The sequence below is a fragment of the Emydura macquarii genome, unplaced genomic scaffold (genome assembly GCF_026122565.2).
Source record: "Emydura macquarii macquarii isolate MOO-44397 ecotype Brisbane River unplaced genomic scaffold, CSIRO-AGI_Emac_v2 contig_820, whole genome shotgun sequence".
Lineage (NCBI taxonomy): Eukaryota > Metazoa > Chordata > Testudines > Chelidae > Emydura > Emydura macquarii.
The window spans coordinates 1,222,071-1,355,012 of record NW_027130957.1 but is presented as its reverse complement, the minus strand read 5'-3'; the positions used below and the strand labels follow the sequence as shown (position 1 = coordinate 1,355,012).

Genomic DNA, 132,942 nt, shown 5'->3' with positions numbered 1-132,942 from the left:
TCCAGAATAAGTACTCTGCTTCCAATTCACAAAGCATGGGGCTGTTTTACAATGGCATGACTACAGTGAAATACTTACACTGTTGTCACTGTGCCGGTCAATTTCCCTGTGTAAGCAGAACCGACTTTTCTCATGGACATCAGATGACTTCAGCGCTAAAGTCAATGGAGTTGTGCCCACTTAGAGGTCTGACTTTGGCCTTGATCCATCGTTCAGTGGAGGGTGGCTTTGGAGTCCATTGTGTGTAACGGCTTCTTTAAAAATGCTTTTCTCTTCTGGATTGTCTCAAGCTGGTGTGGTGTCTCTTGAACCCATGCCAACAAGGCTGCCCTGTGTTACTAGTGCTGCTCCTCTGTGCAACAGCTTCTGTGTCAGTACAGATGTGTTCAGATTTAGGAATTGTGTAAACTGTTTGCTGGCACATGGGGCCACTCACCGGGAGCTTTTGGTTTGTTGCCCAACTTGTTAGCTGTAGACAGGACCTACCTATTTATTGACAACAAGAGATTGAAATACAAATGCTTCTGGAACGTAGAAGATACTTCCCAGCAGACTTTGGGATTGAAACTTTAAATTCTAACCAGCTTGTTCACCACTCGCTGTGATTCTCAGAGCAACCTAGAGGGCCCAGCGCAGGTCTAGAAACCAATATTTGTTCTTCTTCCAGTGCTTGCTCATGTTCATTCCACTATAGATGTGTGCACGCCTCCGTGCATGGGGCTACCGGAACTTTTTTCCCCTTAGCGGATCCCGTAGAGCTGGCTCCAGTGCCTCCTGGAGTCCCGTGCACATGCCGCAGTATATGAGGCGCTGCCGGCCCTACACCCCCTCAATCCCTTCTTTCCACCCGTGACCATTACTGGAACTGCCTGTGCTTGCATAGCAAGCGCTTAATTCCCCGTGTTTTAAACTTTAAACTAGGATTTTTTGCGTTAACTAGTTAGTTAGATTAATAACTGTTATAGTGGTAGTTAGAGACTGAGAGAGTCTAGCTGACGCTTTACAAGGAGCAGGTATGCTCTGGTGTCATGGCTTCAAGCCGTGCGCTTCCGGCAGGAAAGCTTTCCCGCTAAGTGACCCCCCGCTGCCTGGACCGTGGGGGGGGAGCCCTTCTTGAGAAGAGAACGGATCGATAAGGCTTTCCAGAAAATCCATCTGAAAGCCTGGCTCATGGAGCCCCCGAGCCGGCTCTGAGACAACCCGCTCTGCTGTGGAACCCAGCGTGCCGTCGTCGGCACACACCCGACTCAACACCGTGAGGACAGAATCAGCACTCGGAGCGTGGAGATTCCCCCGCACCATCGAGGCGGGGTGGAGCACCGATCCACACTGAGGTCGGATCACGGAGACCTGGTTCCTGAGCCAGCGTCTCCAGCCAGGGATCCTCCCTTGACGCAGAGGAGTGGGGGAGTCCCTCGGCACCTACCGGCACCGTCGTCTTCGGTGGCCGAAGGGCAGCAAGAGTCTTGTTGGCCTTGCAGATGCCACTACCACCCATACCTCCACGAGAGAGAAGGGGCTGGTGTTACGGGGAAGCCCACGTTGGGACCCCCTGAATGGCTCAGGAGATCCCTGGTATGGGGAGGAAGATCAACAGCATTCAACGGGGTGTGAAGCCAAATTACATTGTTTGTTTGGATGCTGAAAGAGTGTTAACATTCTGTTTAGACAGAACTAAGGATGTGAGATTATCACACAGATTGTTTATCGTGTATGCGGGTAACAGTAAAGGGAATCCCATGGTGCAAACATTACATAGATGAATCAAACTATGTATAAGAGAAGCTTATAAAAATGCCTCACAATCGCCCCCTGCTATGTTGAAAGCACACTCTATAGCGTGTCTAAAACAGGTCCCATTGAGATCTGTAGTGTCCATGTGCCAGTCAGGTCCTACTTTTACTGAACATTGTGTTTAGATATGACAGCTAAGTCGGCTGTTAGGTTCAACAGTCTTAGTTCAGTTAGGACTCTTTACCTGCCCTCCAACCTGCCAACCCTGTCTCCTTACGTACCACTGACTCACCTATCCCAAGACTGGAAATATGGAGAGGACGCTTGAAATGAACATTACCTACTTATAACCGAGGTTCTTCGAGACAGCTCATTCCCTGAGATTTTGGAATTGCTGGAGGCAGCATTCAAAAGTTAACACATTACAGGCAAACACATGCCGTCACGTGTAAGCCCTCCTTTTGCTCTGGCAGCAAAAGCCAGGATAAGATCTTGAAAAGAGATATAAACCCTCCTATTTCAAGGCATACATCAATCACTAACTGTCTGTGATTGGGAAGAAACTTGCCCAGTGGGTAATTATTTCATAACCGTCCTATATAGGGTTTCTTATGCCTTCCTATTAAGGATATGGTATTGGCGCTTGTCAAACAGGAAACCAGACTAGAAATATATTTAATTATCTATGCCTGCAAAGGTTAATGTTCATAATTATCCAGCCTTAGTTTTAAAAAGTCATTTTCTCAGCATTCTCCTGAGTTCAGTGAATTTCAAAGGCTAACTACACTTTTCCATTTTTTTGTTCTAAATGTACTGCAATTTGATTTACCCAAGTATCCCCTCCAAATCCCACTTGCAGAGTGTGAATTGCACAAACCATCCTCACCGATTTTACATTTATCGCCAACATTCTAGTTTGCTCACCAAGAACTTGTATTTCAAACCAAACCAAACCAAAAACAAATCAGAAGAATAAGTCACTGTCTGACTTGTGTGTGCCAGCACCCTCTAGTGGCCAAAATATCCTATATGTTACTCTCTTTTCCAGGGAAAAGAGCTGCTCTTAGTTCAGAGACATGTTTGATTTTGTGTGTGTGTATGTTATTGCATTACTTACAGGTAACATTCAACAAATTGAGTCTTGCCTTTTAAAACAAATGTCTTAATAGAATTTGAGCAGATTTCCTCGTTGGGGGGGATGAACTAGATGACCCCTATATTTTTATGGGTCTGATTTCTAGCTTCAGTGAACGCTGAATAAAACCTTCCTTTGCCCTTCTAAAGCTGGCAAGCCATTGTCAACGCCATTTCTTGCCTCTGGTTATTAAAATACCAAGATGTCTTGATTCTTGTCCTTCGCTAACTTGTTGCCTTCCTCTTCCTTTTGTGTTCCAATGGAACAGCAGCTATTAATGCTAACTCCATTCTGGGAAGAGATTCCCTCTGATTAACACAATGGTTCTCAAGCAGGGGTATGAGTACCCCCGGGGATATGCAGAAGTCTCCCAGAGGATACAGCAACTCGTCTAGATATTTGCCTAGTTCAGTGTTTCTCAACCTGGGGGTCGTGGGATGGGTACAGGAGGCATCGCAAGTGCAGGACTGGCATTAGGGGATGGCAAAGCAGGGCAATTGCCTAGAGCCCCATGCCACAGGTGGCCCCATCCCACAAAGCTGTTGCATGCTACAGCCCCTTGCGATGGGGTTGGGCTTCGGGTACACTGAAATGTAAGTACGATATGTACATTCCAATCTACTTATTTTATAATGATATGGTAAAAGTGAGAAAATAAGCAATTTTTCAGTATTAGTGTGCTGTGACACATTTGTATTTGAATGTCTGATTTTTTGTAAGCAAGTGGTTTTTAAGTGCGGTGAAACTTGGGGTACACAAGACAAATCCGACTGCTGAAAGGGGAACAGTCGTCTGGAAAGGTTGAGAGCCACCGGACTAAGAGTGGTCTAAAAATGTTGAGAAAATAAATGGTCATGTAAAAGGTCAGACCCATAGAGCAAGTGCAGTACCGGTGCTGCTGTAGGAACTCAACCAGTTACAAAAGGACAGCCACCGACTTTTGCAATGAGATATTTCTGCAATGTTGAGGAGAGTGGATGAGGTCAGGTGGGTGTGAGTGAGGCAGGATTTTATGGCCAGGACCAGCTAGCTGCTTCCCTTAACTATTCATTGGCAGACTCTCTAAGATTTTGGAGTTTTACAACGTAGAACTTTGGTAGAGCAAGTTTCTGGTGTGCAGCTGGACTCTGAAACCCATTTTCAATTTAAACAACTCTTTTTTTTTAAAAAAAAAGGATGATCTTGTTTTCTTTAAGGTGGGCAAAAGATTTAAGATGGGGTTAGCATATAAGGTCTGTACAAGGGAAGCCCTGTTCCAAACATCTACTGAGTGCTACCAAAGCACGGCTTCTCCTCAGCTTCAAGAAGCAATGCAGGTGTGTCTTGTGGGGGGAGGTGATGGGAGATGGGAGTTCATACTTGTGGGGGATGTTTAGATGGTGGAAGGGAATGGAGCAAGAAGGCTTTTCTCCATGTGGAAAATGTAAGTGCTCCACCTTTTTGTGTTGCCCCAGGCCTCCTGTACACATCCCCTTTGTGTCTCCCGTGATTTCCTGCACTATCTCTCCTGCCCTTGCTATGCTCCTGGGATGGTCCTGTGCCCCTAGCCCTCTGGTAAGACCAGGAAACATAGTTCCCTGCATATACTACTCCGTGCCCCACTCTCCATGCCTTCTTCCAGTTCAGCCTAGTAGCTGAAGTTAGCACAGTGGTTTGGTTATGATATATAAAAACTTTTACTTTATTGTATATAAGAAGCAACGCTTGCTTTTCTGCTACTGGGGTAGGAACTCTGTCTTTTTAACCAGCCCCACATATCCTCCCCCACCATTGTACCTGGAAGGCACTTCTCTTTAGCAAAACAAAACAAGAGGGGAGTTTTGAGCTCAAGCCAATTCAGAGATATGAGGAGCCAAAACAGCCATAGAATAACGTCTAAAACAAGCCACAGCTGAATTTCAAAACAGCAACTTTGAAACTGTTTTTGACCATTTCATCTTTCTTGTGGGGGGCATGGAACAGGGGAGGGGAGTAGTGCGGGTGGAGGGGCTGCATGCAAAACTTCAAGCAGACTGGGGGGAGGAGGACAGTGGTGTTGGAACAGTTTTTATAGTGGGGTTTCTGAAAGCCATTAAATAAAACTGTAAACCCTCTATATGATGGAAACCACTTCAAGTCACCATCTCTAGGGCCAGCAACCCTGGGAAGGAAGTTGTGGGGGCAGGATGTTTGAAAATCAGATTTATAAACTAGCTCCAACTATTACATACATTTTATGGGGGCAGAATGAAGAAAGTAGATGACTATAACACAGAGAGAGCTGCCTATGCAACCCACAATGGTAAACAGGTTGAGCACCACTGCTCTGTTCCCTCCCACCCCAACTCTCTTTCACCTTCACCTTCAAATGTTGTCTTACACGTGAGAAGGAAAACTTTCCGAGAAGGAAAATGCAATGGTCCAGTCCTGCTGCAGTTTGCATATGGAATCTGTATCCTCTGCCCATTATAGAAAAAATACGCTCTTTCAAACCTTTAACAAATGGGTATATTTGCAACAAAAATGATGAGGCTATCGCTCTGCTGGCATGAGATTGATTCAGGCCACTTAGCCATCAGTGTAGCTCTCATTTAAAAGCCTAAGGAGCTTAAAGTTTGGAGGAAGTCACTCGCATCAGCTGTCGACGATAGTTTACATAGCTCTCCACCAGGTGCCATGGTACTTAGAGATTTTGCTGTCAGACCAACCTGGCAGCCAAATTTTGCCATGTGGCAGTAACCTGGTAATTGTGATCATCCCACTTCTAACCAAATATTTTAACAGCCCAGGACTAGCTTCTCCAAGAAGTAAAGAGATGGATAGATGTACCAAAGAAGAAATCCCTTCAGCTCAAGTCTGAGACACCAATCAAAGGAAGGTGTTCAACTCCCTGGCACTGCCTCCTCTCACAGGCCGCCTGGCTTTTTCAGCCTCTTTCCTCCATCAAAAGGTCCTTCACAAACTGAGCGAGCCTGGGATGATCCTGCAAAAATAAAACTTTTTATCTGACTAACTTCTAGTGGGGGGAAAGTCAGGGAGAGACTCGTGGTTGAAGATTCAAAGACTCTCAATAGAGGCTAGGAAGGCTTTTAAGCTTAGACCCGCATAAGCTAAAGAAAATCTGTTTATAACTAGCACTTATCCCAAACACTTTCACTACTGTCTTCTACTCATAATAAAAAAAAGTTAACTAGAGCAAATGTGGCTTGGCTTCCAAGGTGAAGCGCCCTTATAATCCAGTATGAAGAACACACTCCTCTACTTGGTTCCTCCCTGGGACTGCCATGCAAGCTGTACTGACAGAAATTCTAGGACTTTGAGTACTGCACCTACATAGACTTGGAAACCAGGAGATAGGACAAGACTGTCTACTCTTCAGGGCAGATACCATGTGTCTGTCTCTCTCTCTCATAAACACACCCCTTTTTTGTTTTCTTTTTTTTTTTTTGGTACAGGGGTTTGCATAATAGTCACCTAGTCTTGATTGAGGCCTTTGGTTTATACTACAACTGCAAAAATCAAACCTTCACATCAGGGGGCCTGGTTAGTGTATTCATTCTGCATCATCCAGGCAGTGTCAAAAGTCAAGGAAACAGCTTGATTTAAAAGCAAAAGGTTTCATTTATGAATCAATCATTCTCCAAGGAGTAGATCATTCTTCTCTAAGAATGAATTCTTAGCAAGGTCCTTTTGGGCCAAGATTGTTTGGGAATGGAATGGCTCTACTTAGAAATCTGCTGTGCTGGTGAGGTGGGGCAGAGAGGGCTGCAAAAGAAAAGTCAAACCAACCACAGACTCTCACAGCAGCCAAAGATTATCCCAGAATACAAACCAAAACCTTGGATCTGAGCATCTTTTGGGATGGTTTGGATCTGGATTAAGATCCCTGTTTTGCCGTCTGTGGCCGTCTATCTGGATTTTATTAGCAATTTCCAGTTGGCCATCATGGTTTCCCAGTGGAGAAAGTACAACACTCCTCTCTGTAAACAAGCCCAAGATGAACTATATTCAAGAGCTTGAAAGAGTAGAAGTGACGGAGAGTGCTAATTACACAAAGCTCTGCCACATTTATATCTTATGAAACAAACCCAAATGTTTGTGTGGTGTGTAGCTCAAATGCTGGCTTACTTTTAAATGGCAGATGGTGTTGCAAACCTACAACAGGTGGAAATTCTTCAGCTTAATGTAAGAGATCAGAAGTAACAGAAATTTCTCTTTTCCCTTGGGGTGATTCTTTCATTAGGCAAACAGCAGGCTGGTCATCTCCTTGGATATTTACTACAGTAGAAAAGAGGCAGAAAACAGCTTTTGAGCCCCACACATTAGGATGAATGAAAGCAATTTTGACTTGAATCATTCTGATTATAACTGAAAGAAAACTGCTAAGGTAATTCTCTGTTAGCAGTCCTGGAAGAGAGATGAAATGGGTGAAACAGATTTAGGTGTTTGCTACCATAATATAAATATGTATTAATAGTGCAGGACTGCGTATACTTTTCTAATATTAAATTAAGTTGTCAGTATGTCTGTTTTTGGGGTTATTTGTTTATTTATTTTGCACCAATAAAACAGAAAAATTGACTAGTTTTAGACTCTAAAATGTCTATATTCTTCTTGCTGTGCTTGGATGGATGCAAATAATTCCTCCTGCATCCAAGTAAGACTTTCACATCAGAGGCAGTTTTCCTATAAGAGAGTTACATGACCATCTAGCCTGAATCTGACCTCACAGTGGTTTTACACCAATGCAATTCTGTTGGTGTTAGTACAGCTAGTCCAGATTTGCCCGGGTGCAAATGAGAGCAGAATTGGAGCTTGTTTCTTATAGTCATCTTTTGCTTAGATATTCCTAGCCTTTACTGCAACTTTGAAGAAATACGTTGAATGCTACTTTGTTTAAACAGTAGTAGATGTCACTGTTGGATATTTGATATTCTGAACTGGATTTATTACTGATTTCAAGGTCCAAACTTCTACTCTATTTGTCCAATGAAAGTTTTAGGTAGATAAAAAACATCTATTCATGAAATAAAATTAAATTGTCCCTTTTTTTGTGTCTTCCCTCCTCTCCCAAATGCTATTTAAAAGAGCAGAAGGGATTTTTTCTGATGTTTAAACAAAACTGGTTTCTCTCCTTGTGGTACTGTAGATTTAATCAGACCTGCCTCCAAGTTCCAGCTGCCAGGTTTGAATGCTCTGGGATCTGCTGAGTGCACTTCTAATTACAGACACAATTCTCATCTATACCATGAAGAATTGTCTGTATAAGGGGAGATGATCCTAGCAGGGAAAATGCTGAAGGAAAATTGTTCAAAACATTCTGAAAGAGATTCCAAAAATTATGGAGGGTGTAAGACAAAAATATTCTTGGTGTAACTGCACCTGCTGTTGTTTTCAAATGAAGATACACATTGTGCTTCAGGTTCTCATCCCAGCTGCAACAGTGTAAATCAGAGTAACTATTGACTTTACAGCTGCTACTTCAAAATTTACACCAGTGTACCAAAGTGGAATCTAGCTGGCTCACTATCTGTGCCCAAAGGGAACTGTTACCTTAAGAACATTCTTTGCTTTTTCCAGTCTCTTTTAGAAGCTCCCTCAGCAAAGAAACACAAGAAAAGTGTTTTACTTTTCAAGAACACTAGGGATAGGATTTATTTCCTTAAAGCAACATTAGGAATGAGGCAGCAATCTCTACACTCGATGAGGCACCAACTGGGATTCTAGCAAGCTGGGTTCTATTACTGGCTCTCTTGCTGACTTCCTCTGTAACCTTTGGCAAGTCATTTCCTCTCTGAAGTGCTTTGAGATCTATGAATAGAAAGAGCTATTACATTTGATATATAAATTAAAATTTAAAAGGCATTTAAGCTAAAAATATCCACTGCTAAAAGAGAAGGGGAGAAAAAAATAATTTCTAAATCAACTACTGTTAAATGCAGAAAAAGAAACAAAGATATTCATATCTAAAATCTTTTCTCAGCTGTAACTGTTCAACAGCAATTCTCTGACTTCAAAATCCAAAGGGGAAGGACATTTCAATGTTATTTTTATTTACATGGATGTATAAAAATAAGACTGGAAGCTAAGAAAATGCTGGGGTGGAAGATATTTTTTAAAAATGTTCTACTCAGCCATAGAACACTCATAAATATATTAGCTTCACTGATTACTTTTATATCCAGTTGAAGCTCTTGACACTTAAATATATTTTAATGTTTCTAACTAACATATATCTATAGTATAAAGAGACTGAAGCACTATGTGAGTGGATTTCCATCTTGCTCTCAGCTAGAACACCTGCTCCCTTTCCCTCCCCCATCCTTCCAGCTGTCTGTCTGTCTCATTTGTGTCAATTAGAGATTCAATGCTGCCTGATTTAATTGACCTGACTTTCCCCTCAGATAGAATCCTAACAGAGACAGTACAGTAGGCAGCTTTCTGCAGGCTGGCTGACCAGGTAAAGAGTCCCCAAACAGCTGACGATGATGATGATGGTTAAGTGAATGACAGTTTAGATGGCTCTGCTGATGGGATGGCTGGAACATCATGTAGAGCAGGACACAATAACCTGTTAGTTACCATCCTCTATGAATCAGAATGGAAAGGTCAGTGGCTCTCTGATAGTGACCACAAACTCTTGGTAATGTCACTGAAAGCTTGGGGGTGGGTGGATGTGAATGATTAAAAGATTTATGGAACTGTACACCCACCTTGGACTGTCTCTGTGATCTTTAAATGAGGTATAATCCTCCACTGCTCTGTAACTGGCTGTACATTATCAAAGCTATTGTTTTAGCCTAACAGGAAGCCTAATCCGGTGTCCGTTGAAGTCAGTAGCAAAGCTTCCATTGACATCAGGGATACAGGATGAGGCACGTATTGTTGAAATGCAGTTGCCACCAGCCCAGGCTCATTGTAAGCACGAAGGCTATGTCTTCACTGGCGGCGGCAAATTCGCTGCCGTCAGATCGACTTCTCTGGATCGACTGAGCGGTCAGTGAAGACCCGCTCAGTCGATCCAGAAATCGACGTATTAAGACCACCTTTTCAAGTGGCACAGTGCAGTGAGGATGGCGCACAGAACAGAAGCAGAGAAGTCGCCGGGAGTTACGCAAGTTTTTTGCGTAGCTTGCATAACTCCGCTCGACTGCCGCCGAATCTCGGAGGTAAGTGAAGACAAGCCCGAAGTAAATGGTAACTGGAGACATGAGTGCCATACAAGCCTGCAATTCCTGCACTGACCCTGTCTCCCTCTTGGGCAGCAGGCCTGGAAGGCAAGAGAGCTTCCCACTTCTCTCTCTCTCTCTCTCTCTCTCTGACAAAAGGACCATGGGAGGCAAATCCATCCTAGTTCTCCCTCCACCCCTTTTTGACGGTTTTGGGCTGCTTGCTTGCATGTACCTGACAAATTGTAAGGCTGATCCAAGCCATCTCTCAGCATATTTGAACACAAATGGTGGGATAAACACACCCAACACCTGAGTGCAGCTAGTCCTAGGTACACGAGCACTAATATTAAGAATGGCACTGCTAGACGGTAAGATTGGCCTTATGATTTATGGAGGACCTAAGCAGTAACTGGACAGTCAGGTGTTGCCAGATGCAAAGACTGGATAATTCCACGAGTTGCTGAGTCCAAGGGGGATCCCCAGGCAGTCACCTGCAAATCTATCCATCTGTCTGTTTACTGCAATATGAGATGTTGGCATGGATACCATTTCTTAGCTGCAACCGTCCATTGCTTTTAGTGTGTGATGAGGTGAATTACTATGGGAAGGTGCTCCCAGTGTCTGTCTACCAACTCAAGACAAAGCCCAAAACCTGATCCTGGCTTCCCCTTGTGGCAAAGAACCTATTTGTTAAATGTGTGTTTACAACTTTTCTTTTTTCCTAAGCAAAATCAGATCCTTATAAGTGCACTCCACAACTGCTACAGTCTGAGATTACATTAATTTATAGTAGGGCTGAGATAACTTCTCAGTTTGAATACAAATGGCACTTCCTTTCCGTAAGCAGGTGCACTCAGACAAAGCATAAATAACAGATTAACAAATAAAAATATTGTTACAATTCAGTTTATTACCTCAAAAGTATGTACAGAATTTATCATAGAACATTTATAAATTCAAGAAGCTCTCTCCTAAATAGATTCAAAATTACACACTCCCCCATTCATAGCTGAATAGAGGAAAATTGAATTTCCTCTTCCATCAAAGGATATTAGCCCTGACATGCCACAAGACTCCTAGGACCATTATGCTTCACAAACCTTCTACCTAGTGTGTACAAGTTAGCCTTATAAAAATTCTGCTTGCCCACAGCAAATTATTTATAAATAAATAAATAAAACTTTGTTTTTATTATCATGCTAATGATGGACTAGTATATTTTGAGCCTAGGTTGGTAAGTGTCCATGACAATTTTATAGGACTGGTATACATGTGTGTATATTACATATTTCCCAGAGGGTTGCCACCTTTCTAATTGCTGGTAACTGGATCTCAGAGGCCCTGCCCTGGCACTGTCTCTTCTCCTGAGGCCCCACTTCCTTCCTCACCTCATCCCCCAAGACCCCCGCCCCATCACTAGCTCCTCTCCCCATTGGTTGCTAGATCATCTCAAGGATCCAACTAATGATGTTAATGACTCAGCGCCTCCCTCCACCCCATGGTAAGTAGACTTTTGGTTCGGGTGCCATGTAGGGTTGCCAGGTCTTTGAAAACCAGGCACCTGGCAACCCTAAATGGCATCTGGACACAGAAGCCAAAAACTGGACTGTCTGGGTAAAAACCGGAGGGGTGGCAACCCTAATTTCCCATTCTAAATGTGAAAGAGACTGTTACTTTGTGTGTGTGTTTAACACATATGTACGGAACAGATATGACATTAAAACACAGCACTACAGAACTCAAATGCTAAAAACCTCTCCCAGGTCTATTAAATACCATTGGGTATCTACACAGGACAGTTCCCTGTCTAACAAACATGTCCCCTCTTGGCTAGCAAGAGCGGCAGTCACTGCAATGAGAACAGGCAGCTAAGTTTCTAGGATGATGAGTGACTGACAATTTTCTGGTTTCAAATTAAACAGAAAACTAAATTAGCAAATTAATTGTTTGCTATGTTTTTCCTACGACCCTGGTAGCTGCCTCAGACCTGGCAGCCAATCAGAAGCACTCTTTCAGTAGTCCTGAGTAGGAGGCGGAGTTCTGAATTGGGCCATGTTATCTGCCAAGTGTCAATCATGTTAATTTTAAATTACTTTTGTACAGCATGGTGTCAAAACAATTAAAGCATGAAGCGAAAAAGGAAACTAAAAAGAGAGAGAGAGAACGAGAATAATTTACCTTGCATCTACAGCAAGGACAGTTAGGATTCTCTCTAACACCCACACTCTGAGAGCTGTGAAACTCTAAAACTTTTATCTTCTACAATCCAACCTATCTAGTGAGATGTGGTATGGGTAGGTGCTGTGGATCTCACTTCATAGTAAGCAAGTAGACAAAAATTGGTAGCAGCACAAAAGCCATGATGTTTCTCTATCTCTTCCCACATAAGGTTTTGCATTGCGTTCACCATTTGTACCTCTGCAATGCACCCTGCACTGGATTCACCATTTGTACCTCAACAACATCAACAGACAAACCCATCCACCCACACACAGACATTTTCTCCCCTTCTCACTGTCCCACTCATAGTCATGCTTATTCTATAACATGTACATATTGGGCCGGATAATTACATGCTCAGTAAATATATAAATGCGTAACCAACCTTAAATGTGCATGAAAAACTTGAATCCTTTCACATGCTTCCTCTTTCATTTCATACACAGAGTCTTGTGCATGGTTGCACTCTCACATGTATACTGGATCTCACATTAGTACCTCATACCCTCACTTGTTCCCCTTACAAGCCCTTCTATGCACAATCTTGTTTATCTGGTGCACTATGCTTCTCTCTATTGTTCTTTCTATTATTCACTTCTCTCACCTTCTAGTTATTGAATATTCTGATTAACATTCAGCCAAATAATATCCTAAAGCTGCTGCCTCTAAGATGACTTTGAACAAAGCTGTAGAGAGGGCGCCTTGATGTCACCTGAAAAGCTACTACAGGATGTGATTAACTCCTGTCCATATTAATTTTTTTAATCATCTCTATAGGTTATAAGGAGGAGCTTATTTTTCCCCACAAAAGGGTTATAAGTATTTGGAATTTTCTTTATTGGAATTTGCCAGTACCTCCAGCTAATGTGGTTTCTATGAAAATGTAAACCATTACTAGGTACCAGTGATATCTTAAGGCATAAAGGAGAGTAGATACTTAACCATTGTGATTCTTGCTGGACGTATACAAAGTTGAACTAATTGGCCAAATTTGGAGCAAAGAGGGAATTCCACTAATTTAGGTCCAACCATAACTGCCTTGGAGATTGAGGTTCTTTCTTTTTTGCGCCTTCCACAAGGGTACCGACGGCTTTCCCTTATAATTGCAGGGGAAGGACAACAGTCTTTTCCATCTGTATTTTGCGTCTTTGTTAATTAGAGTTTAATATAATACTGATGGATATAAATAAGCCATGCAACTGGATGAAAATTAGTCCTGAAATTTACTCCTTCAAAAGTACTTGCTTATCTTCTCATTTGTCTGTTTTGGCTCAAAGATCTCCATATCTCCTAATCCTCATGGCTGTTGTTTCCATAACCTGCAGCATAGCCTCCAACAAGAAGGCTGATAGAATTGATCAAAGAGATCCTCCACTGTATCTAGCTTGCTGATGTTTTTATGCAAGATGTGAATTCCCTCTGTTGTTCATGTTGCACCTGTTCATGACACATTAATAACTTTAATCTCATCAGTTGTATGTAGCTTGGGAACTGCAGCAGGACAGCTAGAATGTAGTGATGCCTCCAGACCTATCGCTTAGACCATGGATGTGGAAGTGTCCTTTTCATTAATAGTGGGATTGCTTCCCATGATGATTCCCCTTCTGCTGCTAACTCACATGCATGTAACTTCATTGACTTTTTTCCTCTTTGTGGCAGTTCCTCCAAACTTCCCTTCTCCCCTGTCACAAGCTTAGCAGGAGATTTGAAAGATGAACTGGCTTTCTTCCAGCGTGAGATATTGAGTGGATACCTTTACAGAACTACGGTACATGCATATCTTGTGAAGCACTAGATTTCAGGTACTTCAAACTGATGACCACAGTGTTCCTCGTTTCATTTTCTTCCCTTATGTGTGGTAATAGCTAGAACAATAGCTATGTAAAAATAACACCTTACTAACAAATCTGTTTGGATTCAGAATGATCTCTGCTGTGACTAAAAAATTTCAGTTTAGAACAATAAATGTACCCACGTAGGCTCTAAGTACCATGACAATTATTTAAATTTACAAAATCAAACAAATATTTCAATCAGTGCATCTTCTTCACTATGCTAGGCTTTACACACTTTATTCCTGTTAGACACTGCAGAGTTAATGCAACCATGGGAAAGGGAGCTGGATTATATTCTGAGCCACTTATTATCAACAGAATTGTTAATTAAGTTTAATTACAAAATCTTTATTTATTGGTGATGTAATAATGCAAGCCAAAAAGCACTGCAGGCCTGGCAATGAGGAGGGTAGGGAAAGTTGTAAATTGAGAAAGTTTTATCCAGAATAATTGATAACCAATAAGCATGGAACCCCAGAGTGCCATTTTTAATCACTTTTCAGACTACAACTGTACTTTAAATATCCATTGTGAAGAGAATTCCTTTATCAAAATACTTTGAAGTACAGTAGGACCCTGAAATTTATGAAGTTTTCAGTAGGCACCAGAAATATTAATAGAAAGTGGTGATTTGTAAAATCAAGGTGACAAATAATGACATACACTTGCTGCAGATGCAAAAAAGGCATTTAAGATTAAAAGGAGTTATGGAAATTCAGGGTTCATAAATTCAAAGAGCTACTGGTCTTCTCTCTCTTCTCCTACATCTATATATCCAATGTGGTTTTGGATTTTGATGCAGATAATAATGTATAATTATAGTGATGCTTTTGGTCACTCTTTAAGGGTCTTTCAGGATCTGTCAGAAATTCGTAACGTGGCTGTAACAATTACCAATTAACTGAAATGTGGTGGACAATATGAGTCCCACAGTACATTTATTTTGGTGCAAAATGGTGTTATATTTAAAAAGTGACTCACAGACTTTAAGGTCAGAAGGGACCATCATGATCATCTAGTCCAGTGGGTCTCAACCTTTTTGAGTGAAAGCCCCACTAGTTAACACTAGGTAAATCACACGCTCCCACCCGAACCCTCACCAGCCATAAACACACATAACCCCTATAAACATTTATAATGATAATAATAATAACACTAAATTACATAAATAATAAGAAAACATACTCTTATCTGTTCTATGCACACTGCAGCTTCCATACAGCTGGGAAGAGGGGAGCTGCTCCTCCTGTCCGGCCAGCTCAGGGCTGCTGCTCCCTTGGGGGTACTGCTTCTCAGCTCTGGCCAAGCACCTGGCTGGCACGGAGCTGGGGGGGACAGAGCAGAGCTTGGGGCTGTGGCTTCCTCGGGGGGCCATGTGCCTGGCCAGCATAGGGCTCAGGAGGCTAAATTACCGCAATATTACTGAAGCCCCATGTAACCCCAGTAATCTTTGGTGCCTCTCCCCCCAAGGGGGGTCGCATACCCCAGGTTGGGAATTGTTGATCTAGTCTGACCTCCTGCACATTGCAGGCCACAGAACCGCACCCATCCACTCCTGTAATAGACCCCTAACCTCTGGCTGTGTTACTGAAGTCCTCAAACAATGATTTAAAGACTTCAAGTTACAGAGAATCAACCATTTACATTAGTTTAAACCTGCAAGTGACCTGTGCTCCAATTGTTACAGCCAGCTGGTGCATAAAACCATATATATTATAGAATTATTCATTTTCCCCTGGGTGCTGTTTAATATAAATAATAATATTATTGTTTTAAAGAGACATGATACTTTGTTTCTAGGAAAACAGGTACTGGGAATGTACACGAAACTTTTCTCATGACAAAGTTCACAAGGCCTTTTAAACTTGTGGATTTGGGAGTGTGGTTGAAATGATGGAGCCATTGGTCTAATAAATCATTGTGTTTTACTCAGTTTATGTGCATTTATTGAAATTATTTGATGCCACTGCTGCCTGTCATGCTAATTGGCAGTGGTCTCTAAGTCAACCGTTCAAGCATCTGCACTTTAAATACTTCCTACAATGGTACACATTACTGCCTCATCCTGTACTGACTATGTATTGCATGTTGGGGTGAGATATTCCTCCTACACTTATTAAAAGAAGTTGTCCATTTATGGTTTATTTTTTAATTTTTTGCTAAGTTGCCTTTCAACATATATTGCTGCTAAGGAGTAACCTGTTTCGGAGAAACAAGGTGGATGAGATAATAGCTTTTATTAGTCCAATTTCTGATCTTGTCCCCTGGTACTCATGCTGTTTTATTATTATTTAACATTTGTATATAGTGTGTTAATGTCTTCAAGGATTGAGTGTAGTTATTTGAGTTTGGGAGATTCTGCTGTACAACTCTAGTCTGGGGCCAGAATTCTATTTCTAACTGTGACTAGGTTACCCCCTCTTCCTCTGGCTTTTGGTGCAGTGACTAAAAAAGAAATCCTTTGGGCATTTTTTTAACAAATGCCTGTCACCCTGCAGACCCTGGAGCTCTCTCAATTTGCAGGAACCCCTCAGTAGACTCTGGTCTTAGCACCTCAAGGAGAGTGTTACTGTTTGGGGTTGGAGGAAAAGGGCGCAAGTCATCTGAATGGAAGAGGGGAACCCATTACATGGTGATGGATGGCACTGTCTGACATTCACTGTGGAAGACATATGGGTTTGAGGGGTTTCTAGTTTTGACACCTGCAGTGGGGAAATCCATGAGTGCAAGTAGGATGCTTGAGGTTCAAGTGAAAAAGGGGCACATGTAGATACAATGGGTCTAGTATCAACATTCATATGATCGTGGGCCAATCCTGACTTCTACTCTAAGAATGTGTCCATGGTTTCTTTTACACCCAATTGCAAACAGGCAAAAAAGTTAGTTTGTTGGGAGATGTGTGTGTGTATAGATTCTTTCTTTTTGCTGGGAGAAGTGGCGAGTGCTGACTGCCAGGGGGCAGCAAAGGGAGATTTTTTGTTTTCAGTCCTTTGCAGTTGGAGCTTTTCAGCTCGATTGTGCTAAATGCTTATATGCCAGTGTTTCCATTTACAAACTCTGCCTCCCCTCCCCCCGTTCTCAGTTTCTCTCCCATTAACTCTGTGCTGCTGCAGCCTGTTCCACCACCTCCCATACAGCACGATGGGGGTGGAGAGGCACTGAGGGGCTCTGCCAGGAGGCTGGCTGGGGGTCCCTGGGTATACTGGAAATGAGGGGCAGGGTAGAGAGGTTCAGGGGGACCCCCCTGGACCCCCAGCTGGGCTGGGTTTCTCTCATCCCCTGCTTTCCTCGCTTAGGGTGGGACTGAAGGACTCTACGTCCCATTGGCCCCCCAGCTTGGCTGAGGCTTTCTCTCCCTGCCCCCCAGGCCTGGGGGGGGGGGGAGAGTAGAGCTGCTCTGTTCCCATCCTGGTTGGCTTCCCCCCTGGTGATGAGCACGGGGGGGGGCTGTCTCTGTCCCCCCCAAACCGGTTTTACCCTCCCCAGATACTACATGGGGGCGGCGGTACTAAATGCCCCCCCTTTGCCCTAACCTGGCCGGGGCTCGCCTTTCGCCCCCCATAGACCCTAAGGAAGGGGGGCTGTGCCCCTGTTGCTTGGGGGGGGCTGCCCAGTGCCCTCCCTTGGGCTAGGCTGTGTATGCCCCACTGCCACATGGCCTGGGGGCTGCCCTGGCTGCGTGCGGCCCTCCGCCCCCCCGGCTGGGGTGGGGGCTCGCCAGCAACCCGATCGGCCCCTCGCTCGTCTCTCGCCCCCGCCCCCCCAAATCGGGAGTTTCCAGGAAGCAGCGCTGAGAGGAGCCGCTTCACCGCGCAGACTCAACTCCCCCTCCCCTCCGCCGAGGCAGCAACGTCAAATAGTCCCCCCCGTCCTGACCCAAACCAGACCTTCCCCCAGCTTGGGCCGAGAGTGGGACTCAGCCAGCCCGGCTTGGGGGTGGGAGGGAGGAGAACCAAGTTAGGGAAAAAAAAGAAATGGCCCAGCCCGGCGCTAAAGTGAGAGGGGTTGGGTTTTTTTGGAGGGCGGGGGGGAGGGAAGATAGTGAGGTGAGAGAAGGAGTCCCGGCCGCGGCGCAGGGATCCGGAGGCGAAGAGGGTGAAAGGCACCCGGGTGCTTGCTCTGCGCTCTCCCAGCTAGGGAGCGGAGCGAGTGAGCGGGAAAACGCGGCGCGGACGTAGCCGGGAACAGCCGCCTCCCCCCCCCCAGTCAGGGGGCCGCTGCCCCCCATGTTTCCCTAGGCGGGGGCTGCCTACACCTCCCCCCGGAATGAGGGGCCCTGCCCGCACAGAGTGAAGCTTCACCCCGCCCCTCAGGCTCCGGGGGTCCCGGCCCCAGCAGCCCGGCCCCTCACTTCGGCCGGGGTCTCTGGATCCCACCCCGGCCCCAGGGAGGAAGCTTCTTCCCCGCTGCAGCGAGCGCCCCACTCTGCGTCGGGGCGGGGAGAAGGCAAAGGGGGGCAGGCTGGAAACAAGACGGGGCGGGGGGGTCGGAGCAGGATCCGTAGGGCTGGAGCTGTGAGGAAATGTGGGGCAGCTGCTGGGCTCAGGGAGCCGGAGGGGCTGTGTAGGGTCAGAAAGAGGGTGTGGGGCAGACACCCGTGGGTAGAGGGGGTAGACAAAGCCGGGCATAGGCAGGATTTATTTGCGTGCTGCCTGTCCATGCTGCTGTGTGAAGCCCCACTGGGGATGAGATTTTGTGCAACAGAGTAAGGTGGCTAAAAGTGGGGCTGCTTTTTATTGATCAGCTGCGTGACCATCGCCTGAATGGCATTTCCTTTCTCCCCCCCCCCCTCCCCCGTTAATCCTGGGGGTGAGAAGAAAGGGCAGTTCTTTCATGCCTTCGCTGCCCGCACCCATTCTAGCCACACAGTCAAGGGTGGCACTGGCCTTTGACATGGCCCAAGGGTGCAGCCACACAGGGCTGGTGGGTTTTGGTTGTGTGTGGGCCCACTTTCTGTTGGAGCGGCCTTCAAAAATTAACTTGGGAACCCAAGTCTCCTGTCTTCCAGAGATAAGGACCCCAATTCACCACTACTCCACCCGGTTGACTGGTTACTCCCCAACACTGAGTAACTTATTGGTTTGGCTTCCTTTTCCAGATAAGCAAAGCTTCAACAGACACAAATGTTCTATGATGTTTGTGGAAGTTTGCCTGAGACCCCTGTGTATTTTACTCCACAGAGGACCCCACAAATCCTAGAACTGCCCATATACAGTGGCTTCACATCCTTCCATTTACCTTGCAGGGAGAGAAGGGAAAGAAATGGTGATCATTCTAAGGTCTTGCTTTCCACTAACACCCTCCCCCCATCCCAGTTACACAGACTTCATGTCCTCCCATTAACCCTGAAGAGAGAGGACAAAAGCTAAACTATGCTCTTGCCCTGCTTCCCTCATCCTGTTCCCAGCTACGCAGGCTTCACATCCTCCTGTTAATACTGAAAGGAGAGGAGGACAAGAGCTGCTGGTGATTCTCAGGCCTTGCTCTGCTTCTCCCCACCCCCTCCATCATCCCCATCCCCCACCGCAGCTCCCATAGACTTGCATTTCTTCCATTAACACTGAAAGGGGAGGACAGGAGCTCTGATGGGTTTTTCTCAGGCTTACTCTGTTCTCTCCCTTCTACCAACCAGTACCCAGCTCTACAGCCATTCTTAAGAGAAAACCCTGCAGCCAGCTCTGCTTTCATATACACCAACCCAACTGCCCTCCCCCCAACTCCATCTAAGCTCCACAGCCCTGCAGGAAAAACTGGTGATTCCCCACATTTTGCTTATTCGCAAAAGGGTGGTAGTTTTTTAAATTGTTTGATCTGTTCTCTTTCGAAGGCTGCAGCATGCTTTCTGAACAACATTTTGTCATATAATCTTGTATATAGTCCTTCATAATAACCCCTTGAAATGCTCTATTTTGGTCTTTTAAAAAGTTGTACCTCATCATCTCTTCTGGGATCAGTGAAGGTCAGTTAACCCCTTCCATTTTAAAATCAGGAATTGGCTCAGAAGGTGGATGATTTTTCAATTATGGTTGATATCTCATTTTAGTGAATTAATTTTTTTCAGATCAGTCATGAAGCACACTGAGAGTACTTCAGCACTGATGAAAGTCATGTATGAGTTAATGAGAGGTTTGCAGGGTATGTGAAGCAAGAGAGAATCTTTAACCAGCTCTGCTGTTCCCTCTACATACCACAAACTTGTAAGCTGAAACCACACGGTGAACTGGATGTGTGTGTGGAATTCTGCAGCAGGAGACTCATGTAATTGCATCACAGGTGGATGCTCACTCATTTCACATGTTATCATTTTTGGAGTACCTTTAAGTTTATATACAGTTTTTTTCTGGAGGCATTGTTTGAGCCTTAATTAATAATTGTGAAGCACTTTGAGAACCTTAGAGGAAAGGTGTTAAAACTACAAAGTATTATTTACTGAATCAGGCTTCATCTTAAAATACCTTGATTTTTTTCTATACTAATAGTTTTCCAGATTTATATTAATAGATCAATTATACTTAGCAGATTCTCTTGCTGCTGGGGGCAGTGTTCTTGGTGGCAACATCCTAGCTATGGAACTTTTTACATAAGGAACTCCTTGCTAGAAGAGATCAAATCAAGTCCAAGCCTGGCTGTATTTAGGTCCAAATGTAAGATGTCCCTTTCTAATTGTTCACACATATAGTGCTGCAGCACGTCTGGTGAAGACGCTGTCTATGCCTACAGGAGAGAGCTCTCCCTTCAGCATAAGAAAACCACCTCTGCGAGCACTGGCAGTTATGTCAATGGGAGATGATCTTCCACTGACATAGCACTGTCCATACCTGTGCATATGTTGGTGTAACTTATGTTGCTCGTGAGAGTATTTTATTCACACCCCTGAACAACATACGTTATACCAAAATAAACTAGTGTAGACACAGCCTAAGAAAGGCTCTGGAACAGTGCTAGTAAACAAAACAAAAACAAACCAATTCATACAGCCCACTTCACCAGGGAACAAAGAAGTAACATCACTTTTGTTATGTACTCTGATACTACTTAAGTTTATACAATGCTTGGATACCAAACAATCAGTGACTTAAAATACCTATAATAGTAGAAATTACTTTTTAAAATAAACTAAGTCAATGTAGTCCTCAACAGGAAATATCGTAATGGAAAATCTAAACAAGAGGACCAAACGTTTTATTTTCCTCTGCCTTTTTCTAACATCTTTTTCTGTAAGTTTCATATTAAAATGTTAAAGTCCTCTTTCAATACCATGGGAGAATGTTTATTGTATCAATGGTGTTTTGTAATCTTTATAAAACTGATAGAGAAATGGAGCTTTGTAACCAAAATAATTACTTTATATTGGGGAAATCTTTATATAACAGAAGGAGCTACTTGTATTTTGGAGTGGGGGGAAATCTAACATTAAGAACGTGGATGGTATATATTGTTGGAAAGCTATAAGATAGGCATGGAAGTCAGAAACAAGTTTTATGTTGGAGAAAGCTTTGTAATGAGAAAGCATGTGTTGAAGTAAGAGAGAATTTAATTTTTTTTTTTTTTTAATTTAAGCAATAAACTAGGAACTTTTCAACCATGAGAAAAAAGTATTTGGCTGAAATGTCCATGCTGGAAACAGAAATTTGGCTCAAGTAGTCTGTTTATGAATATCTGCTGAGTGGAATAATAATACAATTTAATAAAAAATTAATCTTATTTAATTTCAATTCAAGTCATAGCAAAGAGGTGAAGGGAATGTTTTAAGTAACTATTTAATTTTTTTAATTCTGAACTGAATATATGTTCAGTAGGCCATACAACTGGATTACCTGCTTCTGAGTTGGTGTCCCCTAGATTTTGCTCATGACAGAACATGGTCCTCCACCCTTCTGAGTCTCTCTGTTACTCTGATCAAGTATTTTCCTTGTAAACGTTCGTTCTATAGTAGGAAAGATTGGGATGTTGCTTTGCAGGCTTGTCTCTCTCTTCCCAACTTATTTTTGTACAAATAATGAATGCAGTGATAGATCTGGAGGGCAGAATTGAGGTGCTTGGTGTATCTCAACACTGTTGGCCACTAGTTTGCTTTTAAATCTCAATCACCTGCCTTCAGCTATCTATCTGCAAATGCAATCACTTTAATTGTTGCTGGGAAGGGCTTTAGTGTCCTCTTTCTGCAACGTTTGTGGCTGCCTGGTCCAAGGAGCCCTTCATATTAATGTTTCCCTTCTTTTAGCTTGCCTTTTTTGCATCTTAGCATTCTTTTTCCAAGCAAGGAGTTTGCCAGATACTGCAGCTAGAAATTTAGGTCATCCATGATGGAGGAGGGAAAGAGAGAGCTAAAAGTAAAAATAAATTTTTTAGTGGGTTGGTGGGTTTTCATGTTCTTCAAGAGATTTCGTTTTGTTTTGTTTTTCTCTGTGTTTGTGTAAACTAAGGTTATATGTGTTGAAAGTTGATTAGGGTAGATCATTTTGTGATTTCAGAATCAAAGTTGAGTATTTTCTAGTGTTTGTGGTTTCTTTCCCATCTGCCTTACTAGTTTTACTCACTTTCACACCTGCTTTGAGCTTTCATCACTCAAATTATTCATAGACTTGCCCTGGAAAAAGAAGAGAAAGACCTCTTCTCATCTGGACTAGATGGATTTACATCAGTAATTGTCAATGGGCTTGGATGATTTAAGATTTTTTAAAGCATAAGAATAATTAAATCTGTGATTTAAATCTCCCAATTTGTAAATCTCTCTAGTGGAACTTATTAGAGTTATTTCTTGCAAATTAACTGAAAGCCTAGGACCCAGACCTACAAGGTACTGAATGTAGCCTTTGACGTGCTGAGAGATATTGGTACTCCCTTTTTGGAAAATTGTGTCTTATTGTTTTATTAACTTACATGGGTTATTGGGCTGTTTGCAAAACTTTTTGTCCTATAATCCCTAATAACCCTTACCCAGTTCTGTATATTTGTGATAGAAGATCAGCTTGGTCTGACCTGTTGTATCAAAATACCATAGCAAATTTGGCTGTCAAGTCCAAAGCCCTTTTCCTTTGTTCAGGTAGGAGATTGTGTCTTATCTGAACTGTCCCTTCCTTTAAGACAGTGTTTCTTAACCTGGGGGTTTAGAGGGGTCGCAAGTGCAGATCTGGTATTGGGGGTGGCAAGAAAGGCAATTGCCTGGAGCCACAGGGGTGCCATGAAACTAAGTTACATGCCTCAGCCCCGTGGGGGTGGGACTCAGGCTTCAGGGGTACAGTAGTTTGGAAAGGTTAAGAACCACTGCTTTAAGAGGAGAGAGAGAAAGCTTGTATTGAAGACTCTTCTCTCTAGTACCGCCAGAGTTAGTGCTTTATGAAGCACTTAGGATGCCCATCACCTAGACAAATGCAACTGGAGGCAGGCAGAGGATCAAAGTTAAAATAATTTGTTTAGATTCACATGATCTGATGGACTCATCTAATGCCAAATACATCTCCATAATGGAGGAACACCAAGACAGTAACTCCAAAGGGGTTCACAGACTTCTAGCTTATTGGACAATTGTCCCTTTAATTTTTTTTAATGTTTTTTTTTCTATGCACAATACAGTATACCTTTTTCTTTCCTTTGCAACCTGACTGCTCAGAAGAGAAGGAATCTACTTCTCTGTCCTATGCTAGGCACAGACAGGGCCACTAGACAACTGGGCACTTTCCCAGTGTGATGGTCTCTTTCTTGGCCCACAGGATAGGGCTGCTTCTTCAAGTTCCTCTGTGCTACTGAATGAAATGGTGCTGCTCTTCTGAGCAGTTAAGTGGCAGGGAGCCAGCAGCTCCTGTTAGTTGTACCAGCTCCTCAACAAGTAGCTAGCAGCACAATGTATGTACAGGCAGCCTACAGCACATCAGTTCATTTTTGGGCTTCCTGGGAGTTATCAACCTTAGGCCAGCAGTTCCACCTGCCTCCATAACATCCCAACACCTCCTCCATTCATCACAACCGTTGGCTACTCCTCCTGCTTGCTTCCACCAGTGCCTTGCTTCCTTCCCAATTCTTTCATTTTCCTGTCTATCAAGCTATACAGGATGGAAGGCTGTCCACAAAGGGGTATCTGTAGAGTGGCAGGTCAGATGGCTATGTGTTTCTGTAGAGTGAGTGGATGGTGAGTGTCAGGGATTGAATTGATCCAGTTCACTGCAGTTTGGCAAACCAATACTTTTTTTTCCAGAGGGCTATCATCTTGTGCTGCAGAGTATAAGCTTATAACACTTATGATTGCACCAATAAACTTAAAAACATGGCCTGAAATGGATGCAGTGATGTTTGCCTGAGTCTGCATGCAGCCTGAAACAATGGCTCTGAGAGAGGTAAGAACTATTTCTATTAATTTAGTGGTTATTATCTGTGAAGTACAAAGACAAATTAAATGTCAGCATTGTTAAATATTTCACTGCTGATCGAGGCTTGCTAGAAAGAAGAGGGACAGTCATACTCTGAAGGTCTACCATAACTGAAGTCTCATTTGAATAAATCTCAGTTTGTGAGGGAACTTTGGAGAATATAATTACATTTGTTTCCAGTTTGACCTTTGGTTGGGGTTGTACAAAGAAGAAATAGGGAGGTTGGAACAAAAGATTGAGGATGAGGAAATAGAGTGAGACTTTTATGAGATCATGTGGAAAAGAAAGGAAAGGAGGAAGAGGGGAGTGTGAAAGGGGGGAACAAAGAGAAGGAGGGAGTGTACAAACTGGTTGGAGAGGGAATTTAAGGGGTGAGGGAACCATTAAACTGGCCTTTAGGAAGTTTAGATTTGAAATTAGATGAAGGTTTCTAACCATCGGAGGAGTGAAGTTCTGGAACAGCCTTCCAAGGGGAGCAGTGAGGGCAAAACACCTAGCTGGCTTCAAGACTAAGCGTGATAAATGTATGGAGGGGATGGTATGATGGGACAGACTAATTTGGCAATTAACTGATCTTTGACTTCTAGTGGTAAATATGCTCAAAGGCTTGTGATGGGATATTAGATGGGGTGGGCTCTGAGTTACTAAAGAGCATTCTTTCCAGCGTGTCTGGCTGGTGAGTCTTGTCCACTTGCTCAGGGTTTAGCTGATCGCTATATTTGGGGTCAGAAAGGAATTTTCTTCCAGGGCAGATTGGCAGAAGCCCTGGGGTTTTTCGCCTTCCTCTGTAGCATGGGGTTATCATAATGGTTCCTTCTGACCTTAAAGTCTATGCGTCTATTGTTAAATAGTGCAGAAAATTTAAACAGAACAAATGCAGACATTGGAAGAGAGAAAGGAAGACGACACCAAGGTACAAAGTGGAGTGAAAGTTAAAAATGGAGTGAAGGGAGTAAACTGAGAAGAGAGAAAAAAAAGCAAGAAAAATGTAAGTTATTTTTATAAAATGTTACCAAAAAAAGCATATATTTTAAAATAAGATGTTACAAAACATTATAAAATAAAATATAATCACTAATAAAAACATATATAAGCGTGTGAGTGACCCCACTGGAATGGTTTTGCAGAAGGGCCCAATTTTACAACACAAAAGTCTAGGCCGCTCATGCTGCTTGTGGCCCACCATTCCAGCTCTGTCCTTCACCATCACCACCACCAGTACCCTGACTGCTGAAACAAAATGAAAAAGAGGAATGTCCCTGGTAGTTCCTTCCCTTCCTCCCTTCTTCTCCCTTTCCCTTTTATTTAGGGTATTGGCTTTTACTGATTCTAGAGGTTGGAAGATATGGAACAAGGATTTTTAGTACGGTACAGGGCATAGATAACTAACATGTCTCACAGCAAAAATTGTTTGTGATGACCAAGGAAACTTGTTCATGTTTTAAAATTCTCATTGCTAGCACAATTCAGCCATAATGTAAAATGAAATCTTAGAGTAAGAGAATCTTGCAAATTTGTCAGTTTTCCTACTTACAACCAGGACAGATGAACAAATCAAGATACTTCAAGGCAGAAAGTTTTTAGGACATACTTGATAGATCCCCTTCATTGAAGATTAGTCTTTTTTGTTTGATTTTAAACTGTTTGCCATTGTGTTATGGCTCCAGTGCTTCAGCCAATCAAGACGAAATACACTCTGCATTTTCCCACAACTCCATAGTATGTATTTGCCTTATTCAGTTGTAAAACTTACTTTATTTTAATTTTCCAACTTTGAGAGCACAGAGTTTCATTGGGTTTTTGCATTTATTTTGTGCAATCATTGCTTATCACTTCAAATTATATATACATTTTCCTACTTGGGAGGGGTATTCTCTTTCCATAATATTTTTAACCATGTCACCACCAACCAAGGTTAATTTTCTCTTTGAGCTGTTCCATAAAAGGCAGGAGGTAGAGGAACTGGTGTTTTCAGATAATAGTATTGTTGGTGCAAATAAGCAAAGGGAAGACTGTCCAGCTGCTGGTGCATTGATCTGAGTTGTTTCCTCCTTAACACAGGGTCACTTCTTCTCTTTCCTCCCACCTCCCTAGACTCTCTGGTAGAGTAATAATTGGGATAAATTCTAGCTATTTTATAGGGTAGCAGACTTATTTCATAGACGTCCATTGATCAGAGCTACATTTGCAGGAAGAAAAAAGGGAAACCTGCTGATTTTTATTTTGTTTAATTTCTCAAACCTACATGAAATGTGAATTTTTAGAAATGTGAAAGTGAGCTGCTATTCTGCCATTCAAACTGCAGTTCTAAACGAAGCCAACCCCTCAAGCCAACCTTCTCCACTAACATAATGCTCTGTGTCTTCCATTTAATATTGTTATCCTGTTATTGATGACCCTCTTTGCTCTCCACTCAGTGTCGTCATATGAGTAGAAATGAAGGGACTATATCTGCACTAAGTAAACCTTTAGCATGCATGCACCAGCCTTCTATAACCCTATAGAGCAGTGACTCTCAACCTTTCCAGACTACTGTACCCCTTTCAGGAGTCTGATTTGTCATGAGTACCACCAAGTTTCACCTCACTTAAAAACTACTTGATTACAAAATTAGACATAAAAATACATGTGTCACAGCACACTATTACTGAAAAACGTTTACTTTCTCATTTTTACCATATCATCATTATAAAATACATCAATTGGAATATTGTATTTACATTTCAGTGTATAGTATAAAGAGCAGTATAAACAAGTCATTGACTGTATGAAATTTTAGTTTGTACTGACTTCACTAGAGCTTTTTAGGTAACCTGTTGTAAAACTAGGCAAATATCTGATGAGCTGATATACCCCCTGAAAGACCTCTGTGTATCCCTGGTCGAGAACCATAGAGAGATCACAAGAAGATTTAAAATTTTTTTAAAGAATACATATTTATAATTTTAGCGCATATGTAACATTTTATCTATTTACATTTCTTTACAGACATTCAATTAACCGTCAACATAAGGATAAGTATAATTGTTCCTATTTTACAGATGATGAAACTGAAGTAGAGAAGTTAAGTAACTTTTCCACAACCACAGAGAACATCTGTAAAATTCACATTAGAAATCAGGGATCCCTGGCTACTAGACCTCAGATGAGACCATGTGACTAAACCATTCCTTTTTTTGAGTGTTTTAAACTAAGACTAGGGCAGATAAAGTTTTGGGGACAGTACCAACTGGCCATGGAAATTTATATACAAAGCAAGTTAACTTGGAGTTCTGGTGAACCTCTCAGCTCCCCATAGTTCAATGACTGCAGTGAGCTCTTTCAACTTCCCTTCCCTAACATTATGGGCATCTTTTGATTGTTTCTCCATCTTCTCGTTTCCTCCACTAATTCAGTGTCCACATTATGTTGCTCTCTCTCCATTTTCAGACCTTCCAAGATTAACTTGACTCTCCAAGACACCCCAAGTCTCTCTTTCTGCTAACCTAGACCCTCCCATCCACTCTCATTTCTCCATGAGAAAGTGTGATTTCTTTCAGCTCAGTTGCTGCTGTATTCCACAGTGTTCTCCCAGTTTTGCAAACTCTTTTTACTCTGCCTTGCTGTCTTGATCACGTTTGCTTCCCGAGTATTTACGTCTTCATTTACTCTCCTCAGACGTCTGCTATCTTCTGCTTTGCTCATATTTGAAATGTAGCAACAATACTCCAAGTGACATAAGACTTTTCCCTGCAATATTTTCTTTAATTTTAATGTTTTTTTCTGTAAGAACAAACAGATTAAAATCCTTTTATATATAGAAAAGGGTGGACTCTTAATCATCCAGGGAACAGTTTAATAAAGAGCTTCAAATGGGTTTTTTGTTTGGGGAAAGAAAGCTCATTCCAAGATAAACCAGGGAGGTGTTTATTGTTCTCATTTTACAGATGATGAGACTGAGGTAGATAAGTTAATAACTTTTGCACTGCCACGGAGAGCATCTATACAATTCAGAATATTAGTCTGATGTGCCAGAAGTGTGATACTGAGGCAGATCTCTTGTAGTTCCAGTCTAAGACTGAGTGAACAAGTCTTCAAGAAAGCTGATGAGAATGCAAAAATATTTGAGTAAAAATTGAAACTTCAAATAGAGAATGAAAGGGCCATAAAAGAGGCCCTAAAGAATTGCAAGAAAATTACAGGAAAAGATTTGCAGGTAGTTTGGAAGCAGCTCTGGTAAAGGCTTGTATCTATTTGGTTGCAAATATTGACAAATTTTGCAAAGTACAAAGCTAACAAAGTTAGAATAAGAAAAAGCAGGAGAGAACATGAACTAACTGCAGTAAAGTAGAGCCGCTACCTACGAGCTCTATGGAAGAAAATGTAAGAAAAATTACTTGAGACTACTGAGACCTGGAGTAAATATTAAACAAAAGTGAAAGAGAGACTTAGACACATGATTCTTATTGTCTTGGGGAGTCATACTGTAAGACATTCCATGATGTTCTAAAAGAAACTGAGTAAAGGACTATAGGTTCCAAAAATCATGTAATACTTGAAGTGTGTGTTGCAAAGGAAACATAATTGGAGACGAAAGCCTAGCCTGACTGTATCTTATCCTTAGTATTATGGCGGTAATAAGAAAGCAGGAAAATTGGCAAGTAAATGGAAATCAAAGTTTTATGCAGAGATCAAGCAGCCAATCTCTAAAACATGCATATGTGGTAAGGCCAGGGATAGGCCAGGGTATGGAGTGAATGTTACACAGGAACCTATTCAAAATGGGTTTGACAGAAAACTCAAAGAAACAGCAATACAAAGTTGTTGTCTGGGTTAACTGTAGCAGAAGGCAAATTAAAAGAGGTATTTTGGGCAGAACTGGTGTATGGACTGTTGGCTCCCAGGAACCCTACTGAAAATGTCATAGCTGGAAAAGAGAAGAAAGAGATGGCTCTGAGGAGATCACAACATACTACATTTGGACAACATCCAAATGGGTCTCAGAGCCAAGTCCTTTGAAGGGAATACTAGAGAGAAACTGGCAGCTAATGGTCATTTTGAATAAGGGATGGAAGTTGTGATATACATTGATTTATTTTTGTTTGAAAACATTTTAATTTGGCAAAAATATTAATATAAAATAGGGGTGGAAGTTTTCACCTGAAGCTCTGAGAGACCAGAATTGCAATATAAGAAAGAGTCTTACAGAGTTCAGCAATAGACCAATAATATTTTCTACTCTGCTGCTATTCAAACATTAGCAGAATGATTTTCGTGATGTCCTTTTTAAAAAAAGAGAAAGAACAGAGGTGGCAGTTGGAGTTTGGAAGTGTCAGGTAGGAGGAGGAGGATAAGGAAAGGTCTGAAGACAGTGCAATGACAGCAGCTGGACCACCTTGAATAAGACAGAAGTGAGCAGGCAGAGAGACTGTATAGGTGAGGTGACAGGCACAATGGAGCAGCACTGGCCACATGTGAAGCAACATACTTTACAATCATTGAGGGCTGTTAGCGGGAGTGGAAGTCTATGAGGCGTGCAGCTGCTACCAGCAAAAGACAAATGAGTAATAACGAAACCAGTATGTTGGAGGTTTTTTCAGGGCAGGGATGGTGCCTTTCTATATATTTGTTTAGCAGTTAGCACAATGGGACCCTGATTCTGACTGTGGCTTTGGGGACTTCTGCAATACAAATAATAAAATATTTCTAAAACTGAGAGTTAACTGTGATGTGTAACTTTATGGTGGAAAGCAATTGATGCATATACCCATGGGAAGATCACTCTTCTAGTGAACATTATTTGTGGGGGAAGAGAAGGTGGGGACTATGGGAATTAGTAAAAACTGGCATTCATCCACTTCCAACCTTCCCTAAGCCATTTTGGCATGTCCTCTGAAAATGTGTAAGACCAGAGTAAATATATAAATCCCGTATTTTCTTGTGTTGAGTAAATTCTTGTTTCTCTAAGTCTGCAATTAGTACTATAGGTAATAATGCTTTCCCAAATTAATTTATGCCTCTCCAGAAATTAGATAGTTAAGTAATGTGGTGTGAGGGTTTGAGGTCACAGCTACAATTAGCAGAATAAGGGACAGTGGATTTTCATTCTCTGTTACAAACAATTAAGATGTGACCTCCATGCATGAACACAGACAGTTCACAAGAGATCAAATCCTTTCCCTACAGTTGATAACTGGTGAGCTTGCCAGCTTCTGGATCTTGCTCATAAACTGGTGTATGTCTTTATTTTGATAGTGATCTTTTGCCCTTTTCTCAATCTCATACCTCTACAGAGATCTTATTCCATAGTCTGGATATGCAAGAAAGTCTTCCTCTAAAACTGTGTTTCTCAAACTGGGCAAAGTGGATTTCATAGGATATACTCCTCTCTTTTATGAGTGACACAAGAAAACACAGGAGAGGGAAATGCAACAAAAGTATTCCCCCTCCTTTTCTTGCTGGATTGATTCTGACTTAAGTCTCTAAAATAAAAATAGTATCCTCTGAATATTCAAGAAACAATTCTACTTTTGCTGAACATTAAGTGAAAAAGACCGAGCGAGAGAGTTTTCCTGTTGGAATATTCTTTAAATCTGCACTATCATCTTCTACCACCTCATCCCCCTTTTCCTGCACACCCACCCCAAGAAAATATGATGGTGGGAAACTCCACACACTCCTTTTTTAGGTACATTAGAGAGTACTAATATTTTGTTTGCTATGAGACAGTTTGGAAATTTTTCTTCTAGCAGTTCTGTACAGAAGTGTGGGATTCTTTGTTTCTGTAGTGACATTGCATATGCACAGATTTGACTAGAGCAAGGATCCCTGCTTAGTTCTCCAAGTACAGTCTGACACAGAGAATTTGCTGAGCTTGCTGGTATTCCAGGCCAGGTCAGCTTACATACTACTCACTCTGTGTATTTCATGCTTCTTTACACTTGTGACCTGGATGAATTTTTCAGGGAATGGAGCAGTGCACTGTTTTCTTGTGTGGGGCTCTTTGAGTTTTGGTCATGCAACCTTAATTCAGCCCTTTGTGCATATGCATTATAATATATCACATTGTCACATACTATTTTTTCCATAGGACCTTGCCTCATTCATTGCACCAAATCAGTAGTTATTCAATACTTTATCCTCCTGATTCAATGTGGAGCTCCATACTTTATGTATTGAGCACAATTCAAACCCTGCAGTGAATATAGAATTATGAATTTCCTCATGGACTTTTTCTGGTTCTCAACACTATAGCATATGACTGCTTTACAAATGTTAATTAATTTATCATCACAACAGCCCTGTGAGGTATTATCCTCATTTTAAAGAGGGGAAACCAAGAAAGAGATTAAGGACAAAATTAACAAGTGTCCTGTTTTTTCGCTGGCAAATTTGAGAAACCTAGGGACTCATTCACTCTCCACTTCATTCTCTGTGCACCATCCATCTTGTGCTTTATTTTGCAACCTTAATGTTGTCTTATCACAGTTTTATTATATGTAATTTATATGTTTTTAAAAAGTAAACTGAAAAAACATAAATTTAATCATGTGGAACCAGACTGACCCCCACAAGGGTCATCAGCATGGTTGGAACCTTAAGCTTCACAGCACAGACCTCTACCACTTGAGTTAATGCAGTAACTTACAGGAATATAGGACTGTTATCCTGTATGTGAACCAGCTGCTACAGGGGGATGAGAAACCCACTTTGCCAATGGGTTTCATATATATTTGCTGACTGCGGAGGAACATAGAGATTGAGAAAATTTGAATGCTATTCCAGTTCTGGAGTGGAGAGTACTCTGTTGGTTACTGACCCTTCTGCCCTTTGTCCCTGTCATATTCCTTCTGTTTCCCCTTCTGTTGGTATCTGTCTTGCTTCTATCACCCACAGCTCTATAATTCCCCCAGCCTATTCAATTTCTCTGCTTTTGTGTACCCCATTCTGTCTTTGTTCCCCTCTTCATTTGAGTCAGAGCATTTCTTCCTCCTCTATGCTGTCAGTATGCTAACAGGAGAAGCATTTGGAATACAGGCAAGACAGTCTCCCTGTTCTCAGTTTTGCCACAGTGGCCCTCAGCATCTGGAAGGGACAGCTGCAGGAAAAGCTCAGTATGCTTTTTTGGGGTGGACTATGCACAGTCTGGTTGGCATTGAATTATGAAGGTGGACCATGCTCAGGGCGTACGGAACATTCAGAGAATTTCGCTGCAAGCCTCTAACAAGCCTCTGCTAAGCATGTGCAAATGGCAATTTTCAGAGGCTTTTAATTCAGCCAGATTTGCATGGATTTTCACAAGAACAGCAAAAAGTGCATCTCTGCCCCCAAAGCAACCTTTCTGCTCAAAATGTGGAGGTGCAAATGTGGAGGTGCTAGAATTTTTCAGCAAACAGCTGTAAGAATTTACCATGGGCAAAACTGTATTTTACCTGACCCTCATTCTTGCAAATGGCTGAACCATTTCTATTGAAACTTAAAATAGTAATAATAATTATCAGCCTGAGGCAACCACTTTGCATGGAAAATTTCATCCTCAACAGTTAAAGTTTGGCAAAGTTATTAGCAACTGAAAATAGGGTCTTATAATGGAAATGTTAAATAACCTTAATTATAGGTGTAGCTGCCAGTTTCACCTATAATTACAGTAGCACCTAGAGTGTCTCACCTGAAATTTGGGGCCTCATTGAGATAGACACTGTGACAGTATAAATGCATTGTAAAACATGGAGAGTTTACAATCTAAATAGACAAGACAGAAAAAGATGGGAAAGGAAACAAAAGGCACAAGCTAAGCCTGGACTAGAAATCTTTTATGCCAATCCAGCACTCTGTCCACTAGATCCTGCTGCTTCTCAAGGAAATTATCACAGCAGAGGCTCCATATCTAAAACAATGTGAAAGACAAAGAGGAAGGTTCCACAGTTGCTTTTGGCATCTGCATTGACTATACTTTTAATAGGGAGGGTAGCTCCAGGTTTTATGGTGGAAGGAAATGGCCATGTTATCAGAAGTTAGAGATGGAAAAGACCTATTTAATGTATCCTGACTATCTCCCTGACAATGTAGGAATCTGTTCTCTTCAACAGAATCCGTTATCAAACATAACACAGTGACAGTGATAACAAACGAGTAGCTGAAATCCTGTGCTGTCTGTCGCATGGTGTAATTCGTAAAGTCGTATTACCAAAAAAAATGGTTGAGATCCTTAAAAAATTGGATGGTAAGAGAGTGTGAATCCCAGTTATGATTGAACTTGGTGATATTCTAAACAAAAATCTCTTGTAGCTGTTCCCATTGCTTCACACTGAGTCAGACGTTCTGGGATTCAGAGTGATGCTTAGGATTATTGTGTGTGCTTGTGGCAAATGAGGGGTGAATCCTGGGGTGAGAGGATGTTGTTTTGTGAGATTTGTGTAAGGATCTACAGGACTAGAACCCAGGTCTGTAAAGCCTGGGACAGCTGCCATCTCACAAATCCAATGAGAAGCCATTCAGAACTACCTCCAGGAAGCACTAGGAACCGCAGGAAGTAGTGCCCAAAGGGACCATGGCAACAGCATCTGTGGCCTTCTGATTGGCCCATGCTCACTATTTAACCCTGGCGGGTGGCCCCGGAAGTTGTCTGGGTAACCATGCAAACTTCTGACTTGCTGTGACTGTACCTCTCACCTCACTTTCTGATCTCTTGTCTCTTATCCTAGCCTCACTGTGACCCTGACTCATGCCTGTTGATCCTGGCTTTTGTGATTACTCTGATCCCTGCTTGCTGACTACTGTCTTATAGCTGTCCTTGACTTGTGGATGCAAGCCCAACTGTGACTGCTAAGCTAGATTGCCTACGCCCTGGTCCTTTGTAGTTTGTCTAGACCACTTTTGACCAGCTCTGCAGAAGCTCCTTAGTAGGGATATGGAAGGGGCACGTCTATCATGACCCAATGGGGTACCAGATCTGCAGGAGCTTGTTGTTCAACTCCAAACCGAGGACTATGTGATGTGGTCCCAAGTGGCACGGCTCCTAGCAGAAAATCAGACACTTTGCATACAGCTAGCATGGTACCAGGAAGAGAGGGCCATGCTGCAGACTTATGTTGGGCCACTGCCCTCCAAACAGAGTCCAACAGTACTGCTAACTGATGGGAACCGCCAGTATTTCAGGGGATTCCGGAACCAATGCAGTCTCATTTTCAACAGCAGAGCAGTAATGTATCCCACTGACCAGACAAGGGTGGAAATAGCGATCATTTTGCTAGCTGGAGAAGTGTTGAATTGGGCTTTCCCCCTGCTGGAGCAGGAGAGCCTGATGTTAACTGACTGAAATGCCTTTCTGTGATTGTTTTTCTGCAATTTTTGATGACCCTCATTGTACTGATTCAGTGGAAGCTCCACTATAAAGGCTCCAGCAAGGGAGAGGGCCAGCTACCTCATACCCTGCCCAATTCCAGTGACTTGCAGCCGACAAATGGAATGAGGCAGCCCAACTGCACCAACTTCAGTATGGACTTAATGAGGAGGTAAAGGATGAACTAACCTGTGTTGAGACCCTAACCAGCTTGGATGCTTTTATTGACCTCTCTCTGTATTGACAACTGCTGCATGAGCAAAAGGAGAAGAGAAATAGGCACATGCCACCGCTGCCTTGCCCATACACGATGCTAAAAACCTTAGGACCCAACCATATATTGATGCAGATTAAGCTCGTGCACCAGTGCTTGACCTTAGAAGAGAAGGAACAGTGACAGGCACAATAATTTATGCTTTTATTGCGGAGTGCCAGACATGCCCTCACCTCCTGCCTATCACAGACCTCAACCAACAAGGAAATGTGAAACAAGTGAGCCCAACCTGGACTCCATCAGATCATTATGCTCTGGAATTATCCCCCAGCCCTTGATGAAAACCTGGTCTGGGTCAGGCAGGTCCTCCCCATGCTTCCAAGTACGATACAGTTATGTATTGTGAATGGGGCCAAGCCAATTCCCCCTCAGTGGGCCCTGATTGATTCTAGGGCCACCAATAATTTCATAGATGCTGAAGCTGCTCAAGCCCTACAGATCCCCCTCCATTTAAAGCCTACATCGGTTCTCATAGAGACGACAGATGAGTCACTCCTATCCTTGGGACCAGTAGTGCAGGAAACAGTATCCCTAGAGGCCATTCTCCAGGGGCATCGGCAGGTGCTACAATTCAGCGTAATTCATTTTCGATGCTTCCCCCTTATTCTTGGTGTCACCTGGCGAGAGCAGCACAACCCTTGCATCTCCTGGTGAGAGAAGAGGATTTGAACATTGATGATGAAGGGTATGCATGCTGCTAGCCCCCACCCTCTGTCCCAGGCTCCTTCACCTGATCAGGGGAACCCCACGTGGTGGTGGCTAGCCAAAAGGAACCACTTCCAAGCTTGAGTCCCCATCTCTCTGATAAACATCAGGATTATGCAAACATTTTTTTAAAAGAAAAAAATGGACCCACTACCTCTGCATTGGAACTACAACTGACCTATAGACCTGCAACCTGAAACAAAGGCCCCTTACAGGTGGGTTTGTGTAATGTCCAAGCCAAAACTGGCAGCCCTTTGTGTATACAACCAAGAAAACCTGGCAAAGAGCTTCATCCAATGCTCCACCTCCCCAACAAGGGCTCTGGTCCTTTTTGTTAAGAAAAAGGATGGAATGCTACCCTCTGCATAGCCCATTGTGCCCTAAATCAAGTGAGAGTCCAAAACCAGTGTCCCATGCTGCTAATCTCAGAGTTGCTAGCTCAAGTGTGGTCTGCCAGCATTTTCACCAAAACAGACCGCCATTTTGCCCATCTTAAGACATTCTGCACAGCTTCCTGTTTCTTCTGGAGGCCACGTATGTGAACCGAAGTCCAGCACTATGTTGACACTTATGACCTGTGTGCAGGCACCAGGATGCCCTATGCTAAGCCTCTCAGCGTTCTTGTACTCTTGAAGACCCCACCTAGATCCTGGGCCTCAGTCACCATGGATTTCATAGTGAACTCCCCAACTTTGACAGATACACAGTGGTCTTGACTGTTGCAGACCAACTGACCAAAATATCACACTTCATCCCTGTAACTGCCTGCCTCTGCTGAAACAAAAGCTCATTTCTTGATGGTGCATGTTATCAGTCTCCATTAGCTTCTGGACCATATCCAGAGACCCACAGTTTGTCTTACTTTGGGTATGAAACTTTCTGGTTATTGGATGTTTGTGCTTTTACCTCCTCGCCTACCAACTCCAGACAGATGGGCAGACAGAGAGGGTGAACCAAGTAGAATCATAGAATATTAGGGTTGGAAGGGACCTCAGGCGGTCATCTAGTCCAAAGCAGGACCAACTCCAACTAAATCATCCCAGCCAGTGCTCTGTCAAGCTGGGTCTTAAAGACCTCTAAGGATGAAGATTCCACTACTTCCCTAAGTAACGCATTCCAGTACTTCACCACTGTCCTAGTGAAAAAGTTTTTCCTAATATCCAACCTACATCTCCCCCACTGCAACTTAAGTCCATTGCTCCTTGTTCTGTCATCTCCTACCACTGAGAACAGCCTAGCTCCATCATCCCTGGAACCCCCCTTCAAGTAATTGAAGGCTACTTTCAAACATCCCTCACTCTTCTCTTCTGCAGACTAAACAAGCCTAGTTCCCTCAGCCTGTCCTCATAAGTCATGTGCTTCAGCCTCCTAATAATTTTTGTTGCCCTCCGCTGGACTCTCTCCAATTTGTCCACATCTTTCTTGTAGTGGGGGGCCCAAAACTGGACACAATACTCCAAATGTGGCCTCACCAATGCTAAATAGAGGGGAATAATCACTTCCCTCAATGTACTGGCAATGCTCTTACTAATGCAGTCCAATATGCTGTTAGCCTTCTTGGCAATAAGGGCACATTGTTGACTTATATCCAGCTTCTTGTCCACTGTAACTCCCAGATTCTTTTCTGCAGAACTGCTGCCTAGCCAGTTGGTGCCCAGTCTGTTGCACTGTGTGAGATTTTCATCTTAAGTGCAGGACTCTGCACTTATCCTTGTTGAACCTCATCAGATTTCTTTTGGACCAATTCTCAAATTTGTCTAGGTCACTCTGTATTCTATTCCTAACCTCCAGCATATCTACCATTTCCCCCAACTTAGTGTCATCTGCAAACTTGCTGAGGGTGCAATCCACTCCATCCTTCAGGTCGTTCATGAAGTTGTTGAACAAAACCAGCCCCAGGACTGACTCCTGAAGCATTCTGCTTGTTACCGGCTGCCAACTAGACATTGAGCTGTTGATCACTACCCATTGAGCCCAATGATCTAGCCAGCTTTCTATCCACCTTTAGTCCATTCATTGAACCCATATTTCTTTAACTTGCTGGCAAGAATACTGTGGGAGACCCTATCAAAAGCTTTTCTGAAGTCAAGATATATCACATACACCGCTTTCCCCACATCCCGGTCAGGCATGACTTGCCTTTGGTGAATCCATGCTGACTGTTCCTGATCACCTTCCTCTCTTCTAAGTGTCTCAAAATGGATTCCTTGAGGACCTGCTCCATGATTTTTCCAGGACTGAGGTGAGGCAGACTGGTCTGTAGCGCACCAGATCCTCTTCCTTCCCTTTTTTGAAGATGGGCACTGTATTTGCCTTTTTCAAATTGTCCAAGACTTCCCTCAGTTGCGACATGTTTTCAAAGATAATGGCCAATGGCTCTGTAATCACATCAGCCAACTCCCTCAGCACCCTTGGATGCATTGCATCCGGCCCCATGGATTTGTGCACCACTAAGGGCTGCTTACATCCTCCCCATTCTATGCTGCCCAGTGCAGTAGTCTGGGAGCTGACCTTGTCTCTGAAGACAGAGGCAAAAAAAGTATTGAGTACTTCAGCTTTTTCCATATTATCTGTCACTAGATTGCTCCACTTTCAGTAAGGAGCCCACACTTTCCCTGACCACCTTCTTGTTGCTAACATACCTGTAGAAACCCGTCACGTTACCCTTCACATCCCTTGCTAACTGCAACTCCAGTTGTAATTTGGTCTTCCTGTTTTCACTCCTGCATGCTCAAGCAGTATTTTTATTCTCCTCCCTAGTCATCTGACCAAGCTTCCACTTCTTGTAACTTCCTTTTTGTGTTCACCGAAGCTTTCATTGTTAAGCCAAGCTGGTTGCCTTCCATATTTCCTATTCTTTCTGCACATTGAGATGGTTTGTTCCTCTGCCCTCAATAAGGTTTCTTTAAAATAGAGCCAGCTCTCTTGGACTTCTTTCCCCCTCATATTAGCCTCCCAGGGGATCCTGCCCATCAGCTCCCTTAGGGAGTCAAAGTCTGCTTTTCTGAAGTCCAGGGTCCATATTCTGCTGTTTTCCTTTCTTCCTTTTGTCAGGATCCTGAACTCGACCATCTCATGGTCACTGCTGCCAAGGTTGCCACCCACTTCTACTTCCCTCTAGCACTAGAGCAATACCTAAGATGCTTTGTCAACTATCATCAAGGTAACTGGTTCTCCCTCCTGCCTTATGCTGAGTTCTCATTCAACAGGACCAATCATGCCTCCATGGGACAGAGTCACTTTTTTTTTTTGCATATTACAGGTATCATCCTCGCTTTAGACCTGGCCTTGCTGGCAGCCTCCCCAAACCCAGCAGCCACTGACTGGATCCAATGAATTCATCATATCCATAAGGAACTTAAGGATCACCTTGAAGATATGAAAAAGGATTACAAGCACTACATAGACTGTCAACGCCAGGAAGACTCAGCTCTCTCAGTAGGCCAAAAAATCTGGCTTGCAGCAAAACATCTCTGTATGAAAAGGCCAACCTGCAAGGCTATTTTAGACCACCTGTTCCTCAGACTATTCCAGATTTGTCAGCAAATCAACCCTGTCACCTTCAAATTGTAGCTCCATCGGGTCCTTTAAGATACATCCTGTTTTTCATGGATCCCTCTGAAGCCTTACATGGAAGACTCCTTTCCTGAGTGGTCCCAATAGCTGCCTCTGCTGGTCCAGGTGCAAAGGCATGAAGAATACATAGTCCATGCTATCCTTGACTCTAAACTGTAGAAGGAGAGACTGTCTTACCTCAGAGATTGGGAGGGCTATGGTCCTGAAGAGTGCTCCTGGGAACTTGCTGTTCATGGACCCGATGAACCATAGACCATGCCTCTGACCCGATAAAAAGTTTTCATTAAGACAAACCAGGCCCAGTGCCAACCCAGAGGAGTGAATAATGTAAGAATCCACAGGACTAGAACTCTGGTTCGTGGAGCATGGGGCAGCTGCTGTTCCCATATCACCATGAAAAGGCCATGCAGCACCATATCCAAGGAGCCCTGAGAAGAGTAAGTGCTGCAGGAAGTACCGCTCAAAGGGACCATAGCAACAGCATCTTGTAGCCTCCTGATTGGCTTATGCTCACTATTTAACTCTCGAGGGTGACCCATGAAGTCATCTGGGCAACATGCAGACTTCTGTCTTGTTGCGACTCCAGACCTCACCTTGTTTTCTATACCACCAGACTCTGACCCTGACTCTTGCCTCCTGATTCCAGCCTGGTAACTACCTCTGATCTGTCTCCAACATTAGCCTTGCTGTGACGCTGACTCTTGCCTATCAAGCTTGACTCCAGTGACTTACACTGAACCCTGATCACTGGCTACTGTCTTGTGGCTGTCCTTGACTTGTGGACACCAGCCCAGTGATGACCGCTAGGCTAGATTGCCTATGCCTCAGTTTCTTACAGTTTGTATAGGTGGCAGTTAGGCCACATAATCCACCATCTGTGTACTCTCTTATACAACCAATAAAATTGGTTCCCAAAAATTAACTGTAGAGTTAGAGTGTTGTTTGTTATCTCTGATATCACAATGGTCTAGAACTCTTGTCATGGCATTGATATACATGCCTTGCTATAGGTGTATACCATATGGGTGTAAATTGTAAAGGCAAAATGGTTGAGAACTTAAAAATTGGATGGTAACAAACTGTGAAACTCAGTGATGATTCGTCCTTGTGATATTCTGAACAAAAAGAGCTCTGTCGTGCTTGTAGTTGCTTTCATCGCTACACACTGATTCAACAGACATTTTAGGCTTCAGAGTGACACAAAGAGGCACTTTATTATATAAATACGACTTGTCCCAGAAAACTAATCTTGAAATATCATTGTGATGAATTGTCTGCCATGATTGTGGATGAGTACTGAAGGAGAGCTGATATTAGGTGGTTTTATCCCTTATGGTTGGATTTTTATAGTTAGTGGGGGGAGAGGGAGAGGAAAAGGGAACTTTTGTTTGTCTCAACACAATTCTATCTCGTCACTTTGCATGTTTTACAAACATGTTCTGACCCTATTTGTTAATTATCAAAGCTATTTTTGAAAAATGTTTATACTAAAAGCATACTGTGTCACTGAATTTTGATCCTTCATGAAGCCATCTTTTTAAAGGTTTTATTAAGAAGCTTTTTACCTGCCAATAGCTGAGTTCAGGTTTTGTTTTTCTTCTGTAACTGTTGATAGCTAGCAGTGCATCATTACAACACACTGCAACAGATGATCACTGACCTCTAAGGAGCTTTTATTCCTCATGCTGATTCAGGCATTATTTACTATTATTTGTTTATTATACAGTGTCTAAAGTATGCTAGATTCTTTACAGAATATATAAAAACATGGTCTTTGTCCTGAAGAATTTACAGTCTAAGAACAGACAAAATATAACAAGCAAATAGACAACAGGAGGGTAGGGGAACGGGAGGACCAGATTTACATCAATAAGATTAAGTGGTTATGTCGGTGATATCATTAACTGTACCAGTGGAAACCCAGAACCTTGAACGCTGGTCTCTGTAAGTAAGAAAAAGTGGAAATGATTTTTAAATATCTTAGGATTTTTTTTTAATGTATTTGTAAACTTTGCCTAAATACACAATGAATCATTAAACTGTGTGTATATAGATAGATATCGATATGTATAACATAGCACTGGAGTTTACTTTTAAGTAAATCTACTGACTCATGCTTTCTGAGTTGCTGGTGTTAGAATGGGGTCATGTCAGATCCAGCTGTTGCAAGGCTCCAACAGAAAAGAATGCTTTGTGGTGTCTTTCACCTTGACCCCATATCTAAAAATGGCTTTCAGGCGTTGTAGTGGAAGTAAATTGTCTTTGGGGGAAAAGAAATGTTTTCCATGTTTGAGGAAGGATTCTAACCTGCACATTTCAGGCCCATAATAAACTCATAGAATTAATTATTCACTTTCCACTTCAGAGAGAGAGAGATTTTGTGTAGATGTGACAAGGACAGGGTGGCTGCACACCTGGGAAAGGAAAGGCAAAACAAAGAAAGTATGGCTATGTACCAAGGAAGACCGATATGGTGGCATGCTTATGGAAGAGAAAGCAGTGTGGTGAAATACTATATGTCATTCTGGATCTCACTAGGCCTTTAATTCTGACACCCCCAGAACACTTTGAAAAGGTCAAACCCTTGTTCTTTAACAAAGAAGATAGCCAGAAGAACATACTGTATTTTATATATAATAATCATTCCCATTTGAGGAATTCAATTAAATTAATTTAAATGTGATTTTTTTCAAGTCAGTGGCTGTATTTCCTTTGTCATCTGTCCAGATATTACTGGGTTTAAGGGACTTTGCTACGGACTATACATAGGTAGTTCTGACAACCCTGAATTTGAAGAAGTTCATGTAGAAGCATTCCAGGAGCAGAATCACCAATGGTAGATATACTAATCTAGCAATGCCCAGTCAGACACTTGCAGCAATGAGAGGCTATGGATGGTAGAACCAAATGTTACTATGGATGGTCACACCCTGTCAGTTGCTTTTTCAAAAGACTTCATGGTATTTAGTGACAATGGTTAGGAGGACTACTGTTATCTTTTAACAGCAATGCTTGAAGTGGAGGGGGTGGAGTATAGGTGCTTATGCCTTCCTCCCACTTTTCACTGTTACCATTTGAAAGACTATATGTAGAGAAAGTTGGAATGTAACTATCCCCCGGATTCAAACATTATTTTAAAATAAATTGGTTGAAAAGGGATTAAAGTGCAAACTAGTAAGGGCATTTATATAGACTTCAAATATAAATACATTTAGCTTCAAAGGTTTATTGGGTTTTTTTAAGCAAAATTTGTTGGGTTTTTTTGTTTTTTGTTTTTACTGGACATGTAAAATATTTGAAAATAAATTCTTCTTCCTATTTATTCAGTAAATACTGAGTTCAGGGTTCTGCTTTTCCTGAAAAGTTCATGACATCTCTAACCAGTAGCTTTCTTTGCTGCAGGTGCTTGCAATGTTATCAGTTCCTGCAGAGAAACACTTCTGCCAAAATTGTACAGTGAGACTCCTAACATTCATATTTAGGCAGCTGGATACAAGTGGCTTGGTTTTCAAAAGTGCTGAGTTTGAATAGTTCCAATAATGTCAATGGGAGCTGTGGGTTTTTAGAGCTTTTGAGAATCAAGCAATATTTATGTAAGTTAGGATCTAACTTCAGGCATCACCGTTTAAAAATGTTGTCCTTATGTTTTTAGGGCCCTTATCCTGCAATCAGATCCCTGCAAGCTGACCCCTGTGCAGAGTCCCAGTAACTTTGCTGGGATTCCACATGGGTGTAAAGGTCCTCTAAGGGACCAAGGCATAGGCAGTCTGTCCTAGCAGTCACAACTGGATTGGTATCCAAAATAGTCAGAAGCTGGGACCAGAGTAATCACTAGAGCCGGGATCGATAGGCAAGAGTCAGGGTCAGGCCAGGGTCAAAGACCAGAGGTCAGCGGTAATTACCAGGCTGGAATCAAGAGGCAAGAATCAGGGTAGGGTCAGAGGTTGGAGAGCAGGAGGCAAGGTAAGGCACTGCAGCCAGCCAGAAGTCTGAGTAATTAGCCAAACAACTTCCTGGGGCACTCTCTAGGGTTAAATAGTGAGCCTGTGGGGCAATCAGAAGGCCACAGGGTGCTGTCACTTTGCACCCTTTGGGCAGTACTTCCTGAGGTGCTTAATCTCCACAATGCTCCTTGGAGATGGTTTTGGATGATCTCCTGGTGTCAATGTGGGAACATCAGCTGTCCCAAGCTCTACATACCTTGGTTCTAGTCTCATGGTGCCTTATGGAGCCACCCACAGATTAGATTGTAGGATCAAGATTTTAAAATACTACTTTTAAAAAAAATGTGTAGATGAATCAAGCATCATATTAAATATAATATTTCATTGCAATCATCATTATATTAAAAGGTGAGAAAGTACATATTTGTGCCTGAACTGGTTCCTTTCTATTGAGAATTTTTCAGAGCTGGTCTACACACCTGTTCTTTTACTGATTTGAAATATTTTATATCTCAATTTTTTTATTAATAAATTATGCAACAATCCCTTTTACCTTCCTTTTACTCTTCGAAGCTAAGAAACATTATTTACAACAGCACAACTCGAGTTTTCTGACAGTAGACTAGATATTCAACTATTTTAGTTGGGTGTTCTTCCTATGTTTTAGGAAGCACAGCTGGATTATTATCGTTTTAAAAAAACAAAATAAAAACTTTTATAATCAACCTTTTTATAAAACGTCTTTCATAGCACAAAGACCATGATAAAGTTTGGTGTTACAGTGCATTCTACTATCAATGACCATGGGTATAATGGAATCCTATATAGAATCCTTGCATAAAAGTGTCTAATATATTAGTTTGTTGCAATGTACAAATTGTACCTGAGGATACAGTTAGCTCCATGTAGAATGACTTCATTTTAAAATGGTTCCATTCTACCCATATTGGTGAACTGGATGTTTATTAAAGATAAGGCTTTTCAAAAATCTTCTGTCCCTTTCCCTACACAACGTATTTGATTTTAATTTCTCTCTGTGTGCGTTCCTGAATTCACAGATTTTATTTTCTTCCAGGCTGCAAACTTGTATGCTTTTGTCATGGACTCGATCTTGCAAAGTGCTGAGCAAACTGGCCTCAGTCCAACAAAATGTGTACTTAACATTAAGTATGGATAGTCTTTTAACATCAATGGGACTTTCATGCATAAAATTAAATATGTACTTATGTGCTTTACTGAATTGGGGCCAGTGTGTTCTGTGCCTTGCAGAATTGAGACCTATGAATCCAGAGTGAATTTTTACAGCTGAATGTTATCCCTTTTGAAAAACAGGGTTTAAAACAGAAACTCTGACAGATGTTTAATTAAAATAATTATACTTTAAATTTAGAGAATTTTATATGTAAAGTTGATGTGTCTAGTTTCTTTCTGTCTCTCTTTGAATCCAAGCTCTCACCCCTACAGGGTTAATGCAGGGTGCGCAGTTCTCAATCATGCTCCATTCCTATAAGTTCCTTGTCCATATTTTCTATCTGCTTCATTTTGATTGGAAAATGGCAGTGATACAATGTTTGGTGTAACCTTAATCCTGACCAGCATCTGGGCTCCTTTAAAAAAAGAAATGGGGAGGGGGGAGCCTATACTGCAAGTCAGGGCTTCTGTATATACTTTCATGCTTAAAGCATTAAAGTAAAAAGATAATTTAATCCAACAATTTTAAATAAAATAAGGATTATTTTACTGACATGTTAATGAACCTGTCTAATTTCTAAGAATGTTTTTCCCCTGTTCATGTAAACAAATCATAATTCTTGTCTTTTGACATCACATTTATCCCCATGCTAACACACATGAAGTCAGAGATGACCAGTGTTTTAGAATAGAGGAACTGAATATGAAGAAAAGATTTTATTTGTAATCTTCATGAAGTATCCTCTTAAACTATTAATTACAAGCATGGAAGAAGTAATGCTTATATAAAACTATGACAGAGAATGAAAATTCCTATCTGATGCCTATTTGGCATTTTCCTGTCAAATGTAACAGGCATTTTTAGAGGCCCCCAATGGGAATACAGTTGTATTAAATATCTCAGAAAACAAAGCAGTGAAGATGAAATGGTGGGAACCTAAATGTTGATTGTTGAATGTTCTCAACACAAGTAATTTTATTATTTAATGATTATATATAGTTTATTAAGACAAATCTAAATAGCTGATAAGGATTATAAACTTGTTAGTAGAAGCACCATATGTGCCTCAGGTGTGAAGCATGAGATTGAAAACTAGAGGACAGATTTTCAAAATAACTCAGCTCCCATTTAGACAACAGAAATAAACAGATTTTCAGAAGAATTCAGTATGTTATGCACTGAGGTCTTTTGAAAATCCAGACCTAGATGTCTCCAACACCTGAAAATTGTGCATATTGATACTATAATTTCACATCCTACAGAGTATTTCTTTATCCAAACTTTAAAATAGCTATTTTATAATAAGACTCAAACACTGTGGGTATGACTTCTAACTACACAGCTCAAAATAAATCTAAAATTAGCCATTTCCATTTCCCTGATGCTTTTTCTCCTTCCATTTTGCCTTTTATTTCCCAATCCACAAGCTGTTGTAGGCCAGCAACTGCTTTGTCCCTTGAGCTGGGGACCATTGGACTTCAGTACTGAAACAGCCAGAGAGGTTGCTTTGGAAGTCTGAGCAGTATGAAGCATTCTCTCCCAGCCTTAAGGCTTTTAGTCTCTGATGGCCTGAATGGAAGAGCAAGTTTAAATACTTACCTTGGATGCTGCACATGGTTCTTGTTGAGCTACTATCAGTGCAGCAGTCCAGTCCATTTTATAAATATATATGTAGTATGTTCATTTTGTATAAAATTAATATATTTTTTCCTGTTCTTGTTGAGAGGGTAAAAGATGGATGCCTTATATCCTTTTCGTTTTATTCAAGTAACACACTATTGGTATTTTTAGGGCATGTTATATACTTTGAAACTTGTGCAAGAGACCACCTGGCAACCTTCTGTCTTAAGAGTCTGCCCCAAAGTATCCCATAATAAACTGAGTACAGTTTGGCTCTACCTTTATTAGATCACTTCCCTTGAATGATCAGTTTTTGTCAGTCTTTTAAGGGTTAATTATGGCAAGTTTCACTATAGTGTTGTTTGGCATTCTGAGTGAGTATACATGTAAACAACGCCTGTTGTGTGTGAGAGAAGAATTGGCTATGTATATTGGAATGCAAAGGGTTTGCTTACCTTAGTACAGTATGTGCTGTGGGAATGTGTATAGCATTAAGTGTGTGTGTGATGTTTATTCTCTCATTGTCTACTGATTTTCAACCCATTCAACCTGGGGTCATAGCTATTTAGTACAAGGTGCTTCAACAGTTGTTTGGGGGATGGGAACCAGAGGAACCCAACTCCATACATTTTAATCTGGTCTTCAGTTCATATTACATTTCAGGAGAGAGAGCGGTAATTTGGGGACATGCTATAACTCTTCATGGAAGATTTTCTTGTCATTAGTTTGCTTAGTGGAATGTGACAGATCTTCTATAGCAGCTATTCTTACTTTACTTTTTAGGCCACTTTTCCCAGTGTCTGTAGGAGGCACTCTTTTCTGAGCGAGTGAATACAGTCTTGACAAACAGACCACTAAAGGGCATGAACCCCTCGAAAAATTTCAATTCCTGTGTATACTAATACTTTTCCTTGGGTTTCTCACTAATTCCCATGTAGTGGATTTTGTGCCTCAGGGCAGAGACTTAACTTTTTCTATAAATGCTGTGCTGTGGAATACAGGGGAGTGATCAAACTTGCTAGTTGGTTTGTTTTTTTTAAGTAACCCTGTTTCCACATGATCTGTGTCTTCTATCTACTTGCTTTCCTCCATTTTATTTCTCATCTCTCTCTCTGTTTTTCATCTCATTCCAACTCTCTCTTATACTGAACTTGCGTTTGAACAAAAGACTCCATTCCAGATCCATTCCAGAATTACCGTGAGAAACTTCATAGCAAGCGCTGTCTGTCGCTCTTTCCCTTCCCTCCCTATCTCAATAAAATGGCAGTGCAAGAGCTTTATGAAAGGGTATAAAACCCTCTTTCTGAGTGTCTGGCTTTCTTTCTGCAAAATCCCTTACTGCAGTTGTGACTCCACAACTCAAACTTCCCTCCAAAATATAATTTGCTAGTCAAAAGTGTAAACATATTTATTACACCTCATTGAAAAAGGAGGACATCAGTAAAAGAGTGGAAGAAACACAGATGAACAGACTTGTTCACAACCAGTAGCTTTCGGTATGAGGGCTAACTTCTCGTTTGTGTGTAATATTGACGTTCTGAGGGCTTGAAATCCAATGAAAGCTTTGCTTAAATAGGAAAATACAGGCCCGAAGTTTCTCTCTCTCGGAGTTTTAAAAGGATTTTTAAAACTGTAAGTGGGTTTCTAGTGTAATGTGTTTTTTGCTTCGGTCAACTAGAGTGGGCTCCAAATTTCTTGTGGGGCTCAGCAGAAATGAGACAGTTCTGTTCCTGATCCAGTGCAGTGGTTTTATGAAACTCCAGTCCATGTTTTTATTAATAGCTTTATACTTCCGTCTCTAAAAGAATTCTCAGCACCAGAAACTGGTGCGTGAAGAGGCTGTATGTAGTCTGTGTGTTTGTATGTACATAAGTGTATATAAAATAGATGTATTTGTTCTTTTATTGCACTGAACTATTAGAAGCTGACCAGAATTCTGTCCAGCTTCTGATCATCTACCTATTCTGGTCTGGAATTTCATATTCAGAGTTCCAATTCACTAGTCTTTTTATGTTACTCAGATATTGAATAAGAAGACGGGTGCTCTTCCTACTTTGCACTCATTTAGGTCTAAATAGCTTTCCCTCACACACAAACTCAGTATTATCTTATTACTCTAAAATCACAAATGTGTGAAATAGAGGGCACCGGGCAATGTTGTTTAAACCATGTAGAATTCATTTATGTAGCTTAAACCTCTTATTTTTCTACTCCACTTTGTATTTCCCACCCGTTTTGACCCCAGTAGGTTGAGAGGTTTGCCAGGATCCCTAGGTTCTGATGCAGGATCCATTCCACCTTCCAGTATGAAAATCCATCTCATATTTTACACCTCCTGGCTAGAGCTGGTAAAATAATGGATTTCCTTGACTCAGACTTGAATCCACTTTTCTCTCTTAAAAGGCATCCATCCCAAAGTTTTTTCAGCTCTGTCAAATGTAGTCAAACATTAATGCCAGACTTGAGCAGTGTATAACCTTAACTCACTACTTTTCCCTTTTAGTTTTCTTGCTAACTTTTTAAGAAATAGGAAATCCAATTTTAAAATCCATTCCAGCCTTTGAACTTTGCTGTTGTGTTCAGCAAATTGACAGAGTTACCTGATGCTCAAACTCCACTTCAGTTTTTTCCTGTAGTGATCTCACTGTGTACTTCTTTACCATTGTGACAGTGTTTGAGTGGGAATAATACAATAAATTAATATTAATTTAAAGAATCTAAACTAGGATTGCAAAAGTCTTTGTCTTGTACAGTGCCCAGTAGATTGCCCAAACACAGCAAATACACAGCAATCCATAAATAATATTAATACGTAGCTGCTATGAAGCTGCAATAAGTATGCTGAAGCTAGATATGATAGTATCTAAGATAGTGGAGGGAGACTATATAACATTTTAGTGGAGCTAATAAATGTAAACATGTTTCCTGCTAACTTAACATTTCTTTAGAAAAATTGGTCAGCAACCATATAGGCTCTCTAATATAATGTAGATAACTTTCGCTATTTCCATTCCATGTTTTGTAATGTACTCTATGAATTAGAACAGATTGGTCTCTTATTTGTGGTCCAATCCTGGTATCTCAATATACCATGCATCCCAGTGAAACGGAAGAGCATCCTTATTCTTCAATCTGTATGCTTCTGCTCAGCTCTTTCATTCCAGCTTGGATGCAGTAGTTAACACTTTGATTGCAGAAACTCTATCCAGTTCCTGAAGTAACAATCCAGTCCATGTTTATAGCTTGTTTATGGGGCCAGGGATAACAAGAACTCTCTCCTGTGTGTGCCTGTGTGTGTGTGAGAGAGAGACTTCAGTTCAGTTTCCATGTCAACAATTCAGTCCATATTTGCCATCACACTGTTGGCAGAGCTTCTTTTATTAGGGAGACCACTCCTGTTTCTAGCACTCTATACCAGATTTCCTAAACTGCCTTGGTGCTAGGTTAAATGGCAGGGCCACCTTCATGAAGGAGACTTTACTTAATAGGAAACAGCCTAGTGGTGGTGGCCTGCACTACCATGTGGGAGACCTGAGTTGGATTCCCATCCTGTGGTATCTCACTCTGAGCTGCTAAGAGCTGGTATAACAGTGGAGGAAATATGCTCAGCACCTGGGGGGGTGGGATTGCCTCACATTACATAGCAATGATCCCTCAGGTCAATAAAGTAGGAGTGTTGACATGTTTCAAAGAAAGTCTTGACCACTTTGCTTTGGCTGATGGTCACAACACAAGGCTGAGAGGATTCTTTGGAAGAACTCTGCTCTCTATTTTCCAAATATAATAGTTTGGGTTTCATATAGTGCTTCAGTATTTAATAAAACAGCAGGTCCTCTTTTTTGTGAGACAGATTCTGGAATTGCTTCAGGTTTCAGACTCCTTTTGGTAAAATGAGTGTCTCCTTAGTGTGAAGGGAATCCATTCTAGTTTTCACATTCTAATCAGCTCCAGGTTTCACAGTGTCCCACAGTGTTCTTTGAAGGAGATTCCAACAGGGTGAAAAATCGTAGGATAATTGCAGGTACACATTCATAATTTGGATGGGGGAGCCTCTAGACTGAAATGTAGGATCCTGGACTGTATTTGACAGCCTCCAAAGGCATCCAATGAGATGGCAAAGCTTAATTTCATGAGGCAGACTCTAATCTGGTTTCTGAGAGATTATTACTCAGGATTTTGTAGCTCAAGAGGGTTTTAGATAAAATGGTAGGGTCTGTTCTATTTTATTTTTTCTCGATGTGCAAACTGTTCAGAATTTGTTAGACTCTCATTAAAGTGGGGAAAACACCATTGAAAGGGATATATTGTCTGTTTTGCTGCTCTTTAATCTTCTTTGGATTTTACAGACCACCATAAAGCTTGGTAAAACCACAGGGCTGCCTTTGTGTGAGAATCTAGTTTGGTTTGCTGAGGGAGAATCTGCTCCAAATCTTTCTCTGGACAACAGTGCTTGATCAGATAACAGGGGCTTCTTTGTGAAGAGCACTCAAATCAATTTTTGATCTAGAATTTTCCCCAGTTTTTAAACCCCACTGCATTTTATTGAGCACTACAAGGTTTCTCTTGTGTTGGTAGAGATTAGGAATACAGTGGTAGTGTACTCAACAACCCAGGAGTTTGTTGGTTTCCTTTGCTCTTTTGATACACTTTGAAAGTGATGTTCATAGGGCAAGCATATAGAGACATACTCAACCCCTCTCAGCTGGAGGAAAGTTTTGTGACAGGCCTATGAGCAGGCTGGGGAAAAATATTGGGGAGTTGTGGAATCCAGCCCAAATTAAATCCTCAGAAATTGCTTCAGAATTGTGTGGCAGTTGATAAAGTGCATCTTGTGACGGAGACTCTAATTCAGTTTCTGGCTCTAGAATTTCATATGGCTTTTGTTTCAAACTGGACTATAAGCTTTTAGCAAGGATTGTCTTCCTATATGGTTATGTAGCATCTAGCATGTTGAGGCTCCAATGCTGACAGGGGCCTTTGGGTGGCTACTACAAAACAAATACTAAATGTAGCTATCATTATGTATTATTCCATTGCAACTCTCAGTAAAATACGAGAGAGAGGGTGAGGGGGAAAACCCCCTCTCTTTTTCTAGGCCAATTTGTTGAAGTGGAATCTACTCTGTGTTATACAGTCTACATAAAATGGCAGTGCTGCCTTTGTTAGGGAGCCTGCAATGCAGATTGTTGCTCTAGAATACATTCTGAATTTAACTACACATTGACTTGTGCGAACTTCTACCCCAGCTTACTACTTTTGTATCCCATCTGGGTGTTAGCATCTGTTGTACCATATATATATTATATTATTTAGAATATATACGTTCTAATTTTTTTATAGAATTTTAGTGCTTGATTGATGGTATTGAACTCTGAAATCTTATATTTATCAATAAAAAGTACACAGTATAAGCAGTGACCATTCAGTTTTTCAGGTGCTGCCCTGCTTACCATCCTAGACATGGCCTCTCTACTCTGACTGCCATCAAATATGCTGTGATAGTGTGAAGTGGATCCTTTCTTGTTAAGAAATGGTTGAGACCAAAAATCCATTTCACAGACACCTTAAAAGCATGACAGCTGGTAATCACTATGGGCCACTACTGCCCTGTACTTAGTTTGAACTGATGTTCTAGCATTGTCTCATCACCTTTCCCCTGATCCTTCAAGCATCCCATAGATATGGTTTTCTTATGGTAGTATTCTTTATATATAAAGTTCTATATATTTTGTAAAACTTCCCCTTCATCAAAAAAAATTGATTTGGTGGGTGAGGAAGGAAGAAACTTGCCTAAGTTACTGTCAGGATAGTGATTGGGTTACAGACTTTGATGATATCAGAAAATAGTAGATGCAATATTCACATAATGAAAGATAAGTTACAGCAGAGGTAAAAAGTCCAGTGCCTTCTCTGCCTCTGGGCTTCATAGCTAACTACACTGTTAGGACAATGCGTAGCCCTCTATACTTCTCAACCTCTCCAGGCCCAATGTGTGGAATCAAGATCCAAACTGTAAAAGAGTGTGGCAAACACTAATGTAATGTGAGACTATTTAGTTAACAATAATATACTGTTGAGATCTTTGCATTAAAGAGGGTTCAAAGTGCTTTGCACAGATGTTGGGCAGAGTAAGTAATATTCCCCTTTCACAGATGGGGGAAACAGGTTATGAGTTGACCTTTTGCGTCATAGTACAGACTTGTATCACTTGAGTTACAGGACTAACTAGGGTGATGGCCTGCTAGCACAGTATGCTGCATCTAGGGGGACCTTGGTCTGATCAAGCTCTCTTTCTTCCCCCCTTGCCACCAGGAGAAGGGCCCTTGCCCCCTGTGGTCCTCTGGGGCAGAGGACACGTTGCTGGGCCCAGTATGGGGTTTGATGTAGTTATGAGGGGAGCTTGTCCTGGTTTTCAACCTACCTTTGGGAGTTGGGAGAGCTCCTGTTCTGTGTAATGTCTCCCAAGAAGGTGTTGGGAATGAGGTAGGAAACTAGAAGTATGTGCTTGGTCTGAAGGATGTACGGTCAGAGGAAGAGCTTGGCTCCCTGTCTCCCTGCCCCATCCCTTAGCAGCTCCCAACTGTTCCCCGGGCACTGTCTGCTGCTTTGGCAATAGTGTGTCTGATTTTAGCATGTTTATGTTCAGTTATTATTTTGGCATACTGCCAACATTTTCCAGAGGAACACAGGCAACAGAAGGGAAATGGCAATTTTTAACAGCTCAATCTGAATGGAAACTCCTGGGACAAAGAAAAGGCACTTATCTAGCCCCAGGGCTTTCTCTTTGCTGAACTCCACAGGCCTGCTGCAAACAATGCAATGTAAAAATTTGAAATACACTTTTAAAATGGATCAATTTAGGCATCCTAAGTAATAGGGGTCTCTTCCATGTCCCCCTATAAAACTTGCAGGGCATTATACTGTTTGAGGGGAGCTGGAATCCTTTCCCAAACGTTTCTTTAGCGCACACTCTCAGAGGGTAAGGAAGACACTTCCCTCTGGGTAGCTAATTGCATAATTATCCACTTTGGAGTTCTTCTTTCACTAAAGCAGCTGGTACTAGCCACTGTTATAGATAGGCTATGGATGGAATGAGGCACTGGACTGAACCAGCCTGCAAGGTCCTGGGCTCCAGACTCTTCGATCTGTGCCTGATCCTCTCTGGCCAACATAATATCCCAGTTCTGGGAGCAAACCCAGCACTCCTAGCTTCCGCAGTTAGAATAAAATGCAGGAGTCCTGGTTCCCACACCTGTGTTTAGTGAACTTCCACTTGTTCTCCTTTAACACAGATGAACAGCAGCTTTGGGGCTGGGGGTTACTGGCATCTTTGTGCAGTAGCGCAGAGTGGGCGCGCTCTGGTGCGGGTCTCCTGAAGAGCGAGCCTGCAGCAGTCCGCTTCGCCCAGGCCGAAATCCGCTCCGTGTTTCGCAGCAGGGGAGCTTCCTTTTGTGGCGGAAGGTTGGGTTCGGCTCCGCGGGATCCGCTGCGGGTTTTGCGTGCGGCAGCAGCAGCAGCAGCAGCGGCCTCTCTCAGCCTTGCAGAGTTGCAAGCGTCCGGGGCCTGCCTGCCTGCCTGCTCCTCCTTTGTGAAGGGGGCAGGCTCCAGTCCGGGCCGGGCTCCGCTCCGGGTTTGGCAGGCGGCCGCGGCGCTGGGTAAAATGGCAGTGCTGAGCCTCGTGTCGGAGTGAGCAGGAGTCGGCGGACGAGAGTCGGGAGCTGCTGCTCGGCTCGCCTAGTCCGGCCCCTCCGCCGCACAGCCCGGCTCCAGGGACGGGGTCCGCTCGCCCGCCGTGTCCCCCTCCCTCCCTCCTGCCTCTCCCACACCGGGAGCCCCGTCCCGGGTCCCCCCCTCCCCTTCTCCTCCCCCCCGCTCCCTCCTCCCCTTTCTCCGCCGGCTGCAACCGAGGAGGCACAGCGGGGCCAGGCCCCGGGGACAGCCCAGCGGAGCCCTCCCCGCCTCGCCAGCCAGGCCGGCGGGGAATGAGCCCCCGCTGCCCTGAAGAGCCCGCCGCCGCCTGAGCGGGGAGCAGCAGAGCAGCGAGGCCTCCCTCCCGCCGGCCGGCCAGGCAGGGGAGCAGCTCGGGGGCACGGGTCCGGGGGGTGGCTAGGTGGGGAGGGGGGGGGATCATGGCTGCTCAGGTCGCCCCCGCCGCCACCAGCAGCCTGGGCGCCCCGGCTCCAGCCGAGCTGAAGAAAGCGGAGGCGCAGCAGCGGGATTGTCCCCCGGAGGAGGCGGGGGGCGAGGCGGCGGAGCGCGGCGGCGACAAGCAGGCGGAGAGCGAAGGCCCCCCGGGGAAGGAGCTGCAGGACGTGGCCGAGAGCAACGGAGGGGACGCCGGGGCCGAGCCCGACCTGAAGAGCTCGAACGGGAACCCGGGCCCCAGGCCCGCCGCCGCCACCCTGAACAATAACCTCCCGGAGCCGCCCGGTGGCGGCGGCGGCAGCGACGGGGTGGGGGCGCCGCAGCAGCAGCCGCCTCCCCCTTCCCACCCGGCTGCCTTGGCCCCGCCAGCCTACGGCTTCGGGCAGCCCTACGGCCGGGGAGCCCAGGCGGCTGCCGCCGCTGCCGCCGCCGCGGCTGCCTTCCACCAACATGGCGGACAACAAAGCCCTGGCATGGCAGCGCTGCAGAGCGGGGGCCTGGAGCAGCCCTACCCGGGGCCGGCGGGGGCCCCCCCGGGGCCGCCCCCTCCCCAGAACTCGCACGGCAGCGCCGAGCACGGCTTCCCCAACCACCAGTACAACTCCTACTACCCGGCGGCGGCGGCGGCCGGGCGCAGCGCCGGCGCCTACCCGCCTCCCCCCCAGGCCTACGCCCTGAGCTCCCCGCGGGGCAGCGCGCAGAGCCCCGCGCAAGCGGCCGCGGTCGCCGCCGGGGCCAAATCCCCCGCCGCCGCCGCCTTCCAGCAGCAGCAGCAGCAGCGCTTCGGGGCCATGGGGCCCTCGGCCGCCGGCGGGGCGGCCGCAGGAGGAGGAGCGGGCGCCACCCCGCAGCCCACCGCCACCCCCACCCTCAACCAGCTGCTCACCTCCCCCAGCTCGGCTCGCGGCTACCAGGGCTACCCCGGGGCCGACTACAGCGGTGGGGCCCAGGACGGGGGAGCGGCCGCCAAGGGCCCGGCCGCGGACCTGGCCTCCCAGTACGTCGGGGGCAACAGCCAGGCCTGGGCCACGGCCACGGCAGGGGCCCAACAAAGGAGCCACCATGCGCCCATGAGCCCCGGGAGCAGCAGCGCCGGAGGGGGACAGCCGCTCGCTAGGACCCAGCAGGTAAGGGCTGGGCGTGGGGGGGGAGGAAGGGGGCAGGGAGGGGCGCACATGGGGGGGCAGCGGGGTGGGGACCGAGGCTAGGGTTAGGGGCCGGGGGTGGGCGCACGTGGGGTGGCTGAGGGGGACAATGGGGGCACGGGCAGACGAGGGGCACCCGCCAGGGGCAGGGGATGCGGGCACCTGGGGGGTGGGGTGTCCAGGGTGGCCGAATTTCCTACCGGTTCCCCCCCCCCCGGGCACACCCGGACCCACACTGCTGGGGAGCTGCCATTGTCTGTCTCTTTCTCTTTCTTAAAATGGCTGCCTCTCTGCCTTCCCTTCCTCCCCTTCCAGCCTTTGTGCGAGGCTCCCAGAGAGCTGCCTGCTCCTTCCCCTGCCTGCCTGGGGGGCTCTGGAGGGCAGCTGGAAGGAGCCCCTGGGCCTGGTGCTGTGGGGCGTGTGTGCGGGGGGTGGAGGTGGGTAGGTGGGCGAGCTGCTCCTTGCTCGCCTAGGGAAGGGGTGCTCTGGGTCCATGGAGTGGGAGCTCTGCAGAAGAGCACTTCCACCTTCGCCCCCCATTGCACTGTTCCTCCCTCTGCTCCTCTGGCTCCAAGTGAGGGGCCTGTGCGCTTCCTGGGGGTAGGAGGCTGGGAAGTGACCTGCTTTGGGCAGCTGCAGCTTGCCCGGGCTAGCTGGGGCCATTTTCCTGAGCAGTCTCTTGGCTAGGCCAGTGGCCTGGGCCTCTCCCTGGAAGTGCTGGTAAACAGTTCAGTGATTGGAGTAGTAAGTGCAGATTGCTTTGGTTTGGGATTTGAATTATGGAGGTAAAATCCTTCTGTCAAAGCCAGGAGACAGTTGGTCTTAGGTTGACATCCTATCTGTGATCTGATTGGCTCCCCATCTCCTGCTCTTGGCCATTTATAATTGCCTCTGATGTAATGGTACAACAATCCTGATGAGCTCATAAACTTTTAAACTCTGCTTTTCTGCCAGCCATAACCCAAACCATCACTGCCACTATCTGCCTTTTTATTCCACAGCTGAAATTGGCTGTGACCTTGAGGAAGTTCAGTAGCAATACTGTATCAGCAGGAGCAGAGCTTCAGACAGGCTGCTCTTGTTGCATTGTGCCTGAAACAAAAGAGGAGGCGATGGCATTTTGCTTGTACCTTGGATTTATTTTGCTTGTTATGTTTTATACAGCCTGGAATAGATTCTGTGTTGTCGGAACAGTAGCAGGGGTTCTCTGTACAATGGGCTGGCTGTTTATTTTGGTTATGTGACTTTCTCATTGGTATAAAGGATTTCTTTGATGAATCTAAGGACGCATTTATTCTTGACTAATTTTGACCCATTTCAGAGTTGGAAATTGTTTGGCTGGGTTCTTTATCAGATAGTGAATGTGGGGCTTTTATTTGGGGTATGTTAGAGACCTTTTAAAAAGCACTGGTAGCTGCAGAACTAAAAATGGTGAATTATCAATAACACTTTTTATATTGAGCTCTCTCTTGAAATATAGGTAAGGAGTTAGAGGCCCCTACTTTAAGACATTTTAAAATCACCATTTTTATTTGTTTTACTTAAGCTTAGGAAGGAACAGTTGTTTATTATAGGGACACTAAAACTACAGGTAACATTAAAATGCCTGGAACTGTTGGGCCTGATTATAATATAAATTCCTACTTTTTGGAGAGATGTGGAGCAGGGTAAACGAGTCTATAAGATAAAAATAGTTGTTCTGGTTTTTTGTTAGTTTGCTGGAAATGTAGCGAATGCCAAAAATACAATTGTGCTATAGCACTTTCAGCTATATGCAAGTCAGACATTTTGGATATTGGGACAGTGGTGCTGACATTCTATTCATATCTGTTCTTAATCAGAGTTTGAAGATAATCTCTTACATTGTGTTTACATGTCTTAGATCTGAATGTGTAATGGCCTTGTGCAGGACTGACAGACTTCTCTCTCTGCCTGTACCCTGCCTGTTCTCATTGCAAACCCTGAGTCGTCAGAGACATTTGATATGAACTGTAGTGTGACATGCAGCTCCAGAGTTTTCCCTTCTTGCTCAATCCTTTTCTTCTATGGCTCTGAAAGTCTAGTGTAAGTTTTGTTCTTTGATAACTGACACTGATGTCTGTTAGATTGAAATAGTGTGTTTTCTAGTAGAGTGGCTCTTCAAGCTGCTGTGGTCACATGCAGCTTGTAATAACTATTCTGGGTAAAGATTTGAGTTCATGGGCAATACATCCCTATGTATTTGCAAGAAAGTTGCGTAAGTGTGTCATGGAAACTGATGCCCTACTGAGGAATTTTATATCTTGTAAAAATTCAACCTGGATAAGATGGGTACTAAAACACATCTCAAGATTAAACTCTGTTTGAGAACGATTTTTACTCCAGTGCATTGACCTATATGACTTGTGAATATCATGGTTGTGATTCTGTGACAGAAACTTCAAAAATTGTTTAGTTAAAAAAACAAACAAACAACCTCTGCCCCCCAGAACTTATGTATCATGGAGAGTGGAAGTCTGGTCTGGTTCTGTGTGCTGCTGGTAATTTATATATTCCAGGCATTCAGTATAATATGTGTGAGCCTTCTAGCCCCATTGACTCAAATTATTAGTGAGTGTATATTTGATGTGTTGGGCATGAATGTGACTTTCAGACAGCGCAAATGGCTTCTATAAAAAGTTCTGTGTGCCAAGGATTATCCGATGCAAACACAAAATCCCTCTTCATGTTGTGAAAAACCTGTTGCCTGGCATTGTGGAACGGGTTTCCATGTGTCTTCTCTGTTGCTCACAAGAAGTAAGTTTAATAATACCTGAAACCTACGTTATAACCTCTTTGCGGTGTATCCTGTTTTGTTTCTTAGATTGGACATAAACACAATGCTTTCAATCTTATTTTTGTGTTGTATAGTGGTGAGCCAGTTGGTGCTTGTCAAATAACTTTACTTGAGAAATGTCAGAAGGATGAGATGGAGGCGGGGGAAACTAGTTGCCTTTTTTCCCCCCTCAAAGTACCTCTGCTTCTAAATTAAGGGAAGGGAGTTTGGGGGAGAGTGTATCATTGGTTCCCTTCATAAAGACATCCAGAGGAGAAAAATGTTTAGGCTTCTTTGGGGGAGGGGGTGCTAAGGAAGACAGAGCAAAAATGTCATTGATTCTCTTAACTCATGGTGACCTATGAATGATGAGTAAAAGGACTATACCTCCCCATCTCTTGCTTTAGGAGTTACTTCCCTTTTTTAATGTAAAACATCGGTTTGAAAGACCCTTTCCTATAAGAGGTTGAGGACCTGCTTGCTTGTGTACAGTTTTGACAGCAATATGTAATCTCTCAACACAAGACTTTTGTGGATAGGTCACTTATAAGAATGTGCTATTGACGTGGGGAGTCGTGAATACATGGAAGTTCTCTATCTGTATGGATTGGGTTAGATGCAGGGAGTGCAGTTTGTTCTTATGACTGTTGTAGTCTGGAAATACAGGGTTGGGTTGGGATCAGAAGATTTGTTTCACAATAGAAGTGAATCTAGAAGATGCTGGTGGACAATGGGAAGGACAGGTAGGAAATCTGGGCCATCTCACATACAGGGCTTCTACAGCTCTTAGTAAAATGAAAAGATGAAAAACTAACCTTTTTTTTTTTTTTCTCTGTAGTGTGTGGCTGGTTTTGGTAGCTGAGTAGGACTTTTGTCCAGTTCCAGTAGTAGTGGTAAATTTTTGCGGGGAGGGGAAAGAAGCAAAAGGGATCCTCAAGACAACTGCTTGCAAGAAGGGACTTCTACCTATTGAGTTGATAGTGTTGTACCAAGAGAAATAACCACCTAACTACGGTAAAAGTAATCTCCTGTAATGGGAGATGTCTTTGGGTTGCATTAAACATTCACATGTTGGATGACTTCCCTATATGTGTACTGTCATCCAGAGACACTTATTGCGAGTTCCCTGAACTCGCATTTAAAAACAATGACCTACTAATAAAAAAAACAAAAACAAAAAATGCAAACAAACCCAAAAAGCTCTGGGCCCAGTTGTTGACTTTAAATCTCAGCTTTAGTAGCAATTGAAGCATGAAAATGTTGTTAAAAACATGGTTTTCAGACTAAATTGGCACTAAATGATTCTGTGCTGCCAATGAGCTGTGATATCGTGGAATCTGAAACTGAGTTCTGGCTCCAGTTGGCTTTTATCACAGGGTTTTTCCTTGCTTAGGATTGTATTGTTGGCAGGTCTTGTATTGCCCATAAGTTCTAGTAAACATTAGATCTCGCCAACAAAAGAGAGGTGGCATTCTTTTGTGATGTGGGCAGAGCCTGTGAATGACTTTCAGACCTTGTCTGTAGTAGAAAAGTGCTCTGGTTTCATTAAATTGATTTTTAAAATTGACTTAGTTAAATTGGTGTAAGGCCCCTACTGTAAAACTGCTTAAAATGGTGCAAGTGTCTAAGGTGTAGACACTTAGCTAGATTAACTTTTTAACTGATTTTAGTTAAACTGGTCTAGTGTAGACAAGACCTTGGCTGCCTCATTCTTTTAAAATACTTTGTGCAAGTGTTTTAAGAGGGTGGCATTTCAGGATACGGTCTGTGCGTTGTTGGGTCCTGATGACATCTCCTAGAGGTAGCATAGCCTAGTGGATAGGACACCCAGGTGGGAGTCAGAATTGGGCTCTTGTATTGCTCCTTGCTCTTTCACAGTCTCAGTGAGTATAACCTTGGACAAATTGCATAATCGCTCTGTGCCTTCGTTACCTAGCTGATGTGAGTTTAATAATTCTTGCCCACCTTAATAAAATATGCTGAGGCCTACAAATGAAGGGCATTACATAAGTGCTTATTTATTACTTTGCACAGGGGGAGTGAGATCACTCCTATGGTGCTACTGTTATCACCAAGATACTAATAGGAATGTGCCATCTAGAGTTTGGGGTGTGGGGACAGGGGCAGGTGTTACTTTAATAACCCCTTTTCTTAACCAGAATCTTTGGCAAACTTTTTCCTATAACAATCAGTCTGGGGGCATTGTCATTCCACTTGACTCTTTAAAACATGAGCGTTATAGCCTAGTATGGCTTTTTCAATGGGACACTAGAAAAATATGTACCAAATCTCTCTCCCATCATGGTAGGAGGTCTTAAGGATTGAGGGGAGGGAAGAAGGGAGGAATGTTCCATTTTTTTTTTATGGATATTTTTGAATATCACTTTTATCATGAAGGTACTAAGCTTCCAATGATATTTTGTGCACCTTTCATCTGAGAATATCATTGGTTAATATGTACCAATCTTCCAGGGGTATTAACATGCACCCCCCTGCAGCAGACAACTCAGCAGCTTTCACTTAAAAACAAATGAAAACTTAAAAGGGAGCATAAAATAACACAAGCAGCCACGCTGTTTGTGTTCCAGCACCTACTGCTTCTCCACCATTGTCCTTGCTAATGTGCTCAGAGGGACGTCCACTTGGAAATTCCATTTTCACCTGAGAAATCTGTACCTGCTGATCTTATAGGTAACATCTACAGTCACTGTAAAAGGTACTCTTTCCTCCCCCGTTTGTTTACTTGGTATGTTTGATGACACTTTGTATATAGGCAGATGATGGTCTGTTGCGTTTCCTGTCTTATGCACTGTTCAGAGGAGAAGTTTACCCGCCTGCCATTGTTTGGGTCCTGCAAGATTGTTTGTTTCAAAGTCATCACAGTAGCAAAGCTAAAACTGAAGGGGCAGGCACATGCAAAGTGAAGAAGGGCAGTAAGGGTGGACCTGACAGTGTTTTGATATTGCTACTAGGCCCACTGTCTTCCCCTCTTGCAAAGACCCTTATAAACATCAGCAAAGGAACAATAACCTCTCCTCCCCAACCCTCCCTCCCTCCCAAAAAAAAATTGGTGCATACTCTTTAAAAGGTGCTCTATCGAACTTGAATTTGTTGAGATTAGTCAATTAAAAAGTTGCCTATAAACTTTGGAGGTGAGCTCTTTGGGGCAGGTCCTTCTATACAAGGGGCTATGCACATGGATTGTACTAATCACTTGCTAGCCAAAGTCCTAAACCCACTAGCCATAGTTGAATGTGAAAGATGCAAGTGTGATGGGGGTGGAGCTTGGAAGTTATTGCTCCCTGTTGCTGTTTGTTTGGGAAAGTTGAGTGAAACTGACACAGGTCTTGTCAAATTTTCTATTATCTGTCTGACAAAATAGAAATTGACAATGTCTATTTAGTTGTCTGCTCTTATTGACTTGGGCAAGTTGAGGAGCTTGAAAGAGATTGGATCTGTTTTCTGCAGGCTCAGGAAGACTTTCATTAACCTTCCAAAAATGAACCTAACATAATCTTTACAATATTATGGGTATAAACTTAATTTTTTTAAAAAAGCTGAAACTCTTTCAAAGTTGATGATCTGGGACAGTCTGTCACTTACTAGGCAAAGTTTGCCACTGGAGCATAGATCTGTCCGTTCCCTACCTTGTACTCCTTTGGTGTTAATTCTTTTACAGAAGGGGAAGCTGGGGCACAGGGGTTAAGTGACATGCCAAGGTGATGCAGCAAATCTGTAACAGAGCTGAGAATAGAAGCTAGGTCTTCTGACTCCCACACCTAAACCTTAATCATGAGGCCATTGGTCCATTTAATATAGGATTATGTTCATACATTTTTAAAAAAACACCCACAGCTTTTTATGGTGCTCTGTGTCTGAAGAAACACAGTGCCCAAACTAGCTGTAGGAGTTTGCAGAGTGAAGGAGTAGCTTTGGTAAGGCTGGAACAGGAACAGCCGCTTCTTTCAGGGTTGATCTCATGTGCATACTTTCCTTGTTCCTGTAGTGATCTAACCACGTGGTGTAAATATGCACATAGGGATCGGGGAGGGGCTCGTATTTCTTCCTCTTCTCTCTACACCTGCACTCCCAGTTCTTGTCATAACGCAGCAGTTCAGCAGTGCAGCTTGGGCACGCTAGAGTTTAGTGGAGTAGATGAGGAAAAGGCATTTGCAAGTTTGGCACCGTTTTTTCTTTCTGGAGTCTCTCTGAGCTTTGTGTAAACACTTGCTGAGCTGTCAATATGTACATGTGAGCTTTCTGTAGTGAAATGTATAAGGTGCTATGTAATGGTAGGTGAATGTAATAAAAGCTGTCTCATAGTTCTTCAGCAAATAATTCCTTGTTTTACATACTCCAGAGTAAAATGATATTGCAGATGGAAGCTAGGGTTCCAATGCCATCTGCTTTTTGGGGGGTTGGGGAAGGGAGGTGAATAACAAGGTGATTTGCACCTTGTCCCCCGTTCCTGGTGGGAGGGTGGGGGAGGTTTTTTGGTGTTTTTTTTTTAACTGTCATAAGAAACCAGTGTGTAGACGTAAAACACTGAAAAATCCTGTTCCTCCATCGTACCAACTGGCCTCCTGTGCAGTAACTGGTGATGGGAAGATCAGTATATGTGACTCTAGTGAGTGGGATGGTCTCAAAGACCAGAAATGAAGATGTCAGTCAGGGTTTTCAAAAGCTGCTAACTACTGAAAACTCCCAGATTCTTCTGGGCTGCTATTAACTGTGGGCTTGTCTATACAGAGCTGCAGCGGCAGCTGCAGTCATGCAGCACTTAGTGAAGACGCTATCTATGCCAACGGCAGAGCTGCTCCCTTGGCATAGGTCTCTCCACCTTCCCTCCCATTGACATAGCACTGTCTGCACCGGGGCTTAGGTCGGTATAATTCTGTCACTCAGGGTGTGGATTTTCCACCCCCTTGAGAGACGTAGTTACGCTGACATAAGTTTATCGTGTAGACCAAGCCTATGAATTGCAAGTTAGAACTAAGGCAGTACATTACCAAGAACTTAAAATGTTCCCTGTTGGCTTCCCTAGCATTTTCCATTATAAAATGAGGGGAGCTGGTCTGAACTGGCCTTCCCTGAGCGCATAGTCAGTGAGCCCTTTTTTTCTCTCCTCATCCTCCCCCCAGAAGAGGGTTTTTGGGGTCACTTGATTCCCAACCTTCAACTCATTCCTCTAGGCCATGCTGATCAAACTTATGCACATCAGGCCCTGAGTGTCTCCTGTTGGGAGGGAAGTTGGGGGTGTGTGCGCAGAAAATGAGGCCTATACAATTAGTGTCCCCTGCCAAAAGTTTGTTTTGGTGACTTGCTTGACATCTCATAGGAAGAATGTTGCAAAGGCAAATACAGAACCGAGTTCCTCTGAGGTGTGGCATTCCACCTGTCTTAACCACAAGACCATACTTTTTTCTTCCTGTCATCCTCTGCCTCCCTTGTTACACACCTTACATACCTTGTAACAAATAAGGCCCGGTGCCTACACACAGCCTAATCCAGTGGTTTTCAAACTTTTTAAATGGAAACCCCTGTGGACTTTTGTGTAACAATTGGGGCCCCCCCCTTCCTCTGACCCCCCCCCCCAACTTTCAGAAAAAACCAGGGCCTACATATCATAGGTGGAGTTTGACTGTTTAATTTGGGGGAGGGGGGGGCAAGGGATAGCAGCAGCTTCCCCGCAGCTCCAGAGCCCAATGTGACCCGCCAGAGAAAATGACGGTGGCGGAGAATTGCACCTCGTCGTTGGGATTATCCTTGGGCAGCAGCGCGAACGCAGAAGCCACCGACTCTGGGAGCCTGCAGAGTGGCAGCGGCGGCTGGGAACAGCGCTTCGACTGGAGATGGAACCAGCTGTGCAAAGTGTGGAGCGTGGAGCTGGACCAGCTCTGTCCCCCTCTTCACCACCAGTGCCAGGTCCACCGCCTGCAGCAGCCTCCCCCCACCCCCACCTCTGCCACCCAGTCACTCAGCCCAGCACCCCTCACCCAGCAGGAGGAGATGGCTCCATCATCGTCAAGTTTGGGGGGCATTGCCCCCCATGCCCTGCTAAACTCCGCCCTGGCACCCCCCCATGATCCATCTCATGCCCCCTTAGCAGGGCCAACCCCCAGTTTGAGAACCGCTGGCCTAATCATTATGCAACCTTGAAACATCCCAGGCACTGAATGAGGCAGGGTCCTGTGGGAAGAAATAATAATACATGCACATGGGAGGGGGCAAAACTGAAGTTGCATATGCAAGCTAGCTTGTGTGCATAGCATTTGCATAGGTTTTTAGTGTATTGCTCAGCGTTTAGGATCGTCTCAACAATACTAGAGTGGGTAGATAGCAATGGAACTGAAATTCAGTTCCTGGGACAATTGTGTCCTGGTCTGGAACAATGGCTATAGATGCAGATTCGATTCTAGACTCAGTCGCAGCATTCAGTAGCAGTCTCTTCATTTTAAGAGGGGGACCCATCTAATCTTTCCTGCTTAGGTCTGGTCTAAATGGTTGTATGTACTGATAAAACTATTTAGGTTAGGGGTATTATTTTTATACACATACAGTTAGTGGTACAACCCTGGTGTGTATATATAGCCGGTTCATCTGTACACATTATGGGGTTATACTGCTTTAGCTTTATCGGTTTCTAGTTGGATAGTTGTAGCAGCACAAAAACCTGTGTAGACAAGCCATTAGAAGGATTCAGGCCCCCATGAGATAATTGGCAAAGATGGTAAGAAAATCTTTACTTTTTTTTTTTTTTTTTTTTAATTTTGTTTGAAAAGTTGTGGCCACAGTTCTGTTCAATTTGTGGCTTTAGTGTGGCCAGACACCAGCGTGGCACTAAGCTGATGCTTAGCCTTCCTATCAACCTCTTTGTTTATGAGGAATGAAGACCCTCTCTGGGTAACGATGAGGAGGACCAGCTCTGTGTGCGCGTCCACACACAAGCTCCAGCACCTTCTTCCAAGGCATGTAGCCTGTCTTCCAAAGAAGGGCAGCAGCACAGAAGAGAAGCTGTGTCCCCCACTTGGTTCTCAAAGGCAAGCATGACGGAGGGGTGGCTGGACCAGATTTGAGTGGGGTTGTGACCTCGTGCATCAAGTCGCAATGGCACTCAAATGTGCAGCAACCGACTTGCTCTGTGTGTTAGAAGCTGCTGTTTCCACAACAAAATTGGAGCCTGCAGTTTTTTAACAGCCTTAATCATTGGGTTTCCTACCAGCACGTGGAAGATTCCTTGGCAACATTCCCTTTTTGTTGTTGTTGTTATGAGATTGGAGGAATGATCCTGACCTCTGTGGTGATGTGAATGTTTAGATCAGTCTCTTTAGTAACCATAAAATATAGAAATTGCCTCAATTTGTATACAATGAAATGGCCCTAAAGTAGCCTGGGCTTCCTTGTTTTGGGGCTCCAAATTCTGCTGCAAAGTTTGGGAAAGCCAGATTCGTGTGATTAGTGGGAAGGATGGAGTTCCCCATCTGGGAGAGAGAAACCATGTCTGCCATCCTTTATTTCCTGCTGAATGTTATTGAAACACTAAAATCTGACCTTGGACTTGGGTTTTTCTTTTCAAGCGAGTGTGGAGAAGAGCAGTGTCTGGCCACTGACCCAGAACTAGGGCTGCTTGCTTTTACCCCCTCTTCTAGCGAGAGGAGGAAATATATTCTCTAATCTATTTCCAAGCCAGGAAGTGACTTCCATGTAGGATGCCCCCTTGTTTGTGGCTGCACAGATCTCTTTTGGTCCTTTGTGGAGAACCTGCCAGTTAACACAGTGCGTAGCGTCTTTTTCTTTGTTAAATTAATGCTCGCTTGGGGTTGTGCTGAAGGAACCTGACTGTTCTTGTCGTAACGCCTGAACTCGTTCCAGGATCCCAGGACTGAACAGGCCTATTCTGTATACACAGTGTTCTCTTGCTGCGTGGGATCCTTCCTGCACTCACATTTCATGTCTTGCTCTCCATGACTATCAGGTAGTGGCTTTAAAGTCCAAACGATCATAGGACTATGCACCCTGTCCAGGTTTAGAAGGAGTATCTGGTATTTATTAACTTAGTGTAAATAATTAAACTCCGCTAGCGTGCCAGTGGTGGTCTTCCTTCCTCAAATGTGTTAGCCAGGGAATAGTTGAAAGAAGAGCTCTTCCCTTCTCCAGAAGAAGTATTTAAAGTGCTGAAAGTAGTTGTGATATTTGTATTTTTATTTTTTTAACCTGTAACATTTCTGACCACTTGGGTACTGTTACCAAGCATGTGTAAGGCCCTGCATTCAAGGCGGAGGTGCTAGGTAAGCCTGCACATCCGTCGATGCCATATACTTGCAGAGATCGCCTTTTTATACTGCTTTAACTGTGCTTGACTGCATGTGGTGTGACAGAGTGGTTTCTGAAGTACTCTGTACACTATGGACTGGTGGCTTTTTTTGTTCATTGAACTATTATTCCATGTAGGATTGGTGATTCCTGTACCCATTCATAACCTTTGGAAAAAGGCCCAGGCCAATTAATTATGCATATGTAATAGATACCTCCAGGTATTGTATCTTGTGACTATGGGATGGGAACCTATCTTGGGTACTTATGTCTCCCCATTCTGGTAGTATCTGAGCACCACACAATCTTTTGTGTATTTGTCCTCCTAAATCCTATGGCCCCCACTTTGCAAATAGGGAACTGAGGCACAGAGAGCATAAGGAACTTGGTCAGGGTCACACAGAGAATCTGTGGCAGAGCAGGGATTTGAGGTCAGATCTCCCAAATCCATGCAAGTGCCCTAACCAGTGATCATCCATCCTCTCTAGGAATGGGATTACACCTTGATAGTATGCCAGTCAGGTTCTAGGAAGGTACTGTTTTACCAAACATGTCAGTCTTTTCCTTCATGCTCTTATTCTAATTCTGTGTGGCACTTATGAGGGAAGGCCTCAGTTTTCCTGGGATTGGATATGTATTTGCAATGACTAAAAACATTAAGTGTCTCCAACTGATGGCTGCAACACGCTAAACCTGGGTGTATTGATGATGCATGTGGGTGAACAGTAGCAATGTAATAAGAGTATTCATTTGCATTTATTTAAAATGCACTCCTGCAATTAATCCGCTGGAGGAAGGAAAAACTAGTAAAACATTTGACCTAACATGGTCTTCCAGTGGTCAAGGATAAGTGCATGTGACAATGGTTACAGTAGACCCATCCTGGATAACTAAAGATACTCCCAAAATCTCTCTGCAAACCCTGCTGCTTGGTTCATGATATGTGATGGAGGTGAGGAAATGCTACGCCGTTGAGAGGCCAGAACACATCTCTTAGAAATGTGTTGTTTTTCAGGTGGGCAGTAAATTTGGTCCTGGATGGTGCACAGTTCTTGTGTGCTTTGGCTCTGCTGATTGTGCTAAATGCAGCACTACACTGTTAAGAGTTGCCACTGCTGAAAAGGTGTAATAGTCGTGTCTGACTTTTCTTTTTCATTTCAGTTGCCTTCTAGTTTCTTGTTATACCTGTTCCTGAAACCAGTGAAGAGTTTGCAGCGTTGGCTGTTCCTCCTCTCCCGCTGGCATTGGCACAGTCATTAATTTTGGTATCTGCACGCCAGCAGCTGCTCACGCTCGCTCTCCTTTTTAACTTGCTAAACATAGTTTAGCAATGGTGCTAACTTTGCTTTAAAAGCAGTTCATTTCATGCCTGGGCTGATGTGGGGATAGAAGCTCAAAGCCAGAAGGAAAGACCAAGAAGACTAAAGGAAACTCATCACAATTTTGGCTTCAGAATTGCTGTAACCTGGCATTTAAAGCTTATGAAAAATACAAACATAGTTAGCTTTATAATTAGAACCTACTCTATGACGTGTCTGTCTGTAGGCTTGGGATTCACATAGAGCTTGCCAAGAGTAACTTACCTGAATCACTATGGTGTTAGCTTTATTAAGGCTGTACTGGAGTGTCTTTGCTACTCTCTGAAAGCAAAGGCTTGGCTGCTGCTTTTGCCCACACAGTGTCTTTCCTTCCTCCAACCACCTCTTTTCTCACTAGTGTAGACATGAGTGCAGCTCTCCGCTTTTGGATGCAAACAGGTCACCTGGTTATAAATGCTGGAAAGCAGTTATTTGTTACAACGATATCAGTTTGCATCACTGGTAAATACAGGTGCCTTCCTCACTTGCTCACAGCTCTTGTAATAATTTTTTGATTCCAAGGAGGTGAAAGTAGTGGCGTTCCTAACTAGAATGGCAGGAGGCTTTTTGGTGTGGGCTTTGAGTCCAGAATTATTGCTTACCTCTAGCTCACGGGGCGATTTGCATTCTCTTCCCCTTCACATTAGAAAGGCAGAATTTACATTGTCCTGAACCTTGTCAGACTCACTTTGAACACTAGCTGGTGGGGGGACTTGAGGTGGAGTATGTGGCAGGTAATCTCATTTGGATCCTTCTGCACCACACTGATATCTGATGGCAAACTAGCGGGAGCAGTGTCCACTGCTGTGACCTTAGTCCACCACTGAACTTTGAGAGTGACCAGCAAGACTTGAATTCACAGACTTTGGGGATAAATCTGTCACCAGCAGGGTGAATGCTCATGTTTTTGTGCCATTTGTTGAATTGACTTTTTTTCGTGGGGGGTGGGAACACACAGGCTTGGTTTACTTCCAAGGCCTAGCTTTCATGTACTGTGCTAGCCTTCCTCCATGTTTGGTTATGCACAGTTGAAAATGAAACTCATCTGATATTTACTTGGATCTTTTGCTGTGGCAAAAGTTCTGCTTCCAACAAGATTCCAAAATGTGGCCCTGCAGAAACTACAGGTCCCACTCAGCGCTCCCTCATTATTAAATCAGGCAACTCCTCTGGACAGGCAGGAGCACTGGGTGCTGGAATGAAGCCTCCTCTGACAGCTGTACTTCTAGAGCAGATGAATGGGTTGCATTCTCTGTTTTACAGTACTTAGGGCTGCTGGAAGAATCCCTGGGATCTTGTAACTTTAAAATGATAAATTAAATCTCAACTCTGTATGTAAGGTAGGTCAGTTTTATGCCAGCCTTGTAAATGTTAATGACTGTTCACCAGCTCGGGTGCTGTCTATTCACCCACCCTTTATCTTAATAATTTTAAATAAAGTCAAAACACAACAAAAATGTCCCCCCTTCTCCTCCTGAGAGACCTCACTGGTAAATTTAAGGCAACATTTACCAGGTGGATAGAAATTTGCAAGGGTATAGTAGTCCCATTTTACAAATGAAGAAACTGGGACACGGGTGAAAGTGAAGTACCAGAGGTTCATAGAAGAAGTCTGGAACAACTGGGAACGAGATCTCCTGACTTAGTTCTGTGCTTTAGCCACAGACTGCTCTTTCCTCCCTTGCCAGCTGGTTATGGCACTCAGTCTCCCAGCAAACTGACAACGAAGCAACTTTGTGAATAAAGTTTGAGTGCTCTTTTTCATTACTGTGGAGTGGGAAGAGGCTGAAATTCTGTGGAGGTGTTTTCTTTCATTATCTCCTCTTACCCCACCACTGAATACTGTTTCTGGTTTGTATATGGATGTGGAACTGACCTCATTTGCCTTCAGAAAAGTGTGTGTGCACCATTCATTTCATTCCCTCCTTGGTTTTGGGCCTGTCTTGTGTGTGCATTGCTTTGCAACCAGGCCTATGGCAGAAAAAGATCTCTACAGAAAGAAAAGGTGACTTACCTGAGAATCTGACAGAAATTGGACCCTGCCATGTTTCCATGTGTAAAAGGCTCCTTCTGAATTAATAAAGCAAACTTTGCTTTGGAAAGTGAATCCTGAATGGCCCTCTGTTGCAGGGACTCCCCTCAGGCCTAACGTTTTAAAGCACAGATTGAATGCCAGCACTGTTTACTAGCTGAGGACATCCTGCTGTGTCTGGAGTCTGTATTGCTCATTTGGGATGAAGAGCAGGGTCTGAGGGAACCAGATGGTTAATGGTGACTGAAAATTCATTTGCTGGCTACAGTTGTCTGAATATACTTATTAGTTAGTTTTGAAGCTGTTTGATGTTTTCTTGGTGCTTACTGAGAATACTGTCTTGTGAATGACCTGGGTGGCTTGGATGGCTCAGCTGTTCTAAATCACATCACTAAGGGCAGGTCTATGCTACTGCTTAAGTCAGTCTGAAAAAGACACCCCCTGAGCGACACAAGTTACCGCAACCTAAGCGTGGTCCGTACCGGCACTATGTCAGCGGGTGGTGCTCTCACGGAGGTGGAGGAATTATGCCTACAGGAGAGAGTGCTCTTCCCTCAGCATACAGCATCTTCACCAGATGCATTAGTTGTAGTGCTTCTAGTGTAGACCTGCCCTCAGTAGCACTGGCACCTGGAAGATAGTCGGTCTTTTCACTTGTAGCATGGCTATTTTTTCCTTTGTCTGGTTGGGTTTGTTTCTTTCTTTTTTACTTGTTTCAGGGAGCTATTTTCATGGCTTGTTACTAGACTTGATCAACACAAGCACTTCTACCTCTTCTAGTATATAAATGAGTCTGGTACCAAAATGCCACAATAAGAAATTATGACGCCAACAACACCAGTAGCCTCAAGATAATTGCTGTGGTGGGAATAAGGTGTTGGCTGATCTTGGAGCCTGCTTTACCATCTATGGAGGGAGTTTTCTTTTCCCATCTTGGAAAGAGAAGTACCTTGGTAGACTTGCTATTGTGTGTTTCCTGGGAGTGTCTCCCACTGAGCTTGAGGTTCGTGGATGCAGATTTCTTGGTTGACCTGATGGTGTTGCTTGGCTGAGGTTTCTGAAAAAAGTCCACAGGAGGCTTTCAGACACTTTGGAGGGCAGTCTGTCTGGAGTTCTGTGCTGAATGGGGGCCAGCCAGTCAATTATTTAGGTATGTTATGGATTTGACAGAAAATAACTTGTACAAGCCACTCCAGTGTAGACAGATGTTGGCTGAGATGGTTGTATAGTGAAGTGGGAGTTACCATGTAAATACTTTACATCTTACTTTACATCCAGTACGTAGGACAGTCTGATAACAGGAGTTGGCTGGTAATCATAAAGCTTTTTGCTGCGCTCGTGTGTTGACTGGCAATCTAAATTAATGTACAGAAGTTGGCATCTACCCTTCCCACGTCAACAGCCGTCATTTTAGAACAACTTTTTAAAACTTTCTGGTTTTTCTTCTGTAAACAATCCTATATCCATCGCTAGGTGCGGGGCGGGGGGAAGCAAAAGGGACCTGGTCAGCCAGTTCATCTGACTGGGCATGTTATGGGTCAGACATACACAACACGGCTCCCTTTATCTTCTATGGAGAGCGGAGTGGGAGAGCACTACCACCAGACTGAGTTTCCTAGTCAACAGTCTGAAATTTGGTTAGGCGGGTTTATCTGATCCCCTTCTCACTTGGATTTTAACCTGACTATCTTGGTGCATGGGCAAAACTTGATGAATGCGCAAAAATAAATAAATTAAATGTAGTTGCTTTTGTTATCTGAACAGGGGCTCCATAGTTTTGCATCAAGTGAGGGCATTGGACTCTGTAACAAAGTGCTAAGCTGCGCCAGTTGTGCCTGTTGCTGCTTGTATTTCTGCTGGTAGATACCCAGATTCACACAGCTGGTGTTAGCAAGGCTGGGCCAATCTGGCCTCTTTTACAAGCACTAATTTAGCTTTAAAACAAGAGCCCTTTGCACTCCCCTCCTGAACCAGTAGGTGCACTGTAAATCTTCTTTTTTTGCTGGATCCCTTGCAACACAGCTTATTTTAATATCCTGCGACTGTTTCGTGGTAGACCAGTCTCTGCATCCATCTACATGTCATGTTGTAGGTTACAGAAAACTAATACATACAGCATATCTAGATATGGTAGTCATTCAGATAGTGTGGTGATGGGGGGATTATATAAGTACCTAATAACCTGGAGTGATAAATGCAATGGTCATCGGTCTTGGCGAATGACTTGCTGAACAGGGAAACCTAGAACCTTGATAAGTAGGATTTGGTGGCTTTGGTAGAGAGGGTTAAAAAGTCCCAGACCAGAGAGAGGACAGAAGATTTGGAAAAATTCTGGATTCTGACAAAGTGCCTCTACTATTGTTGGGGTTTTCCTGGTATCTGTGGTTTTTGGTGAGTTATGCTACTCCAGTTTATGATGAGACTATGGTCCTCTTGATAAGCCTCCCTATTTGCAGATGTAACATACCCTGTGCCTTAATTCACAATAGTAGTTAACTTTTCAGTGTCTCTCTTTGATAACAGTAGGGCATCAAAAAGACTCTCCTTCTCGTGCCACCTTCTAATGTTTATGTATCTGGCACATTTTGTGAAAGCTGTTTTGTGTGTGTGTGTGTGTGCGCGTGTGTGTGTGTGCGCGTGTGTGTGTGTGCGCGCTCTCGCGCTCTGAACCGACTAGCTTCAGAAGAGGACTTGAAGTCCATTCAGTGGACGTTTATTTGGTCTTGTTTTTAAAAGGGATTTTCTTTTGCGTTTGCTCTTGTATGAGAAACATCTCTACAAAAACTGTACTTGGTCATTCATAGGTACACACTCCCAGACATGGTTATTCTCTAACTCAAATATGTATCAAACTCTTTCTGTGTAAGTCCAGCTTTTCCTGCTTACCTCTTCCATGAGATCATTCTTCTATAATGGTCTGTTCTGCAAACAAAACCATGACCAAATTAGTTAAAACTGTGGAATAGTAGGAACAGCAGTGCTTAATATGGCTCTTCTGAGGTGTGTGGACAGGCCTCTTGTTGAGAATAGTGTTATACTGTAATATCCTGAGTTAACAGGAATGTTGTCCTTCTCTACTCGGCACTGGGGTGACATCATCTAGAGTACTGTGTCCAGGTCTGGTTGCCGTGCTTAGACAAGAGATGGATAAATTGAAGAGTCCAGAAGAAAGCAGCAAAAATGATAAAAGATTTAGAAAACTTGACCTAGAAACATTAAAAAAAAACTAGGCAGGTTTAGTCTTGAGAAAAGAAAATGGGTGGTGGAGAGGGACCTGATTACCCTTCAGAGATATTAAGGGTTGCTATAAAGAGGATGGTGATCAATTGTTCTCCCTGTCCACTGAGGGTAGGACGAGAAGTAATCTGCTTAATCTGCAGCAAGGGAGATCTAAGTTTAAATATTAGGAAAAACTTTCTAACTCCATGGGTAGTTAAGCACTGGAATAGGCTTCCAGGGAAGGTTGTAAGAAAAGGTTAGACAAATGCCTGTCAGGGATGGTCTAGGTGTACTTGATCCTGTCTCACGAGGTCCCTTCCAGCCCTGTGGAATGGGCTGGAGGATCGTTCATATTATAGTTCATTCTGATCTGAAGGGGAATTTGCTAGAATGGCTTTCCTGTCCGGAGTGGACTAAGATCTTTCTGAATGTTGATGTGTGTTAATGTAGGATGCATTTTAAATGTCTCCTCCACCTCCTTTTCCCTCATTGTGAAAGTCCTAATTCTAAATTTGGGGAGTTCTGATTTTCGTTAGAAGCAGGAAAAGAAAATACTTCAGGAAGTGCCTTTTCTCGTCCTGTGATTCCTTTTAATGGGATTCTGTAATCTGATGTTCTTTTGAAACATCCTCTATGTTGGGGGAGGGAACAGGTTTTTACCAGATTTCAGTTACCTCAAACTTCATCTTTGAAAGGACAGACTTGTAAAGAGAAACGTAAAAATGGATGGATTATGACCTAGTAAACTGGCCTTTCAGAAGGTTATAAAAGACAGTGAGTTCAGACTGGGATGCTGACCTTACGTACAGACAGCTACACCTTAAACAGATCAGATGAAAGTGCTTCTGACTAGAAGATGAGTTCTGTTTACTGTTGAATGAGAATATTCATTAGTTCTGTGCCCTGGCTTTTCAGCGTGAACTTGTCAGACTAGTTGCGCGAGAGCTAAAGTTGGCTTGCATGTTGTGGGGAGAGTTTCAGAACGCCACTTGGTGGAGCCATGAAAATGGTTGTGCAGCAGGTGACGTGAACAGACACCAAATGCCAAATAAATACTTATTTTAAAAAAAAAAAAAAATGGAGGTGTGGCAATGGAATCCAACCGAAAGAAGGGTTCTCTAAACCATAATGCAGTGGTCCCTCAAATTTGGGGCAGGCCCCTCGTGGGGGATACAGAGGAATGTCCAGGGGGCCATGGCGGGGCCCGGGCCAGTCCCCATGAGGGGATGGGGTGGGGAGAGGAGGGAATGCCATCCAGTCTCGCTGTGCTCCGACCCCGCCTCCATTCCCAACTGTGGTCCCAGCTCCACTCTCAGCAACTGGCCCCTGGCTCCTGCTCTCAGCTACCAGCTGCTGCTCTGCTCCCGGCCTCTGCCATGGACCCCAGCCCGGGGCAGGGCACAGACACGTTCTGCTACTGGTAAAGGGGGAGGAGAGCGCGGGAGGAAGAGTTTGGGCAGCACTGCCATAATGCCTTTGGTCCTGATGAATGTTAACTCTCTCTTTGTTTCCTTTACCATAACCCTGACCTTTCCCCCTGACCCAGGAAATGTGCTTTGTTTCCAGCCACTTCTGTGGCATTACCTTAGTGACACAAGGTAAGGTAGGAACTCCCATCTGCTTCCTTGGGACAGGTCCTCAACTGGTATAAACTATCTCAGTGGAGCTATGACAATTTATGCCAGCTGAGGAGCTGCCCCTGGGGTTTTAAGTCCTGTTAGTGCATATGCAGATACCATAACCCCACCCGGTGGGGCATAGGACAGGGAGTGTTTGAGAACTTCCAGTGTCTGTCTTGTTACGGTGCATTGACCCCTGTAGTATATTGATCTCCGTAAGGTTTTTTTATTTAAAGTGCTGTAGAAACTGGGCTTGCTGTGTACGGCTTAATGCTTCATCCTTCTGATTCATATGGGATCTTGTTAGACACTTCGGCCTTTACGGATCTGGCCAGGTTCCAGAGATTCCCAAGGGTCATTTAGTGAAACCCCAGCTCTTGATGGCTCTTGGTAGTATAATTTATGGAACTGGAGCCAGCACTGAAAGTCCTTATTCACTACAGCCTCTTCACTTAAATTAGGACTTGCTTGTATTTGTAATGCTCCATTGCCACACCCTCTTGTAGATATTTAGCTTGGTTCAGACCCATTATTGAATGCTTGAATTCAAGAGCCAAGTTCTCTGTAAATTCTCAATGATTTCTGAATTGCCAGCTATCAAAGACCTGTTTATGGGTCATATTCTCTTATGGGGGACGGTAATGGGACTGCAGTGTCCTCAAATGGGGTGGAAAGTGCTGGAAAATGGTTGAGTAAAGCCTCTGATCCTGTATCCCATCCACTTCAACAAACCACTGTAGGTGTTTTTCACGTTCAGTGAACCAGTGACAGCTCTCTACTTGTTTGAACAACTTGTGAACTTGAGTAGAAGCAATATATTTAAAGTTCCGGGGAACAGGCTCACCTCACCCTCTTGTCTTGTTTAAATAGTTAAACCTGATATCTAGATAAAAACCCCTCTGTAGAAATGAAAAAGAGCAGGCTGGCTTCTGAGTGGAGAGGTGTAGTTCCCTTGGCCTTCTCCAATATTAGTTTAGTGCTGATGGAGTGAATGTAAGACAGCTTGCTTGCTAGTTTCTCCAGTAACAGGCTGGTTGTGCCTGGCTAGTGTTATGCTTGCAACACAGGGAAAAGAGGACAATCTTCTCTGAGCAGAAATCTAATTTATTTTTTCAGTTCTATAAGATCCCCTCTGGGTTCAGCTGTGGGGAGTTGATGATGGTGAGCTTGCAGAAAGGTGAGCATCGGTGAGCTTGCAGAAAGGTGTCAATCAGTGTTTTGTTGGCGAGAGCTTTTCTCGGTTTGGTGGCTCTCAGGTCCCGAGCCTCAGTGATCCCGGTCTTCTGACTAGTTTGAGCATGATAGGGTCGAAGAGGAGATGCAGCAGTAACGTCTACTTCTTCTCCCTGAATTTGCAGGAAATAGGCTCACTGTCTTTTGTACAGGAGGAGCACAGCAGCCAAACAATAGTTTGTGCTTGCAGAGCCATGTGGTGACTCACGTGACTTGGTGCTGTTTTCTGCCGGGGTCCTCACCCATCTGTTCTCTCCGCTCTTTCTGGGTTATCAGGCGCAGGTCCAAGTCCTCACAGGCAGCCAGCCTCGTGGCCAGAGATTATGAGCACTAACCTTCCTGGCAGGGGCGGTGTGGCTTTGCTTTTATGCAGATTAGCCATGTGCTTCTCACTTCAAGGCTTCCACAGGAAAAGACATTTCCTGTGCTGGGCTCTTAATGGGCTGTTCCCAGCTCATTGTGCAGGGACCGTAGGGTTGGGGCCTGTGAAGTGAGCGCATGCATGAGAGAGGGATTGCAGTACACTGCTCCCCCCCTTTCCCATTCCACCTCCGCTACTACGTCACCACAACACAACCACACGCGCTCTCATACTGTTGGTGTCATTCATTCAGTGCCAAGATTGCTTTAAAAAATTCCCTTGGCCCCAGTTCAAACAGGAGTACAGCTGGGATGTGTTAGATTTTAGGCAGTCTGCCCTCAATTTGAGATGAGTTATAAATAGCAGTGCTGATTTCCTTAACTACCACTCTTGGAGGTAAAATGCAGGTTAATTACTGTGGGAATCAATTAGGGCTTCTCTGGGTTAAACAGCCAGGGATGCTTTTTATTATTTTTATCATTTGTTTCCCCCCCATACCACCCCCAAACATGGATGACAAATCTGGTCAGAAATAAATTCAAATCTAAGGTGCGAATTTTGTAATCCAAGGAAATTTTCTGGTTTATCCCAGGACTGACCAATAACGGAATGAAGCCAATTCAAGCACTGCAAAATTAGTGTAGTGAGAAACTCTTCCCCTTTCTCTATCTGTGCCCCATCCTACCCTACAAAAAACAGAGATGTAATAGACTGTCATAAAAGTCAAAGGGGTGGTTGGCTGTGAAGACAAACTGTCAGTGTTCTTTGCTCTGTAACCTCTGCTTTCACTGTGGGACTGACTCTTTACATATTTTTCGTGTTCGTCTCATAGATGAGTTAACTCCGTTTAACCCTTTAAAAAGGTATGGGACTTCCCTTTATGACGTCTTGTTTTCTGGCAGAAGTGCGTTTTTAACACTTTCACCTGCTTTGAAGCTCTAGAAAAGTCTTCCTTGTTCACTTCTTGTGTGTACTGAAGCATCACTCTCGACCACCATATGCTAATCTGTTACTCAGTTTAGGACAATTTTTACATTTGTAAAGCTGACTCACCATTGTAGCAGAGCCAGAATAGCATGTTTAGGTAACTGTGGACCTTCCATGGTGCTTTTTCGGTTAAGGGTCTGAGGCATTTCCGTTCTACAACCTGACTTCAGTGGGGGTTTGGAACTTGGCTGTGAGCTGGCTCTGGACTGAAATGTATGTTACAAGCTCTTGACCTAGGAGTGGTGCTTTTTTTATTTATTTAAAAAAAACAACAAAAAAAAAACCAAGGCAGTTTTCAAAGACCAGTTTTGCTCTTTGCTTATCATGCACTTATTTTTAGCACGCACCCAAGTAGAGCAACTTTTGGTTTTTGAAAATTCAGCTCATGACTGGACTAAAAGTTCGGTTGTATAATGCTCTCAACGCACCAAAACTTAACCAAGATTCTGAGATTGCATCTAGTTTTGCTTTAGTTTCTAGGAATGCAGGAGGGTGTAAGCAAGAGGGTCTCTGGACTTCACTGATCAAGGAGCAGCAAAAATTGTCTCTTGGCGGCAGGGCTTTTGTTTTTGACATGTAATCACAGTAATCTCCTTCTGTGGTTTTTTGTCGAAAGGATTTCCCATGTGTCAGTCCAGAGAAGAATCTCCAGCCTTTTGCAGTCAGGGTTTTGGTATTTCTTTATTTATCCTGAAGTGAAAAGGCATCACTACCTCTTGGCTTTTCCATCTTATACAACGTCAGTGTGCAGGGGCTGTATAGCCCGCCACTCTCCAACTCCTCTGATCAGCTTTTGGATCAATAGGCCCATCACTGTATTTCAACCTTGGCTGTTCCTTTCTTGAAGCACAGGGGTTAAATTGCATAAAAGGATTCAAGAAGAATTCCTGATATTTTTTTTTAAACCAGAGCAAGCGTGTTAACTGCACTAGCCTTAAAGCCCTATCAATGAAAGGCATGCTTGTCTGTAATGGGCGATTTGGAAGGGGGTGGAGGAAGCATGTGCTATATCACTGCTGATGCATGCAGCAGCCCAGGAAGAGACAAGTTAGCCTGTTTGGGTTACAAGTATCAGACCATGTATGTTAAGTTTTTTTTCCTTTTCCTCAGGGATAAATTGAAGTTTACATTACTTTCACTTACAGACTTTGATTTAAAGGGCTTTAGTTTAGGATAGCGTGTTATAGAAATAAACCACTTAACTGTCAAACTTGCTTTTTATTTCTGGTAGTGCCCATAGCATGCTAGGTGCTTTCAATATAGAGACACCGTCCCAGGGGAGCTCAGTCTAAAGAGACACGCTATGTGCTGTACCCTAAATCTGAGTGGTCAAGATGGTGATTTGACCACAGCTTGGAAATACAAGGTTCTGATTTTTAGGTGCTATATATAAACTATTTCCCCTTTGCTCTTCAAGTTTATCAGTAGCAAGCAGCTGGCTTCCTGTGGGCGTCATGGTAGAAGTGGATCTTAAAAAGGGATTTGGAAAGTGGTAGTCTTGCAAGGTGATCAAAGGAAGAGAGCTGTGCATACGAGGTAGCATATGGGCTGGTTGGGTGTTTAAAGCACTGACGTTTTTGTGGGAGGCTGGCATCATTGCCTTGGGTGGAGTAGGGGGGGTGTGGCGATGGTAAAGAAAGGAGAGTTATACAGGACTTGGAGAACAGCGACCAGAAACCTGAGTCTGATTAGCTGGAAGCGGATGGGGATGGGGGAATTGAGAGGATTCAAAGAAGGACTGACTTTGGTCAAAATTATAGCCGAGGAAAATGATCTTGGATGTAGCCTTTTTTTTGTAAGGTCTGCTGCAAATGCACGCGTGCTTGGATAACTTGAAAAAAAAAGAGGCTTTGTTCTGAAACATCATCATCCTTTCCAGGGGCACGGCTGCAAAAGCTAATGAGGGGGGCATTGTATATTGTTGAAGAAACTTGATTTAGAAATAATAGTTACGCGTTTTAAAAATTACACAAGAAACATGTAAAACACTTTTGAAATGTGGCTTTACTCATGCACTGGTGTGTACACCTGTACCACACTCTGAAATTAATGCAACGGTGTGGATGAATTTAAATGCACAAAAGGGCAAATTAACTATTGCAGCTAGAGATATGCAAGACAGTATTGACGCCAAGCATATGCCTTGGGAGCCATAACATTTAGACTTCTGCACATTTACATTTTCACCTGTAGCATCACATAAATTCAGTGTAAAAAGTTATGTTAAATTATTTGTGGTGTTCATGCTGCTTAAACTCCTCCCTGCTATGGGAAAGGATCTTCCATTTTTCGTGTGAAACGTCTGCTTTTTAGTCCCCCAGTGTGTATACACTGACTTCCATTTGTCCTAATGACCCTTTACTTTCTCTCTCTAGGCCTCAGAGGAGGTGGCAGTATGTAAAAAGATTCCTCAGAGCTGGATTAGTGTTGTGGGGAGTATCTGTAGGCCTTGCGTACTTGCTGCTACTCCAGAGAGTAGTGCTGTATTTTATAGTATGGCTACAATTTTTTGTCAGCTCATTAGTTGAGGAGATGCAGGGCAACTTGGGTTTTGTTGCAGCCTTCCTGGCTGACCAGTTCCTTTATGGTTGTAAGAATTGTGTAGGCAAATGTGATGTATGCTCCGTTTTTATACACCTCTCATAACTTACTTCACAGCCATCCAGCCCAATGGATCAGATGGGGAAGATGAGACCTCAGCCATATGGAGGAAGTAACCCATACACACAGCAGCAGGGACCTCAGTCGGGGCCACAGCAAGGACATGGATATCCAGGACAGCCATACGGGCCACAGACTCCTCAGAGATATCCCCTGGGAATGCAAGGCAGGACGCAGAGTGCAATGGGCAGCCTCTCGTATGCACAACAGGTAGAGCCAAAAAAACAAAAAACACCTTCCCTGACAACCCATTCTTGTGAACTCCTTAAATATGGTTTATGAATGTGTGTACTAATGGAACCAGTCTTCAACAAATTCAGCCATGTACCATCCTCAGTTAGTGAGGTGACAATAGTATTTGTTGTTTAGCCTGCGTGTTGTGAGCTAGTTGGACCTTAACAGTTGAACCCTTATGTAATGGACAAGGATCTGTGATGACCTTGCTTTCCAGACAGGTGACAATAGATCTTTCCTATCATAAATATAAATGGGGGGGAGGAGGGGAAACAGCTAATGGATTAAAATAGCGGCTGCACAAACCTTTAAACCAGCGTAGAGATGCAATTGCTCCTCAGAATAGTGTAAACTTCCAAGTCGGGGTGGCTCACTGCTTGATACAATCAGCTCCTACTGATCTCTTGCAGAATTCAAAAGGCTGTCGCAGTGAGACTTCTCTCTTTGTGGTGGTTGACTTACATTTGAGGATGGCCTAATAGACGTGACAGCAAAGTCCTTAGGAGTCCATATTTAAGATCTCTTATTAGCAGAGGGACTCTGGCACACCACCGGCTTCGCTGTTACTTCGGGGGCATACTCCTCTAGGCAGCAGCGTTTTCCATTATCTTTCCAGTTAGCTGCCCAGCACCGCTGCCTGGAATCGTGTCTGCAGAAACCTCTATTCAGGGGTGTTCTAGATGCGTGTGGAACTGTTTCTGACGTGTGTGTGATTCTACTCTCCTCTTTTACAGATTCCTCCTTATGGACAGCAGGGCCCAAGTGCATATGGACAGCAGAGCCAGACTCCATATTACAACCAGCAAAGTCCTCATCCCCAGCAGCAGCAGCAGCCTCCATACTCTCAGCCACCCCCAGCCCAGACCGCTCACTCCCAACCTTCTTATCAGCAGCAGCAGCAACCTCAGTCTCAACCTCCACAGCTCCCGTCATCCCAGCCTCCGTACTCCCAGCAGCAGTCCCAGCCACCACATCAGCAGTCCCCATCTCCGTATCCCCAGCAGCAGCCCACGGCCCAGCAGCATCAACAGAGTCAGCCTCCCTACGCCCAGCAGCAGTCACAGTCGCCCTACCAGCAGCAGCAGCAAACTCAGCAAACCGCCGCCTCTGCTCTTTCTCAGCAGTCGTCTTCATACCCTCAGTCACAACCGCAGCCGCAGCAGCAGTCTGCGTATTCCCAGCAACGCTTCCCACCTCCACAGGTAGGGCCTCTGTTTCTTGCTATATCCTTGTGTAGGTCACTACTGGAGTTCACGGAGTTTAGTTCTCTGTGTGGTTTTTAAAAACCAACTAACATCTGATTAAACGAATAAATGTTTCGGCCTCTTAGCTCTGCATAAGTCTGCATCTCCTCCGGAAGTGCTGTAGAAAGGCACAGAGGTGGGCTGCTACGTAAGGAAGGTCATCAAGGCTGTAGGGTTTGGAAATGAAGAACTGTACTGTTTGTACTTAGTGAATGCTGTTAATTGGCCATACCAGTCGAAAGGACCTGTCACTTGAATGGCTTTCAAACTGTGGTCCATAGAATGTCTCCCAGTGGTCCACAGAGCTGCAGTGTTTATCACGATGATGACACGCTTCTAGATCTCCAAGAGATCTTGCTTCCTGGTGCTTTTGTAGCCCAATGCAAGACTCCAAACATCTGGAAGCTTTTTGTAGCTACTTTGTTGCTTGGGTGAGGCTTTTCCATGTAAACTAATTCAATTTACGGTTGGCACCAAAATTGGGAGACGAAGCAAATGAAGAGTAGACCCAGTCTGCAAAGTGACCTGGAGAGGTCAGAGGAGTGGGGAATGTAGACAGGATGGGAGAGCTGATCCTTTAAAAGTAGAGCCCTACGCTTGGAGAGAAGTGAAATACCCAGCACAAATATAAAATGGAGGCTTTAATCAAAGAGTAAGGCCCGTTACATTAAAGATAATTTTATCTTCATCTGCCTTAACATTCTAATATTTAAGCATGGAGCTGTCTTAAAACCTTCGAAATCCACAATCTTTGTGAAACAGATCAAAAGTCACGGCAGAACGTCTCAGAAAACTGTCCTGTTTTTTGGACTAGCTCCAGTAAAATAGATAATTAATTACTATAGTTGCCAGAGGAAGGATATAGAAGTTAGGGGGAGAAAAGTGCCTACAAGAGGAACTTGGTTCTAAAGTGGTCTGTATTGTAAAAAAAACAAAACATACAAGTGAAATTTTTCAGCTATCTTTTTGGACTCCTAGTACTGAAATTCCTTCTAGTACAGACACTTGGCCTACTTGTCCATTAGCAGCCTTGATGTGTGGCAGGGGATGCTAACTTAGTTCCTCTGCTTTGCCTCCCTCCTTGTTGAGGACATTGTCCTCAACTGGTACGTAAACTGTTGCCTCCTCATTATAGGAATACTCCTAGAAGGATTCCTGTGGAGCCCATATTTCACTTCTATGTTTTCTTTGTGTTTCAGGAGTTATCTCAAGACTCGTTTGGGTCCCAGGCATCATCTGCCACCTCAATGACTTCCAGTAAAGGACAAGAAGATATGAACTTGAATCTTCAGTCAAGGCCCTCCAGCCTGCCGGTGAGTGGTGAAGTTGTCTGTAAGTGAATTGTGTGAGGGCAAGCAGAAGCACACCAGGATGACTAGTGCTGGTAGTATTCCAGAGGGAAGCAAGAGTGGCGGCTGCCTGTGCTGCTTACTTTTAGTCCGTAGCTTCTGGCTTCCCACTGGAGATTAGATACAACTTACAGAGGTAATGGAGTGGATGATAACAATTTTTTTTAACCCTGAAAGCTCTGGCCTCGATATTTATTAGGCTGGCACTCTGGAATGCTTATGTTTTTATGTTAGGTCTCCAGTCGCTGAAGATAACTTCACTCTTAAGGCAGCCTCTGGTTTTTAAAATGTAGCGTGGGTGGGTGTGTGTGTGTTGGGTTGTTTCGGGTTTTTGGCATTCCAGTTCAGCCCAGTATTACCTGTGTGTTAACACAACTGTAACCACTACCTGTGTGTCAGTGGATTATTATGTTGCTGATTTGTGCACCTTTTGTCCAACCTGACTGAACAGATGGTGAATAAGACAAGTTAGTCAGTAACTGGAGTTAGGAAGATCAGCTGTAGATAGCTCCTTTCACTGCAGATAGTGGACAGTATTTCCTCTAAACTCCAAATCTGCTTGCTATGGGGTCTTTAAACATTCGGACTATTATATAGTTTGTAAACATATCTGATTATTGCGTACAGCATTCTGGCTGCTTGTTGAGTGAGATGCTTAGGTTTAAACTTCTTAGAATGTAGGAATTTAGTGGGGAGGGTTGATAAATTTCTCCTTTAAAAGTCTGGGATGAGCTGACCACGCAGATCCCTGCCTCTGTTTCAAAAGAAGAGTTTGAGCTGTTGAACTCGTTTTGTTTTCAGTGAAGAATTGATTATTTTCACTTATAACCAGATGGGGGTGGGGGAGTTCTTTTTCTTTAGCATCTGGGATAAAGCTTCTTCCTAAACTGCAGTTGGATTGGTCAAAGGGAAAACAAGTTGTGTGCATAGCAGAAGTTCCTCTCAACAATGGGATCCAGTTTTTAGGTCTGTGGTGAGCTCTTCTAAATAGTTCCTTGGATCATAGGGGCAAATCATGTCCCCAAAATGCAGCGAGGACTCTAACTTTGATAACAAAATGGGTTAAATTTATTTGAGTGTTGAGTCCTTTGGACCCTGACTCTGAAGATTTTGTTCTGAGATGTGGAGAATCTTTAAGTAGCATGTTTCTTTCCACTTTGCCTCTCTCCAAGTCCTTCCCTTATGACTCATCTTCTGTCTTGGAATGTAGGGGAAAGTGAAGCTACTGAAGTTATTGAAGAAATTGATCTGTGTCTGAGCGGTGAGGTGTCGTGGTTAGTAGCACTGCTGATGCATTCTCCATGAATCCTTCCGATCGATTCCATCTGACTCAGATTATAGGAATGAATTGTTCTCTTTAGCAGAAGTGGCTCCTGCTCAGAGTTAAGTGGGAGCTTGTTTTTGTGGTGCTATGGATAAATGTGGTCTCTCCTTGAGCCCTCTTCAAATTCACCTTCAAAGTGGCGCTATTGTGGAATTGAGGGATTGGTAAACTCTCTGGTCTACTTGAAATGGGATCTGCATCAGACAGTGTCTCAAAGAACTTCTGTATTTGTAAAAAGGAATTATTTGCAAGTGTTATATTATCTACCCATTTTTGTTCCAATAGGCAATCTTTTCCTTGGATTCTGGACTGGGAGGTTTGGTGGCAGAATAGCTTTATATCAGTTCTTATTAGGGATTTTTTTCTGTTAAAGTGTAAATATATGCTTTTCATTCTTCTCTCTGTGTCCCTCAAAGTTGGATGGTAGATCAAGGATTTTGAAGTCCCCCTTAGTAGAATGATTTTCCCAAGTAGTCATATAAGTGCCTTATAGAACCAAATGTAGTTCTGTGGCATTTCACCTTTGCAAGTTTTAGGTGCTTTCCTAGGTCCTGCAGATTAGCCACTATTGTGTGCCTTGAAAACTGGCAACCTGTGAAATGCAGCTGCTTAATTACAGACATCTAGAGCAGCCTTGGCTAAAGAGAATACTGCTGTTTTCTCAGTCTCTCTGCTTAGGAGATATTAAATATATAAGGGCTAGAGGTTCCATATGGCTCCATTAGACTTAGTGCCTGTTTTGAAACTTCAGGCAGTGAAGGGGGAAAATGCTTCCTTTTTAAAAAAAAAAAAAAAAAACCAACTCTCTGAGATCCTGAACCATAAGTCTGATAGGAACAGCTAGGCTACATGACACTTCTTGCCACTTCAGGCAAGATCTCTCTGAGGAATGTGTAAGCTGGCTTCTGGTGGTGATGGTGGTCTAGGAATCTCTTCAGCAAATTTAGAGAACTAATCTTTGTGTCATTCTCCGCTGTTTGTTTGTTTCATTGCTGTGAGAATTTGAAATACAGGAATGTTGCGAGATTGAAATTCATTTCACAGACTTATTTAATGCTTTGTTTGCTCATCTATAGATTGCAAAATATGTCTGGCCTTCCACTTTGGTTCACAAGTTATTGAGCTTTTATAGCTTAAGTCCATCTGCCTGGTCTCTCTCCCCCTTTCTGAATAATAGACTTGAAAAGTGTGTGAGTAAATATACTGCGGCTACTCAGTGACACAGATATCTTTAAAACAGTGGCAGATCCAGGTAGGTGCTTTCCAAAGGCAATTTTCCCTCAGTTGTCAGGGTGAAGAATTTTTCTGAAGAATTCTTTGATTCCCCAAGAAGTCTTCATCAGCAATTCACTAAACTAAACTTAGATAACTCTTGTATATGGGAGGGACAGTGTGTTGTCTTAGTGTCTTGTTGTAATAGATGATGTAATCATTAGTATAAATCTCTTCCTCTGAGGGGATCCTAAACCTCTGATCCTCAGCAAGAGACTCTCTTAGGCAAGTAGCGTCCAGTTTGTTTGGTGTTCAGCTTCTTGAGATCTTGACTCCTGCAGAATCTGAAGACCCTATCTCCAGCTAGTAATTAATAGCTGCTCTCTGGCTTGAGAGGAGTTGGCTTTCAGCAATGTTTAGGTGAAATCAAGAGAGTTCTCTTCTGTGCAAAGCTTGGATCCTTTCTTCTGTCCCCTTCCTCTTGCCTCATCTTGAGCTGTAGACATTCTCAGTAGGACTGGAGGGGGAAATGGCAGTTCAGTGTCTCAAAAGATACTAATTTTCCCTTAAGTGAGAGACCTTGATAGTTTGTTCACCCTCTTGTGTCTCAAGTTGGTTTTCTTGCTTACAGACACTTGCTTTTAGGCAATTCTTTTGGAAACTTAGAGAACTGTGTGGACTTGTTAGGAGCTTGAAGAAAGATCTAGACACTAAGGGGTTCCCATGTCAGAAGAACTGAGATGGTGATGGCCTGCTAAGGATCTCATAGTCATTTTGCTTGTGGATTTGTAAGCGGCATCAGAGGATGGAATTAGGATGGTAGGGCTGGATCCTCAGCTGGTGTTGCACCATTGATGAAGCTGTGCCGATTTACATTAGTTGACAATCTGGCCTGTATAGCTTGTCAGTAATTACTGATGTGTGCATTTATTCATCAGTGGAGGGATAGTTTGCTAGACTGCGTGTTCTCTCTCAGCTTGTTCCGATGAGTGCATGCTGTACTCAAATCCTTGTAGCCCTAAAGTGTGGTAGGTTTTCTATGCCAATAGAAACATGCCCCTATTTAAAACTTGACTTTCTGTTCTTTCTGCAAACCAGCCTTGTACTTGTCCATGAGGGCAGGAGATCTTAAAGTTTGTGGCTAAACTGGTGAAGCCAAACAAGTTTGTCAGTGTTTTCAGGTTGGTTTGCTGAAGGGACTCTGACCTTCTTCTTGTTCTAAGGAACCATGGTAATATTTCAGGTAGGGCATAAGGCATTGCTCTCCATAAACAGGTACAGGGTAGCTTCTCTGTCAAAATGAAAATGGCAGAAAACTAATCTCCAGTTAGGAACAGTCTTCAATGGACTCCTCTTTAGTTTATGAAGGTGAGATAATCTTCACCCAAGCAGAAACATAGACGTACAGTTGTTGGGGAGGGGAAAACTTGCATTCAGAGCAACCATGAATGTGAGTGCCAGTCCACAATTTCAGTGTTTCTGATGAACTGTAAAAGGTGACTTCTGGTACTGGCAGTTCTGCCCAAGAGGAATAAAAAGGGTTCTGGATCACCAGGTTTATGGGTTATGGATCTCTTCCACTGCTTGGTTTTGAGCGCAGGAGGAGGGGAACTGCAAGTATACAATAGGTTTAAATTATTTATTGGAGTCCTGATTCAGAACTAGTTTTCATAAGAGAGACTCCTCCAAGCTAACTGCGACAATCCCTGGCTGTCTTGAAAGACCTTTGGTGCGCTCCTGAAAGCTTTGAGAGTTAGGTCAACAATAATTGTCTCTTGATGTTCAAATCTATCTAGTAACTTTTAACTTTTTTCCCAAGTGCAGAACATTAGCTGTGATATTGGGACTTTCTGGCTTATCCTGAAAGCTATTTCAAAGCTGATCTTCTTGGATACTGCTGGTTAGCAACTGCATGTACTGATCACTCGCTTGCAATTGGATGTTTGGGATAATAGGGTCTTTTACCTTTTGAGGACAGAAGGGAATTCAGTAACCAGCTAAAACCAAATCTCACTTTTCACCTTCACTATGGCCTCATACTTTTACAGTCTAGGTTATATTGGGTCAAACTGTATAATAGTTTTGGTGAAGGGATGAACAGCAGCACTGCTCTACTGTTGTGGCAGTCTGGGAATTATTTGGCTGTTTTCTACCTCCTCAAATACTTAACATCCATTTATTTCTTGGCATCTGGGGCCTGTCAGGAAGTGCTGGTGGGATTAGCGAAATTTACAAGACCATTATTTCCACTTTTCTGTCGGTCTCTCTTTCTCTCCTCCACCCACCCTTTTTACATGTGTAGGTATTGAAAGGTAGAATAATTTGAGAGTTCAGTCAGCTGCGTCTACGAGTAAAGTGTCTTCTGATTATTTCCAGTCAGGGGGATTATGCAGAACAGCAAACTAAATGATGGCTAAAGGCTGACTTGAGGAAGTTGCTGCTGGGGGGGGGAAAGCAAAAATATCTTCATTTAAATTTTAAGAGCTGAAGACCAAGTTAAGAGCCATGCTGGTGACTTAGAGGGAGAAATACATATTCATAGTTAAGTTTAACGGTGAACTCAGAATCAGCTTCCTTCCCTGTTGAGGCTTCCTGCTGAACTTTTTTTTTTTGTGAACTTATTTATTTCTGGACTTTTGGCTCCTATTTCTGACTACATGTCATAGAAACAGGACCAGCAATGTATACATTTCAAAGCCATTTGGCACGTCATGCTATGGTGACTGGCACCACAGAAATGTCTAGATGGAAGACACTCCTGAGACCTTGTCCCAGGATGTAGAATTCCTGAAATCCTCAGGCATTTGAAGGATTGGTGCTTCACAAAGGTTCCTACAGAGCCCATTTTGACAATGGGGTAGTCAACAAATCCCCTGTATCTTCTCCTGTTAATTTTCCAGGTTGTGTTTTTTGGGTTTTTTTGCTATGATCTTGCAGCTGGTAACACTTTCCTGCTATTTCTCTGAAGCCCTGAGCCCCTCTCTGAGCTTTAGTTGTTTCTTTGTTTGTTTTTAATAGCTCTTTATGGCCTTGAGAAATGTGTTGAATGCCACTAGCAGCTCTGTTGCACAATCTTCTAGTGACGAGGTGAGTGTGGTGATACCTTTTATTGGACCAACTTGGCTTGGTGAGAGAGACACGCTTTAGAGCTATACAGTGCTCTGTCTCAGGTCTGGGAAAGTTACTTAGAGCCAGGAAAGGTTCCTTTCCCAGACCTACGGAAGAGCTCTGCCGTAGCTTGAAAGCTCGTGTCTCTAACCAGCAGAAGTTGTTCCAATAGCAGATATTCCCTCCCCCATGTGGTCTCTCTAATATCCTGACACCGACATTGCTGCATGCTCTTCTAGTCACTCTAGTGACATGTTTTCTCTCTGACCTGCTTCTCCAGGTCGTTTTGCTATTTGTCCATGTGGCAATTTCTCTCCTCCCACCTCCTCCCTCCAGTTTTGTACTAAGCTAGTCTAACCTGGTGTTTAGAAGGAAATTCCCCACCCCCACTGCTGTATCAGCCATGGCTGTTCAGAACAGTACAGAGCCCTTGTGCGTTGGTTCGTTTTCTCTCTGACGGGGTAGCCAATCCGCTTCCACCTTATAAATCATGCTGCTCTGAGCCGCTGATGCAGTTTGCGTTCCCTGTGCTTCGTGCAGAGCTTGTGCTTGCAGCAGATTGCTCTATGCTCGATACAGGGCCAATTTCCTGTTTCTATTCTGGTGGTTGGTGGCTCAGCTCTGCTTCCTGCCTGTGTATGTTACACAGATTCCCCTAACTGCTGGAGCCTTTTGTTTTCATAGGAACAACTTCAGTTAGCTTGTTCCATATTTCACTGAGTTTTCGATCTCCTTTTTCGGGAGTGACAGAGGTGGTCTGAAAGACAGTCTTGTTTCTTACTCTTCACAGTTGGCTTTTAAGCCCGGTTACAGTGCAAAGGCGGGTCAATGTTTAATCAGGAAATTGCCGTCGGATGACCAATTCTGATCTCGGATTCCTAACGGTAGTCTCTTTTCCTCTTCCCCCCAGTCACACACATCCACTGAAAACACATGGCTGTCGTTTTTTCACCCTAGAATAAAGCTGTAGGATAGAGTCCTTGAAAGATGGCCTTCTAGTGTGAAAGCTTCTCCAAGCTCTATCATGGCAAATTGAGACCTGTTCCCTTTTGCCACTGGCTCAGGGTTAGCGAATACCCCTTCCAGTCTGCAGAAGTCTCCCTGCAGCCTGATGTGTTGGGAGCATTGAAGAAAGGGGAGGGGCGAGGAGAACGTGCTGACTGGCTCCCTTCTGTTGTGGGCACAAGGTGGTTAAGGGATAAATGGAGGTGGGTGACTTTGGCTGATAGTTGTACAGGCTTTAGCACCACCTCACCTGAGCTCTCAATTGACAGGAAGCATTTTCTTGTCAATACTCCCCTGGCATTCAAGACTGCATTATTTCCCAGGAGAAGTCATACAAGTTATAAGTGTCCTGGGGGAAATTGCCCCCATTTAGCTCTCATGGGAGGGTGGGTGGGGATGGAGGAGAGTAAGTTCAAGGCTCAGCTTTCTCAGCATGTACTGTCTGCTCTGCCCTCTTCCTGTAAGTGGCAAAGGCTGCTTTGGTAAGGCAGTGCCCATGTCCTTCTTGATACAGGGTTTGCAGTGTGACTTCAGACAAGCCCTCCGTGAGGAGTGGAGGAGGAGTTGTGTGATTGATTTTTATTATTTTTAATCAGGTCTTTATCCAGGAAGGAAGAAACCTCTTAAAGAGGCTGTTGAGTTTCCTGAAATGGCAAGAAAGACATCTATAGTAATTGACTGTTCTGGCAACCTCTGACCTCCAGGGCTAGTAATCGGCGAGCATCAATGTGTGGAATGGGCTGGGTTGCCATGGTTACGCTCCCTTTTCCCCCCTCCCTTGCCTGCGCTTGCTCCTGTAAACTGGTGGGGAAGGAGAATTTCCTAGATTAAATACCTCAGTTTCCCAGCTGGCCTGGCCCATCCAGATCTGCAGCATAATTCAGGGATGTGCTGCTGGACTGACTGCTCAGAGCGAAAGTGCCTTCATTGTGAACACACAACTCTGTGCCTTTAGAAAACCCAGCAGAAAGCCCCAGAAGGGCCTCTACAGCGTTAATTGCATGGAACAGACAGCCTGCAAGTCGGGTGTTCAAAGTTCTCTTCGGTGGCCTGGTTCAGTGGAGGGACATGCAAGATCTGTCTGGCTTACAAACATTTGATGCTGGGGGTGTGTGTGTGTGTGTGTGTGTGTGTGTGTGTGTGTGTGTGTGTGTGTGTGTGTGTGTGTGTGTGTGTGTGTGTGTGTGTGTGTGTGTGATTCCAAATCTCTTCCCATCACCCATGAACTTTTTTTACTCAGATCTTACTTTTGGGGGTATTCTGCTGTCCTCACTCAGTTTTTGGTACAATCCTTTCAAAATTCAATGTGTGGGCCAAGAGCCCTTACACATCCCCTAGAGTTTTCTCAATTCCTGACTGCTGCATTTCCTTGCCCACCCAAACTCATGTGTGGTTGATGTGGTGGCGTAATCACATGCTGAGATGACTAAATGCTTTTGGAGTCTGCACTGAACACATCACAGATGGAGAATGCCTTGCAGATGATTGGGAAGCAGGGCTGGGAACTCATATCCTTAGGGATAGAGTGAGAGGGTTTGCTTCCTGTTGCTTATATAAATTAGCTTTCTATATGAGCAGAGTCTTGACCTCAAATGAGACACTGAATCTTTTGTAGATAGAGGATGAGGTGCATTTAAAAGCGAGCAAAACTAAAACACTTAGGTTGTGGTCACTCATTTGAGAGTTATACCACTCGCATTTACATTTTCCTTCTCAAATTGGACCAACTTGGACCAACTTTCTCGACTGAAGTAGTCTAGATATGTCTCCCTCCAGAACACAATCTGTGTTGCTGGGAGCCGTCATCAAGCAGAAGGATTGTTTGAATGGTGTGGTATTGCCACTAACCACATCCAGAGTTATCTGTGCTCTTTCCACAGTCTCTTCTGCTGTGACCTGTTTGAGGATCAGGAAGTTTGGCTTGGAGCTTGAGCTCTGATCCCTTCATGCAACCTCCTTTTGTGCTGTTGTCCATTCGCTGGCCCGGCAAATTTTGATGAAATGGTTAAACAAGTAATAATCAGAATATAAATCTAATTACCTTGGCAAGCCCGGAGAAGCCAAAATAAGAGCATTTTCCACCACTGTTTTGAGCATTTCCTGTCTTAGCATTAATGCTAATTAAACGTTAGAGTGCCTTGTGGAAGCTAGGAGAGGGGTCCTCGGGGGTTAAATGTAAGCTAGTTTTGCTGCTTATTTCCCAGGATCTTGCAGAAGAGATCAGCACCCAGCATTCCCCGAGGAGGGGGGAGAGTGCTGGCCACCTCAATGGTGGGTTTTTCTTCAGCGACATCTTGTTCTGTGAATGAATCATGTTGTTCCTTCCTCTTACTTTTTGCTGCCACTGTAGCTTTGAATTTCTCTTTTGAGGGGGGGAGAACACGGGGTTTGCTAGTCTGCTCAGTGTTTGGGGGGAGTGGTTTTTTAATTTTTATTGTGGGGGGGCAGAGAAGAAGGGGTGGTGTAGAGCAGAAGCAGTAGATGTGTGGGAGTGGAGTATCGACCTCTGAAAAATCAATGGCTGCTGCAGTAGCAGTGCTGGCTGTTTTTGCAAGGTCTCCCGTTGCAGGAATGTAGTAAAGCAAGCCGCACTTTTCTCTCTCCCTCCCACTTGGTTCTGTACCCAATCTCCAAAATAGCCAGACCCACCTTGATTTGCTGAGGTGGATTAGAACAGCAGCTTATTTTTGCAATTAGAGTAAAATTTCTCGTGTAACACTGAGCCCCTCCTCCTCACAGCCTGCTTTCCAAACGCTCCTTCCCTGCACTGCAGCTACAGCCAGCAGCTTCTACCAGTTTGTCTGAAACCATCCTGGAAGAGTGAGCTCTTCAGCTTCCCTTTCAGACAAGGAAACTGTACAAAGATCTCTCTACCATACCCTAGTCCCCATCCTGGAACAGTCACTTGACAGCACTGATACTCTGGAGAGGCTCATGCCTCATGGGGGAAAGGAAGGAAAAATGGCTTGTTCCATCTAGCAGAGGAGGAGACTGAATATTGAGGCGTGTTTAGTTTAGTTACCATTTTAGCGTTCGTTTTTGTTCCCTTTTGGGTCAGGGATGGCAGGCCCAGTTTTAAGGACTGGGTGGATGGAGTCGGACTTGGGGTACTTCGTGCTTGCAAACTAAAGGATGCACGGTCTTAGAGCTCTTTCTTCCCAAAAGATGCTGTATGCCCTCTGGGGAGGGACCGGGAAACTGTCTAGTTTGTAGCTGCTCTCACATGGTCCTTGTTCAAATCAATAGATCTCACTCCCAGTTGAGCTCACAGTGACACATTTGGGAGGGTGGGAACCTGATTGTCAGTTACATGTAAAGCTCTCTTCTGACTGCTGATCATTTAAAGCTTTTGAAAAGGGATGCAGGGGAAAGGTGGAGGCTATGAACCAGGTGCACAGATATCCGCTCGTGGTGCACTGAGTAGAACCGGGCTACAGTGGTGCTGACTTCTTCCACTATTCGAAACAGGGAATGCCCGGACAGTTCCCTTCTTTCCCAAGGTTGCTACAATTCTGAAAAAATGAAATATTTTTCTAGTTTAATGAATGGAAAAAGCCACAGAAATAAAGCCATCTTCTCTCCAATTTGGGAGCATAACTGATGTAGTGGGAGAAAGCAGTTTGGGATGGAGGGGACAAACCCTTATGTTGAAATGTGTGGCTGCACTTCAGGTATTTTGGGGTATTAATTTTGTTACAAATTTCTGTGGAAGGTGCCTGGAGAATATCAATAAGCACTCTTTCCTTTTTTTTTGTTTCCATGTAAATAAGTAACTCTTGGCTACTCCCATTTCCCAGAGCGGTTGGCTAAATACAAATTTACCTCTTTAAGATTCCTCCATCTCCGCCCCCCCCCCCCCCAAAAGAAGGATGGTTGTGGGATGGACAATAGCCATCGTTGTCAGCAGAAGCTCTTAGTTTAGTCTTTAAACCCACAGCATTGAGTCTCTGAGCCCAGGTCAATTGACTGGGGCTTGCGGGACTAAAAATTGCCGTGTAGACATTTAGGCTGGAGCTTAGGTTCTGAAGCCCGGCGAGGAGGGTGGGTCTTAAAGCCCAGGCTCCAGCCTGAGCCCAGACATCTACACTGTAATTTCTTTAGCCCTGCCAGGGAGAGTCAGCTGAGCTGGGCCAGCTGCAGCTGTGCGCTTGTTTTTTATTGCAGTGTCAATGTATCCTTGGACTCCAAAAACATTCTAGACTTAGAGACAAGCCTAGGAAAGAGAGATTCTGCACACATCTTCCTGCCCCACCCCCCAGATACACCCCTGCTCTAGATGAGCATCTAGAAGGTGCTTCTGATGCTATGAAGAATGACTCATTATCCTCCACACAATAGCCTGTTGTAGAAGAATGAAGCTAGTTCAATGGCCTGGTCCACTCTGTGGCAAGTTGTTTGCTTTTAGGTTAGAATTGGGGTTGTTGGAAATCTGGTTTGTGGTTTTTGGTATTTGAATCATTTCAGTTTTTCTTTCTCTCAGCACTCACAGGTCTGTGTAGTGCTTCCCTGTGCTGCCCGTGTCCTAGAACTGGTCTGGTTCTTTAGAACAAAAATGTTGTGACTCAATTATCAGGGAATCGAGTGCTTGAGACATTTGTGTTGGTGGGGCAGTGAGACTTTCCATACTCACAAACAGGTACAGGCTGGACTGTGGCAGTACAGACTTATGCACGGCCGTGTCAGTTTGCCTCCATCCACCTGATGCTGCTGCCTTTGGGAGTGAAAGAGTAGTTCAGTCTCATGGTCTCTCCAGTTCTCTTGTACCAGCCTTCTCAACCTGCAAAGAGCAAAGATTTTTTTTTTTTTTTATTATTGGTGGACATCTGTCCCCTAGGAACTGGACGGAGCCCCACCAACTCCTTCTACCTAGTCTAATAAACAGCAGTTCTGTAAATACTTATGGTCGCTGTTGTGTGATTTGCTATGGGAAAGGAGGAGAATCTTCAGCTACCAATTTAGGGGTGGTTTACAGTCTTTTTACGCTCTTCTGGCCGTGCAAATGTACCTCGGTGGCAGCTGAACATCTGTCCTGCAGGGCTTAAATGTGGGCATTTAGATGATTGCAGCTACTGTAGAAAGTGAAGTTCACACAATGCTAAGATGAGCAGGGGATGCGCACCTCTCTCACTGGATTGGTCTGGCTACAGATGCAGCAATTCAGCCAGTGCATTTACTGCGAATGGAGAATCTTGTTTAATGAAAAAGATGAGAAAATTCTCTCCACTATAATTCGCCAACAAAAACTTGGATTTAATTGAGATACGTAACTTGTAAAGAAGTTAATAGAACTCTAACTTGTATATAAAGTATTCAAGTAAGGAAATCAAAATTAAAATTTGTACCTCATCCTTCATTCTGCCCCTCAACACCAACCTGTCTTCCAACTAGTTAGACCTACCTCCAAAGTGGTCATCTTTTTGTAAATGAATTATGATAGTATGCTATGGCATGGTGTTGCATACCCAACACTGATAGGGACATGGGGACATCTGATCTGTTTTGCAGGGTGTCCCATATAGGGGGTTCACCCTTTGAATGTAGTGTGAATGGGGTACAGTGAGGTCTCCAGACCTAAGTGGGGTGGCTTGTGGAGTGTGAAATGGAAGATACAGCAGTCTCTATACTAGAGAGGAAAGAATGGCTCTAAAACCTGTGAGTAACTGGGAGATCACGGTTTGCTGGCCAGCTGTGTAGCTTTCTGTGGTATAGTGGACCAGAGGAGGTTGGGTCTCTGAAGCATATTTGAATATGAAATAGGTTAAGGAGTTGTGGGGGGTGAGAACAGGAGACTGTTGAAGATGTTTGTAGCTCTTAAGTGCTTGGAAAGGAAAATGAAGAAACCTTAACACAAAACAGGTAAAGCAGGTGTTTCACTTAACTGGAAGCATTGAGGGATGCTTGTCCATATCCAGAAAAGCCAGAGACTAAGAACGGCGTCTTCTAGTAATTTCCTCATTCGTCCTTTCTCAGACTTTAGGAGTCCCATTTGGTTTTGCCTGCTGAGCTTATTCATGTCTGTGGGGAAACCATAAGATCTACCATGTTTCTTCAATTGGTAATTGTCTTGAACCCTAGTTATTGACTTAATGGTGCCTACAAGGGTTGCAGGCACTGTACAACGTAGCGCGTGTACATCAAATCGTTTGTAAGTGCCATGTTGACTGCTGTGGGATCCTTCTTCTCCACGTTTGGCGCTATAAACCTTGTGTTTCTGCAGGCATTGCCCGCAGACTTTAAACACTGTGCATAACGTTGTACAGCTTCTATCCTAGAACCAAAAAATAGTTGAAGGACCAAGTGGAATTTCTTCAACAAGCTCTTTTTGAGCTGACCGTACAAAAGAAGACTTGCAAGTGTTTGGGGTTGTTTGTTTGTTTTTAACCCGAGTCCTGTATCTTAAATTCTTTTTTCTCATTAATGTGAAGCTTCCCCCAAAATACCCTTCTGGCTAGAGAACAAACAAGGAGAAAAGCCAATAGAAATTTTCCCCTCCAAAAAATTAATGTAAAAGATCCAGCTTTATAATAATTGTGTTAAAAGCTTTACAATGTTCATTATGGTACGGCTACCTCAGGCTCCGTAACAAAATCTTCAGGTCTAAAGAATACCTGGAGAAAACAAGTGGAAACTGCAGAGGCCCCACCATGGATGGATCGGTAAGACTGGCTTTCTGTCAACTTCGTATCTCAGGGAAACTGGGCCCATTCACCTCTCATTAGGGGGCTGCTCTAACTAAAGCTTGTGCTGCAAGAGTCCATAGAAGCTAGAGCACAGTGTATTCTGGCTGTGCCCCGTCCCTTTCCAATGTCTTATCCCGGGGGCTGTGCGGGACAGATGTAATTCCCAAGTGGTGCAATTTGTTTGCTTAGGGGTGGTCTGCACTAGAGAGTGTTGTTGACAAGTCAGCTTTTGTCGACAAAAGAGTGGAAGCGTACACACTTAAAGGCGCCTCCCACCGATGGAACTCTCCTGCTAGGCCAACATAACAAAACCACCTGCAGGAGAGGTGTAGGGCTTATGTTGGCATAGATAGGACAACGCAGTGTCAATGTAGACGCCGTGTCCCCCTTCCGTAACTAGCTGTCATTCTTTTCAATTTCAGGACTCCAGCAGAGCCCTGCAATTGACAAGAAAATCATCTGGGAGCAGGGCAAAAAGCCCCGGGGCAATTGGACCCCCCCACAGCTCCTGGCTGCAAGCTGGGAGGGGACAGGAGAAGCTGCGGGCGGCCGGACTCCCGGCTGCCAGCCGACAGGACGGGAGAAGCCCTGGGGCGGCCGGACTCCCGGCTGCCAGTTTCTCCCTGGGAACAGGGAATCCCCTGGCAGCTTCCCCTGGCTCCCAGTGGGGAACGGGGAGGAGGGAAGCCCAGGGCTGGCTCCTGGCGGAGAACAGGAAGTGGGGGGAGGCAGCCAGCCAGGAACCAGCCTGCGGGGCTCCTGGCAGCGGGCTGAGAGCCTCGCCCTGTCTCTCAGCTCCCCACACTGCCCCTCTTAGGTGGGTGGAAGTGCTCCTGGTAAGGACACACTCCATGGACCCAGTGAGGGTCGCGTGAACATCAGCCACTGCTGTAAGTCGACATGTGTTACGTTGACTTATTTTTTGAGTGTAGACGAGGTCTGACTGATCAGTCCCTTTGCATTGCTAGAGTAGTGTAAAAGATCTAGTATGTAGCCCAGAATCTGGAGAATTACTAGCTTGATCTTGTTGTTCCATCCTGATGTCTGCTTAACAATTGAACTAGTGCCTGATAATCAGATGGTGGTTCCCTTTTCATATACAACACCTTTATTTTGAGCACAAACCAAGCAGCTCCCTCTTACTGGTCATGCTAGGACTTGCAGCTTCCGCCCTGAGAGAGACAAGTTCCCCTGCCCCCTCTCCTTTGGGTATTGGAGTGTGTGATTTCAGGCATGGTTTTGTTGTGGTGTGAAAAGGTGTTAGCTGCTGAGTCCCTGTTTGTCACAGTGCTGACAAACCCACGCTGGCAGGAGCTAGGATTGGGCAACCAATTGCAGCTGGAACAGTTATCGTTTCAGAGTCCCTGTGGGCTTCCGCTATCAGGTCACATCCCAAAATAACACTGGGCAGTATTTCAAGTGAAGAAACGAAGGCTTTGGGGCTGCAGCCAGCCTGGAGTGTGAGATTCTGTGTGAAATAGTTGGAATCCCTCCAGCGTTTTTGATCTGCATGGCAGATGAGCAATAAAATGCATAAAAAACACATTGGAAACACGTGAGGAAATTCTCCAGACCCTGACGTTTCCTTCAAGTTGGCAGAGTTACTGCTGTTGATCCTCACCTCCTGTCTCTCAGTGTGACTGGCTGTGCTCGGAGGAGGAGAGCCCTGTTAGTGGAGCTGTTACATAGTTCTGAGTCTGTCTCTGTGGAAAGCCCTGCAGAGGGCAAATAAAATTTGAGTCTGATCCAAAGCACATTGAAGTCAATGGGTCTCCATTGCCTGCGGTGAGCTTTGGATCAGTCTGTGTGCTAAAACCTGTCCCAAAAGCAGACTGTGGAGGGAAAGCTTTATTACGTTTTTCTTCGTGGTGCGCTTATGTAAATTACATTTTAAAGTTTTCTGGGTGTTCGGGCCTGATTAAAAGATACTCTAGTTCTTTGAATGATAGCCAGTCTGAGAAACTAATCTGATCAGATGGAAACTGGATGAGGCTTTGATTGTGGACCCATATTAAGAGTTATAGTCCCAGTTTTACCATTTTGTTCCCTCCCCCTGCAGAAGTCAACTTCCTGTGAAATTTTATAAATACCACATGATACTCCACTTTGAATCCTAGCCTTCAAAAAGGACCGTGTATCTGGCGGAGTTTCTCTCCACTGAGAGAGGACTGCATTGTTGGAGTTTATAAACTTAAGTGGCTAAATCATTCAGCCTTATGGAGGTTAGATGCAGCTGGCACAGTATTTTCATTAGAATGCTATTGTTCTATTTCATATAATAACGTGGTGTTTTAACATATATAAGCGTCACACACCTATTAAATAGTATGTCAGAAAAATACAATGGGCTTACATGTCAGTGTTTAATTTCTTTAAACTAAGGACATGGCTTCTTCTGATGACTTGTATAATATGAAGGTCCAGGACCTGATTCTTCTATGTTAGGCCCTTTTATGCCACTCTTACAGTGTAAAGGGGCCTTAAATTGCACGTAACATAGATGAACGTATTTAAGTCAATAAGTTCCCAAGTTAATCTAAATGGATGTAAACCAGTTTAAATGTATCTATATAGGAGGTTTGCATCACTTAACTAAATCCATTTTTAAAAATGACATGCACCTGGTTAGCTAAGCCTTTGTGTGTAGACAAGCCTTGGGCATTGATTTTAAATATTTAATCTTTTACATTAACTAGAGTTGAAGATCAAACAGCTTTAATGTTGCCTCCTCTCAGTAACTCTGGACGTTTCACTCCATGACACTGTGTATATTTCTAGTAGAAGCCACATGCCCTACTGTTGTAGCCCTTACTCTGCCCACTGATAATGTATGAACATCAATCTCAGTCGCATAGCAGCCACTGACCTCCTCAAACTCTCCTTTCGGGAAGAAGCCAGGTCTAGCACCCTGCCTTTTACCTTCCAAAGATCAGGGGTGTGTCCCTGCCACACTTCTGCTGTTGTCAAGAGCTTTCACGTTTCTTGCTCGGTGTACAGTCACCAAACACCCCTCATTTACCATCAATCCCGTCATTCATTCTCTCTCATATTTATAGATATGCTTTTCCAGTGGAAGTCTGAGTAGATATTTACTGTGACCTGGCCTCTACTTTACAGATCACATCTGCAAAGTACTGTACTCTAAAACAATGCTGATAAAGTTTATGACTGGGATCTTTCTGTTGCCTGTGGAGATCTGGACACTCCATTCCCCTTAATTGTAATGGGAATCAAGCATCCAGATTCTCTCTTCCCCCCGCCTCCCCCACAACTTTGACAATTTCAGCCTAAAAGTATTTTAAAGTACTTAAGAGACATGCGAGCCTTCATCACATGGATTCACCCCATTGTAGTGGTGTGTAAAATCACAGTTAAGTTCATGTACTTAACTCTAGATTTCCTTGCTGTCAAGCATGCAACTTGTTATAACAACAGTCAAATAAGGCTTTTAGAAGAACTAATTAATGCACTACTGCAGCCTTATTAACAGTGTCTTAAATTTTTTTGTCTGAAAATAAAGGACTAAAATCAGGTAATATGTTGCATGATGTATTGGGTTTTTTCCTTAAGTATCTTTAAATAAGGCTGTGTTCTTTACCTGACTGTTCCACAGTTTTCCACCATAATGTGGGTTAAGTCACCTAAATGGGAGTTGTAAAGGAGGGAGGGGGGAAAATGCATGCCCCTCTTGTATGTGTGGCTATATTTTATTTTGATTCTTTATCAAACTTCCACTTATCTTTCACATTAGGAATTCAGATCTTATCTGCTTGTCTTTCCTGGAAGACTCCGACAACTGGAAAAACTAGTAAGATTGTGACATTACAATACGAAGGAAGTGAAACCCAAGTCATGGAGTGGGAAAGGGATATTTAGACACTCAATTTGTTTCTTAAATTTACCTGTTTAATCAAAACACCTCACAAGCATTTGGGAGAAAAGATCTTTGTTACATATTCAACACCATTGTCTCTCCAGTTATGGGGAGATCTATCAAAGCCAGAGAAGACAAGATTAGATCATTTTGTTTTTTTCTAAGATTACAAAAAGGCAGACTTCTTTTGGTAAGGAAACCTTTCAAAGCATTATACAGTGTGTGCACCTTTTTTGCAATCTTTTACATATCACCTTTATACTTGTTCTATAAAAAGGAAATTTACTCCTTTTTGTTATAAGGGTGTCATGAAACAATGTTTATAAAGTGTTTTTTGATTCTTAGATGGAAGATGCTAGACAAGTCCAAAGTATTAACCGTTTAAAACCTAACTGGCTGTTTGGATATACTAACGGTGGGTTAATTCTGAAGCTGCAGTTGCAATACTCCCACTTAATGACAGGGGATTGTGATACATGTCTGTATCCTAACCCATTTGTGTTTGGGGTGACATTAATGTAAGCAACTTGACTGAACTCTAGATCGAAGACTAAACGTAATTCCTACCTAGTGAGAAATTTGTCTTGAAGCACCAAAGTAAGATGAGAAAAGATTTTTCTTGGATTTGAGGTTAATACTGTTGAATTTGAGTGAGTAAGAACCAATAATAATGGCTGTGTGCAAGGTACTGTGTTCAGACTGCCTTCTCTGGCAGACAAGAGTTGTATTTTGTTTAGATGGGGAGCTTGTGCCATCAACCGTACTGAGGCTGATCAGCAGAGAGACTGGAAAGTTGTAGGATTTTGTAAACTTTGTTTTTAGGATTTTTCTGACCACTCCTAGCTTTCGTTGAAATAAAAAGAAAAGCAGCTATACTACTGCGACTGCCTTGCAAGCCATAGCCTTAATACAAACTGAAGTGGTTGTGGATAGTGGGCCTTAGGTCATGCCAGGGGTTGGCATTTCCATCTTAAATGTGTCAGTTGCTGGAGCTGGGGAGTTTTGAAAAATGGGGCCAAATTCTGCCATTCAAATCTGTGAAATTGCAGTGGTGCAGAATGGGACCCTGTTCATATACCCCTCCCATTTATACACACCCATTTTAGCAAAGAATGATCTCTTTGCCTGCCCAGGCTCCAAGTGTAACTTACCCTCCTAGCATAGACCGGAATCTCCTCACTCTTAGCTTGTGCCTTCAGATCGCCCCCTCCCTGAGCTTTCAGTGCAGTGTTGTGTCTACAGCCTGAGGATGGGCTGTTATAACTCACCAATCACCTGCAAAGCAGGCATTTTTGGAGTGACAAGGTCTCTTGTTTGCCCCTAAAGACCAAACCCCCTGCTGTATTTCAGGTCCTGAGGCCCAGCCTGCATTTGGGTGGGGAAGGGTTGTCTGAAGTGTGTTGAGAACGGTATAGCGCAGGCAGTGTAGATTGGGACCAAACTATCTCAGCCATATTTAGCAATTGTTTTGACCTTTCTGAATTCCGTTTTTTAAAACGTGGTTTGGTCCGATTCATACTGGTCAAACCGATTTTCCTGAGCAACGCTTTCTGTCTCGGTGCTAATCTGGCCTGAGATTCAAGGATTCCAAGGCTTGAAGGGGCGACTGATTTAATCTGACCTCCTGCATATCCCAGCCAATAGAACTTTGCTGTTTTGAATTGGAGCATTTCTCTTAGGAAAAACATTGAGAGAGGGCTTGGAAGTGATAAGCTAGGCTCCACTGAACGTGGGTCTCTGACTTTGTTACCTAATTGATTCCTCCACATCTATTTGCTGACAATTTTGGACACGCATCAGAGTTGTTGCTGTTTTAGTTTCCCAAATTGCTTTCCAACTTCTTGTTTCATTCTCTCTGGGGTTGTCGTGCCCATTGCTCCTGGCTTCTGTGATTGTCCCTGCCCCCTATGAGATGGAGACCGTGACCTGTCCCAAGATCTCTCACCATGTCTGTAGTAAAGCAGGCCCTTCCAGGTGCCAGTCCAATGCTTTAACCACGAGACTAATTATCTTGGTATTCTGTTGTCCCTAATCACGGAAAGCCGAATTGTCATTACAACTGTACGTCTCCTGTTACACAGATACTATAAAACTAGCTGTTCTCAAGGTAAAGATGTCTGTGTAAACAGTGAAAATATTTGTAGCACAATTTTCATAAATCAGATGCGGATGTTATGGTCACATGGCTCCTCCTAACAGATGTGAAGTATGAGTGCTCGTTAGGCCAAAAGTGGGTGCAGAGCAAAGCTCACTGGGAAATGTAGGCTAAAATGTGGCCCATTCCTAAATCATCAGCATCACATCATCATGCAGTGATGCCAGCTGCAATGCACTGATCTCTTCCTTTCCCACTGCTGTGCCTTTCCTCATGCTTCCTCTTCTGTACGAAATGTCCTCTCAAAACTGGTTTTCCAAGCCACTCTCTTCATCCAAATACATCCCAAGATTCAACTTCTACATTTCCTACAAAAATATTTAAGCTACCATTTAAAAAGGCTACTTAAAATTAGTCTCCTGCAATATAAGAAAGAAGAACCACATTGAGGAAAACCCTACACAGTTTTTTATCATTAAACTGTTATTGTGCTGCACTTCATGTATATTAACAGATTCAGGAAGAAGCGATTCCTACCTAGAGAATAAAACAGCAGAAACCTTTAATTTTAAGTCTAAGGTTTGTATTTTAGAAATAAGAAAAATAAGATTTCTGGTAGGGTCAGAATCCTTATTCACTGTTCCTTAGGTGTCTATGAAGAGGGAGTTACTGATGATGGACAGGTGGGTGGGAAAAAGAGTATGAGAGAGAGATTGGGGGGGGGAGGGGGGCACCTCACCATATATTATCTCATCCAGCTCTTCCCAGTCGTTGGGCGGGGGGAGGAGGGGTGTGTGTGTGTTTTTTTTTTTTTTAATCATAGAGCTAATCTCTTAATGGCAGGGGCTGTCTTCATGCCGGTGTTCCTGTATAGTTCCAAAGTACTTGAACAATAGCCATGTGTAGAATATAAGAGGTTCCCCTGCCCTCACACATGTGCAGTATCCACACAATTTACCGACTGTTCACAGGCTGCAATTTTCCAGCGACTCTTGTGCCAGTTTCAGGCACTGAAGCTAGTTCAGACAAGATTGCTGTCTCCTGGTTCAAGGTGGATATGTGCAGGAAGAGGAGAGCCAACAAAGCCTGGAACGTAATGCTGTAGAGACAGAGTGCTAATTCCCAGTGTGTGTGAAGAAAGGGAAGTGGGATGTGTTTCGTGGCTTTCTTTTAAAATCTCTGTTTTTAGTTTTAGTTTTTCTCTCAAGTAAGCAGCTCCCCAGCCTGTCTGAGGCCTCAGAATGGACTGAGGTGAGGCAGGAGTTCTCAAACTCTTTCGTAGGGCGAGCCGCTCTTCTGTCATGGACCCCTTCTCTGCACCTAGTCATCACATAGACAACCTCTTCTCTCGTTTGCAATCCTATACCTGCCCCTGGCAACTACATCACATTCTTTTACAAGGAAGTACTTATTTTTATCCTCTTTTAGTTCAATTTAACAGCTGGACCATCAGCAAGCTCTCCACAGACCACAGCTGGGGAACTTTTTGGTTCAGGGTGGGGACAGAGTAAGATGCAGTTGTCAGTTACCTGGGTTTGTGCTACAGCCTTCATAACTGACAATAACATAAGCTGGTTTGATTGATTTTTTCCCCCCCTATTGTTTGTAGTTTGCCTAGAAGCAGAATGCAGTGAATTCTGTAACACACACTTCTCTTTCCTAGTGGTGCACAGGAGAACAATTTCTCTACCTCTTAATTTTTTTTTGTCTGATCTGTTTTTCTGTGTACTGCAGGATCTGTCTGGTTCCATAGATGATTTACCCATGGGTACGGAAGGAGCCCTGAGTCCTGGAGTAAGCACGTCAGGGATTTCAAGCAGTCAGGGAGAGCAGAGTAACCCAGCTCAGTCTCCTTTCTCTCCGCATACCTCGCCTCACCTCCCAGGAATCAGAGGACCCTCCCCTTCCCCTGTTGGCTCTCCTGCTAGCGTTGCTCAGTCGCGTTCCGGTCCACTCTCACCTGCCGCAGTACCAGGTAAAAATATTCAGTGTGTATGGATCTGCTGGCGTGACTGCTCCATGGAGCTGAAGGAGCCTGCCCTCGGTGGATTAAAATTGGCAGTTTTAAAGAGAAGTTTACCAAGAGCAGCCCCAGTTTCTGACACTGAGGGTTTTGTAATCATCTGGTTGCCTTAAAAATGAGGCTACAACGTGTGGGAGGAGACTTCTAAAAGTATAAAATAAGGCGTTTAGCTGAGCAGCTATAATCTATTGACTTGCATCCCAGTAACATCATGTTAATTGTTTTGGGGGGAAAAGATTAATTTAACTGGTTTTTCATCTCCTTCCCCACTTCCTTTGGTGGGCTTAACACCTCTTTGCCCCGCCCCTTCCCCTTCTCCACCTTCCTTTGGATTTTGTTGCGGTTCTAACGTAATGCTGTGAGCCTAGGGGCATGTCTACACTGCTGCAGTAGCAGGCATCAATGCAGCGGCATCAATTTGAGCAAGTCTGTGTCAACCCGCTCAGTCGATGGGAGCGCACTCTCCCATCGACTCAATTAGCGCACCTCCCCGGAAGGCAGCGTCAATGGGAAACGTTGTCTGTTCGACATAGTGCCATGATGCCACCACGCTACATAGACCGAAGCACATTGACCTGAGATACGCTAGTTACGTGATGTGACCCCGTGATGTAACTAGCGTATCTCACATTGACCTAGCATGGCAGTGTAGACCAGACCGTAGTCTCTCTCAGCCTTTCCTAGGTACATGTGTTTCTTGTGGCTAATGCTTTTCTATCCATGGTGCAGGCAATCAGATGCCACCCCGACCACCTAGTGGCCAGTCGGACAGTATCATGCATCCTTCCATGAATCAGTCAAGCATGGTCCAAGATCGAGGTATGGGTTTTGTGTGCACATTATTAAGGATTGTAAGTTTTAACAGTAGACTTCTGAATGTAAAGCTGGATATATAAATAATGATCACCTACCTATACAAGCTTTAAAACCAGCCTCTTCCAGGTGAGGCATGGATTGTGGGCTGAGAGTTGGTTTGTAAAGCTGGAGCATCTCGTTCAACTCAATAAGCATTCAGGGCACATTGTAATAAGGTTGCCTGTTGTTTGCCCTAGAGATTTGACTTTGATTAAGCTGTTCCCTGCAGCTTTTAAAACAAATTTCTGTGAATGCTGCATTTCTAAGAACATAATCGTAAACCTCAAAATGTGGGATGTTTACAACAGTTGTGGCTCTCTGCTCCAGAAAGGAGAACAGATTGACTGGAAGGAGGGATACATGTGTAGGAGCCTTTTGCTTTGTGGCTGCAGGCGTATGTAGGACAATAGTCCTCACTAATAAGCAGCACTGGCTAGCTCATTACAAGTGCTCTGGCCTACTACAGTTTTCTCTTGTTAGAGTGGGCAATAGGTGTGGCATCTTTTGGCAAATACCATGGACATTTTTTTAAATGGCAGTTGCTCTTAAAAAAAAAAAAAATCTGTCTGGGTTGTGTCACGGGAATGTCTGTCTGTGGGTGGGTTCCAGGAGCATAGGGAAGTTTTATGTATGCAGTACTGCCTCCCTAGAAAATGTGTATTAATAATACCTCATTTGAATATCTCATTGATCAGGTTACTTGCAGAGGAATCCTCAGATGCCCCAGTATAGCTCCCCTCAGCCTGGCTCCGCCTTATCTCCACGTCAGTCTTCTGGAGGACAGATGCATGCTGGGATGGGACCGTATCAGCAGAATTCAATGGGAAGCTATGGATCCCAGGGGGGTCAGTACGTTTCTCAAGGTAAGGGCGTGAACCAGCTGGATAGCGTGGAAAACTCATATCGCTCTACTAAGTAAACGTGGGCAGGAAGAATGGCCCATATCCCCTGCAATCTTCTGCTTTTGACGAATTGCATTTATATGTACCATTTTAACATGTGTGGATGATGCAGCAGCATCTGAAACTGACATGAAAGGGAGGGTGCTCTGTGTGTCTCACTGGGGAATATGTGTGAGGCAGCTCTGGCTTTAAGGACTAAAGGGCTTCTGCTCCAGAATTCCCCCTCCTGGTTTGAAAAACCTCTTAGCTGATGGGGCCTCCAAACTGCTGCTGATTCAGTTAACTTCAGAGGGAGAGGGACTTGGCGGGGAGTTATACATCTTATGGAGCTTTAACTGGGACCTCTTCATCCTGTCCTGGACCATCTGGCTCATTGTGGTCTGTGATGAGGTCAGGGGAGGCTCATACTGCCTTTGAATGGATAATGACACTTGATTGTGTCACAACATAAGAACGGCCATACTAGGTCAGACCAGTGGTCCATCTAGCCCAGTGTCCTGTCTTCTGACAGCGGCCAATGCTAGGTGCTTCAGAGGGAATGAACAGAACAGGCAATCAAGTGATCCATCCCCTGTTGCCCATTCCCAGCTTCTGGCAGACAGAGGCTAGGGACACGTCACACTGCCAATTTGAAGACTTCTAGTGAGTCACAAACTAAGTAGTTGGATGTCCTCTCCCCCCCACCCTCTTCTCTCTGCAGGAGGCTATCCCAGGCAGCCAAACTATAATGCTATGCCTAACGCCAACTACCCCAGCCCAGGAATGGCGGGAAGTATAAACCCAATGGGAGCAGGGAGCCAGATGCACGGACAGACCGGGGTGCCACCCTACACCGGGCTTCCCCCAGGAAGGATGAGCCATGCAGCCATGGGGAACAGGCCCTATGGCCCCAACATGGCAAACATGCCTCCCCAGGTGGGGACAGGGATGTGCCCCCCACCAGGCGGCATGAACCGGAAAGCACAGGAAGCAGCTGCCGCCGCCATGCATGCTGCTGCCAACTCCATCCAGAACAGGTAAGAAATGAAGCTGCCCCGGCGTCTCTGTTCCTGTCTTCACCCTTTTGTGTGGCGGGCGCAGCCTGTGACTTTGGATCAGGCTGTGTTTTGAAACGAATCAAATCTGAGGAACCCTGAACACAGGTTTCCTTACAATGCCTGCAGAAGGGCAGGTCTTTAAACAGTCTGACGGGGTAGGAGGGGAGAAGTGTATTGAAGTCACTATGCAATTAGCTGTGTTCTGTGGCTTCTCTCACTGTGTGCGAAGAAAGTCTGATGTTCTGTGAGATCCTTTCAAGTCTGGTTTCTGGAGCTGTTAGTTGCACGGGTGAGAACAAGATACAGTGTGCCTGGAAGAGCCAGAAAATCTAGCAGACCATCCTTTCCACTGCATTTGTCAGTGTTTTTTGAGTCGAGGGGTTTAGACTAAAATTTTCCAGTGTGCAGTTCAGCTTTTCCAGTGGGGGTCTCAATGACCAGCAGACCTGTGGGGAAAGAGATCTGGAATTCATTATTAGAGGCTGCAAGAAAAGAGCAGGATGGCTGTAAAAACGGGGAAGTTGCATCCAGAGGTCGACCCGGGTGGCGAAGAGAGCGGTGAATTCACACAAGTTGAGTTGCGGCTGCAAAGTAGAAGTTAGCTGGTTTTGCCCTGCATGTCAATGAAATCTGAACAAACATTCCAGTCTCCCCTTCCTGTTCATCACAAGGCCTGTCGCCTGAGTGTGAGGCTGCTGGATTTCTAGCCCCCAGCCACAGATGTAAAGAGAGAGATGCCCTGTCTGATGTTGGAATGTCTGTTTGAGTTGATGTTTGGGTGTGGTGCTTTTGGATGCATCTGATATAGTGAAAAACCCCAGGGAGCTGCAGTAAAAGAAGCCTGAAGCCTGTGTACTTTCCACTTGGACATCAGAAGCTGCAGCATTTACAAGGCCGCTCCAGATGCGAGAGCTCTGTCTCCTTTGGCAGGGGTGACTGAGCACCTGCAACAGAGTGCAGCGCAAGGTAGAGCAAGATCGGGTAAAACTTTCAAAAATGTGTAAGTTCAGTTTTCAGAATTGGTTTCAGTATTTAGTAGCTTAAGTCTCACTGACTTTCGCTGAGACTAAGACACTGTCTGCACTGCCACAGTGCGGGCTCTGGGAATGCGAATTGCAGAGCGCACCAAAGTGGTGTGCCCTCAGCACATTGACACAGGAATAAAACACCCATGGCTGACCTGGGTCAGCTGACTTGGGCTTGTGGGGCTTGGGCTCTGGGACTGAAAAGTCGCTCTGTAGACGCTCGGACTGGACTCTGAGCTCTGGGACCCTGCAAGGGTGGAGGTACCTGAAAGGATGCACAGTGATTTTTATCCCCACCAACCTGGACCAGCTGCAGCCATGCCTTGGGTCTTTTCTCACTGTGTAGGTGTACTCTAACTTCCATGTGTGAATGCTCCTGGTGCAAGCTAAAAAGTATTTAGTTCACCCTAACATAGACCTGTTTGAAAGGGCTATTAGTTTACCCCAGCAGTGTCCAGATGGAGCAGTTAGAGTGCAGCACTTCGGTGTACTCTGCAATTCACATCCCGTAGTGTCCACATCGAGGTGCGTGTAGACAAGCTTCAAAGTCACTTTTGAAAGCTTAGGCTCTTGTAGACTTTATCCTAGGTCAGTTTTGGAGGAGAAGTGTTCTCATGGAGCCAGTCGCTTCCATTTTATGCGTCAACTGCAGGAAGGCCTCTGTGAGCAAAGGCCGCTCGAGCAGAATACAGGATCTTAGTGCTTGATATTTAAATGTACTTCTTTTCTCTCCCTCTCCTGTTCTTAGGCCTCCTGGCTATCCCAACATGAGCCAAGGAGGGATGATGGGAACTGGACCTCCTTATGGACAAGGAATTAACAGCATGACTGGCATGATAAACCCCCAGGGTCCTCCGTATCCGATGAGTGGGAATATGGCCAACAACTCTGCAGGTAAGCCAGTGCTGACCCCAAGGAGTCCATGGGGTTTCATGATACTGGATTGAAATGCAGCGTTTGAAGATTCTGTTTAATCTTCTAGGGATGGCCGCGAGTCCTGAGATGATGGGCCTTGCAGATGTCAAACTAACGCCTGCAACTAAAATGAACAATAAGGCAGATGGGACGCCAAAACCAGAATCCAAGTCAAAGGTAAAGCATGTGTGTTCCCCTGACCTTCCCTGGTGATAGGAAATGGAAGATTATGACCTTCATGCACTGGTTTTAATTGACCGGGTGTTGAAAGCCTCCGTTTAATCATGTAACTCTCTGTTAACTGCCTGAATATTTTCAGACTGTATTTAAATTGAAATGATTCCTGAAGGCTTGCTAGTTTGCCTTTCTCCCTCACCCTCCATTAGTAAATTGTATCCTTGTAATCTGTTACATGCTGCTTGTGAAATGCTGCACTACTGGGTCAAATATGGCTAGTGAAGTGAATGTCCTTGTTATGTTCAGTACTTCAGAGCATAATTTAAACAATTACCTCTGAAATTTTGGTATGGAATGCTTTGGAGAAGGCGGAGTGTACGTGGAACACATTCTCCCGTATTTATTATTGTACACTAATATTATAGTGGTGCTTAAAGACACTAGTCTGAAACAGGGTCCCATTGCAGGAAGTGTTACACAAACACACAGATGACATGGTCTCTGCCCCAAGGAGCTTACTTTACCCTCTCCCTCAAAACATGTTGTACAGATGGCACTCTCTCCCCTCGGTTCTGTCGAGAAGTTACTTAAGAAGTGGGAGAGAGATTCTATTTCCTTGTTAATGGGTTAGGTTTTTGCGCACATGCAAAAGACTGAGGCGTCCCATTTTGATTTTTTTATGTATGTGAGAGGTAGGTATGAGCATCTAAACTTATGTTCTCTGAAGATACCATCTGTAAATGATTCTCCCTCCTGGGTCTTAACTCCTTACTGCAGGGGTGGTGGAAGTCCCATAGCTCTCCATTTTTTAACCTTTTGAAGTACATGAGACAGAGTGTATGCCAGACCCCTAGCAACCATCACACACCATTCCCTTGCCAAATATAAATGCTGCCCTCTCAAACGCGCCAGTTGTTCCTTCTTGAGTGAGTAGGCAGAGTTCCTTGTTGAATACTGCATTTTTGCATCACTCTACTTATGCTGTCAACACCATTCTGTTTCCACACCAGATTTAGCAAGTGCTGTTACCTACATTTGTTGTCAGGTTGAGTACTCTGCAGCAATTCAGCATTTTGCGCACACGAGTATGTGGAAGGTGTTCAGTGTGTCAGGGCTTACTTCTTGCATCCGCACCTTGATTTTTCCCCCTCGCACTTAGCACCTGTTTTGGCTCCTGCCTATTGAATTTCGTCCGGTGTTCTTCTCCATGGAAGCGTTAAGGGATTCTAGCACCTTGTGATTGTTCAGACCTCTTGCTGTTTTGGCACTTGGTCTGTATCTTCTGCACTAGAGAACTTTGTGCCAGTTGTCTTTCAGTGCTTTGCCTTCTGAATTTTTGCCCTTCAAAAGGGGGGAGGCCACTTTTAGCTCCACACCAGGTCAATGCAATACAGCTGTATCCAGGAAAATGAACATATTGGTTCCACAGTCTGACTCAGTTGACCCTGGTGTATAGAGGCACCAGATTTGGTGGCAGATGTCCCCCTGTATATATACTGAAGAGACGTGGCGAGTGCTCTCTTGACACACAAGTCTTCATGCGGTGCAAGTCTCGCATACTGCTGGCCCTGAAGGCAAAAACACTGAAGCTTAAAGCCTGAATCTCTTAAGCCGTTGAATGGGGCTGTGTGTCAGTGTAGACCCACCATTCTCAAGAAGCCTGGTCGGGCAGTTCCCTCTAAGAATCCTCAGTCTGCCTCTATTCCAGCTTCCGCTAATGGTGGGTAGGAAGGAGCCTTGCACTGGAGTTGAGCTGAGGCAAATGTCACCTCTGGTGTCTGAGACAAGGCAGAGCCTGACTTGTCTTGGTCTCAGTAGTCGAGGTGCAGCCAGGGAAAGGACCCTCTGGCACCCCGAGACTCACTAAATCTACAGACTGTCTTGCTGTGAGCCTTTCATATCCAGCACTTCTCTAAAGGCAACCTCAGAACTGTTGCCCTGGTGCCCAGTGCATCTGTACCTAGTGATTTATCTGTGGGCCTGGTAATAGTCTCTTCTTCCTGAGAGGTTGAGGACGGTCACTCAGCCATACGCTACCGAGGTGTCAGTGTGGCAAGTAAAGGAGATATTTCTGCTACTGACGTCACCACCTGCCACTTATAGAGAGCACAACCAAGCTGGGGCACTCCTGCCAGGACAGCCCCATCCTTGAAAGAGGTGAACTCCCTTTTTTCTTCCCTGTCAAGGCATAGTAGGGACTCTACCCACTCTCCTTCGAATCAAGACTCTGGGTAGAGGTCTGTGAGGGACAGCAGGAAACTACATAAGGCTCATGAGGGACATTGTTCCTGGTATTCCTCCACACCCCATTTATCTGTACCTGTGTTGGCATTGACCCTACTAGATTCTCTAGGGTGTGCAGCCATATTCACACGCGCCAGCATCAGCAGCCCCTCTCTAGGGCTAGACCTCTCTCCTCAAAGGCGTAATATAAACCCAACACAACCAGATCAGCTAGTGTAGACTCGGATCCTGGAAAGGCAGGAAGAGGAAAGTGATGAGGAACGACATCTACAAAGGGAAGAACAATTTGTCCCAGCTGCAATCTCCTAGTTCTCTCCTGATGAGGTAGTAAATTCCTTAGCATCTTCAGCTGATGACTTCAGGGCGTTCCAGGACCTCATCAAGTGCATGGTGGAAACTCTCGATCTACCTCTGGAAGTGGTCCAGCAGTCTGGGAATCTACACATCTTGCACTCTTCCATGCCTGGCAGGCTCTCCGTGCCTGTAAAGGAGGGAATGTTGGTACCTGTGGAAAAACCTGTGGCACAAGCCAGCATCTATTCTGGCCACATCCATACTCAGTCGCTTCTAAGGGATTTTGAGCTTCTTTGTTCCCATCCAGCACTGGAGTTGCTTGTGGTAGCTGCGGTCCAAGAGATCTCAAAGCAACGGGCCTCCCAAATCTGCACCTAGGGAGAAAGATCCGGAGAGCCTGGACCTGTTCAGGTGCAAAGTCTTCATCTGCCAGCCTCTAGATGCTCCAAATGCTTCTGTCGAATACCTTTATTTCAGTTGGAACCAGCTGTCTCAGTTTGTGGACATGCTACCTCCAGGAACACAGAGAGGAGCTAAAGGCCATGTCTGAAGGACAGCTGATAGTTTGCACGTCCTTATAGGCAGCGCTGGACGTGCCCAACACAGCAGCATGGTTTGTGACTACACTGGTGGGCATGAGAAGATCATCCTGGCTCCAGCCTGGAGAGGTCCAAATAGCAGCTGAGGATCCTCTCTTTAAAGGCAACAAGTATTTTTAGTTCAAAGACAGATTTCATTCCTTAAAGGACTTCAAGGTGACTTTACCCTCCCTGAGCCTCTGTGTTCTACCCACAAGAAGCAAACCATGAAAGCACAGATTTTTCACCCAGCAGTCTTCTGCGCCCTCCTATTACCAGCCTTCAGAGGAATCAGAGCTGCTGAGAAAGAAGCAGAGGCTCTAGGAATGACCCTCTCTGCCTTTTCCTCTGGTGCTGCAGTAGTCTGTCCACCAGTCAGCAGGTGTGACAGTTGTCAAGAGCCGGGCAGAACCTCCAAAGGATCTCTGCCCTTCTACCCATCTCCGTCTTGGGCAACTGCCTGCTTTGGGAAGCCTGGGCTGCGATCAGTGGATCCTAGAAATTAACAAGGGGTATTTTATCCAGTTCTAGTCCCTTCCAACCCCTTACCCCCCTTTTCCTCAACTCTTTGCAGTGCTCCTTCTCGTGTGATACTGTTAAAAGAAGTGGACTCCCTTCTACAGCTTGCAGCAATGCAGTAGGTGCCCTCAGAGTTCAGGAGCAGAGGGTTTTATTCCAACTATTTTGTTATCCCTAAGAGGTTGGTGTCTTATTTTTGGACTCTTGACTCATCACCCTCCTATCCAAGGCCATACTGTATTTTCCCATACTACAGTAGTAAGGTTTCTTAAGGTCCTTATTCATGTTTGCCCCTATGTTGGAGACCTGAGTTATTAGCACAGTTGATGAATTCCACTTTGAGCCCTGAGCAACGTGTTCTCTTTATCACTTTATTTAAGAGGACTGCCTTGTTACTGGCCGTTACATCAACTTGACAGGCAGAGGAGATTCAGGCCCCCACAGCAGGGGCCATTTTATACACTGTTTTGTAAGTACTGGATCACTCTCAAACCTCAACCCAAGTTCCTTCCCAAAGAATTTCATATGAGCCAATGGATTTATTTCCAAGCTTTCTTCCCCAAACCTCACTCGGTGTGGAGGGAAGCTAAATTTTGCACACCTGATGTGGTAAAGAACCCTACTCCTCTGGAATTCTGCATTGGAGAAGGAACTGACAGGGATGGCTGGGTCTGCTCCGCCTTTTATGCCTTTCAGTGGGGGATGCTAGGACATGGAGGGTGCTGCCCCACCGGACATTGCTGGCCAAAAGAATCCAGTGTTGTGCACATGGGATGCATGCCCCCTAAGAGTAGAGTCCATGTGGACAGCAGGTCTCTAAGAAGCAGTTACTGTAAGGTAAGTAACCATTCTACACTAAGTCTCCCGTTCAGTAAGCACCAAGAAACAGTCTTTGAAAGATTGTAGACATTTTGCCAGCCTGCCATTACTAGTAGCCTGTCGAGTCCAGACTGTTAGAGGTAGAGGGGGAACCTTCTCCCCAATGGCTTCTGATCACGCAGCACATGTGAATCCTGAGCGTTGTTGCATGGGGCTACACGATCTGATTTGCAGAAAATGAGGGCGGCTCCGGTCAATTTTGGAACTAAATGGATCTCTGCTACTCTTCCCTCTTCCCCTCCCCCCTCAAAAAAACAAAACAAAACACCCACACACAGCCCAACCCACAAAAACCAAAAAACTCTCACCTTGGGAGCCATCATCTCTTTTCTCGGGGCAAGCCCCGACTCTGCAGATACTTATTTGCAGGGGCTACTTCCCAAGCCTGGAAAGCTTCCCCTATCTGAGATTTGCCAAAATGGAACGATGCAGCCAGTGTTGTTCCTTGCCTTTTTTGGCTGGCACTGACTTTGTGGATTTTCATGAAATGTTTCGCAGCAGTCATAGCCAGTCTGGAAGCATGTGTTCCCCTACTTGAGTGATTGGCTGATCAAAGACACCACTCTAGAAGACGTCAAAGGATCACTCCATGTCACCAGAGTGCTTAGGGTCCACTAAGATTAATTAGTTGTCTGCAGTAGTTTCCCACCGCCTGTGTCAGGAAGGTCTGCAGGTGTGCTTTGCGACTCTGTTACACAAACTATTTCATGGTGGCAAAAATGGAACTCTTCGCCACCCTCCAAAATGAGATCCAACTGATCATTTGCCCACAGTACTGAGAGAGGAACACGTTGGCAGAGGCCACCGTTTCTCTGCAGCGGATGGAAGCATCCGAACTCTTTCAATCATCCCTTCTCATGGAAAGGATACTAACAAAGCTCAGGAGAGCAAAGGTTCCTAGTTGGGTTGTACTAGTTCTCACAGGAACAGTTCTCAATTTTGCTGCAAATGCCCAAAGGATGATCCAATCAGGTTGAGAATCTGGCCTCAGATTGTCATGCAGAATCAGGGTATTTCATTCAATCCCAACCCAGGAATCCTTCTCTGATCAGCCAAACACTTGATAAGATAGCAGTGCATAAGCATGATGTCTCTTGCAGGTGGCTTGTGTTCTCCTGGCAACTCTGGCCCCGGTTTGTGGGATGATGGAAATGGGCTGATGCAAATCTTCTTACTCACCTTGCACAAAAAATGCTTGACTACCTGAGTCAGTCTGACTCCACCCAGGTGTGTCCAGCCTATCCCAATTTACACAAAGGTAAACCAGTGTCTCTGCAGCCCTTGTCAGGCTCCCATAAGACTTGACACTTAAAAAAAAAAACCCAAAACCCATTAAAAGGCCCCTTGTGCTGTGGGACATAACATGCTGTTGTCAAAGCTGGTGAAAGCTACTTTTGAACCACGCTGTTCTGGGAGCTTACATTTTTCATGAAAGGTCATTTTCCTGGTGGTGGTGACTTCAGCCACACAGTGCTGTGATGACCTGGTGTAAAGCGGATCCAACTGGTGCTGCAGACTCATCCCAGATTTCTCTTCTAAGTGATGTTTTGCGTTCTGTCTTAATGTGAACCTATTGCCCTATCACCATTTCCCCACACCGGCATGCCTGTCCCAGAGAGGCAGTTTTCCATATATGCCACCTCGAATGGTGCAGGGTGGGATGTCTCCTGCTCTATCTGGAGCAGACTAGAGCCCTTAAAAAAATCCACCCAATTCTGTTTCTTTTGACACCAAGTTGTTAGGCAACGCTGGCCACTTTCTGCAGACTTGCACATCATTGCTTGGCTTCAGCCTCCAGAATAGCGCTCCGCTTTGGAGTCTCTGTCCCCAACCCTACATCCAAAAGAGTCTAATTCAAATTACCCTTTCCTTTTCAGTTGGCTTTTTTTCTTTTTTTTTTTAAACATGAAGTTCTAATTGTGGTCTCCTTCTGCAGACTTGAAGGTTGTGTGGTGTAGTATTTTTAAGCGGTATCTTCCTTTTATGTTTGTAGGTAAAAAACAGCAAATACTGGCAGGGGAAGGGAAAGAAATTTCTGACACTTTCAGCATTAGTAACATTGTTGCAACTTTTGGCAAATTCTGCAGATTGAATCATTAGGGAGGGGAAAATTATGAAGGGAAGAGATCCTCTTGTAGGATTCTCATCCATCCATCTCCTATCAGAATTTGGTGGTTTAACTGAATACGTGGCATCTAGTCTTATTTTTCTTTGGGGTATATTTTTGATCATTGATAGTTTTGTAATAATATATCCTGGGAGCTTCCACTAAAGTAATAGAAAACTGATGGATGGAAAAGTTTGGAGAATAGTGTTTATAGTTGACAGGGTGTGATGGCTAATAGGGAGTCTTGGCTTGGCCTTATCCTATTAGTGCTGTCCTCGGAGATGGAAAAAAATCTTAAGAGCTAAGCAAGTTCCCCAAATCTTGTGCTAAGGAACAAAGACCCAGTAGTGAGAATATCCTACAAGGTCTCTTCAGAGAAGCAGAATTACAGGTAAGTCAGTCTCTTGTTTAGAAGAATGATTGTAGCCCCTTGTCCATCCCTCTTTTCCTCACCACACAGACAATTCTGGTGTCTGGATGAAACTTAATTGTCTTCTGCAGCCTTCCTAGGGGTGGACTAACTTCATATTTTGAAGTGTGATCTTTGTGATCCCATTTGATTCTCAGCAGAGTTGTCCCAAAAAGCTCAATATCCTGTCTGTCTGTCTATACCAAACTTGACCTGAGACGTGTGCGTTTCACCTTTGGACTGATGTGTGACTGCTCCTAAGACAACTGCAGAATTTGATCCCTTTGGTTTGTTTCTCCCTTATAAGATGCCGAACCTGACCTGAAATTGATGGGTTTAAATTTCTTGGCTCACGTGCTCCTCCATCCTGAGATCTGTTTTCTCCTTATTCTAGAAGTCCAGTTCCTCTACTACCACCAATGAGAAGATTACCAAATTGTATGAGCTGGGTGGTGAGCCGGAAAGGAAGATTTGGGTTGATCGTTACCTAGCCTTCACTGAAGAGAAAGCAATGGGCATGACCAACCTCCCTGCTGTGGGCAGGAAACCCCTAGACCTTTACCGGCTCTATATCTCTGTAAAGGAGATTGGAGGACTGACTCAGGTGGGTGACCAGCAGTTTTGAAAGCCATTGCGACTGTGACCTAAGTGAGATGGCGATACGTTTGTATGCATAGCAGCCTCTCTCTCAAAATCTCATGTGTATAGGCAACAGGATTCACATTAACTCAATTTGCTAGTTGAGTTCTTCTGATTTGAATTGAGTCTGGAGCTTTTTAAATCGTGTTAAATTCTTTCTTATAAAACCCAGTATCCTTGAATTCAGCGGATCTAATCTCAGTGCTCAAGGTATTTGCTCAAGGTATTCTGACGGACAGCACCGAGATCCAGTTTGTGCTTTTTCTCACCCAGAACATAGAACAGCAATGACACTGTCTGTGTTCACATCGTTTGTTAGTGTTGCTGCATGTGGGGCTGTCTGCTTGCACCTCGTGGCTACATCTCTTCCCTGCTTGGTATTACCGATCTCTGAGCCTCCATCTTTTTTTCCCTCCAGTGGGGCTAAGGGAGGGCTTACTGTTTTGTTTTTGATCCACAGTTTCAGCCCAAATATGGAGCTGTTATGCTTCCTTCATGTTTAGCTATTATCCAGGTGGGAAATATGTCTTTGTCTGGGAAGGAGGGAGTCTCCTAGAAAGGGGAAATGGCTTGAATTTTATGTTCTGACACCTTTTTTTGGTTGTGCAGGTCAACAAAAACAAGAAATGGCGTGAGTTAGCCACCAATCTTAATGTGGGCACCTCTAGCAGTGCAGCTAGTTCTTTGAAGAAGCAGTACATCCAGTGTCTCTATGCCTTCGAGTGCAAGATTGAACGAGGCGAAGATCCTCCCCCAGACATCTTTGCAGCCGCTGATTCAAAGAAGTCCCAACCCAAGATACAACCCCCATCTCCAGGTGAGTATAAAGATTAACTCCTGGAGTGCAATGAGTACTGAGACTGGAGCCATCTCTGGTAAGATCCTACAGACAAGATCCCATGTATTCTGCAGCAAGTTGGATTTAAATTCCTCTCCGAATCCCCCACGTTTCTACTATAAAATGGAAATTCTTAGGACAATATCAGATCATTAAAAGCCTTAATCTGAATGTAGCTATATATGTAAGTGAGTAATACAGTGGGTAAAGTATTCCTTGTAGTGTGTGTTTCTTCTCTTGAGTACTCGTGACTGTTCATGGTGGGTGCACGTGTACTCTGTGTGTCCACGACCAGAACTCCTTCGGTAGCAGTGTCCATTGGTCTGCACCTGCCTCATGATGAGAACTGGGGGGCATATGGGAATGGGCAGGCTGACCACCTCTCCAGTTTTTCTACTGTTTGCAGTCTGGGATGGAACCCTCATGTATCCATAGCTGCCTGGCGTCGTCTGTCCAGTCTCTGTAAATGTTAGATAGTTCTTTTTACAAGTTAGCTAGTGGATTCTTACGTTGTTAATTAGTTAATGGGATTGGGGAACCAAGAAGAAAAGGTTACTTACCTTACGGTTACTTGATCTTCAAGATGTGTGGTCCCTGCGAGTATTCCTGACCTCACCTCCTTCCCCTCTTCTCTGGATCCTCACATGGCTCGTGGTAGAGTGGGAAGTGGAGAGGAGATCAGTCCACGCTGCCCCTTATGCCCTTGGTTTGCAGTCCAAGAAGGCGCAGGGTGCTGGTGCAGACCAATGGATGCTACCGAAGAATTTCTAGGCCTTGGCGCACTGAGCGCATGCATGCTGGCCGAGAGTATCCATAGGGACCACGTATCTCAAACTCAACTTCCCTTATAGTAACTGGTTTTTTCCTTTTTTGGCATTGACTGTTTTTATGCTGCCTCCAAGTGTTGAATATTCTGCATGCTTTTATACGGACAATACATCACTGCATTACGGAAGACGGGGCGAGGGGAGGAGAGCAGCCTAAAGGAGTCTCTTTGTGGTGACTTCAGCATATTCGAGCAGCACCACATGCTGCGGAGTGGGAACCTTCTGAGCAAGTAGCACCTCGTGATCACAGAAGCACCCCTCCACGGCACTGAATACTTGGGGCTGTTAGTCAGATACCACATCAGTCCGTTACTTTCCCACGACTAGCTGCAGGCACAGGGATCTTTGCTCGGTACCCAAAGACTTTTTTTTTAAAACACAAACAAGTAACTTGTTAGGATGGTTTTGGGTTCAGACCGTTTGGGTAAGTTTTAGAGCTCGTAATTAAGTATTCTGTCGTGTGTAGTTTCGTTTTCTGATCCAGACTCTTTAAAGACATGCCAAGACTTTAAGCCTGTATCCCAAAAGGCCAGGTGTGCGTAGCTGGTTCCGGGTCCTCCTGACAGCAGAGCTCCTACAAGCCAGATTGTCAGATGCGTTTTCTGATGAGTGCCCCATTCCCATGCAAAGGTAAAACAAGCCTTTGTGTGCTTTGAAGCACCTTCATGCAGGAAAGAAAAAGATGCCCATCCCAGAACCAAAGGCTGGGTCCAGCTCCAGGACAGCAAAACAGAGTCCTGCTTTGAGAGTGCTGCCGCTGTGTGAATCTTGTCACACCTGGCGAAAGGAAGCTCCTGGGGTTGTGTGATTTATTTATTTATTTATTTATTAAATTCCCCTCCTCCCCCTTCAGGCTCCACCAGGACCTTTCTCTCAAAGGCCTCTCAGGCTCCCTGGCATATTTCTCTGCAGATGCTTCTTCTTTCTCCCATTCCACCATCCTTTCATCCATGGATGATGCAGCTACCTGTCTCAGTTTATTAGTGGCCAGGTGAGAAGCCTGCTTCTTTGACCTTTCCCAAAAGGTCACGATCTTCTTTGTGTTTTTAAATGGTTGAGCCTATCATCTCTCTCCATCTTTGGCTAGTATCCACAATGTAACGTGTCTGTACTGGATGGGGATGAAGTCACATTTGATGTCAACACTACTGCTTTGCCTGAATACTATCACGTCTGCTATCCCCCATGACGACAGAGAGTTTCAAGAGTTGCTGGCTTGAATAATTGTCTTTAGAATTGAAGACTGTTAAAGTTGAGGGGGGAAAAATGCTGCCTATTTTGATATATACTGTACTTGAGACCAAGGAGAAGGATTTCTCTGTTGACTAAGGCTTGGTGACACCTACTGTAGGCAGCTGGTTGAGCCCAGGATCTGCACCCTTCGTCACCACAAAGGGAGATTGCTTGTGCCAGGTTCTACATCAGAGATTACAGCATCTTTCCCACACCTGACTCCAGACTCCTTGGTCATCTGTGCAGCCGATGGGAAGCCTTAAAAACTCCAGGTTCAGTGGTTCTGCCCCTTCTGACAAAACCAGAAAGATTACTCTTTGGGCAGAAAAACGTACCTCCTCGGGTAGAGGCAGCAGTGTGATGTCCTCACTTCTGTTGTTGTTGTTGTTCCGGAACAGGAATGAACAGAAAATCCATGACCCAATGTTCCTTTTTAATTGGAGCAGGGATCCACTATGTGATTTTCCACCAATCCTATTACTACCACTGCAGCAAGAAAATGAAGCTTTCTTCTCACTGAGAGAAAATTGGTCAGGGACCGGTTTAGGCTGATCAGTCCCACTTGGGACAGGCAGTATTGCTTTATAGGTTTCCTGGATCTCTCACAAGAGTTTCCATATCAGCTACCTAAGCCACCAGACCTTGTAATATAAGGAAAACGGTCTTGTCTTGCATCCCCAATCGGTCTCTTCACCTTGCTGCTTGGATCGCAGGACATGGATTGCTTCTCATCTAGCACCTCATCCTTACTGAAGCACCACTCCCAGAAGTGGATAAAGGTTTTCCCTCTCCCAGCAGTGGATGGCAGTCTGTCATCATGCTCTGCGTTCAGATAATGTTATCGACTTCTTACTGGATCTGAAGTATCAGCCTTGCTACATCCTTGAACAAAAGGCACTTGTTTGCCATCTCAGAATACCAGTCTCCCATTGGCAGCTGTGAAGCATTCAGCCATCCCACAGTCATGAGATTCCTCAGAGAACTGAGTAATGTCTTTCCACTATTCAGGAAACCTGTCCCAGTGTGGGATTTAACTTCACTGTATTCCACAGGATGAAACTATTTTGTTATTAGGCAAAAATTTTGCCTAAAGCAGCATCTGAGTTAAACTTAAACCAGGCCACTTACCTCTTCCAGCTTTCTTCCCAAAACCTCATCCTTTCCAGTAAGGAAATGAGGCGACATAACCAAGGTGTTAAGAGGTTTCTGAGTTTATTGGACTAGGCTATGGCACTTAGGAAGCCACTTAAAACTTGTGACATTTGCAGATTAATACTGAAGGGATGGCATTTCCACTTGGTGCCTGTCAGTGGATTAGGTTGTGCATAGCTGCCTCTTTTTCTTTTAGCTAGCATGATGGTACGTGAGTCTCAAGACTCCGCCTTCTAGGGATATGGCAGCATTGATGACTTGTTTTAATTATGGAAAGCCGCAGGTCTGCTACCTCAAATTCTTTGTATATTCACGCAGCCCTGATCTCTTGACTTGGCCTGTAGATCTGATGCTTGCTTTAGGAGGACCGTTCTGCAATCATGTTCAGTTAGAACTCCTCAGCCTCCCTTTCTTTGAGTTCTGCTGCATGCTGGACGCCCAGAAGTGGGAGGCTCTACAGAAGCAACCATGACACAGTTGTCTCTAACAACCTTGGCTCCCGATTTCAGTGCCTCATGCTGTCCCAGCAGGTTCCTGAAGCTCAAACGGGGAGCAGCCCACAAATGTGAGTGCACAGAGGCATGTCTCTCAAAGAACATTTCTTTTTGGCTGCTGCAGGGAGGGTAATGGGACATTTGGTACCCAGGAAGGCAGGCGCTGGATTTAGGTGTAGCAGCTGATGGCAGTCTGACAATTAGAACCCAGGAGACAGCTGGTGGCTTCTAGCACCGTGGGGATGCTCCTGTTCCTCTCTCTTGCAACCAAGGAGAAGGTGACTTTTTGTGGGAGTGGTGGGGAGGTTTGATCTCTGGTTTCCAAGGCTGTGCCCCACTTGTCCACCGCTGAGTGCGTTTAAACAGCCATCGCTGGCGTACAAAGTTAACACCCCATGAAGACGAATGGAGGTGGGCTCCTATCGCTCCGAGCTATTGCTTCGGGCTGTTTGCAGACTGTTCTGTGTACCTTTGAATGCTGGCCCTTCTGGCTGTGAAGACAGCTTTCCACTTCTTTTCATCTTCACGAAGGTTTAGACTCTAATGCACAAGTCTGCGTTAAGTGATCTGTTTTGTGGCTGTGGAATACCTAGGGACCTATAGAGTGGTGACTTCCTGGTCGCCCTACCCAGTCACACACCACTAGGGAGTGTCTAATGCAGTTTTCCGTGGAGCATGTGCCCTGCTCAGACAATCCTCTGTAACACATGCAGTGTGCAGAATGCCCGATACAGAGCTGTGTGACGCGTGTGCCCAGGGGGCTGGGCACTGCCTCCTGGGTAGCAGTCTGGGGTCCCCCCCCAGCGGCCTTGGGTTGCTGAGTGTGAATGGCTGGGTGTCCCCTGGGAGGCGTGCTGTTAGGTTGAATTCCCAGAGGGTGGAATTGGCTTGTCTCCAACTGGTTTGTAAATGAGTGAGTGGGAGGGACAGCAGGGGGTGGGAACAAACAACAAATGGCAGCGACACAGGGAATGTCTCAAAGCCTCTTCCTGTGATGTCAGTGCCTTATAATGCAGTGCAGACCAGCACTGAATTCCCCAGGGAGTGGAGTGGCGCTGAAATGCTAATGAAGAAGGGTGTGGGGGAGGGGTTATGAATGAAGCTCCCTGCTGAGCTTGACTGGAGACGTCCCCAGACTGGGAGCGAGGAGGGAGGAAAAGGGTGCCAGGAAGGTGGGGCATAAACACACATGACCTGTATGTGACCTTAGAGGATTTTAATGAATAGCTGAAATGACTCATCAGCCAGCCAGGCAGAAGCTGAGGGATGGCTATGGGGTGCTGGGAATGGGAACTAATGGAAACGTTAATTAAGAGTTCAGCTCTTGCCAGCTGCCAGGAGCGTAGCAGTGGTTGCACTGGAATCGGGGCACTCCGACGCGCGCTGCGTGCTTGGTTACACGTGGTGGCCGAGGATTTCCACTCGGGGTTTGCCGTAGCCTCTTTATCTGACTTGATCCGAATAGCCACTTCTTGGCTAAACAAGGGCTTTTGTCGTTCATCATCGAAAGTGCTAGTCTTTCTCTGGTCCCTGTTGCTAAGCGTCTCTCCCAAGATGGTGTAGGAGGGCTCCTTGAATTATCCTGAACAAATCCCCACCAGAAAGCCCTGGGTTACCCAATCAGAGGGACTTCCACTGCGGGTGGCAGTGTTCCCATCTCTCAAAGGATGTGAGCCTTAAGAGGCATCAAACTCGCTACCTGTGCCTTGGGTACAGCACCAACATGAGGGGCTGCTAACCACAGGTGGTGATGGGGTTGTCACTCTTGCTGGAGAAACGTTTTAATTCTGTACAGCCTGGTCCCACTGCTAAGCATCGTCCTGTGACACTAGACAGCCTGAGGATCCTGTCCAGTGTGGTGGGAGGTGTGTTTGAGGGGTGAGGGCGGAACAATCAGATAGAAAGGATGAGACACGTTGTGTATGGACTGGGGGGATGTCTGGACCGCCGGTGGCATATCCTTGTACTGCTATGCTCACTCTTGCTTTCCTGCTCTTTCAAACAGGCTCTGTTCTAGAGGGAGGCTTATGGGGGAGATAGTGAAAGGCCTTACCTGTCCATGTTACCTCTCCTTCAGGGCGTCTCTCTTGATTTTTGGGGGGGGGGGGGGGGGGGGATTTGTTATGATCCTTGAGTGTTTCTGCGTAGCATCTTCTCCCTGGCGCAGAGCCACTCATGCTGGTTTTCTCTCCATGCAGCGGGCTCCGGCTCTATGCAAGGGCCTCAGACACCTCAATCCACCAGCAGCTCGATGGCAGAAGGAGGAGATTTGAAACCGCCAACGCCAGCATCGACGCCCCACAGTCAGATGCCCCCTTTGCCAGGCATCAGGTACTGCACTGCCATGGTCTGTGCGCTGCAAGCAAAGATCCCGTGTTGCGGGCAGGGATGCGATAGGCTCGTTAACCGTTGAGAGTTGGGGCTGAAGGGAGCATTTTGGTCCGTCTTACCGGTCACAATTTGTAATAACTGGAAGTGAAGCTGTTGAATTTGCAACTCTGTCCGACCATTGCTCTTTTCTCCCAAGGGCTTCCCTTTCTGGAGGGAAAAGAGGGTTTTCCCCTCTTTTGGTGGGTCTGTGTCAGGAAGGGGGATATGATCACTCATCTTGTAGGGGTGGTGAGGTGAGGAGCAGCACAGGACTTTATAACAGTGTTTTCTTGTCTACTCTTATCAGGAGTAACTCAGTAGGTCTTCAGGATGCCTTTTCAGATGGCAGTGACCCCACGTTCCAGAAGCGGAACTCCATGACTCCAAATCCAGGGTACCAGCCCAGCATGAATACCTCTGACATGATGGGTCTCATGTCCTATGAGCCAAATAAGGATCCTTACAGCAGCATGAGGAAAGGTATCGAGCTCTTAATACTCGTTTATACTGGAGCACTAAACCCATTGAACTGTCTAACCCCTGAAAGGTGCCTTAGAGTCACCTGCAGCTCCTGTCCCCTGTGCCAGGGCCTTGCGGTCTCCTGTTTGTCCATCTCCTCCAAAAGGGGAGAACGCTTTTTCTAATTCTTAGATGAACTTGCTGTGCTGATCCTTTCTTTCCCTCTCCCAGCTCCAGGAAGTGACCCCTTCATGTCCTCAGGGCAGGGCCCCAACACTGGTATGGGTGACCCTTATAATCGTGCTGCAGGTCCAGGGATGGGTAACATGGCCATGGGACAACGGCAACATTATCCCTATGGAGGTCCTTACGACAGAGTGAGGTGAGGTATTGCTGGACTCCAAGTGTAATAGTGTATCCTTTATTCACCACAGTGACTGCCCTAGTAGCCTCTTTCCTCTAGAGAAACAAAGGAACAGCCTTGACAAGTGTATGTGTTTGTGTAGGACGGAGCCAGGAATGGGACCCGAGGGCAGCTTAGGAACCGGAACGCCCCAGGCCAACATTATGCCTTCCACCCCTGACTCAGGGATGTACTCTCCCAGCCGCTATCCGCAACAGCAGCAGCAGCAGCAGAAACGGTAGGTGCAGGCTGGTGCCAAAAACAGCATTTGCCGATTCATAGAACTGGCTGCCTCCCACTACAGGCAAGGAGTTCAGAAACCCTTATCGCTGAGTGTGCACCTGGTCAGAGGATAATGCACCTGTTCAATCTCTCTTTGCAGACATGATTCCTATGGCAATCAGTTTTCCACTCAAGGCACATCCTCTGGCAGCCCCTTTCCCAGTCAGCAAACCACCATATATCAACAGCAACAACAGGTGAGTTCCCCAAACATCCCTAGCTCTCTTGGGAGAAATGTGGGAAGACTTACGGTGGAAAGTTGTCGAAAGCAAATTGTTTTCTGGGATAGCCGTCTGCTGTACTGAATTCTAGTTCGTGTGAGTGTTACATAACATGCACATGTTCGTACATTGTGAAAAACCTTTCCACCTTTCTGCCAGTTTCCAAGTAGTTAAACAGGTTTTAATGCGCTGTTGCCGTAATGCACGTTGTGGTTGTTAGTTCAGTGTGTACGACACGTAGTGCTATTAGCTAGTGTTCTATAAACTGGGGCTCTTCGGTATACAGTTAGCACAGGCACTGGTTCAGATACTGAAAGCCCAGACAGCTTCACTTGGGGTTCTGTCCTCCCCCGAACCTCTCTGTTGATCCCCACAATATCTCTGTAACAGCCTTTTGTCTAGTCATCAGGTTTGCCCAGTATTTTCATGTGTGGCCTCGCTGTAATCCCTGAATAGGTCTAGGTAACTGCCTCTGACTTGGAGCCTTCCAGGCAACCCAGAATCTTCTTGAATGTTTTTCACTTGCTGAGCCATTGCCGAAGATTTTGGAGTGATCGCCATCCCCTGAGTGTTTTTATAGTGCACCGACTGTGTTAGTTTCTTTACACAGTACACCTTTTTCAGAGAAGAGTTTAGCATAATATCCACAAAAGCTACGAGAGGAAATTTTAACTTGCTATTCATGGCAGTGCCTCTACCGATCCCTTCTTTTTCTCACAGTTGTGGGATAGATCCTGTCTGGCTTGTGAACATATAGTAGAGGGCACCTGCCGAGCTGGGCTAAGAATAATTCCAACTGCTTTGCACTTTGTTTGGCTTTGCAACCAGAGCCACGGGGCTCTGGGCCAAGGGTTCCAGTTACCTCTGTTCTCAAATGTCTACTTGAAGCTCTAGAAGCCTCGACAACCAGCACAGTAGTTAGGGCCCGGGACTGGGAGTTGAGATCTGGGTTTTAATCCTGATTGTCCCATTGACTGGCTGACCTTCCCTATGTAAAAAAGGGGCTGTGCTCACTTTTCTAAGATGCTTTGAGATCTCTGATGAAAGGAACAATTCGAAGTGCAAACTATAATGTAGCTTTTGATGCACACCCCATCTGAGATTTCAGTGGAGACTTCTATTCTGCCTTTCAAGCCATAGAAGAGCAGGAAGAGGGTCTACTGAAGTTGCTGAGACTGACAAATCAGGAATCCACCCACAGATTGTGTACTAAAGGTTGAGAGCCTGAGTTCTTTCTATGGGCAGGTCTTTCCCCCTGACTTTTAATGTGCTCTGAAAGCAGCTAGGGAAACTCTGAATGCCTGAAGAAATCAGTCTTGACTTGTAAAATTCAGAGGTTGCGGTTTCTCTTCAGGCCCCTTGTTGGAAGGTTGGTCATATTGGCCATTAGAAAACCTCACCCCAGTGCGGGTTAGATCGTAGCATTTGTATGATTTGGGGGTGCAGTCCTGCTTGGTCTGTGTAGCTGTGTCACAGAGTTCACACTATTAGCTAGTCTTATAAATCTTTTCCGTTACCGACTGCTTTGTACTTTTTCTTTGTAGAACTACAAGCGACCCATGGATGGCAGTTACGGCCCGCCTGCCAAGCGACACGAAGGGGAGCTGTACAACGTGCCGTACAGCACCGGGCAGGGGCAGGCGCAGCAACAGCTGCCTCCAGCCCAGACCCAGCAACCAAGCCAGCAGCAAACTGCACAGCCCACCCCACAGCAGGACATGTATAACCAGTATGGGAGCACGTATCCTGCTGCTGACCGCCGACCTGCCGGAGGGCCGCAGAACCAGTTCCCATTCCAATTTGGCAGAGACAGGGTCTCAGCTCCCCCCGGCTCAACTGCCCAGCAGAATATGCCACCTCAGATGATGGCTGGTCCCATCCAGTCTACTCCAGAGGGCCTGCAGCAGGGCACCCTGTGGCAAGGGCGCAATGAAATAGGGTACAGCTATCCAAATCGGCAGAGTTCAGGCTCTGCAGCCCAGGGGCCTGCTTATCACGGAGTGAATCGAACAGATGAAATTCTACATTCAGATCAGAGGGTAAATCACGAGGGACCCTGGCCCTCCCATGGGAACCGTCAGCCTCCATATGGTCCTTCTGCCCTGGTTCCCCCAATGACCAGGCCCCCACAGCCTAACTACCAGACCCCTCCTAGCATGCAGAATCACATTCCTCAGGTATCCAGCCCAGCCCCTCTGCCCAGACCTCTGGAGAACCGTACCTCGCCCAGCAAGTCTCCCTTCCTGCACTCGGGGATGAAAATGCAGAAGGCAGGACCTCCCGTCCCTGCCTCGCATATAGCATCAGCAGCTGTACAGCCTCCCATGATACGACGGGACATCACCTTCCCCCCTGGGTCAGTGGAAGCTACTCAGCCTGTGTTGAAGCAAAGGAGACGGCTGACAACGAAAGATATTGGTAAGATTAAGCTCCCACTCTGCTGTAGCTGTTGGGGGTGATGTCATTGCTGCTTTTGGGGGCAGGCTGTTGAGAAGGGGAGCCACCAAGGGAAATGAGTCTCTAGTGGCTTTGTCTGAATCACACCCCCTCCTCCTCCCCTCCCGGATGTTTGGTTTGTTTGCACAGTGGTCTGTAAAGCCCTGTGGAAATGGACTCTGCTGTCCATGGAATCAGAAAGCAAGACTGAATGTCAGTCTTTTTTTGTTTCTCAGCACCAGGAACTGGAAGTATCATATGTTTGTATTACAGGAACTCCTGAAGCATGGAGAGTGATGATGTCTCTGAAGTCTGGGCTGCTGGCTGAAAGTACGTGGGCCTTAGATACCATAAACATCCTGCTCTATGATGACAACAGCATAATGACATTCAACCTCAGCCAGGTGGGTGCAGAGGCTCTGAGACACAGGTCTCGGAAGCACTAATCTGTGTTCAGAATGCCGTCAACAAGTTAGCAGAATACAGGTCTTCTCCATCTAGGGCCAAACTTCCAGGCATCCCAACACTTGCGGAAATGTAACATGCCTGTTGTGTAGGCCAATACCTACGTGCACAGAGTCTGGGTAATTGCATGTCCCGCTACTTTGTCTGCGTACACAATTACCCACTCGCACTGGGTGCAAATACAAGGTTTGGGCTGGGTGGTAGGTGTTGTCTCTGTGGTACAAAAAGGGAACAACAGGGATGAGGTGTTCAAACCGACCTTCACAGTAAGGGCACCGCAAAATGCTGACGGCTGCCTGTCTTCTCTGACCTTCTGTAATGCCGTTTGTTTTCTCTAGTTTGCCTGTCTTTCTCAGGCCTTTTTATCTGAAGTTTGGATGCTAGTTCCAGGAGATTAACCTTCTTCCTAAACTGGCTCTGTCTGTGTGTCTTGTGCATGTGGCAGATCTCCTTCCTCCTCATCCCAGCAACAGCAAAAAGTATGAACTACAGTACTATAAATACTGTTTCACTTGCTGTGGAGTTTTGCCACCCTGTGCTTGAAGGAAGGAGGAAGTGAGCAGGAAAGGGGAGTCGGGGTGTGTCGTGTTTGGTCAGTGGTGGATAGTAAAATACTGATTCCTTCCCCCCCCCAGCCCTTTTCCCAGCAGATGGGAAGCCTCATATTTCCCAGTAGTATATTTGGAGTAGCAAATATTATAACGTGTAGCCACTACAATAAGAAACTAATTGCCAATAATACTGCTTCAGCTCTTCACCCTCTTCTGAGCCTCCTCCTGAATCACTTATATTGGCCTCGCTTGCTCTCTGACTCCCTCCCGCCCTTTTCTTTCTCTTACAGCTGCCAGGGTTGCTGGAACTGTTGGTGGAATATTTCCGGCGTTGCCTGATAGAAATCTTTGGGATCCTAAAGGAATATGAGGTGGGAGATCCAGGACAAAAAACACTACTGGATCCTGAAAGGTTCTGCAAATCTTCAAGTCCCCCTCCTGAAGAGGGGGGGGAGGAAGAGGAGGAGCCACAGAGCCCTAACTGTGAGGAAGAGGAGGAGGAAGAAGAGGAGGCTGCATTTGCAAGTAAAGACAAGGCACCCCTAGAGAGCAACGAGGAAAAACTAGTCAGTAAATTTGACAAGCTTCCAGTCAAGATAGTGCAGAAAAATGACCCATTTGTGGTAGATTACTCAGACAAGCTGGGGCGAGTACAGGAGTTTGACAGTGGACTGCTGCACTGGCGGATTGGTGGTGGAGACACCACTGAACACATCCAAACCCACTTTGAGAGCAAAATGGAGCTCCTGGTAACTCACAAACGAGCTTCCTGCAACTCTGTCTTGAGAAAACGATCAGCAGCTGAGAGCAATCCAGGAACTAGAGAGGGGGAGAATCTGCCATCTGATGGTCCCCCAGAGAAAAGGATAACCGCTACTATGGATGACGTGCTTTCGGCACGGCCAGGCTCGCTGGCGGAAGAGGAGGTCAAAAACTTGGAAGCGATGAAGGAGGGCAGCAAATTTCCGTTTGGCAGTAGTCCAGCCCAGAGCCACAGAAATATAAAAATTCTGGAGGACGAGCCTCACAGTAAAGATGAGACACCCCTGTGCACCCTTCTAGACTGGCAGGACTCTCTGGCTAAACGCTGCGTCTGTGTGTCTAACATCATCAGGAGTTTATCGTTTGTGCCGGGCAATGACTTTGAAATGTCTAAACACCCCGGTCTGCTGCTGATTCTAGGGAAACTGATTCTCCTGCACCACAAGCACCCAGAACGCAAACAAGCCCCACTGACCTACGAGAAGGAAGACGAGCAGGACCAAGGGGTGAGCTGCAACAAGGTGGAGTGGTGGTGGGACTGCTTGGAGATGCTGCGTGAAAACACGCTGGTTACACTGGCCAACATTTCTGGTCAGTTGGACCTCTCCCCGTACCCAGAAAGCATCTGTTTGCCTGTCCTGGATGGACTCCTCCACTGGGCAGTATGTCCATCAGCAGAGGCCCAGGATCCTTTTCCCACCCTAGGGCCTAATGCTGTCCTCTCCCCCCAGAGACTGGTTTTGGAAACTCTCAGCAAACTCAGCATCCAGGACAACAACGTGGATTTGATTCTTGCAACTCCCCCCTTTAGTCGCTTGGAGAAGGTCTACAGCACAATGGTGCGTTTCCTTAGTGACAGAAAGAACCCAGTGTGTCGAGAGATGGCTGTGGTACTACTGGCCAACTTGGCACAGGGCGACAGCCTGGCAGCTAGAGCAATTGCAGTGCAGAAGGGCAGCATTGGCAACTTGTTGGGCTTTTTGGAGGACAGCCTGGCAGCCACTCAGTTCCAGCAGAGTCAAGCCAGCTTGATGCACATCCAAAACCCTCCCTTTGAGTCGACAAGTGTGGACATGATGCGTCGGGCAGCTCGGGCGCTGCTTGCCCTGGCCAAAGTGGACGAGAACCACTCTGAGTTCACGTTATACGAGTCGCGGCTGTTGGACATCTCCGTGTCGCCTTTGATGAACTCGTTGGTTTCACAAGTTATTTGTGATGTACTGTTTTTAATTGGCCAGTCATGACAGCCGTGGGATGCCTATACCCCTGTGTGCGTGTGCGTGAGTGGAGAACTTAGAAACTGACTGTTGCCCTTTATTTATGCAAAACCACCTCAGAATCCACTGTCTGCCCTGCTTCTCCCTGGGGAAAGATGTCCCCCTTCCCTTTTCCCCTCACCTCACCCTCCAACTCTGCCCTGAACCCCCAGTTCAAGGAGACAAAGTTCTGCCTACGTAGAAGACTTTTTTTATTTTAACCAAAGTTACTGTCGTTTACAGTGAGTTTGGGGAAAACGACTTGCCGTGTTATCGCATTGACAGGCGCCACTTTCATAACTGTTTTTAATGGTAAACTCTGAAGGACAAAAGTGACTGCTGAACTCTGGTTTATCGTTGTACATTCACAATCTTGCAGGAACCAAGAAGTTACCAGTTGTGAACAGACCTTGTCCAATGGAGGCCTGTGCAGTAGAGTGTAGAACTTCATGTACTGTACACCTTAAACTGTAAACATACTGTAATAATGTCTCACATTGAAAAAAAAAACGCTGGATCAGCAGCAAGCTGTAGTTTTTAAAAATGTTTTTAGTTAATGTTGAGGAGAAAAAAAAAAAAAGGCTTTTCCCCCAAAGTATCATGTGTGAACCTACAACACCCTGACCTCTTTCTCTCTTCCTCCTTGATTGTATGAATAACCCTGAGATCACCTCTTAGAACTGGTTTTAACCTTTAGCTGCAGCCTGAACGCTGCCACGTGTGTATATATATGACGTTGTACATTGCACATACCCTCAGATTCCTTGCAGTTTTGTCCCCTTCCTCCCCACCCCTTTATAGTATGACGAGTTAACGAGTTGATGACCTGCAAAAGCGAGACACAATTATTTAATCTCTTGCCAGACATCTCTCTCTGGAGGATGCTGTACAGGTCTTGTGTATAAAGTCATTGCTGTCTCAGCAGCCAATCAACTTATAGTTTATTTTTCCTGTTTTTGTTTTCTTTCTAATCGAGGTGTGAAAAAGTTCTAGGTTCAGTTGAAGTTCCTGATGAAGAAACACAATTGAGATTTTTCAGTGATGAATTCTGCATATTTGTATTTCAGACGATGTAGCTAAAAACTTGATGTAAATTCCTCCCTTTTTTCCTTTTTTGGCTTAATGAATATCATTTATTCAGTATGAAATCTTTATACTATATGTTCCACGTGTTAAGAATAAATGTACATTAAATCTTGTTAAGATGTTTGTAAGGGTTTTTATTTTTTTATTAGAAACCTGGATACTGTGTGTCTCCACTGACCCTAATGCTGGGTGCTTGCCTATTCTGCCTCTCTGTTGGCATATACTAACCATAGTGGGTAGTGGCTTGGCTTCCTAAATACAAATTCTGCCTCTGGGGAGAATCTGAATGTTGTAGTGGAAACTTGGGAGCTAATTGTGGATCCATTCATTGTTAGGTTAAAAAAGAAACAAGTACAACTTAGAGGGAGAGAAACAGTTGCCTTCTGATATTTGAAAGAAGGAAATTTTTTTTAGAAATCTCCCCCCCCTCTCTTTCTCTTGGTATTTTTTATTGTGTGGACTCTGACTTCCCTTAAAGGAGGGGGGTTTCCAGTGAGCAACCAAAGTTCAGTCTGTGGCCTAGTAGGCCTTGTTCTGGATGTGATGATCTGCAAGTTAATAGGTTATGGTTGGTTAGTAAATGTATACATTTACTTAGCTCTTCATAAAACAGTGGTGCTGAAATTGTGGTGGGATTCCATTATTGAACTCATCTAAGTTTTTAAAAAAAAAAAAAAAACCAGCCAAGGAAAAGGGGTGAATTATTTCAATGTGAATATCCCTTGTGTTCAAGAAACCAAAAACACCTCGTGTTCCGTGGTGATGGTTCTTGCTTTTGTAATTCACCCTCCCTCCCTGGCATGTCTAATTCCTATCTTTGAAACCCACTTTCCGTTAGGGATGGTCTTTAACTGGTCTTTAACAATGTGTTGGTGTTATTGGTGATAAACAGGGACTTAAAAACCAAACACTGTAATTTATAACTCTTGCTTGGCTGATGGGTATTTGGGAATCTTTAAACCCTAGTTCCTTGGGAAACATTATAAAGAAGTATCTTGGATGGTCGTCTTTTTTTATTTAAAAAAGGCATGTGCAGAACTTCAGGCCATTTACATTTAATTTTCACACTGTGTGCTAATTACTGGGGTGGCCACCAAAGTATCAAGTGCCTATTACAGTTACAGGAAAAAAATTCTTTCTGCATGTATGCAGTGTCCACATGGTGCTGCCAACGGCTTATGTCCAATAACTTGCTCATGGGCTCACAGCTCCTTTTCATCCTAAGGGGACTTCAGGTATTTCACAGCTAATGAATGCTGTGTGGCGGCACAGAAAAATGAAGCTACCAATAATTACCAGTTCCACTGATATCTGCTAACCAGTTATCTGAGCCGAGGGGGGAAACTCCTAACATGCTTCCTGCACGATGGATTGATTTATGCATATTCCAGTGGTCTTCTAAAAAAGATATACGTTAGCGCAGATAGAAAACAGTGAG

At 44.5% G+C, this 132,942-nt stretch overlaps 1 protein-coding gene across 2 annotated transcripts; it reads left to right on the top strand.

Annotated features, from left to right (window-relative positions):
- The first annotated feature begins 24,323 nt into the window (after positions 1 to 24,323).
- On the top strand, positions 24,324 to 131,628 carry ARID1A (AT-rich interaction domain 1A). 2 transcript variants are annotated; one of them, XM_067543322.1, is made up of 21 exons: positions 24,324 to 24,409; positions 25,294 to 25,430; positions 79,939 to 80,151; positions 80,910 to 81,377; positions 82,619 to 82,732; positions 103,801 to 104,041; positions 104,819 to 104,908; positions 105,640 to 105,807; positions 106,547 to 106,862; positions 108,657 to 108,802; positions 108,891 to 109,000; positions 116,425 to 116,634; positions 117,279 to 117,486; positions 123,412 to 123,544; positions 123,891 to 124,063; positions 124,274 to 124,424; positions 124,549 to 124,683; positions 124,828 to 124,924; positions 126,493 to 127,366; positions 127,658 to 127,788; positions 128,691 to 131,628. In XM_067543322.1, the coding sequence occupies exons 3-21, from the start codon at positions 79,951 to 79,953 to the stop codon at positions 130,404 to 130,406; spliced, it is 5,682 nt and encodes a 1,893-aa protein (XP_067399423.1). In that variant the 5' UTR covers positions 24,324 to 24,409; positions 25,294 to 25,430; positions 79,939 to 79,950; the 3' UTR covers positions 130,407 to 131,628. The 2 variants fall into 2 exon arrangements, with proteins under 2 accessions (XP_067399423.1, XP_067399422.1); XM_067543321.1 differs by lacking the exons at positions 24,324 to 24,409; positions 25,294 to 25,430 and adding an exon at positions 53,677 to 55,346.
- Positions 131,629 to 132,942: the final 1,314 nt, after the last annotated feature.

Excerpts from the sequence above, each read along its gene's own strand:
- ARID1A (XM_067543321.1), top strand. The coding sequence starts at position 54,204 with ATGGCTGCTCAGGTCGCCCCCGCCGCCACCAGCAGCCTGGGCGCCCCG. Across the intron at positions 123,545-123,890 it reads CCCCCTTTGCCAGGCATCAG|GAGTAACTCAGTAGGTCTTC; the intron begins GTACTGCACTGC and ends TACTCTTATCAG. Across the intron at positions 124,064-124,273 it reads TTACAGCAGCATGAGGAAAG|CTCCAGGAAGTGACCCCTTC; the intron begins GTATCGAGCTCT and ends TCCCTCTCCCAG.